The sequence below is a fragment of the Loxodonta africana genome, chromosome 15 (genome assembly GCF_030014295.1).
Source record: "Loxodonta africana isolate mLoxAfr1 chromosome 15, mLoxAfr1.hap2, whole genome shotgun sequence".
NCBI classification, from domain to species: Eukaryota; Metazoa; Chordata; class Mammalia; order Proboscidea; family Elephantidae; genus Loxodonta; species Loxodonta africana.
In genome coordinates this window covers 11,462,474-11,606,652 of record NC_087356.1, presented here as the reverse complement: position 1 = coordinate 11,606,652, position 144,179 = coordinate 11,462,474, and the positions used below count along the sequence as shown (strand labels likewise).

The 144,179-nt window shown below is 43.1% G+C and overlaps 1 protein-coding gene across 14 annotated transcripts; it reads left to right on the top strand.

Moving 5' to 3' along the window:
* Positions 1–27,205: 27,205 nt before the first annotated feature.
* On the top strand, positions 27,206–137,760 carry UXS1 (UDP-glucuronate decarboxylase 1). 14 transcript variants are annotated; one of them, XM_023552625.2, is made up of 16 exons: positions 60,759–60,789; positions 62,115–62,163; positions 62,338–62,412; positions 66,327–66,370; positions 70,084–70,163; positions 71,606–71,666; positions 78,166–78,346; positions 90,616–90,720; positions 94,052–94,111; positions 97,010–97,131; positions 117,999–118,118; positions 127,877–127,920; positions 131,636–131,696; positions 133,985–134,042; positions 135,493–135,596; positions 136,912–137,760. In XM_023552625.2, the coding sequence occupies exons 5-16, from the start codon at positions 70,087–70,089 to the stop codon at positions 137,041–137,043; spliced, it is 1,125 nt and encodes a 374-aa protein (XP_023408393.1). In that variant the 5' UTR covers positions 60,759–60,789; positions 62,115–62,163; positions 62,338–62,412; positions 66,327–66,370; positions 70,084–70,086; the 3' UTR covers positions 137,044–137,760. The 14 variants fall into 14 exon arrangements, with proteins under 14 accessions (XP_003413663.1, XP_010591880.1, XP_064124655.1 ...); XM_023552623.2 differs by lacking the exon at positions 62,338–62,412 and adding an exon at positions 62,448–62,697 and having other exon boundaries at positions 60,762–60,789; XM_023552628.2 differs by lacking the exon at positions 60,759–60,789 and adding an exon at positions 60,827–62,003.
* The last annotated feature ends 6,419 nt before the right edge of the window (positions 137,761–144,179 follow it).

Below are 144,179 nucleotides of genomic sequence, written 5' to 3'. Positions count from 1 at the left end.
CCACTGGGAAGGTTAAGGTTGTGTGTCCACTCTGCTGGCACATAATTCTCAGGAGCTTGGCAGTCGTATGATGTTGTGATCCCTTCCATGATGAGACTCTATATGCTGTGATCGCCTCCATGATGGAATCTGCTGTGAGTCACCCATCCGTTGAAAGGGAGTTTCCTTGGGTGTGTGGCCTGCACCTAATATAAGTGGACATTCTGGCAAGGCTCGTGGGCTTTTGATCTCTGGATCCTGCAGCTGGCTCCTGTTCACCTGACGTCTGGTTCTTGCAGCTGGCTCCTGTGCATCTGACCTCCAGTTCCTGGGAGCTGAGCTACCAGCTTACCTGCAGTCTTGCCTGCCAATCTTGGGATTCCTAGGTCTTCACAGCCTGTGAGCAAGAGCCCTGCTCTCTGACCTGCCAATCTTGGGTTCACCAGCCCCTGCAGCTACGCAATTCAGGAGATGCCTCAATCCTGACCCAGGGATGTGGGACTTTCCAGCCTCTACAACCACGTGAACCATTTTCTTGATATAAATCTCTCTCTACATATATTTGGAAACCCTGGTGGCACAGTGGTTTAGAGCTACGACTGCTAACCAAAGGGTTGGCAGTTCAAATCTGCCAGGTGCTCCTTGGAAACTCTATGGGGCAGTTCTACTCTGTCCTATAGGGTCACTATGAGCTGGAATTGACTAGATGGCAAGGGGTTTGGTTTTTTTGGTTTGCCTCCAATACACAGGAAACCCTGGTAGCGTAGTAGTTAAGTGTTACAGCTGCTAACCAAAAGGTCGGCAGTTCAAATCCACCAGGTGCTCCTTGGAAACTCTATGGGGCAGTTCTACTCTGTCCTATAGGGTCACTATGAGTTGGAATCAACTCAACGGCACTGGGTTTGGTTTATATATATATGTATATATTTATATGTCTTACTTCTCTAGAAAACCCAGTCTAAGACAACCACACTCTAAGGAAACATTCCTTTCAACTGATTGATTATATTAGATTGCATTATGGAAGATCATTACCCATCCAAAACCAGTGCCGTCGAGTCGATTCCGACTCACAGCGACCCGAACCCCTACATTACAAAACAACAACTAGTCTAGTGTTTGGCCAAACTACAGGGAATCATGGCCCAGTTGACCATCAAGTTGACATTCTCCAGTTCTCAAATGCTTAGTTCCTACTGAATTAATTCCCCCTGGTTAAGGTTTTGTGCTTTTTTCATTTGAGCCTGTCCAATAAGATGAGACATTCCATGAGAGGAGATGGTTTTCTCCAGCATCACCCCCACTGTGTCTAGGGCACATTAATTGGAAGACAATTCTTATGCTTTTATATTAATTCCTGAATAATTGTGTGGAAGTCAGGATGAAATCACCATTCACCCACTCTTTTTTCATAGCTCACCAGCCAATGTGTAATTTCTGATTCCTCAGTCAAGTGCTATACCTGTATCACTTTAAAATATGGGAACTTAGGTTTTTTTTCTAATCTCAATGAAAGTACACAATTTCCCAATAGCTTTTCTTTCTTTCTTTTTTTTTTTTTAAGAGCTTTCATTGTTCTTTAATTTAAAAAGCAAAATGGTTTCTAGTGAACTTAAGTTCTGATGCACACTTTCAGAATCCCATCTAACGTAACTGGTTCTTCGGTTAAAGGGAAAAAGAAAGGAGGGTATTATGCAAACTTGCTTGACAAAGCATATTTTCCAAGGCTGTCCTCCCTTGTAAAGGGTAATATATAATACTGATTTCCAATTTAGGCACTAATTAAAATGGCTAGATAATGGACCATCTTTTCAAAACAGAACATTCCTTTTCACCTCTAATATGTTTCTCCTCTCCTCCTAGGAAGGGAAGAAGTAGTGAGCACCGAAGATGGGCTATTAACACTTTTTTATAAGCCTTTTGAGTTTTCACTCTTGAAATTGTCTGCTGTCACTATGTAGCCATGTAATTACAGTGCTTCCAAATGAAGTGGACTTCTAAGGAACAGATTTATAGTGAATGAAGGTGACTATTTAAAAGGCAAGGATTCCTCCCCTAAACTTGATGAGAATAACCATTTTCAAAACGAGACTTTGTGAAACGCAATGTTGTACATCTGATGAGTGTTTTTCCTTCATGGATGGGATGTTAATTACTGATTACACCCCAGAGAAATCACACTCTTTAATGGCTAATGCAAACTTCACAAAGTAACAAATTGAAAGCATAATTTGCCTGAATGATAACACTTCTCTGGAGTCAGGTGGTCAATAAGTATTCAGTGAACATTCACAATGTATAGCTGATATGCACATTAAAAACCAGAATTTATTACCTGCTCATCAGAAACCTTATCTGAACGGAGAGACAATGGTGCCAGTCAGACATACAAATCACTGTTAGCTTCTCTACTCACTAACAAATAACCAGTTTAACCAGTCGCTGCTGAGTCGACTCCAGCTCATGGCAACTCCATGTGTATCAGAGTAGAACTGTGCCCTGTAGGGTTTTCAACGGCTGATTTTTCAGAAACAGATCGCCAGGACTTTCTTCCAAGGTGCCTCTGGGCAGACAGGAACCTCCAACATTTTGGTTAGTAGCCGAGTGTGTCAACTCTTTGCACCACTCAAGAGATTCTTACTAACAGATACTTCTTTGTATTTTTTTAATATATCTTTCATTATACAAAAGCTTGCAATTAAGCACATCAGAAATTACTAATCCCACTGACGTGATCTACCTCTAAGCTTGGTCTTAGACTATTGCCAGTGAAATCCTCTGTTCTGATGCTCTAGGGGACACCAGCAAGGTGAACCAGGGAGATGTTCCAGAAAAAAGCTGTGACGTGAGATCTGTCATAGCCTTTTAAGGTCCTTGGTCCCTTAATCTTGTCTCACTGCACCCACACACTCCATGAGTCTGACTTGCCCATGAAAGCAGACCACAAACACCAACGGGAGTAGAGGCAATCACCCTAGAACTCTCTCCTGCCCTCCCCAACACACACTCACGGGGTTGGCCCTTTCTGGTCCAGGGTTCCTGGCTCTGTCACCAGCTTCCCACTTTATCTCTTTAGTGTAGCCGTGTGGCCATCCTCTGGCTTTATTGTCTGGCGTCTGGGGATCTCAGCTATGCTGCATGGCTTTCAGCCCTGCTTAGTCCCTCGGTTATTTGGTATTTCCCATTGTTCTCAGTGAAACCTACTGCTTCACAACCAATTCCTGCTCCATGAAAGCCAATCCCCAAGCCATCCGTCCATGTCCAATAATGGACATGGGGAGTAGAGGTGTGGTTGCAGCCTCTGAGTACATTCCTCAGAATCGTCACCTCTTTAACAATCTTCCAAAGATACTATATTGACTTGTTAAGGTCTTCATGTGCTGGTTGTCAAGGTCTTCATATGCTGGTTGTTAAGGTCTTCATATGCTGGTTGTTAAGGTCTTCATATGCTGGTTGTTAAGGCCATGATGAAAAGATGTTGGAGGAAGTCCCAGGAATGCCAGGGGCCATCTGTCTGATCCATCTGTGGCCAGACAGTGAGAGGAACAATGTCAGATAGATGGTATCCCCCAGCCATCTGACTGCTCCTGCCTCAAGTCTTGCTCCTCTGATATTAGAACCAGTCTGGGCCTCTGCTCAGAAGGAAGTCACTGGAAGGAAGACACTCTGGGAAGAGGAAAGCAGAAATCAAGAAGTGAAAAACCCTTTTCTTTGTTTTCATTTTTGTTTTGTTTTTCCTCTAGCTCTCCCTGCAAACATCAACTGGGAGGCAATATGTTGGAGATGCATAACACAGGCATTTAACTTACATGCTGATTTTAAAACCTAACCACCTCTCTATCCCCTCTGGGAATAATAATTAATCTTTGCCCAGAAGCATAAAAGTAATGCTCAGAGAGAAGCCACAGGAAATGGTGACTTGGAAAGGCAGGAAACAGGTGTCCACATTCTTCTCTTTTCTCACAGACCAGGGTATATGTTGGTCTGATGAAGCAAGGTTTCAATTAAAAGCCAAAAAACATTTATTGCTGCTTGCTAAGGACCAGGCCCTGTGCTAAATCCTTTCAACATTTACCAGTATTTTTGTTTGTTTGTTTTTGTAGACAACTTGGAGTAGAAACTTTTCGGGATGTACAAGTAAATTTGATCAAATGTCTACTTGGAAAATTGAATTTATTAATTTGGCTAATTATTTTACAATTTGTATAAATTATTTATATTAATGTATTAATGTGTATTTCAAAGACATTACATTAAACAATAGATGTTGTGGATTGAATTGTATTCCCCAAAATTATGTGTTCTAAATCCTAACCCCTATATATGTGGATAAGGAGCTCTGGTGGGACAATGGTTAAGAGTTCAGCTACTAACCAAAAGGTCGGTGATTCAGAACCCACCCAGTTACTCCAAGGAAGAAAGATATGACAATCTGCCCCTGTAAAGATTACAGCCTAGGAAACCCTATGAGGCAGCCCTACTCTACCATAGGGGTCACTATGAGTCGGAATTGACTTGACAACAATGGGTTTGATTTTTTTTGGTATACATGTGGATATAATCCCATTTGGGAACAGGATTTTTTGTTACGTTAATGAAACCATACCAGTGTAGGGTGTGTCTTTAACCAATTACCTTTGAGATATAAAAGTAGCAGATTAGGCACAGAGGACTCATTCCTGTCCAGTTGATTCTAACTCTTAGCAACCCTATGGGACAGAGTAGAACTGCCCCACATGGTTTCCAAGGAGCAACTGGTGGATTCAAACCACTGAACTTCTGATTAGCAGCCAAGCTCTTAATCACTGTGCCACCACGGCTCCTAGGTAGAGAGAAGCAAGCACAAATGAAAGGGAAGATACAAACCACAAGAGAATCATTAAAGAATAGAGGAATAGAAGCTACAATGTGTCAAGAACTTTTTCCCCAAAGTCAAGAGAGACAGGAGAGAGAGAGAGCCTTCCCCTAGAAGCCCTGAATTTGGACTTCTAACCTACTAAACAAGCAGCACTGAAGGTATTGGCAAAAAACAAGGCTCCAGGTATTTATGGATTACCAATTGAGATGTTTCAACAAATGGATGCAGCGCTGGAAATGCTCGCTTGTCTATGCCAAGAAATTTGGAAGACAGCTACATGGCCAACCAACTGGAAGAGATCCATATTTATGTCTATTCCCAAGAAAGGGTGATCCAACTGAATGCGGAAATTATCGAACAATATCATTAATATCACATGCAAGCAAAATTTTGCTGAAGATGGTTCAAAAGTGTCTGCAGCAGTATACCGACAGGGAACTGCCAGAAATTCAACCCGGATTTAGAAGAGGACGTGGAACCAGTGATATCATTGCTGATGTTGGATGGATCCTGGCTGAAAGCAGAGAACACCAGAAAGATGTTCACCTGTGCTTTATTGACTATGCTAAGACATTCGACTGTGTGGAATCATAACAAATTATGGATAACATTGTGGAAAATGGGAATTTTAGAACACTTGATTGTGCTCATGAGGAATCTGTACATGGATCAAAGGCAGTTGTTCGAACAGAACAAGGGGATACTGATTGGTTTAAAGTTAGGAAAGGTGTGCATTAGGGTTGTATCCTTTCACTGTACCTATTCAATCTGTATGCTGAGCAAATAATCTGAGAAGCTGGGCTATATGAAGAAGAATGGGGCATCAGGATTGGAGGAAGACTCATTAACAAACTGCATTATGCAGATGATACAGCCTCGCTTGCTGAAAGTGAAGAGGGCTTGAAGCACTTACTGATGAAGATCAAAGACTACAGACTTCATTATGGATTACACCTCAACATGAAGAAAACAAAAACCCTCACAACTAGACCAATAAGCAACATCATGATTAGTGGAGAAAAGATTGAAGTTGTCAAGGATTTCATTTTACTTGGATCCACAATCAGTACCCATGGAAGCAGCAGTCACGAAATCAAAAGACACATTGCATTCAACAAATCTGCTGCAAAAGAGCTCTTTAAAGTGTTGAAAAGCAAGATGTCACCTTAAGGACTAAGGTACGTCTGACCCAAGCCATGGTGTTTTCAATCACCTCATATGCATGTGAAACCTGGACAATTAATAAGGAAAAACAAGAATCGATGCCTTTGAATTGTGGTGTTGGCGAAGAATATTGAATGTACTGTGAACTGCCAAAAGAACAGACAAATCTGTCTTGGAAGAAGTACAACCAGAATGCTCCTTAGAAGCAAGGATGAAGAGACTACGTCTCACATACTTTGAACATGTTATCAGGAGGGATCAGACCCTGGAGAAGGACACCATGCTTGTCAGTGAAAAAGAGGAAGACCCTCAACGAGATGGATTGACACAGTGGCTGCAACAATGGGCTCAAGCATAGCAACAATTGTGAGAATGGTTCAGGACCGGACAGTGTTTCGTTCCATTGTGCATGGGGTTGCTATGAGTTGGAACCGACTTGGCACCTAACAGCAACAACAAACTGTGAGAAAATAAATTTCTGTTTGTTAAAGCCACCCACTTGTGGTTTTTCTGCTATAGCAGTACTAAGAAACTAAGACAATAGATAAATTTAGAAATATTCACTTTTCTACTCTTTTATTTCTTTAAACTATCTTATTCAATCTTTTCATGTCAATATTTGACATCAGTGTTTTTATCATTATTAGAGATTTGGATTCTTTAAAACAGTTTTCTAGAGCATATCACTTTTAGTCCTTAACTAAATTGAGATACAGCTACGACAGTTTTTGAATCCATATATTTTGCTGCCAATGGAAAATTTATCCCAAATGACAAATACCCATTCTCATAATTAATTAGGCTGGTTGATTGTTTTCATACATTTTATATATGAATATATGCATAATGTATATTATGTGAATAATTATCCCTTTCTTAATTGATATTTGAAGAGTCTGTGTAAAATGGCATTCAATAGTTGTGAGTTGAAACTATGCCCTCAGACTATTACTAAAATTTTGCTAAATGTCTTCACTCCTTTTTAAAAATTATTTCTTAGGTGACCTCTACAAGCATCCAAAACCAGCATTGTTTAATATCCTTCCAGGCTCAGTGTTGTTCCAAATAAACTAATTGTGATTATACCCTGTATTATGAATCTCTGCAGTAGCATAGAAGCCCTGGTGGCACAGTGGTTAAGAGCTGCTAACCAAAAAAGGTCAGCAGTTTGAATCCACCAGCTGCTCCTTGGAAACCCTATGTGGCAGTCCTACTCTGTCCTATAGGGTTCCATAAGTCAGAGTTGACTCAATGGCAATGGGTTTTTTTGGTTGGTAGTAGCATAAGGTGGTTCTTTTCTGAAGACTATTTTTTGGGGGGCACTGGGGAGGAACCTTTTTCTTATGTTAGGAAACATTTGACATATTATCTTGTTTAGTCATCACAACGACAAGCAGACTTTATTAAGGTTATAGAAGTTAAGTTTTACAATATAATAGAATAAACCCTACGGATTTGATGGCTATGTTAAAGAGAGAAGACTTTGAGTAATATCTAATATTATTGAACAGTTATAATGTGCCAGGTGCTTTTCTAAGTATTTTATATGCATTAACTAGTTTAAACCATAAAACAACTCTATGAGGCAGGACAACTATTAATTCCATTAATCTAGTTACCAAGACACTAAAAATTTAGGTAGTTTATCCAAAGTTCTTGATCTGACCCCAAGAAGTCATCTGACTCCATATATCTTACTTTTAAAAATCTAGATAATTGCATGAGAACTTACATTTTGTTCTTTCTTAAAAAGGCTAAAATCTCAACAATTTTCAACCCTGATTGCACATTAGAACCACCAAGTGATACCTGGGACTTAACCCTGATGAGCTAAATCCAAATCTCCAGTGTGGGCAGGTGGTGGTGGTAGGGGTGGGGGTGGAGGTGGGGGGTGGGGGTGGGGGTGGAGTGGTGGGGGTGGGGGGTGGGGGTGGAGTGGTGGGGGTGGGGGTGGAGGTGGGGTGATGGGGTGGTGGTATTTTCTTTAATGTCCCAGGTGATTTTAGTGGCATTAAGTTGAGAACCCCCAGACTAGATCAGTGGTTTTCGTGTTTACTGCATGATTACTCACCAACATCAGATAAACTTCCCTTAGTGAGTAATTCGAGGAATTTAAGAAATTCTACCAACATACCATTTTTGCCTAAATTGATGAGTTTAAAACTTAACTACAGTATTTTGTAAAGGTTAAGAACTCAGTCTTTGAAAGTAGATATACTAGGTTTAATCGTTGCCTTTTACAAGCTGCCTGACGTCAGAAAATTTATCTAACCTCTTTTTTTTTATTCAGCTTTTACAGGTATACAACTTACTGACATCAATTACAGTAATTGGCTGTGCAATCCTTACCCTTAATCAATGTGAATTTCCCATCACCATCAACAGAAACTCGGTGTTCCGTAAGCAATAACCCTCACTTTCGCCCATCTCTCCCACTCGTGATAACTAGTAATAAACTTTGGTCTCTATGCATTTGCCTGTTCTCATCTTTTCATATAAGTGAGGTCACACAATATTTGTCCTTTTGTGGCTGACCTATCTCACTTAGCATAATATCTTCAAGCTCCATCCATGCTGTAGCATGTATCAGGACTTTCTCTTTCTGGCTAAGTAGTATTCCATTGTATGTGTGTACCACATTTTGACTATTTACAATAGCCAGTAGACGGAAACAATCTAACTTCTTTTTATTTATCTTAAAAATTAGAATGCTTATACCCTTCTGGCATGATTGAAGCAAAAATTAAATAAAATAATGCACATAATCACAGCATAGTTAAATATCCTACCATTTTAACGAGTAAATAAATCTAGATAAAGTCTTAATAAATCATCATTGTTGGTTTCTCTTTCAATAAAGGCAAATGACAAAGTAGCGGCCAAGCAAGGGGAAGACGTAAGAATAGGAATAGAGACACCAAAAGGCAGTAACAGAAGAGCTTGAGCCATTGTCCTTAGAAATAAAAAGGGTTACAGCTTATCCTTTGCCATAATCATCATCTGGGGGTCTCTCTGTTTAAAGTCACCTCCTTTAACACACTTTGGCCCTTTTCAGTTGTGGGTCGTTTTAACCCATACAGATGATCGTACTTCTTGCCTGCAATTGTTCCACCATCCGACAAACTTTCACTGAATACCGGCAATGAGCAAGGCGCCACGAGAAGCAGAGAAGTGAAGAAGATACATTACCCACCCTCAAGGACCGTACAGTCTGTTCTTGTTGTCGTTAGTTGCCGTTGAGTAAATTCCGACTCATGTCTTTCAAGGCAACTTTGGGTGGGTTTGAACTGCCAGCGTTTCAATTAGTAGTTGAGTGCTTAGCCATTGCACCACCCAGAGACTCCACAGTCTATTGGGAGAGATAATACATGTACATAATTATTAAAATCAAGGTGAAATACAGTCCATGGCAACAGTACCATAAAAAAGCCGTAAGTAAAAAAAAGACAATTTAAAGCAGAAAACAGATGACTTCTCACCAGGGGATAAGGAAGACAGGACAAAGAAGGAAAAAGTGACATTTGAGCTGGACATTGTAGATAATGAGGGATTTCAAACAGCAAAGAAAAGAGAATTATACCCAGAGAATCACATAACTCAGGGTGGAGAGAAACCTCTGAGAACAGTGGTGTTGTTTTTTGCCTTTTTTTTTTGATTGGCGCTGGGTTATGAGAGAAATAAAAGGAAGAAAGCAGATAAAGTACCCAGGGGTCTCAGGCCTGGGCCTCTTTGCTCTCCGATCGATTTCTTACTGCTCCCCTGCTCTGTTCAGTATCCACAGGCCCAACCCACAGGCAGCTGCATTCCTAAGCTCCTGAGCCAGCTGGCCAGGAGCTGAGTTTGCCAGTGGGACTAGACACTGGCAGGACGCTGAGGGCAGGAAGGAGAGAAGCCAAGGCATGTCTACACCCATCTCTCTGCTTCAGCCACAGCTTCAACAGCAGCTGTTTCCTCCCTGGCTCCAGCTCCCACTGGACAGGTCCATGGTCCTTCCAGTATTTGCTGGTGACTCTGACCTGTGCTCTGGTAACACTGGCTCTTATCTTTGTCCTTCCAGACAAGGAAGGGTAGTGACTTTCTGCTTATGCCTGTCACTGGGTTACCTGACCATCCCCATCATCACCTGCATAATAAATTCTCTGTATTAAATTCCCTGATATTCCCCAGGTTTAAAATATTTTGAGTAGTTTTTGTTTTTCTGGTTAGACTCCAATTGAAGCAAATGTTTGTTGGGGATGCGGGGATTAAACAAACAAACAAAAAAAGAAACCCTGATGTTTTTAAGACTAGGAGATGTGCTGGGTGCCTTGCTTTAGAAAGATAAGTCTGTCAGTATAGACTTAATGGCCAAATTCAGAAGTCTCTTCTCACCCTTCCTCTTTAACTTCTACGCGGCATCTGATACTCCTGACCGCAGCTTTCTTCTTACTACCCGCTCTTCTCTTGATTTGTGTAATTCCACTCTCCCTTTTCTCTATTCATTCCCAACAGTCCTGTATTTAACCCTCCTTTATTCTCACTCTAAAAAATTATGAATATTGCTTCTACCCACTTCACTTTATTCTCTTCTTCACAAACTCTTACAGTCATAGGTTAGATTTTTCTCATAATTTATTCAATGTGTTTTATTTTTCATTTTATGTTTTTCATACCTCTCTACAACATTTTTTATATTCTCAAATACAGCTCCCATCAAATTAAAACCCAAGGAGGGTGTTCTTAAAATTATTACTAGAATGTGTATTTATTTTTTATTTCTAAAATATCTATGGTAGATGAGGGTTGTCATGACACGTATTATGGTCCAAATTTGCCTTTCCATGTCTCTTAAACTAATATGGTCCTTTTAAACAAATCTTTTCCAATTCTTTTGGGGAACTTCTCTCCTTACTCTACCCATAGAGTTATGTGGAGGTTGTTCAATCTCATTATCCCATCCCTCTGACTACAGGGTTTGGCATGTGATCTAAGCCAATACAATTGTAGTTTCTAATCCTCTTGGCCACAGTAATTGGCTCAGGGGTAGGCTCATGATCAAAGCTTGCACAATTCTTCACTTTTCTAAGTGGAACAAGTGGTAAAAGCTACCTTTCTTTGGGGGCAGAGGTTGGCAAATGTTTTCCGTAGAGGACCAGATAGCAAATATTTTTAGACTTTATAGGCCAAGAGAAAAAATTGAGAATATAATGTTGATACTTAAATAACAAGATAGAAAACACATTCCTACAAAAATTTTATTGACAAAATTAAATATAAAATAATAACAATTAAATACTTTTTCTGTAATACAGATCTACTATTGAAAATAACATAATTTGGGGGAGGTAACAACATTGTGCTTATTTGGTGCTCAAAGTTAGTGTTCTTGTCAAAATCTATTGCAAGTGTTCATCTGTTTATGCTGATCTGTAATGAGATGCTATGTATGTCATCTTTGAAAATGTCTTTTCACACAGATAAACCAAAACCATTTTTGTTGTTGTTGTTAGGTGCCATAGAGTCTATTCCGACTCATGATGACCCTAAGCACAACAGAACAAAATACTGCCCAGTCCTGCACCATCCTCACAATCCTTGCTATGCTTGAGCCCATTGCTGCAGCCAATGTGTCATTCCACCCTGTTGAGGGTTTTCCTCTCCTTCACTGACCATCCACCCTACCAAGCATGATGTCCTTCTCCAGGGACCGATCCCTCCTGATAACATGTATGTGAGAAGTAGTTTTGATATCCTGGCCTCTAAGGAGCACGGGTAATTCTTCCAAGACAGATTTGCTCATTCTTTTGGCAGTCCATGGTATATTCAATATTCTTCATCAATGCCACAATTCAAAGGCGTCAATGCTTCCTAGGTCTTCCTTACTTATTGTCCAGTTTTTACATGTATATGAGGTGATTAAAAACACCATGGCTTGGATCAGGCTCACCTTAGTCTTCGAGGTGACATTTTTGCTTTTCAACACTTTAAAGAGGTCTTTTGCTGCAGATTTGTTGAATGCAACGTGTCTTTTGATTTCTTGACTGTTGCTTTCACAGATGTTGATTGTGGATCCAAGTAAAACGAAACCAAATCCAAGTAAAACAAAACCAAACCCATTAAAAAAAAAAATTAAAAAAAAAAAACCCATTAGGTGCTATCAAATACTGATAAATATTCATAAGCATATGATTTGTATTGAGAATATTCATTGCTTGGGAGGCATTTATAGAATTTTATTAGATTCTTCTCTTAATATTTGCCATTTAGTGTATCATTATATTTCAGATTAATCACTTTTAATTGAAGGGTGTATAGAAGCTCCTCAATTGCACTGTTAAGCAGATTTTGAAATATGGAAATTTCTTTTTCAATTGCATCAAGATCTGAAAAACACTTCTTGAACAGTAGTCTGAGTTCAGGAAATATACCTGTTGCAAATTTGTGGGAATGGAGACATCGTTTCTTACTTCAGCTTTTGACAGCACAAAAAATACATAAAGCAGTTTGACATTATGTGTGATTTAAACATTACTCTTTGAAATGGCTTTACCACAGTGTAAATTTTGCATGTAGTATTGTTTTGCCTTGATTTAGGTTAAATTCATTAAGAAGTATTATCAAGTTTGAAGCAGAAGCAAGTTTCCAAAGCTAGTCCATGTTCAATAATAGTGGTTAAGTGCACTTCTTTTTGTTCAGAAATTTAATCTCATCTCTGAGTTAAAAAAATTGCAATATATTTCATCATTGCTAAGCCATACAACTGCTGAGTGATAGTAGAAGTCAGGATATTCAGTTTCTATTTCTGACAAAAATTCATGGAACTGACAATGGATAAGTCTAAGAGAGTGAAGGAAGTCCACTGTTGACACTACTAGTTCAATAACACAAAATATATTCAAATATTTTCCACCAAGTACCTGCAGATAAATAATACAATGAGTAGCCATAATCTTTGAACAACTTACTTTTTCCCAAGCATTGTAAATTTATTCAACTAAGCTTTTTAATCTCCTCACCACATATTTTTACTACCATCAGATGTAACACATCTTAGCAGATTCCACTTCAGATTATACTGAATTAGCATTTTCTCAGCCTTTTTGAAAATACTGTTAACCATGGTTGTTGCACACAGATTATTTATAGAGGCTGATTCTTCAGTTACTTCAAACTTGGCATTGACTTCTGAATAAACAAAAATAACTGAGCAATATCAGTAATATTTGTTGACTCATCAAGAGCCAAGGAAAACCACTCAAAATCGTTTGCCTTACTTTTTTAGTTAACTATTAATGTTGCTTTCAAAGTCCTCGACTCTCTGAGCAACTTTTTTTTTTTTTTTAAATACTTTAGATGAAGATTTACAGGACAAACTAGCTTCTCATTAAACAGTACACATATTGTTTTACAACATTGGTTAAAAACCCCATGACATGTCAACACTCCCCCTTCTCAACCTTGGTTTCCCTATTAACTGGCTTTCCTGTCCCCTCCTGCCTTCTAGTTCTTGCACCTGGGCTGGTGTGCCCCTTTAGTCTCATTTTGTTTTACAGGCCTGTCTAATCTTTGGCTGAAGGGTGAACCTTGGGAGTGACTTCATTACTGAGCTAAAAGGGTGTCCTAGGGCCATACTCTCAGGGGTTTCTCCAGTCTCTGTCAGGCCAGTAAGTCTGATCTTTTTTGTGTGAGTTAGATTTTTGTTCTACGTTTTTGTCCAGCTCTGTCCAGGACTCTCTGTTATGATCCCTGTCAGAGCAGTCTGTGGTAGTAGCCAGGTACCATCTAGTTGTACTGGACTCAGTCTGGTGGAGACAGTGGTAGTTGTGGTCCATTAGTCCTTTGGACTAATCTTTCCCTTGTGTGTTTAGTTTTCTTCATTCTCCCTTGCTCCCAAAGGGGTGAGAACAGTGGAGTATCTTAGATGGCCCCTCACAGGCATTTAAGACCCCCGATGCTAATCACCAAAGTAGAATGTAGAACATTTTCTTTATAAACTATGTAATGCCAATTGAGCTAGATGTACCCTGAGACCATGGTCCCCACAGCCCTCAAACCAGCAATTCAGTCCCTCAGGGAGTTTGGATGTGTCTTTGGAGCTTCCATAACCTTGCCTTGTACAGGTTGTGCTGGCTTCCCCAGTATAGTGTACTGTTTTACCCTTCACCAAAGTTACCACTTATCTATTGAGCAAATGTTTGTTTGTTTGTTTGTTTTTGACAAAAGACTAATAGTTTTAAACAAGTTTATTTTCTCTGGACACATTTATTTAGCTGCTAAAATAAAATATGATTTAATTCACCATTGGTAAACAGCCATCCTTGATTAGCTAAAAAATAAGTCATTTGGATACTTTATAGACTCATTTTTATTTTTCAGTTTTGTAAAAAAATTCTACTGTGATGAGGTATTCTATTTTAAATTTTCTATTTTTTCTAACTGTTGTTTTTCTGTGAACTTGGGATATTGTGGTGAGTACTTAGTCCGGTAATATCAATCTATATACTATTCCTTTAGCACAGCTACAGTGTCATTGCATAATAAAATGCTTTGCCATCTAATTCAATAACAAAATAATCCACACTCCACTGTGCCTTAAAAGAGTTACACCTGAAGTCCACTTTTCTCTTCCTTTCTTATTTTGGCATAATGAGTATGTGCTGGTAATAACAAAAATAATTAAATGTCACGATATAGTGATACATGTAGCAATTGAAATACTGTTGAGGTATAACTGCATTGCTTCAATTTGTAGCATGCTGCACAACAATGCAAAGCAATGCGAGTACCACGTACAGTCTCTATCACAGCTACTCAACTCTGCCTTTGTAACGCAAAAGTAGCCAAAGGGATGATCGTGGTTGTGTTCCAATAAAACTTTATGAACAATGAAATATAAATTTCATATAATTCCCACACAGCATGAAATATTATTCTTCTTTTGATTTTTTAACCATTTAAAATGTAAACCATCTTTGTCTCTTAGACCATACAAAAAACTAGAGGCCCACAAGTTGTAGTTTGTCAACCTCCATTCTTTGGTCTCAAAGTTTGAATGATGTAATTCTCAAACTCATTGGGACCATGTTTTCCACTTGTCTTAGTAATCTAGTGCTACTGTAATAGAAATATGGTTGTTGCACACCCAGGAGAAGTGGATGGCTTTAACAAACAGAAGTTAATTTTCTCACAGTTTAGGAGACCAGACGTCTGAATTTAGAGCACTGGCTCTAGAGGAGGGCTTTCTCTCTCTGTTGGCTCTGGAGGAGGGTCCTTGTCTCTTTAGCTGCTGCTTCCTGGTTCCTTGGAGATCTCCATGTGTCTTGGCATCTAACTCATCCCACTCTGCTATCTCACTTGCTTGTTTAATCTCTTTTATATCTCAAAAAAGATTGACTCAAAATACACCCTACAAGAATCCTGCCTCATTACATAACAAGACAATCCATTCCCAAATGGGATTATAACCACAGGCATAGAGGTTAGGATTTACAACACATATTTTGGGGGGACACTATTCAATCCATAACACCATAACACCACCTTTAGAGGAAATTATACCTAGCATGAGAGAATTAGGCCAACATACAGAGAAACTGAAGAGTATGTGTGTGTGTGTGGGAGAGAGCAAGAGACAAAAGATAGAGGGACAGAGGGAGAATGCACACGAGAGAGACAGCTTACAGTTACTGAGCTCCCAGGTCTAGTCCCCAAGGCCCCAGTTTCTATTGTTCTTCCTTTGATTTTATGAATTATTCTAGTATCCCTCTTTTTTGGGGGTAAACTAGGTGGGTTTTTGTCATTTGCAACTGTAAATGTCCTAACAGAACAACTGAGCTTATCAACTGTCAAAAAAAAAAACCCAAACTCATTGTCCTCGAGTTGATTCCGACTCATAGCAACCCTATAAGACAGAACAGAACCGCCCCACACGGTTTCCAAGGAGTAGCTGGTGGATTCGAACTGCCATACTTTTGTTTGGTGGCCAAGCGCCCAACCACTGCACCACCAGGGCTCCTTGTCAGTTGTCAGCAACCTTAAATTGGGTAAAAAGGCTTGCTTGTCAAATGCTAAGAGGGACACGCCTTCTGCAATGTCAGACAGGGCAGCTCCCTTATCATTTGATGAAAACTGTAACATTTCTCTTGGTGATTTACTTTCCTATCGCCCCAACCATAAAGTCACAACCTGTATTTTTGCAGCATCTGCTGCTTGTGACAATGCTTTATAAGGTGATGTGGCACATTTGAAGGTAAGTATCTCCTTTCTCTTCACTAGCAAAGGCAGTTGTCAGCATGCCTTCATATTACATTTTCTGTACCACATTCCTGTTTGCAAAAATACAAAAAATAGGGAGCAAATCATTAGAGAAGTTCAAAAGGATGTATAAGTCAAACAAAGAGTTATAAATGAAGACTTGAAGGATTTTACAGAAATTAAAAAATAACGCTAATTGCTAGACTTATCATTGCTCTCAATTCAGCATTAATCTCGAAGTTTTGAAAAAGCACACTTTTTGCCAGTGTGTATTTATTATTGTGAAGAGTCAGCTATTCTGAGTATAAACTTCAATAAAAACAATGCAATGCCATTAATAACAACTAGCTTTTATTGAGGGCCTATTATGTGACAGTGACTGCGGTCTTTTACCTATTTTATCTCTAGTTCTTACAGCAATCCTGAAAGGTATGTGTTATTCAACCCAGTTTTGCAGGTGGAGACTCAAGGAGGCTAAGTAACATGTCCCGAGAGGCACGTCAGTTTCAGGGTCATGACTGGAATCTACAGTCATTTGATTTTGAATACTAAATACTGTACCCCTTCCTTTACGCTGTGCCACGTAGTTGCTAGCCATCCTTTGGTAGGATGAGGCATAGGGCTTTGTCATGTGAAAATGCTAGCCTAAATTACTAAAGAAGGCCAGGTATATACACCTATCTTCTTAGCAGAGGAGAACAGAACAGAAGAGTACAAGGATCAGGAAAATCCTTGAGTGGAACAGCCTGCATACTTAGGACTTGTTTTATTTCTGCACAACATGCAAAAGTCACAATAATACGTCCTGTCTCCTTTCTCCAAAGCAAGAGGACATTATAATAAGGATGAAGGAAGGGTCTGATGCTGAGTCACTCATAAAGGTGACCACAATTAATGAACGGAACCAGGTACACATAAGTTTACATGTTATAAAGCTTCACAAAGGTAATTAAGCCAATTAAATTGAACTTCTAACTAACAACTCACACGAAGTTGTGTATGGCATACCCGTTGCCATTGAGTCAATGCGTACTCACAGCGAGTCCTACAGGACAGAGTTGAATTGCCCCATAGGGTTCCCAAGGAGCGGCTGGTAGATTTGAACTGCTGACATTTTGGTCAGCAGCCAAGTTCTTCACCACTGTGCTACCAGGGCTCCATATGTGGCACGCTACAGTATTATAGTCTACTACTTATTTCCAACATGGCTTTTATTTCAGAAGATCACAAATTAAAGATCATCTCCATAAATAAGGTATAATAATTCAGAAGGATTTTCTCTGGGAGATTTTGACGGACACCTTTGGAAAGACTTTGGTGGATATTTTAGTGTTATTTAATTTTATTAAGGTATTCACGTAGGGATATCTCTTTTGAAGTTCTTCTTTTTCAGATCAAATTTCCCTTAAGCAAATTCAGCATTTGGGAACAGCCTCTTCTGGTGTGTTTAGGGAGAAAGACCTTTGGTTTTCGTGAGCTGCTATGGCATCAATGCTACTTGTTTAAACTTGAACCGTGTATTAAACCAGGCTTACCTATCTTTTAAATGAATATACCGACATTTGTTGTTTTTATTGTTAGGTGCTGTTGAGTCTATTCCGACTCACGGTGACCCTATAGGACAGAGTAGAACTGTCCCACAGGGTTTCAAAGGAGGGGTTGGTGGATCCAAACTCCTGACCTTTTGGTTAGCAGCCAAGCTTTTAACCACTACGCCACCAGGGCTCCAAACTGACATCTGCTTGCCCTGGATTCTCTGTCTTGTTCTCCCTCCCCACTCCATATTTTATTTTGCCAAAACTCTTTAGTATTATTCCATCAACATTACAATCACAGGACTCAGCCTTGAGTTCTGCACATTATTTTGTGACGAGATCTCTGCCTTTCTCTTGCACTGGTAATTTAAAAGCAATTGTGAGGTTGCATAGGCAGTATGATTTTTACACATGTCTAAATGAATATTTTCCTTCAAACTTATCACCTTCTCGAAATGTCTGTGGAATTATTTTCACATCCATTTCACACATTTTTATTAACGTACAGTCGCAGGTTGTTTTCATGGCCAATTACCTCCTCCCCTGTTTGACTTAATTTGGTTACATCCCAACCTCCCCTGGCACTCTTGACTGTGGATTCAGACAGTGAGGTGGAAATGAAGGACACAAAAAAGTGGGTTATTTCATGGAAGCGTTTTCATGTATCAGCTGTTTGCCTGCTCTAAGTGCCTTATCAAACAAACCTGTTGCTGTCCAGTCGATTCCCAGCCATAGATTTTCAGAGGATCAGCTGGTGGATTCGAACTGACAACCTTTTGGTTAGCAGCCATAGCTCTTAACCACTGCACTACTTAGCAAATTATAACTGATTGTGTAACAGAAAACATGATCTGAGAAAGTCCAATTGTTATAACTCCAGGGGAACCCCAGATGCACTGCCCAAAGGCACTATATCATAGAAAACATAGATTTATATATTTATTATGACAATTTTCTGCCAAATCAAAGTACAGTGTATTGGGGAAGGGGAGCCTTTTCCAGCTTCCAACTAAAATGCCAGGCAGCCTAGCAGCGGTTTTACCCCAAGAGTCCCTATACATATGTGTACACACCCGCACATACAAACACACACATACATACATACAAAATATTTCCTCTTGACCTGTCTTTGTGCCTAAAAAAGTCGCTCTAAGTTTTCTTCTGTAATACTTCAGATGTTACGGGATCTGAAATGCATGACTTATTAGGGTTTGATACCTCATCTCAATCAATTATGAACCCATTATTGCCTTTTCACACAGCGGTCTCAGCAAAGCATCGGGTCAGATTCAAAGAACAATTATCACCAGGTGCTTTCCCAGTCTCTTGGTTATTGCAGTCGAAATACAGGATTGGCTTTAGACCAGACAAGGAAGGATGCTGTCCATGTGATATGGAAGCTTTTCCTCAAAATTATCTCCTTCATCACTTTTTAGAACCTGAGATCTCCCATAAAGTTTCTGAACTGGAAGGGAACTTGCAGATAGAAGAATGAAAAGCAAAAAAGTCATACATCCATAGTGTCTGCCCCTTTCTCCTCAACCATGCACGCATTACTCACAGATCATAGCACATTTTCCTACTGAGTCTAGATGCAAGAGCCCTTCCTAACTCAGAGCTCCAGGCAACCAACCAAAAACCAAATCTGTTGCTGTCGAGTTGATTCCAACTCATAGAGACCCTATGGGACAGAGTAGAACCTCCCTATAGGGTTTCTAAGGGTGTAATCAAGTCAGAAGTGACTCGATGGCACCTGACAACAACAACAATCTTTACTGAAGCAGACTGCCACATCTTTCTCCCACTGAGTAGCTGGTGGGTTCGAACTACCAACCTTTCGGTTAGCAGCTGAATGCTTAACCACTGCACTACCAGGGCTGCTTTCCAGGCAACCACTATATTTCTACTGCAGTTGGCATGCATTTGAAACATATTTGCCAACTTTGAATTCTAGTCCAGGAGTCTCATTAAAATGCAAACACCTGGGAGGAAAAACACCTTCAGTCTTTACTGAGTAACACTCCAGGAAGACATGTCACCCAGGCATACAACATCAGAGTTATACTTAATTTATCTTTCTCCCCTTTGATCTCTCCAACCAACTAGTTGCCAATTTCTGTTGTTCTACTTCTGAAATTACCATCAAATTTATTTACATTCCCTTTCACAAGAACTACTAGCTTATTTCTGCTCCTGTTTTCCCAGGACTATTATTTCCATTCACCTGGACCATTACAAGAGCTGTCTAAGTCATGCGCTTTTGATGAGGTGGTTTGCCCTCCAACCATTCCATTCAATGCTGCCAGAACAATCTGCCTTAGCAATAGGAGCTGTCTGCCCAATAATGGACATCATATCTCATTGTCTACAGAATAAAGACCAGACTCTTTGCCCTAAAGGAGTCCCTGGGTGGTGCAAATTGTTAAGTGCCTATTAACCAAAAGGTTGGTGGTTCAAACCTATCCAGAGGCACCTTGGAAGAAAGGCTTCCGAAAGGTCACAGCCTTGAAAACCCTATGGAGTGCAGTTCTACGTAGGATCACTGTGAGTTGGAATCGACTCAGTGGCAACTGGTTTGGCTTTTTGTTTTTCTTTACTCTGATTAGGCTTAAGAAGATATTTTAAGGGTGACACTGGAGTACTTCTTAGGAAGGGAACTATATTTGCTCAGAAAGTTATTTTTATTAGTAGGTTTAGGTGAGGAAGATGAGGGCTCTAGGGTGTGACAGTATGGAGGTGAAACAAAGGTAGCCAAACTGTACTGCATAGAAGTAAGTGGGAATTCCAGGGGCATGGGGGGTGGGAATGGGAAGCAAAGAAGAGAGAAGAGGGAAGGTGTGTGTGTGGAAGGTGAAGAGATGGAAAAGAGCTTGCACAGATAGCCATTCACAGTGGTGAAGTGGTCAAAAGACTGTACATACATGTATCCTATACCCATGCAGAGTGGAATTGAACAGTTAAAAAAATGGATGGTGGTGGGGTGGGAGTTGGGTCTCTCACTGTTGGAGTGAGAGTTTACATATAAGGGAGGAGGTAGAATGTTCCGTGCGGTAATGAATTTAAGTTGGAGAAATCAATATGAACTCATGTTTAGATAAATACAGATACAGATGTTTCATTATTAGTTGCCATCAAGTTGATTCAAACTCATGGCAACCCAATGTGTACAGAGTAGAACTGCTCCATAGAGGTTCAAGACCGTGAACTTTTGCAAGCAGATTGCCAGGCCTGTTTTCTGAAGTGCCTTTTGGTGGGTTTGAACCAACAACCTTTGGCTAATAGTCAAGCATTTAACCATTTGCACCACCCACACTACCTAGGTACAGAGGGTTACCTGTATTTATAGATATATGTACACAGGTTGTTGTTGCGTGCCAGCGGGTTGATTCCAACTCATAGCAACCCTATATGACAGGGTAGAACTGCTCCATAGAATTTCTTAGTGTGTAATCTTTATGGGAGTAGGTCACCAGGTAGTTTCTCCCATGGAGCCCCTGGTGGGTTTGAACAAGGGGTTCAAACTGGAATGAACCAGTTCAATGATTTCTAATACAATTCTCCAATAAAAGGAATCAAGGCTCCCTGGAGAAATGACTGATTCTAGGACTGCGACAGAAATTTCTAGGTGGTGCAGATGGTTAAGGTACTTGGGTACGAACCCAAACATTGGTGGTTCAAGTCCACTGAGGTACCTTGGAAGGCCTGGTGGTATGATCCAAAAAATCAACAAATATCAAGTCAATATCAGGTCAATATCAAGTCATAAACAGTTCTACTCTGACACACTTGGGGTCGCCATGAGTTGGAATCTACTCAACAGCAAAGGACTGGGACAGAAAATATACTAGATGGGTCTGAAGAATGTTATAGTGCCAGAAAGTAAGGAAGTGCTAACACAAACAAACAAAACCAAAACCCCCCACAAAGCTACAATGATGGGGTATGTCAAAAGGACATAGGAGCCAACTGAAGAATTTCCAATGGCTAAAGCCAGAAAAAATTGAGCAACAAAATAAACAGATTATAACCCAAACTATAAAATAAATATCTATGCATTGATACTGATATAAATAAATGATTTAATAAATTGATAAACAGGAGAGAATAGACAAATCTTCCTTGCAGAAGAATAATTTATGTAGACACTCTATCCTCAAGGAGGTGCAGCCTAACTCCCTACTCCTTAAATGTGGGCTGCGCATAGTGACTGTCCCTCAGAAAGTACAGTATAGAAAGAGTGGCGAGCACAGTAACCTTGCAGTGGAGAAATCTGACAGACATTAATTCAGCCAGATGATCAGGTCAATATCAAGGCATAAATCACGTTGCTCGTATGTACCCTCGATATACTGTAATGACACAAAGGCATCTGACTGTGTGGATCATAACAAATTATGGGTAACATTGCGGGAATGGTAATTCCAGGACACTTAATTGTACTCACATGCAACCGGTACATAAACCAAAAGGCAGTCATTTGAACAGAACAAAGGGATACTGCGTTGTTTAAAATTGGAAAAGGTGTGCCTCAGGGTTGTATCCTTTCACTATACTTATTCGAACTGTATGCTGAACAAATAATCCAAGAAGCTGGACTGTATGAAGAAGAACTCAGCATCGGGATTGGAGGAAGGCTGATTAACAACCTGCAATATGCAGATAACACAACCTTGCTTGCTGAAAGTGAAGAGCACTTGAAGCACTTACTGATGAAGATCAAAGGCCACAGCCTTCAGTATTACACCTCAACATCAAGAAAAGAAAAATCCTTATAAATGGACAAATATGCAACATCATAATAAATGGAGAAAAGATTGAAATTGTCAAGGATTTCAATTTACTTGAATCTACAATCAACGCCCATGGAAGCAGCAGTCAAAAAATCAAATGACGTATTGCACTGGGCAAATCTGCTGCAAAAGATCTCTTTTAAAGTGTTAAAAAGCAAAGATGTCACTTTGCAGACTAAGATGTACCTGACTCAAGCTGTGGTATTTTCAATCACCTCATACACATATGAAAGTTGGACAACGAATAAGGGAGACCAAAGAAGAAGGAGTTGATGCCTTTGTATGACGGTGTTGGAGAAGAGTACTGAATATACCAAGCACTGTCAGAAGAAGATACAAATCAGTCTTGGAGGAAGTATAGCCAGAAGGCTCTTTAGAGGCGAGGATGGCGAGACTTCACCTCGCTTACTTTGGACACTTTATCAAGGAGGACCGATCGCTGGAGAAGGACTTTATCAAGCAGGACCAATCGCTGGAGACGGACTTCATGCTTGGTCAGCAGAAACGTCCACGAGAATTAACACAGTGATTGCAACAATGGACTCATACATACCAACAATGGTCAAGATGGTGCAGAACTGGGCAACATTTTGTTCTGTTATACGTAAGGTCACCATGAGCCGGAGCTGACTCCATGGCTGCCATCAACACACCAGAGGGATGTTATAAGGATTACATAAGATGATACCTGAAAGCATCTAGCATAACAGTCCCTGGAGCATGGTAGTTTAATCAACGTTAGTTTTCTCCCCTCCTTAGTCTTTTTATACTCTAGGGGAGGCGCCCTAGTATGATTCATTTTTTAATTACCCCTGGCGTCAAGAACACTGCTTTGTAAATAGTAACTGCACAAAAAATATTGTTGTTAACATACCCACTGAAAGAAAGAAGGAGTGGATCAAAAGGGCAAGGTGGGGGTGGGGAATGAAACTCAGTATCTGTGTGGGGAAGGAGGGATGGGTGAGTAGGTTGGAAAAAGGGAAGAGAAAAGGGAGGAGAGGAGCATGCCCGAGCCCAAGGTTTCCCTAATGAGCTTGGAAGGGCCTCTTTGGCACCTCCTTTCCCTCAGGCCTTCTCTATACCATCTCAGTCTCACTGGTACACACTTCTTATCTTTACGCCTCAATTCTGGCTTTGCTTGAGCTGGACATTAGTCTTAGGCTACAAACAGCCTTCAGGGTGACAATAATGACGGCAGCAGCAACCACTTTAACTGCAGCTGCTGATGGTATTTCCCTCAACTTATTCCAATGGGACAGGAAAAGCTGGAGACAGTGTGTAGCAGCAGAAAACAAAACTAGGAATCCTGGATTTTAAGGTGATCTATATGGAAACCCTGGTGGCACAGTGGTTAAGAGCTACAGCTGCTAACCAAAGGGTCAGCAGTTCAAATTCACCATGTGCTCCTTGCAAACCTTATAGCGCAGTTCTACCCTGTCCTATAGGGTTGCTATGAGTTGGAATCAACTCAATGGCAAGGGTTTTTTTTTTTTGGTTACATAGAAATGGCACATGTCTCATAATATATCTCACATCTGCTTAAGTTGATAACAGATATGGGGAAACCCAGATGTCTTTTTTTGTTTGTTAGTTTTTTAGATTTGCCCTAAGGTCAAATCAGATTGAAGCTTATAAGATTTCAAGTGTATTAATACACGTGTCAGTCTGATTTGACCTTAGGGCAAATCTAACAAAAAAATTTTTTTACATCTCTGTTCTTCATGTTTAAACTAAAAATCATGGAACAGGAGGACTTCAGAGCTCTGCCTGCTCTAGTTACTTCTCTTTTAAAAACCACAGATCTAACTTAATAACAAGGAAACTCGGCACAAAAGGAGACTCTGTGACACGAGTGGTTTGTAATCAGCTGCTGACCGAAAGGTTAGCGGTTCAAACCCATCCACCCAGTGGCACCGCAGAAGAAAGACCTGGAGATCTGCTTTCTCAAAGACTATAGCCAAGGAGATTGTAGTTGTCAAGGATTTCAGTTTACTTGGATCCATAATCAATACCCATGGAAGCGTCAGTCAAGAAATCTGCTGCAAAAGACCTCTTTAAAGTGTTGAAAAGCAAAAATGTCACCTTGAAGACTCAGGTGCGCCAGACCCAAGACATGATGTTCTCAATTGCCTCATAAGCACGTGAAAGCCGGACAATGAATAAAGAAGACCGAACAATAATTGACGCCTTTGAATTATGGTGTTGGTGAAGAAATTTAATATACTGTGGACTGCCAAAAGAACGGCAGTGGGTTTTTTTTTTTTTTTAGCGGGCCAAAAGAACGAACAAATCTGTCTTGGAAGAAGAACTGCCAGGATGCTCCTTAGAGGCAAGGATGACGAGACTTTGTCTTACATACTTTGGACATGTTATCAGAAGGGATCGATCAGTCCCTGAAGAAGAACATCATGCTTGGTAAAGTACAGAGTCATCAAAAAGAGGAAGACCCTCAGTGACACGGATTGACACAGTGGCTGCAATAATGGGCTCAAGCATAACAACAACTGTGAGGATGGCACGTGAACTGGCAGTGTTTCGTTCTGTTGTACATAGGGTTGCTCTGAGTCGGAACTGACTTGACGGCACCTAACAACAACATAGCCAAGAAAACTCTGGAGCCCTTCTACTTTGTGACACATGGGACCACCATGAACCTGGGGTTGATTTGATGGCAGCTAACAAAAACAATCTAATCCCAACATTTTAACAATGAGGAAACTAAGAGTCACAGACAAAAAAAAAAAAAAAAAGACTTGTTCAAGGCCTCTCTGCTGCTGGAGGCAGGGCCTCTTGGTTCTCACTCCAGAGGTCTACCTCAATGGAAGTTCTATCTAGCTGTTTCCTCGGATTCAGGGTGGCTGGCATCTTTTAAAGAGCTTTGACGGCCCTTCCCTTAGAGAAATCATTCAGCCTGCTTCCTTCAATTCAATGATTCTCAATGTGTTTGGGGAGAGAGGTGGGGTGAGTGGGAGAGGGTACATCAGAATCTTGGGGATTTGTGCTGTGCGATTTGCAATATGTACAAAATAATTATGATTTTATAGTATTTATTTTCCTTGCAAGTTTCTAATAAAGTTATAGGAGGGTAATCTATTGCCAAAAGAACTAGCATATCTGTCTTGCAGGAAGTATAGCTAGAATGCTCCTTAGAAGCAAGGATGGTGAGACTATGTCTCACATACTTTGGACATGTTATTAGGAGGGATCAGTTCCTGGAGAAGGACATCATGCTTGGTAAGGTAGAGGGTCAGTGAAAAGAGGAACACCCTCAACAAGATGGACTGACACAGTGGCTGCAACAATGGGCTCAAGCACACCAAGATTGTGTGGATGGCAGAGGACCAGGCAGTGTTTCCTTCTGTTGTACACAGGGTCGCTATGAGTTGGAACCTAACAACAATTGCCTCTAGTGTTTAGCAAAAGGGCCGGGAGTTCCAGGAGTTCAGAGGCAGTGCTCTAATTTCTACCTTTGGCTGAAGGTCAGCACTCAGCCAGCAGCTCGCGAGCACTTTATATTAACGTCTCCCCTGACTTGGCATCACACAGATCCTTTCTCCTGTATGGGACCAGCTCTTCCTGTGGTTTTGATGAGCTTCTAATATCTCTGTATCCTTCGACACATCTCCTTGCTTACAGTGAGCATTCAATAAATGCTTATCAAAGAAATAAATTCAGGGATCACATACCAATCATCACACCACAACATATAAAATCAATTCACCCCCAAAAGTATGTTACCATATAGACACGCAACAAAAAGATTGCAATGATCGTCCCTGATGAAATAAATGTTCGGTGTTTTGGCACAGGAAAGGCAAGAGAGGATTTCATCCTTTCATTTCCTTTTTTTAAAATTTATCCTAAGTATACACCAGCACTAGTTTTTTTTTAAATAACTTCTAAAAACCTTGATTTTTCAAAGACAGACATCCTAGTTGGTCACAGCAGAGAAAAAAATGCACCTGGTTTTGCCTTCAGGCTGCTAAGGGATTTATCATTTTTGCTGCCGCCACGGAAGCCAACCAAACAGCCCAGAAAAAGTCAACTTTCTGTGGGAGGAGTTCAAAAAACTTCAAAGACATGCCAAATTAACCGTGGAGGGTTTTACACGGACCAAAAAACAGCGTAGATAAATACAGGACATATTTTGTTTCATAGCAACATTTGAGTGCCTACGACATCCCACCCACTAGGCTAGGTTCGGAAACCACCAAGGCCGTGGTCTTGCCTTCCAGGACGCATATAGAATTCTTTCGGGGACGCGCCTTCCCTACACAAATAAGGCAGCACCAATACCCAGTACAGCGCTGCGAAGGAGAAAACAAGACCCAAACGCACAGCAGGCTCCCGGCCGCGCATGCGCAGCGTCCGCGCCCAGGCCACCCCTCCCAGCCACATTCTTCGAAAACCGAGGTACGAGCTGCAGCGACTGCGCCTGCGGGGAAAGGCGCTGCTAGGGTGGGGTAGCGTGGAGGAGGGAATGGCGGCGGCGGAGACGGGGGCGGAGCTGCGCTTGCGCAGTGGCTCTACCGGCAGGAAGCCTGCCGCCCAGGGGCGGGGCCGGCGCGGAACAGCCGGGGGGCGGGGCTTACACACGGCCGCTGCCGCCGCCGCCGCCGCCGCCGCCGCCGCCGCCGCCGCGCGCTTTGTGCAGCAGGCGGGCCCCGGCGCGCGGCAGGGTCCTCGACTAGCGCCGCTCCCGGGGATGGTGAGCAAGGCGCTGCTGCGCCTGGTGTCTGCCATCAACCGCAGGAGGATGAAGCTGCTGCTGGGCATCGCCCTGGTCGCCTACGTTGCCTGTGAGTGCGAGCCCGAGGGGCCGGCCGGGAAGCCCCCATTCATTCCTCGCGGGCGCCCGCGGCGGGGCCGGGGTCGGCCGGCGGCGGCGAGGCTGCGACGGCCGCGCCGCCTGGCGGTGTGCGCTCCCCGAGGGGCAGCCTTCCGGCTCCGGTTCTTCCCCTCAGCTCCTGGAGCCGTCTCCCCCGCCGCGGGCTGGACCTGCCCGTCCCACTCCGCAGCCCCTTCCGGGGGATCTGGGTCTCCTCGCCCCCTTTTTAACTCCAGCAGAACACCCATGGGTGAACTTCGCCGCAGACCCTCTGCTCCGCTTAGGCCCCGGCGCAGACGAGGGACCCGAGCGGAGTTACCCCTGAACTTGGGCGCGGTGACCGCCACTCAGGGTTGCCGAGCGCTCCGAGGCGTCCGCCGTCCTCGGGCAAACCTTGGGCGCGCGGTGGCTTCAGCCTCTTGCCCCGAAATTACCTCCCCGCCCCTGTCGCCTGGGACTCGGTGGCGGTTTCGGAGGGGTGTGCGCGGCGGCACCGCTGTCACGGCGTGGGGTCTGGGTGTGTGTGCGTGTGTGTGGGCGCGAAGCCTCCGTCTAGCGCCCCCGGAGCCGGCCACGTCGCCCTGGACAGCGGGCGAGGGTTCCCGGCTCAGCGGTTCAGGAGTTGTTCCGCTCGCCGGGGCGCAGCCCTCGGGGACTCCCGCAGCCGCGGCCGCCTTGTTGATTAAATCGGTTAAAAATACTGTTGCCGTTGGCAGAGCCCCCTGCTCGGACTGTTTGCTCCGCGGGGAAATTACTCAGCATTTAACTATTCTGGTACGAAATGTTACCAGCGCAGTGCCTCCTCCCCGGGTGCACCGAGGTGTCCCGGGCAGTGGGCGGCGGCGCCTCCGGACGCGCGCGGGGCCCTCGTGGGCGGCGGGGGCGAGCGAGGGGCCGGCTCCCACGAAGACGGGGTGCTAGTGGCAGAGCTGACCGTGGCGGGGTGGGCCTGTCTGGAGCGCCGGGGGCCGAGCAGGGAGGTGTAGGGCGGTGGGAGGAACCGGGGCGGAGCATGAGCTCGTGGCTTTGGTGTTTTGGGTTCTCCTTTCTGTCATCGTTATACAGCCGGCTGTCTTGAGACAGGGTAGGAGGGGGGCCCGTTTGAAAGCAGGTGGTGGACCTTGTCTCCCTTAGAGGAGGCAGAAAGGGTGGCTTTTTTTTTTTTTTAAAGATCGATTCGATAGGCCTGTGTTTTAATTGCTGCTGTTAGTACTTTACCAAGTACCAGAATTGGGTTAGAAATAGCTCTCAGCGTGAGCTCCGTTTGAATCCTGGGTACTAGACAGACGGAAACTGAAACGAAACCACTTGCTAACTTGAGTTACTGAGACTCGATTATCAGGGGTGGGTACTGAGGAAAGTGACTTTAGTTGAACTCCAGGAGACTGTGAATTAGACCAGCTTTCCTGGTACAGCCTGGCTCCTGCAGGAGTTGGAGCAGAGGAAGCTCAACTAGGGCTCCTGGTTAAAACGGAAGCGTTCAGGGCCCCCAGAATGAGCGCCTAGATGTGACTGGTTTTGGAAGGGAGAGAGAGCTGGTCTGAAGTGGGTATAGTCAGTCGAGTTAAGTGAGAGTATATGCTGAAAATCGCAAATCCAGCAATGCCAACATTCTGAGAAACAGAACCACTTTATAGTAAGTTCTGGAGTCAAGCAGGCCTGGGTTCAAATACTCCACCTTAAAAACCTGTTAAGAGGATGAAGTACGATAATGTAAATAAGGGGCACAAAGCAAACATTCAATAAATGCTATCTATGGTTATTAAAGAAACCCCGGTGACATAGTGGTTAAGTGCTATGGCTGCAAACGAAGAGGTCAGCAGTTCAAATCCACCAGGTGCTCCTTGGAAACTCTATGGGGCAGTTCTACTCTGTCCTCTAGGGTCGCTATGACTTGGAATCGACTCGACAGCAGTGGATTTGTTTTTTTTTTGGTATGGTTATTAATAGTTCCCTGAGTGGCCCAAATGGCTTGAACTCAGCTACTAACTGAAAGATTGGTTTGAATCCACCCAGCAGCACTGCAGAAGAAAGGCCGGCAATCTCTTTCCATAAGATTATAGCTGTTGAAGACACTCTGGAGCACAGTTCTACTCTGACACACACGGGGGTTGCTATGATTTGGAATTGACTCAGTAGCCAACGTTTTTGTTTGTTTTTTAATTTTTGACGTGGTTATTAATGAGGGCAGTGATGGTTCAGTGCTAGCATTCTCCCCTTCCATGCGGAAGACCTGAGTTTGATTCCCGGCCAAAGCATTTCATGCAGCCACCAGCTGTCAGTGGAGACTTACGTGTTGCTGTGATGCTGAACAGGTTTCAAGAGCTTCCAGGCTAAGACAAACCAGGAAGAAAGGCTTGGCAACCTACTTCTAAAAACGAGCCCTTGCAAACCCTGGGGATCATAATGATCTGATCTGCAACTGATTATGAGGATAGTGCGTGATTGGGCAGCATCACGCATGGGGTGACCGTGAGCCAGGGCCAGCTGGATAACAATGGCTTTGAATAACCGTTTTGCTCAATGAACTTTATAGTACATTCACCCATATTTTTGCATTTTATTGGAAAGAAAGCTGAGACCCAAGAGGAAAGCCACTTAAAGCTGAATAATTATTATTATGACAATAATAATACCTAAATCTGTGAAATGCTTGCCATGTATATATAGGCATGATTCTTAGCACCACTGTCTCATTTAATTATCTCAGCAGCCCTAGGAAATAGGTACTGTGATTATTATAACTTCAGGGATGAGGAAATTAAGGCCAAAGGAGATTAGGTAATTTATGGATGATGGCATAGATGGTAAAACTATGGAGAGACAAGATTTCAGCCCAGGAAGGCCTGGGAGCTGGGGCAGAATCCAGGTCTTCTGAGAGCTGGTCAGTGGCTTTTAAAGTTAGGCAGAGGGATTTAGAGTTAATAAGGGATATAGGGAGCTATGGAAAGTTTTTCACCAATCCATCATTCAACCGGGTAATCTTTCTGAGGCCTTACTGTTGCCTGGCAGTGTACTTGGTACTAAGGCACATCTTAGACTGCAGAAAAGCACCTGTACTGAGCCACCATGGAGTTACAGCTTAGCCCAGTGGTTCTCCAACCTTAGCCTGCATCAGAATCATCTGGAGGGCTGTTTTTACAACACAGATTGCCCCCCCACCCCGCCCCCGAATTTCTGATTCAGTAGGTCTGGGATGCTGCCTGGGAATTTGCATTTCTGATAGATTCTTAGGTGATGCTGGTTCTGTGGTCCTCTGGCCTAGACGGGGAGGCGGGCGTGGATTGGGTAATCACCAAGTGAGGGTTTAGATTACAGACTGGCATAGAGAAAAGGAATCCATGAGAGCTTATGACCTGGGTTCCTGAGTTAGAGCAGTCAGGGGTGTTTGCTTCCCTGAGGAAACGGGTTGAGCTGAGAATGGAAGGGTATGCGGGAGTTAACAGGGAAAGGATAGAAGGAAGAGCCTGTGCAGAGGTCCTGTGACCACCAAGAGCAGGGAGTGTTCTGGGAACGCAGAGAAGGTTAGTGTTGGAGTGTGAAAGCCAAGTACAGTCATGCGGCTGCTCAGATAGATGGGAGCCAGGGCAGACAGGGCCTGGATGATTTTAGATATGAGGGGGGTAAGAGAAGGGTAGAGGCGGTGCTCATGGTAATGAGCTCGGGATGCTACATCTGAGACACAGGGAAAAACCACAGGCCTTCTTTCTGATTGATAGTGTCTGGGGCTCTGGAAATGTCAGAAGTCAACAGTGATACCTATGTGTTCTAGTCTCTGCTTTTGCTTTTTCATAGTCTTGCCCCCTTCCCCCCATATGAGTTAAATCTCACCTTTGCTTGAAAAAACTGTCCCTGCTTCCAGATTAGACATACCCTCATTGTTAGCCAGTTCCCCTTCTAGAAATGCCCTTCCTTATTCTTCTCAAGTTCTTTCTTAAAGCCTCTGTTGTCTGCTCTGGCCTAGTCTCCCCTTTTCGCTACCACATAGCTCTTCTACACACACTGGGTGGTGATCGCATTGCAACTTGTTTTGCACTTGAGTTCTTTTCCGTGCATATGTTTTATTAATAAAACACCACATCTATGAGGACAGGTGTTGTCTCCTGTGGTTTTGCCCTTGCAGCACTTAGGGCATGGCTGTTAGCTCATCAGAGATGTTCAGTACCTACTAGCTGGATTGAATCGAGAATCATGCCAACCTGCTAGGGAGGTCCCTACGCGGACTCTGAGCTTGAGTTACCTTTAGTGCCTTTTTTTAATTTAAATAAAGTTACACATGCATGTACTGTATTTTTCATAAATAATGAAGTTAAGTGAAAGAGCTCTGGCATAGGGGAGTTAGCAAAAAAATGTTTAAAGCGTACGTTATTTGAGTAAAAATATGGTAGTTTAAAAAGTCTTTAACAGTTTCTGCAAGGTTTCTTAGGAGAAACAGCATCCCTTCCTACCCAGAGGCAAGCATTTTAAGTCCTCTTAGCTGGTTATTTTGGTATTTGCTTTTATGCCGCTAAATCCTAAACGTCTTTATTTTTTAGTTGTAGATGTTACCTAGTACTTTCTGCTTTGGAAGATGGATGTTTACTCTGTTCCCATTTCTCCCCACGGGTGCTGATCCCTCTGCCCCTGCCCCCATGTAGACCTGTCATAATTTGTAGGAGACAATACTTAGTGTTTACATGTATGATTATTTAAATGCTGTTCACAACGAGCCATGTCGTACATTAATTTTTGTTTTCTATGCACCTTTTTGTTTTCCTCTAGAGCTAATAATTGACTTTTGTGTGTGTGTGTATGTGTACGCGCTTTATTTTTTATGTGATGTTACTGTTTGAAAACTGTGCCCATGCGGAGCATGTCTGTAGACCAAGAAGCAGTTGTTCAACAGAATAAGAGGATACCGCGTGGTTTAAAGAAACCCTGGTGGTGTAGCGGTTAAGGAGCTATGACTGCTAACCAAAAAGTCGGCAGTTCGAATCCACCAGGCGCTCCTTGGAAACTCTCTGGGGCAATTCTGCTCTGTCCTATAGGGTCGCTATTAGTTGGAATCGACTTGATGGCAACGGGGAATGGGCATGGTTTAATATCAGGAAAGGTGTACGTCAGGGTTGTATCCTTTTACCATACTTATTCGGTATGTATGCTGAGTAAATAATCCAAGAAAGTATATATGAAGAAGAACATAGCATCAGGATTGGAGGAGACTCATTAACAACCTGCATTATGCGGATGACACGACTTTGCTTGCCGAAAGTGACGAGAACTTGAAGCACTTACTGATGAAGATCAAACACTGTAGCCTTCAATATGGATTACATCTCAACATAAAGAAAACAAAAATCCTCACAACTGGTCCAATAGGCAGGGTAGTATTATGGCTCACTTTTGTGTGGCCTTTTTAGCCAGGGTCCTGTACCTCCCGCCCAAGTGACTAGGTGGGACTGTGTGATAGGGTAATTGCGGCCCAGCCAGGGGATTGGTCAGTTTTCCCATCCCACTGGGCTTAAACTGAACCACTCCAGAGGTGGAAGAGAGAGAACCCAGCCACAACCAAGGAAGGGGAAACCCGGCAGCAGGAGACAGTGTGGTGTGCTTCCCGGCCCACGTAGCGAGAAAGCTCAGTGCCTTTGGGCAGAGGCTGAGGGCCAGGGAGAGGCGTGCCTGTGAGCACAGCTGGAAAGAGGCTCTCCTGATGGAAGAACTGTACCCTAAGAGTTCCTGAACAAAAATTGTAACCTGTTATTTCCCTAATAAACTCCGTAATTGTGAGTATTGACTGTGCATTTTGTGTGGTTGTTGCAATGAATTATTGAACCCAGCAGAGAAGCAGAGAATGCTGTGGGAGAGACAGGCAGCATCAAGATAAATTGAAAAAAGATTGAAGTTGTCAATGATTTCATTTTACTTGGATCCACAATCAACACCCTTGGAAGAGGCAGTCAAGAAATCAAACAACATATTGCACTGGGCAAATCTGCCACAATGGACATCCTTAAAGCGTTAAAAAGCAAAGATATCACTTTGAGGTCCCAAGCCATGGTATTTTCAATCTCTTCATATGCATGTGAGAGCTGGACAGTGAGTAAGGAAGACCAAAGAAGAATTGATGCCTTTGAATTATGGTGTATTCGAAGAATATTGAGTATACATGGACTGCCACAAGAATGAACAAACCTGTCTTGGAAGAAGTACAGCCAAAATACTCCTTAGAAGCGAAGATGGCGAGACTTCGTCTCTGGTACTTTGGACATATTATCAGGAGGGAGCAGACCCTGGAGAAGGACATCATGCTGGGTAAAGTAGAGGGCCAGCGAAAAAGAGGAAGACCCTCAACGAGGTGGATTGACACAGTTACCGCAATGATGGGCTCAAACATAACAATTGTGAGGATGGCGCAGGACCAGGCAGTGTTTCATTCTGTTATATATAGGGTCGCTATGGGTCAGAACTGACTCGATGGCACCTAACAACAGCGACAAAGACAACAGCTGTTTCGACTCCAAACTCTATTAGTTTTCTAAGTCTTGCCCCAGGATGTTCAGGTGCATCGGGAATTCTGTTGCTACGCCTTCCTGAAGAACCTCTCCCCTCCCCCCAGCACAGTCTGTTCCTCATACCTGAGAAACAACTGCCAGCCTCAGCCCTCCCTTTGCTATCCCTCTGGGGTGCCTTCCATAGGTCTCCTGTTTCCTGACTTCCTCTTTCTTATTTGTTATGGGTTGAATTGTGTCCCCCCAAAATTTGTATTGAATTGCTGGCTTCTATTATGGATATAATTCTGTTTAGCAGTTGGGTTTTTTTTCATTATATGAACTAGGTCATAACCAAGCAAGGTGAGTCCTAACCCTAATCACTTCCAAGTTATAAAAAGAACAGAATAGACATAACACACAGGGGGGAAACAGATGATGCCAAGGAACACCAAGGGTTGCCAAGGACTCCCACAGACACTAGAAACTAGAGAGAGGTTCACAGAAGGTACTGACATGGCCAAAACCTTGGTTTGGACTTGTAGCCTCCAGACTGTGAAAAAATTAATTTCTTTTCTTTAAAGCCACCTGCTTGTGGTATTTCTGTGATGGCAGCACTACACTAGATACCTAAGATGTTATTTTACTCCCTTGTTTTGATATGTGGAGCCCCTGGGTGGCGCAAACCGTTAAGCGTTCAACTACTAACTGAAAGGCTGGCAGTTTGAACCCACCCAGAGGTGTCTGCTTTGGAAGGTGAAGTAAACAGTGGATTGCCCTTCCTTACCTTGTGGCGTGGTGATCATGTGAGCATTCTGTCCAGGGAGTGGAAGTACCTTGCATGACTTCTGGGCGCTTCTCCCTGTATTCTAGGATAGTAGGAGAGAGGGTGGTAAGTCTTAGCAGTAACTTAACTGTCCCAGTTGCAGTTGATGCTCCCCAGTCCAAAAGCCAAACCAAACCCATTGCCTTCGAGGTGATTCCAACTCACGTTGATCCTACAGGACAGAGTAGAACTGCCCCATAGGGTTTCCAGAGAGCAACTGGTGGATTCGAACTGCTGAGCTTTTGGATAGCAGTCAAGCTCTTAACCAGTGTATCATCAGGGCTCCTCCCTAGTCCAGAGACCCTCTCTTTTACATTCTCCAGAGATGGAGCCAGCAGCCTTCTGCCAGGGGAAGACTGGATCTGGAAGTTTTACTGCTTCTTAAGCACACTTGAAAGTAAAACTTAGCCTCTTAGCTGCCTCATCAACTCATTTATGTATGCACCAGGTCTTCCTGATTTTCGACCCTTTCTGGTTACAAATGTGTGGTTGTTGGTTCTTGGCTTTTTCCGCATCCTCCCTCAGATTCAATTTTCTCTCAGTTTCTCTACCCTTCATTGGTTTTCTGTCTAGCTTCCAGGAAAACTTTGTTCCTGTTTTTTCTTTGCTCTTTTCTGTTCCATGTAGGTTTATACCTTATATGATAAGAACAAAAGAAGTCTATTTTCTGACATTTTAGTGGGCCTTGGGAGCCATTATCTTTTCACCTTCATCTCTTTGAAAACTAGAATTGTGGTACCTAACAATAAGTATTTAATTTTTTATGTATCATGGATTTTGTTGTAATGAAAATTGTTTGAGGTACCTTTCTATTTTCTTGTCTTTCCTGTCACTGTTATTCATGGAAGGGAAAACACTAACTAAATTAAACCCAAACCAAAAAAAAACAAACCTGTTGCCATCAAGTCGATTCCGACTCATAGCGACCCTGTAGGACAGAATACAACATCGCCATAGGGTCCAGGAAGCGGCTGGTGGATTTGAACTGCTGACCTTTTTGGTTAGCAGCCAAACTCTTAACCACTACACCACCAGGGCTCCAAATTAAACCCATCACCATATATTTGCTAGCTTTGCATTTATGATAATAGACCTCAAACTTCTCTGAGGTCGGGACTTCAGAGTACAGCTTTGTCCTTATTGGTATAATCAGCTCTTACATGATTGGCAATTGCCCTCATAAATTCACTCAGTAAACATTTACTACCCTGGTGCCTTGGAGAATATATAGCAAGTTGGACATCATTCTGATGCCAACAGATAGATGTAAACATACTACAGTATAAGTGGTGTTCCTAAACTTACCTGATTGTTAGAATCAGCTGAAGGTTATTAAATGCAGATTCCCCAAATTTACTGAATTGGAGAAAGAAACCAGAGAATGTTCCCTCCCTCTCTTCCTTTGGGAGTTGGGGATGTGGCGTAGTCTTGAAATGGTTTTGATCCCTTCAGCTTTTTATTCTGAAAATCTTCATACCTATAGAAAGATTGAAAAAATAATTCAGCCAACACCTGCCACCTAGATTCACCAGTTTTTTAAATCTTTTTCCACATTTGCTTCATCTTTCTTTTTATATGTACTTTTTTGTTGTTGAACTCTTTGAAAGCTGCAGACATAACAATATTTCATCTTTAAATACTTTGTCTCACCAAAGAATAAAGACATTCTCCCATATAGTTAGGAGTTCCTGAGTCTGGTACAGTTAACCTGCTCGGCTGCTAAACTAAAAGGTTGGAAATTCAAGCCCACTCACAGGCACTTTGGAAGAAAGACCTGGCTGTCTACTTCTGAAAAATCAGCCATTGAAAACCCTGTGGAGCACAGTGCTACTCTGACACACATGGGGTTGCAGTGAGTGGAAGTCAACTCCATGAAAACCCTGTGGAGCACAGTGCTACTCTGACACACATGGGGTCGCAGTGAGTGGGAGTCAACTCCATGAAAACCCTGTGGAGCACAGTGCTACTCTGACACACATGGGGTCGCAGTGAGTGGGAGTCAACTCCATGAAAACCCTGTGGAGCACAGTGCTACTCTGACACACATGGGGTCACTGTGAGTGGGAGTCAACTCCATGAAAACCCTGTGGAGCACAGTGCTACTCTGACATGCATGGGGTCGCTGTGAGTGGGAGTGAACATCATGGCAGCTGGTGGTTCTGTATACAGGCATACCTCATTTTATTGTGCTGTGCTTTATTGCACTTTGTAGCTACTGTGTTTTTTTACAAATTGAAGTTTTGTGGCAACCCTGCTTCAGGCAGGTCTGTGGGCACCATTTTTCCAACAGCACGTGGTCACTTCGTGTCTCAGTGTCACATTTTGGTAATTCTTGCAGTGTTTCAAAAACTTTTTCATTATTATCTGTCATGGTGATATTTGATGTTACCAATTTAATAGTTTTGGGGTGCCAAGTTGTTTTGAACAGCAGCAATAAAAGGAGGTAAACTTCCTCAATAAATTTGTGTGTTCTGACTGCTTCAAAGAACCAGCCGCCCCGTCTCCCTCCCTTTCCTCAGGCCTCGCTGTTCCCTGAGACGCAATAATATTGAAATTAGACCCATTAATAACCCTACAGTGACCTCTGAGTGTCCAAGTGAAAGGAAGAGTCAGCTGATGTGGCAGATGGCAGACTCCATTGTTGTCTTAGTTTAAGAAATTGCCACAGCCACTCCAGCCTTCAGCAACCACCATCCTGATCATCAGCAGCCATCAGACTTTTTATTGAGGCAAGACCCTCCACCAGCAAAAATATTACAACTTGCTGAAGGCTCAGATGATGGTTAGCATTTTTTAGCAATAAAGTATTTTTTAATTAAGGTATGTACATTGTGTTTTTAGACATAATGCTATTTCACACTTAGTAGACTACCAAAACCAAAACCCAAACCCAGTGCCGTCGAGTCGATTCTGACTCATAGCGACCCTATAGGATAAAGTAGAACTGCCCCATAGAGTTTCCAAGGAGCGCCTGGTGCATTTGAACTGCCGACTCTTTGGTTAGCAGCTGTAGCACTTAACCGCTACGCCACCAGGGTTTCCAAGTAGACTACAATATAGTGTAAATATAAGTTTTATATGCACTGGGAAACCAAAAAGTTCATGTGACTTGCTTTATTGTGATATTCGCTTTATTGCAACGGTCTAGAACCAAACCTGCAGTATCTCTGAGGTATGCCTGTAATCTCATTACTATTAACACACCCTAAAAATTAACAAATTATATCATCTAATATACAGTCCATATTTAAATTTTGCCCTGCTTGTACCAAAAATGTCTTTTATAGCTTTTTCTGTTTTATTTTGTTTTTTAAATCTAGAATTCAGTCAAGTATTACACATTGCATTTGGTTTTTATGTCTCTAAATCTTTTATGCTATAATAATCACCTGATTTTGGATTCTTGCAACATTTACTTTTATTTAAAACAAAAAACCTCTGGGTCCGTTGTCCTATAAAACATCCCACATTCTGGGTTTATCAGATTGTTTTCTTAGGATTAAATTCAGGTTAAACATTTTTATAGTAATACTTCTTGATTTGGATTACATCAGGAGACATGTGATATCAGGGTTGCCCCCCCGTCAGTGATAGTCAGTGTGATCCCCTGGAAGGGCTGGCCACCACCTCGTTTTATTTAAAGGTGTGTTTCCCTAGTACACAGTCTGAGGGGATCTGTTGAGACTGTGAGCATCCAGCCCACCAGCCAGTGCTTTTCATGGCCATTGAGGAAATTTGCCTGAATCAGTTTTTATATTGGAGCTTGCAAAATGGTGATTTTCTAATTCTCTGAATCCTTCTACATTTACAAGCGGCATTTTTCTGAAAAGAACTCTCTCTTTCTTCTGTCATATTGATCTCCTTTGGCTGCTATAATGAATGGAGCCCTGGGGGCACAGTGGTTTAGAGCTCAGGCTGCTAACCAAAAGGTCGGCAGTTCGAGTTCACCAGCCACTCTTTGGAAACTCTGTGGGGCAGTTCTACTCTGTCCTGTAGGGTCGCTAGGAGTCAGAACTGACTCGACGGCAACAGCTTTGGTTTAGTTTTGGCTATAACAGATTATCGTAATCTGGATATCTTAAAACAACGGAAATTTATTCTCTCACAGTTCTGGAGGCCAGAGGGCCGAAATCAAGGTGTCCGCAGAGCTGTGCTTCCTCCTGAGGCTCTTCTGGTGGCTCCAGGTGATCCCTGGCTTGTGGCTGTGTTACTTCAGTCTCTGTTCAAGGCCTTCTCTTCTGCCTGTCAAACCTCCCCTGTGTGTCTCTTTTATGGGCACTTGTCAGTGGATTTGGGGCCCATCCAGTAAGTCTGGACAAACTCTTCATCCCAAGATCCTTAACTTAATTACATCTGCAAAGACCCATTTTTTATGTAAGGTCAGATTCACAGGTTCTGGGGATTAGAATTTGGACATATCTTTTTGGGAGCTACCATTCAACTCACAACACTTCCACATTTTTAAATCACTGTGGTCTCATGGAATCTTTTAGTTTTTGACCTTTTCTTTGCTTTCCAGATGTTGTAGGTCCATCTTGTCATCTCCCTAACCCAAATCCAGAATCAGCCATTTCTCCAAGGATCCGTGCTTCCTTTTAATGGAGAATGTTGTTTAGAAACCAAGATCTGAGCACTATTTGTGCCCATTGCTATTAGGGTGTCGTTGCTTCCAGGCCCTGTCAGCTGGCAGAGCCAGGTAATGTACGTATTATTTTCAGTCATGGGATCATGTTGATACCTGCAATTTAAACCTTAACACCACAGGTTTTCTCCTCCCCTTCCCCTATTTCGTATTGCTACTCCTTTTTCCTATGATGAAAACCTTGTTCCCAGTGCTAATATATTTACTCATTTGCTCTATACTACCATGCAGGCAAAATAGTTTCAAAATTACTATATCAATACCACTACTAACAATCAACAGCCGTGGAAGCAGCAGTCAAGAAATCAAAAGATACATTGCATCAGGTAAATCTGCTGCAAAGGACCTCTTTAAAGTGTTGAAGAGCAAAGATGTCACCTTGAGGACTAAGGTGCCCCTGACCCAAGCCATGGTATTTTCAATCGCATCATATGCATGTGAAAGCTGGACAAATGAATAACGAAGACTGAAGAAGAATTGATACCTTTGAATTGTAGTGTTGGCAAAGAATATTGAATATACCATGGACTGCCAAAAGAATGAACAAATCTGTCTTAGAAGAAGTACAACCAGAATGCTCCTTAGAAGCAAGGATGGCGAGACTGTGTCTTATATACTTTGGACGTGTTGTCAGGCAGGATCAGTCCCCGGAGAAGGACATCATGCTTGGCAGAGTACAGGGTCAGTGGAAAAGAGGAAGACCCTCGACTAGGTGGATTGACACAGCGGCTGCAACAATGAGCTCAAGCATAACAACGATTGTGAGGATGGCGCGGGACCGGGCAGTGTTTCGTTCTGTTGTGCGTGGGGTTGCTATGAGTCAGAACTGACTCAACAGCACCTAACAACAACAACAACTAACAACAAACCTAAGAAAAGCCAGGATTTCTTTGCAGTTCTTTTTGTTCTTAGACTATATCCCACTAAAGGTGTACAGTTATTGTGTTCAACAGTGGCTTGAAATAATTTTTTTCTATTCCTGATAATCAGTTAGGTTCATTTTTTCCCCCATTGGTGTTCCTTTTTAGGTCTGTCTGATTGTTTAAAATAGGTAAGCCATTTACATGTTCAGAAGTCAAACTATATCAAAAGTTATACTTAGACATTTTGCTGTGATTCCCTAGCCCCTCCATCCTAGTCCCTTTCCATAGGTAACCATTTTTATTAGTTTGTTTTATGTGTCTTTTTGCAAACATGGGTGTGTATCTGTGTATATCCATGCATAGATACTCGCATAGATTGCACATGTATTCTAATTTACTATTTGTTTTTCCCAGAGGTAGCATACTATATAGACTATTTCACATCTTTTTTTTTTTCCCCTGGTCAGTATTTCCTGGAAAGCACCCTGTATTGGTTTATAGAGATCACCTTCATTCCTCTTTATGGCTTATACTTCTTGGTACTGCCAGTTTTCTCAGGAGCAGTGTTTAAATTATTTCAAATACTTGGCGCAATAAATAAACATATACACAGGCTCCCACCAACAGTGTATGAGAGTGGCTTTTTTTTCATAGCCTCGCCAAAAAAGCACGTTGACAAGCATTTGGATTTTCACCAATTTGACTGAAGAAAAAATGATACCTTCCTGATAGTTTTAATTTGTCCTTTTCTTATTATGAGTGAAGTTAAGCATCTTTGCAGATGTGTTGGGGTTACTAAGCACACCCATGGTGGTGCAAATGGCTTGCACTCAACTATTAACCTGAAGGTTGGTGGTTCGAACCCACCCAGCGGTGATTTGGAACAAAGTCCTGGTGGTCTGCTTCCGTGAAGACTGTTGTTGTTAGGTACTGTCAAGTGGGCTCCGATTCATAGCAGCCCTGTGTATAACAGAACAAAACGTCTGGTCCTGCGCTGTCCTTGCAGTCATTGCTGTGTTTGAGCCCATCGTTGCCACCACTGTGTCAGTCCGCCTTGCTGAGGGTAGTCTTCATTTCTGGTGATCCTCTTCTTCACCAAGCATGATCATAAAGAGTATAGCCAAGAAAACCCTATGGAGCAGTTCTACTCTAACATAATTGGGTCGCCATGAGTCAGAATCGACCCAAAGGCAACAGGTTTGGTTTTTTGGGGGGAGGGGGGGTTAGGACAGGACTTCTAACTGGTTCATCCTGGTTGGAACCCCTGCTGATAATTTGCATCTCCAGCCCATATATACTGGATCAGAATCAACATTTTAACAAGATCCCTAGGTGATTCTTATGCATAACTTCCTGGGAACTTTTAGACATGCAAATTCTCAGCAGGGGTTTGAACCAAATGAACTGGTTCCAAGCCCTGATTTTGAGTTAATCCATCAGTTTCTTTGACTTTCTGATTAAGCTTTTCAAATCGCTCTAACCAAATAGACGAAATAAAGGAACAGAAAGCATTTGAAGCCCTTAAAACAGTCTTTTTCAGAAGGAGTTTAAATGTCCTAGCAAATGAAAATTTTGTTAGGCTAATGGGATCTTGGGATTTTTTTTCTTAATTTCAGACATGGAAAAGAAAACATGCTGGTAGCATATCTGGATTTCTAAGCTCTAAAAAATCTTAGAATTTGGAAATTCAGATTGTTGACCTGGTGTTCATTTTTTTTTTTTTTTAAGATGTGAGCAGACAGCTATGTTATATCAGCGACAGGAGACCAAAGTTGTAGGACAGCTTAGTCATTAACGAATGAGAGGAGAAAATTAATCTGCCACTCATCAAGGGCACCAGTGGTGTAGCTCCTGCAGAAATGGACATTAGCTGTAAATGATACCAAAAAAACCAAACCCGTTGCCGTCAAGTCAATTCCGATTCATAACGACCCTATAGGACAGAGCAGAACTGCCCCATAGGGTTTCCAAGGAGCACTTGGTGGATTAAGGGGTCCTTGTAAATGGTGGTCCTCAGCATAATTTGTTAATCGCCAAATCGGGATGTGAGTTCTTTTCTTCCTCACTTTCTTTGGATGTTACATAGAATTCACTTCTAATTTCCTATTTTCTATACCCCCTTTCACAATGCATCTTAATTATTTAAAAGACAAAATTTCTCTCCTGTGGTTCTTACTAAAGGAAAGTCTTCTCACCTGCTCCATACCTGCGGCTTTCTTCACCTGTGTTCCTTCCCACCCAGCCCACTGATAAAAATGCACGTGCAGAAATGCAGCCGTCGCTTTGCACACTGCGGCAAAGGGCGGGGGCGGGGGGGATTCTCTCTCCATTCCATAGCTGAGAACACTGAGCACAGAGGTTAAGTACCCTGCCTCAGGTAGGTCTCAGTCTGGCCACAGAGTGGTTCCTTGGAGGTGTAGAGGGACCTGAAGGTACCCCAAGGCTGCTGCTCCTTCCCTTCTTAGCTTGGGTATAGGCTTTCGTGAAACATGCTCTGAAAGGAAGGTTACACTTTGAGGCAGTTCTCACTGATGGGGTACCTAAAGGATGGAAGAAGGCAGGGGGTATTTTGGCCAACCCCTGCCCACTCTGCCTTTGTCTTGTCGATGGGTGGTCCTGCTGCCTCTGGTCTTCTCATAGTGGGAGCCCCTCCTATTCTTTACACCTCTCATGTGGTTAATGGCTAGAGAGGGTGCTGGTCCCAGGTGACTCCTTGTCATCAGGTTCTGGATCGAAACCCTCAAAGTCCCAGTTTCCCCAGTTTAGGCGGTTGGAAGTTCTGTTCCTTTGGGTCCTGCACTGTCCTCTGTAGGCTGGAAACATGGGAATCTCATGGCTGGGGGCTGTGTCTCCAGGGGTTCTGCAATCCAGGAGTGGAGACCAAGAGTCTTGTGAGGAGCACCTGCCACTCAGGCTGTACACATGCTCCCGGCCTCACAGCCCCAGGCTCCCCGGGAGGCCTCCCAGCACAGGACCCCTCTTCACCACCCATCCCTATTCCCAGCCCACTCCTCCCCACACCCACCTTGCAGTGATAGTTCCCCCCTCCCTTTAGAAATTGTGAGAAGGTTGGAATTGACTTTTTCTTCCCAACTAGTATACCTTATTATTTATTTAAAAACAAAACAAAAAATCCCCCCTTATTTTCTTTGCCTTAAACCAAAAAATAAAACAAAACAAAAAAACCGAACTCATTGCCATCGAGTCGATTCTGACCCATAGTCACCCTGTAGGACAGAGTAGAACTGCCCCATGGGGTTTCCAAGGAGCGGCTGGTAGATTCCAACTGCTGACCTTTTGGTTAGCAGCCGAGCTCTTAACCACTGTGCCACCCGGTCTCCTTCTTTGCCTTAGGCATTCTAAAAATAGATTCCATCAACCATTTTTTATTACCAGACTTAATGGATGGTGCTATTTCAACAACTTGTGCAGCAGAGCTGTTTACATTTCAGCAGCTTTCAGGGGAGGGGTTGTGGATTGAATCGTGTCCCCCCAAGATACATGTTATAAATCCTAACCCATACACCTATGGATGGAATCCCACTGGGACTAGGATTTTTCTTTGTTGTGTTAATAAGGCCATATCAGGGTAGGGGGTGTTTGAAGGCACTCACCTTGGATATAGGAAAAGAGCAGCTTAGGTACAGAAGCAGGTGCAGAGGGGAAGGTACATACCAGGCGCAGAGATCTCCTGGGAACGCCAAGAAGAACCCTGGAGGAGCTGAGACAGGGATTTTCTCCCACAGGACAGAGGGCCTTCTCTAGGGCTGGTGCCCTGAATTCTGATTTCTAGCCTCCTGAACTGTGAGAAAATGAATTCCTGTTGGTTAGAGCCACCCACCTGTAGTGTTTGTTACAGCAGGACTGAGTAAGGTGGACAGCATTGTCATCTTGGCATGTTTGTGGAGTGGCCTGGTCTGTGCTAGGGGCGCTGAGATGCCTGAGCGCGCTGCCTTTTCATTTCTTCTGTTTCCACAGGGAAGTGATTAGATCAGCTCGAGGGGAAGAACAGAGGGTTAATTTCAGAATGCACTAGTAAAACAGGAGGTCTGTAATGTGATTCGATACCTTACCAGTAAATGACTCTTTCTCTGCAGGCTCCTCGTCTGATGCTGACAAGTAGGTCTAGAAAGGCTTACTTTTCTTTAATGACTCTATCCTTTCTTTTTCATCATTAAACTAAGGGGATGCATTCGTTGGTAACCTCAAGGAAATATATTTTGTTTTTTATAATATGAGAGAAAATAATGCCCTGTTTTCTTAGGCTGACCTTACATCGGTTTATGTGGGGAGAAAATAGAAATAATACGGCGACGTTTTCTGCTTTTGGTATTTGTGAAGTCGCAGGGATGAAGAGAGTTCATTTCTTGTCACTCATATTTGTCTCTGGTAATTTGGAGAATAAAAAAGTTTACTTTTGCTGTCTGGATATCGGTGGTCTGGCATTTTTCTTTCTATCTCTTGTTCTTTACCGCCTGCCCCGAATTTGATGCTATTATCTAGTGTTTCAGATTAAGAGATTTTTGAATGTTTACACGTATGGGGTCACCATGAGTCAGAGTCAACGACAACTGGTTTACTAATTAAATATGAATACTAAAAACCAGCGAAAACCAAACCCCTTGCCATCGAGTCGATTCTGACTCATAGCGACTCTAGGACAGAGTAGAACTGCCCCCATAGGGTTTCCAGGGAGCAGCTGGTGGATCCAAATTGCTGACCTTTTGGTTAGCAGCCGAGCTCTTAACCACTGTGCCACCAGGGCTTTGATACTGTTAATACTAGAGCTTTAAGTAATATTTATGAATGGCATGTGTTTATCAGATTTCTTGGCGTCTTACTGTAACTAGGCAGAAATGGCGATTTTCTCTGATGAAGATTTGCAGACGGAATGGATCTTAATTCTAGCTCTCAGACTTAGTCCAGTAATTCGTATTGTACATGATACCGGTAGCTTTCTTAGTTATCTGGTGCTGCTATGACACAAATAAATACCACAAGTGGGTGGCTTTAAAGAGCAGAAATGTATTTTCTTACAATTTTGGAGGCTAAATGTCCAAATCAGGGTCTGGGCCTTGTCGGTCGCCCGGCATCCCTTGGTTGCCTGGCTTGTAGGGAATCTTCACGTGGCATCTGTCTTCCCCATGTTTTGCTTGTCTCTGTGTCTAATCTGTTCTTTTTATAACTCAGAAGGGATTAGGTTTAAGACACATCCTACGCTGGTATGGCCTCCTTAACATAAATCCACATCACATTACATTACACCACAGGTCTAGGGATTAGGACTCCAGCTTATATTTTAGCGGGGGACACAGTTTAATCTATAACACTTTGTTGCTGTAGGGTTGTTGCTGCTGAGTACTAGGTTGAGTTGGAGAGCCTGGGAACCAAGGTATTTGGCAGCTAAGAGAGGTTAACCGTTTGGACTAAAAGGAAGGTGCAAATGGTGTTGATATTTTCTATATTTGGGGGGTACTTGTTTTACTTGGAGCCCTGGTGGCACAGTGGTTAAGACTTCTGGCTGCTAACTAAAAGATCAGAAGTTCACATCCACTAGCTGCTCCTTGGAAGTCCTCTGGGGCAGTTCTACTCTGTCCTTTAAGGTTGCTATGAGTCAGAATGACTGGGTGACAGCGGGTTTTAGTTTTAATTAAGGAGCCCTTGTGGTGTAGTGGTTGAGCACTCTGTTGCTAACTGAGAGGTTTGCACCCACCAGCCGCTTCTCAAGAAAAAGATGTGACAGTCCATTTCTGTAAAGATTACAGCCTTGGAAACCCTGTTGGGCATTTGTGCTCTGTCTTACGGGCTGCTGTGCGTCGGAATCGACTCGATGGCAATGGGCTTGGTTTTTTGCTTTTAGTTTTAATTCACAATTTAAAAAAATAAGAGTAAACATTCAAATAATGTGGAAGCATATGAAAAGCTCTGTCCCTCCCCTCCGGCTGTTTCCTACCCACAGACTACAAGTTGACAGTTTAGCACTGTGTGTGAGAATCATCTAGATTGTTTCCTTTGCATTATGTGTTTGTAAAATATAATTAAAACAAAAAAAAAAATTAGGTGCTTTTAAAATGTAAATGGTTTTGTGCCATAAATATGTTTCTGTGATTTGCTCTTTTACTTAATATATGAAGGCAATTTTTCAGTGCAGTGATCTACCTCATTTTAAATGCATAGAACTCAGTGGTAGATTCTGTCAGGCTATATCTTCATTTAAATAAAAAGATTTTTGCATGGCCGCGGCTTCTAATGGGAGAGTTCTTTTCCATCAAACCGTTGTTCTTACAGCTTTCTGAATAAGAGTGGAACCCCTAAAGGATGTAAGTAAATATTCGGAACATTAAAGCTATACCTTAAAGACCAAGGATCCCTGGTGGTGCAACTGTTAAGCATTCAGCTGCTAACCAAAAGGTCGACTGTTGGAATCCACGCAATGGCTCTGTGATCTGCTCCCCTAAAGACTACAGCCTCGAAAACCCTATGGAGAAGTTCTGCTCTGTCACACGGGGTCGCTGTGAGTTGGAAATCAACTCAACAACACCACCTTAGAGACTGTCTTGAGCTCCCAAGGTCAGTTGTTAAATGTTGTGAAGAAAGAACCTCTTACTACAGTTGTCATTCTTATTTGATGTCATGTACAAGGATGAATAAGACATGGACCCTGATGTCTGTGTGGACAGGGCTGATGTGTGAACAAAGGGTGGCAGAGAGCCTGGGTGTAAGGTTCTGGAGTGGTACAAAGGAGGCTTTGGAGCGCGTGTCTGAGGGGTGATGAGACCCAGATAGAGTTTGAAAAGAGGAACCAAGTAGCAGATGGAGAGATCTGAGGGGGAAGAGCGCTTGTAAGCTTGTAAAAAGGGGAAGAACAGGGGCAAGGGCTTGGCCATCAGAGCAGGCATGATGCGCTCAGCTACAGAGGTTCAGTGCTGCAGTGGAGGAGACTGCAGTGGGTAGGTGGGTTGAAGGGGCTGCAGTCAGGAGCTTCATCATAAAGGGCATCCCTCCAGTATCATGCCAAGAAATATGGGAAGGGGAAGCCCTGGAACTGGTCTGGGTTGGAGAAAGTGCTCTGGCATGTGCTGTATGCATTGAAGGAGCCAAGGAAGGAAGGCCTGGAGATCCTTAGAGAAGAGAAAGTTGGACACGCCAATGATTATGCCAGGATGTTAAGGCTCAGAGGGGATATAACACAGAATCCTTGCTCCCAAGACCATCCAGTCTGGCTGGGGAGACAAGGCACATGCGAGACCCATTGCTGAGCAAACTTTATCTCAGTGCTGTTGTGCTGTCCTTTAGAAACGAGTCCCATTTATAATTAGATACTGCTTATTTCAGAATAAAAACTCAAAAACTCATTGCCATCGAGTCAATTCTGGCTCATAGCGACCCTATAGGACACAGTAGAACTGCCCCATAGAGTTTCCAAGGAGTGTCTGGTGGATTTGAACTGCCAACCTTTTGGTTAGCAGCCAGACTCTTAACTGCTATATCACCAGGGTTTCCTGTTTCAGAATGGAGAAGTGCAAATATGATATAAGAAGCCAGAAGGCATTCTAGCAAGGGGGTAGGTTGGTGAGGGGTTGGGAAGGCTGGTGAGGGGTGAGCCTGCTTGGAACTAAATTGCTCTGATTGCCCCAGCAGGTGATGGAGAAATGGAAACAAGGGGGCGGGTTGGTGGTGAGGGCCAGTGTATATATGACAAGCTTTGAAAACCTAGCATCCTGTGGGGTGGGCTTTAGTGTGGGGGCCACTAGAATGTGGGGGAGGGTGCAGAAGCACCCAGAATACTGGGGTATTGTGGGAATGAATTTTGGAACTTCTCTGTTTTTTATTTTTGTATATGTTATGACCATATGTAATAAACTTAATACGGTGGTGCATGTACTTTATAAGTAAAAACGTATGAAGGGCACACGTTCAAGATTTTTTGATAACGGGGGCAATCAAAATAGTTTGGAGAACTTGGGAATCAAGAGCTATTGTAGATTCTTGAGCAGGAAAATGATGACAACAACCACAGGAAAGCCAAAAACCAACCACAAAGCCCATTTTTAGGATGAGTAACCTGGTAAAATGGTAAAGTGCCTTGTGGAGATAGGAGAAACACAGAGGGCAGCTACCTAAGTCCTCTGGGAGTGTGGTGGTCAGATCCTGGACATGGCTGGCACAGAGATGGAGCGGGGGGGATAAGAGAGGAGAAGACAGAGAAAGGAAGACTCCTCAGGGTCAGCCCCTGGGAAGGAAGGGCAGTGAAGAGGGAGAAAAGGGACGTTGTGAAGAATAGCAGTGCCTGCAATTGCTGTAGGTGTTGTCGAGTCCATTCTGACTCATACAGAGCGACCCCGTGTGACAGAGTAGAACTGTCGCATAGGGTTTCCTAGGCTGTAATCTTTACAGGAGCAGACTTCCAGGTCTTTCTCTTGCAGAGCCACTTGGTGGGTTCAAACTGCCAACCTTTCGGGTAGCAGCTGCTTAATCATTGCTCCATTAGGGCTCCTGTGCCTGCAATAAAACCAAAAAAAAAAAAAAATTTTGCTGTCGAATTGATTCGGACCCATAGTGACCCTATAGGACAGCGTGGAACTGCCCCATAGAGTGGTGCCTGCAGTAGAGGGGGAAGATTGGGAGAGTGCTTATTTCTGACATTTATTTAACTGTTGTTTTTTGTTGGTATCTTACCAAAACACAGATTATCTTAAGAGAATTTCAGCAAATGAGAAGTAAGGTGGTTCTCAGACTTGAGTGTGCATTACCGTCACCTGGAGCAGTTATTCGAATGCAGATTGCTGGGCCCCACACCGGAGTTTCTGATTCAGGAAGACGGGTGGGGCCTGAGGTTGGCATTTCAAACAAATCCCCAGGTGATGCTGCTGCTGCTCACTGGGGACCACACACTGTGGTGTTGTTAGCAGACTTCAGGTCAGCCCCCGACTCCTGGCAGCCCCGCGCACAGCGGACTGAAACACTGCCCAGTCCTGCCCGCCCCGATGGATTGTGGGTTGGATCGCTCTGACCCATAGGGTTTTCATTTGTAACTTTTTGGGGTAGGTCACCGGTCTTTCTTCCTAATCTTGTCTCCTGAAACCTGTTCAGCATCTTAATAACATACAAAGCTCCAGTGACAGAGGCTGGGAATTGAAATCGGCTCTGGTCTAAACAACATTTGGTCCTGTCCACCTACAGCGGGTTTTGTAGAAGGCAGTTTCTCTTCTCAGCGAGGACCATTTTCATCCTGTGTGACCACGTGGAGTCCCCAGGTGGTGTAAATGGTTAATGCGCCCTGCTTTTAAAACAGTTTTATTCCTTTCCCAGGGCTACAGAAACACAGTATCACAAACTGGGTGGCTTGAATCAGAAATTTATTCTCAAGATTCTGGAGGTTGGAAGTCGGAAGTCAAGATGTGGGCAGTGCCATGCTTCCTTCAAAGGCTCTAGGCAAGACTTGTTCCTGCATTTTTCAGTTTCTGGTGGTTGCCAGCTCATCCTTGGTGTTCCTTGGTGTTTCGGACTGAATCCTGTCCCCCACTGTTAGGTTGAAATCCTAACCTCTGTATACCCGTACACATAAACCCTGGTGGCGTAGTGGTTAAGTGCTACGGCTGCTAACCAAAAGGTCGGCAGTTCGAATCTACCAGGTGCTCCCTGGAAACTCAGTGGGGCAGCTCTACTCTGTCCTATAGGGGCGCTATGAGTCCGAATCTACTCGAGTGAGATGGGGGTGGGAGGGATGGGGGCGGGGTTGGTACCTGTAAACGTGGCGCTGTTTGGAAATAGGAGTTTTGTTATGTTAATGAGGTCATACTGCAGTAGGGTGGGCCCAGACCTAATCCCTTCTGAGCGGTTTCTAATAAAAAGAGCAGACTAGACACCATAAACACACACAGGGGCAGGACTGACAGACGCTATGTGCAGGTCCCTCTATAAGCCAAGGAATGAGAAGGAATGCTTGGGGCTACCGACAAGTAAGGGCTCCCCCAAAGTCCATGCCCTGATTTGGATGTCTGGCCTCCAGAACTGTGAGTCAGTAAATTCTTGTTCTTTAAACCTGCCCACTTAGGTATCTGTGTTACAGCAGTGGCAGCAGTAGGTAACTAAAGACACTTGGCATTTGGCAGCAGACTCTCATCTGTACTTCCAGCTTCACATGGCCGTCTTCTGTGCATCTATGTCTACATTTCCCTCTTCTTACAAGGGCACCAGTCATTGGGTTAGGACCCATCCTTATCCAGTATGACCTCATCTTAGTTTGACTGCCTCTCCAAATAACCCTATTTCCAAATAAGGTGACAGTCACAGGTGCCAGGTGGGCATGAATTTTGGGGGTATACTGTTCAACCCAGTACAACAGAGTAGTAGATTTCCTTGAGATCATAGTTAAATAAGTGGTTTTGAATTTCTGCCTCTTCTAACTTAGAAGTTTGAGGGATTTTAATGGCTCACCCTACCTTTACAGTGCTGTGATGATGATGTGAACTAGACAGGACAGTGTTCTCTACAGGCTTAAAAACTTTCTGCCTATGAGTCATAGAAATTAAAATAATACAAAAGTATATACAGTTTTTACCCCCGGCCCGCAGACTTGCTTGTATGAATAAGCAAATAACTCGTGTGTAGTTTTAAAAATGCTTCGGTATAGTTTAAAAAAGCAAAGCCCTGATTCTGCTATATGTTATTATTCTACAAGTTGCTGGCTTCACTTCAGTTCGACATTTTTATGTGTAAAGGCATTTTTTAAAGGACCAGATGTCATTTACAGAGCCCATGGTTTCTTGCACTTTTAACCACTTTAAAAAAAGTAACATCTTAGGGCAAAATTTTTTCCCTATGAGAGGGCAGGTACAGTTTTATGAGGCGAGTCTTTGCAAAGGTATGAGTCACTTAAAAAATGTTTTATAACCAGATTTCAGGACTTAGCAGCTGTAGCTCCAGGTGACTGCGGCGAGGTGAGTTGAAAGTACCTATGTCTTGCCTCGCTTCTGATGCTCCTCCCTGACATCCTGGCCTCTAGGAGGGCTTAGAGCTGGATGAGAGCCAAAGGGAGGTCTGATAAGCAGGCACCCTAAGCTGGAAATGTGAAAACACCCCAGTTACCACCTCCTGCTCGGTCACCCCAAGTATCCTTTTCATTTGGGACCATTTTCATCCTTGTGTAACCACTTAAACCCAAAAACCAAACCTGTTGCTGTCGAGTCGATTCTGATTCATAGTGACTCTATAGGACAGAGTAGAACTGCCCCATAGAGTTTCCAAGAAGCGGCTGGTAAATTTGAACTGCAGACCTTTTGATTAGCAGCCAAGCTATTAATGACTGCGTCACCAGGGCTCCTATCACCAAGAATGAAGAACCAGGAGGGGAGTGCGGCCTTTGGACCCAGGGTCCCTGCACTGAGAATCTCCTAGTCCAGGGGAAGATTGATGACAAGGACTGACCCCCAGAGCTGACAGAGAAAGCCTTACCCTGGAGCTGGCACCCTGAATTTGGACTTCTAGCCTCCTGGATTGTGAGAGAATAAATTTCTCTTTGTTAAAGCCATCTACTTGTGGCATTTCTGTTATAGCAGCACTAGATGACTAAGACAGGGTTTGTGTGACCTCTTAGGAAGAGCAAAAGCCTGGTAGGCTTGAGGGTGGTGGAATAAGACTTTGTCAGGCTGGTTGCAATTCAGTTTTATACTAAGGCTTCTTCAGTTTAGGGGTTGGGCCGAGTTCTTGGTTTAGTGACTGCGGCTTGTTGGTGTTCCTGAGCGGTGCAAACAGGTTAATGTACTTGGCTGCTAACTGAAAGGTTGGATGTTCAGTCTACCCTGAGTTGCTTCCGAAGAAAGGCCTGCTGATCCATTTTCAAACTGCTCTGACACTTGGGGTCGCAGTGAGTCAGAGTGGACTGGATCACAACTGAGAAACAAACAAAAAACCAAAACAGCTCTTCGTTTTATGCTACCTGACCTCTCAGGACCTAATTCTTGCGGCAGACACTGGAGACTGGAAAACCCTTCGCTTCCACACATCCGTCCTTCTTACTTGACGAATTAAAAATGGAATAATATTCATCTAATTTGTACCTTCTGATCAGTTTAAATAAAGCTTTTGATACACTTCTTACGAGTCATGCATGTTTTTATTTTTTAAGGTAAGTCAAATATTGGCTGGTTTCCAGAGTAGTGGAATGTTGAGGGGCGTCTTTCTTACGCGTATTTAATGTTTTGTTGGCTAATTGAGAGGTGGGTTTCTTTTTCAGTCCAGATGGGGCCTGGAAGTGTAGGGTCAGGTGGGGGCCGTCGGCCCGGACGGTGGGGGTAGTCAGCATTTCTCTAGGACTTCAGCCTTGACCCAGGCTTATGACCCAGGTGGTGAGTCTCGGTGCAAAGCTGTTCCTTCGGCCTGAGGAGGGGGTACAGATGCCTTAGTGGGGAGTGCATCAAATGGGGAGAAATTTAACCCTGTGTACCTGAATTGGAAACCTATTTGGGATATTGGTTAAGAGCTACAGCTAACCAAAAGGTCAGCAGTTCAAATCCTCCAGGTGCTCCTTGAAAACTCTATAGGGTAGTTCTGTTCAGTCCTGTAGGGTCGCTATGAGTCGGGATCAACTCAACAGTAACTGGTTTGGTTTTTTAAAAATTTTTTATACCTAAATTAATCTGAGGGCTAAGACCGAGATTGATTTGAGGACTAAGACCAATATCAGAACGTTCATAGATTAAAGGGAGACAGATGCCTGTCTGTATTTGTTTCCTGTTATATTTGCTGCTTAACCAGCTGCTTCAAGTCTTAGTAATATAAAACAACCTAAACCAAAACCCACCGCGACTGAGTCGATTCCAACTCATAGTGACTCGGTAGGACAGAGTAGAACTGCCCCATAGGGTTTCTAAGGATTTGAACCACTGGCCTTTTGGTTAGCAGCCAAGTTTTTAAGCACTGTGCCACCAGGGTGCCCATAAAACAACCACCACACTGCTATGCTCCTGGAGTCTGTGGTTCACAAATTTAAAATGGGGATGGGTCTTTGTTTCATGATCCCTGGGACCTCAGTTGGGATGACTGAAACTGCTGGGGCTGGAGACTCCACCTCCAGGATGGCTTCTTCCCACACAGGTGTCACCTGATGGACAGACTCAGCTAGCACTGAGCACCTGAACATGGCCTTTCTAGTTTTGGGTTAGGCAGACTTACTACAGGAAGGCTCAGGACTCCGAGAGAGTGTTCCCATTAAACACGGTAGAAGCCACATGGCCTTTTATCATCCAGCTTCAACAGGCACATAGTGTCCCCTTCCTCTGTTCTCTGTGGGCGGAAGCAGTCCCAAACCCACCTCATTCAAGGGAAACCAAACCACCAAACCATCTGCCGTTGAGTCGAATTCGACTCCTAGTGACCCTGTAGGACAGAGTAGAACTGCCCCATAGAGTTTCCAAGGAGCGCCTGGTGGATTTGAACTGCCAGCCTTTTGGTTAGCAGCCATAGCTCTTAACCACTACGCCACCAGGGTTTCCCATTCAAGGGAAGGAAACATAAATCCCATCTCTTGATGAGAGGAATGTCCAAGAACTTTGGGCCAAGTTTTAGAAGTGTTAGGGTGGAATTCTCCTTTCCTGTAAAAAAATACAATGTAACTGTACAGCTTTGCAGTTAGAGTTGAGCAAACAAAAGTGTTACAGTTGGATTAAGCATTTTATTGCAGTTAACACTGAGAAAACCTTGAGAAGGACAGTAAGCAAAGTGAAACAATGGAACCATACAACAGTTGTTGTTGTTAGGTGCCTTCGAGTCGATTCCGACTCATAGCAACCCTATGCACAACAGAACGAAACACTGTGCGGTCCTGCACCATCCTTACAGTCATTGTTATGCTTGAGCTCATTGTTGCAGCCACTGTGTCAGTCCACCTCGTTGAGGATCTCCCTCTTTTCCACTGACCCTGTACTCTGCCAAGCATGATGTTCTTCTCCAGGGACTGATCCTTCCTGACAACACGTCCAAATTATGTAAGACGCAGTCTTGCCATCCTTGCTTCAAGGAACATTCTGGTTGTACTTCTTCCAAGACAGATTTTGTTCATTCTTTTGGCAGTCCATGGTATATTCAATATTCTTTGCCAACACCACAATTCTAGAAAGAAGAACCCGGCAGTCTACTTCTGAAAAGCATTAGCCAGTGAAAACCTTATGAACAGCAGCAGAACATACAACAGTATCATACGTTAATAAGTATTCCTGGAATTTTATCTGTAAACAGTGGTTCTGTCCTGTGCCTGCCAGGCCTTTCCTGTTCACAGCAACCTCTAGGACAGAGGAGAACTGCCCCATAGGGTTTCTAAGGCTATAGAGAAACCTTATGGGGCAGTTCTCCTCTGTCCTATAGGGTCACTGTGAATTGGAATTGACTCGATGGCAGTGGTTTTCAGAATCTTTACAGAAGCAGACTGCCACATCTTTCTCCCCTGGAGCAGCTGGTGGGTTCGAACTGCCAACTTTTCAGTTAGCAGCCAAGGGCTTAACCACTACACTACCAGGGCTCCTCCCTGTAAACAGCACTCACTTTAAATGAGCTCAAGGTGCCCTTGTTTTTACAGGATTTCTGTTTTGAACACTTCCGTAAATTGATGTGTTTTTGGCCTGAGGATGTGGAAGGTTGTGATCGTTATTAATTCTCCTCAGACGGGGAGCATCTGCAGCGTTTGAGTACTCTGCCCCTCCCCGCCTAAGGGATTCATAGAGCTTAATACCACTCATTTTCATTTTGAACACACGCTACACGGTGTCCAGGGTGAGGGGTTCCCTAGCTTAGAGGCTAGGGAAAAACAGCCGTGACACGTTTGGAAAACATTAAGATGCCTTTCTTCAGAGGCATTACTCTGTGTGTTCACAGATATGAATTACTCTGGAGCCTCTTGACAGATCTCAGGTCTTGGAATGAAGACCTCACACTTGGAAGTGGTATCATGGGGGTTTGGGTGGTTACTAGCTGTACTTTGAGCAAGTCACATAATACCTTTTGACTTTCATCTTCTCACTTTGAAATGGGTAATAACATAACCTTGTGACTAGAAACAACAGTGTGTGAAAAGGCCTGACGTGGAATAAAACTCATTGACGTCGAGTCGATTCCAACTCATAGCAACCCTATAGGACAGAGTAGAACTGCCCCATAGAATTAACAAGGAGTGGCTGGTGGATTCGAACTGCCAACCTTTTGGTTAGTAGCTCGTAACCACTGCACCACCAGGGCACCAGTCTGGCATGGAATAGGTGCTCAATAAATGGCAGCGATACTGATCTTGTTACTCTTACTAGAAGGCGTACCATGGCATTGTCAAGGGATCCCTCCAGGCTGTGGTTACCACCCAGTTGGATGTAGTGCCAAGTTCTAGTGAACTTCCAGTGTGTTAATTTCATGCAGGTCTCATGTCTGCATCTCTGACTGATGCTGATCTTCCAGGCTCCAGTCCCCAGTTTCTTCCTGCCTACTAGACATCTTTGTGGGGATCGCTGCAGGATAACTCTGGCCGAGCTTGTGCCTTTCCTAACCACTGTCCTCTTCACCAGTAGTCCTCCACCGTTGGTGCCCTTGTCTGGGTGACATCACCATCCTCGCAGTCATCCAGACCAGAAGACCCAGCGAATTCTGAGACCTGTCACCTCACCCTGACTCATTGCCCATCTCCAGGCCTTGCCAGCTCTACCCTCTGCATATATTTTTTTAAAATTTTATTATTTTGTTGTTGTTGTTGAGTTATACACAGCGAAACACACCGTTTCAACAGTTCCTACACGTACAATTCGGTGACATTGAGTACATTCTTTGAGTTGTGTAACCATTCTCACCCATCTTTTCTGAGTTGTTTCTCCCCCGTTAACAGTAACTCACAGCCCCCCTAAGCTTCCTATTTAATCTTTCGAGTTGTTGTTGTCAATTTTATGCCATATAGATAGTTCTTAAAAGAGTGTAATGCTCAAGGCAAACATTTTTTGCTAGTTAAGCTAAATCATTGTTTGGTTTTAAGAAGACTTCGGGGAGTATTTTTGATTTAAGATTTAAAGATTATCTCAGGGCAGTGGTTTCAGGGGTTCATCCAGCCTCCATAGCTCCAGGAAGCCTGGCTTCCAGGAGAATTTGAAATTCTTTTCTCTGTATCCTTCACTTTGGATCACCTTTCCTGTACAGAATCTTTGATCAAAACGTTCAATAATGGTTGTGTCATAGTCATCGAGTGCTGCTGTAGCACAAATACCACAAGTCGATAGCTTTTACAAAGAGAAGTTTGGTTTCTCACTGTAAAGTAGGCTGAAAGTCCAAGTTCAGAGTGTCAGCTCCAGGGGGAGGCTTTCTCTCTCTGTCGACCTTCTCATCCATCTTCCCCCCGACTAGGAGCTTCTTCAAGCAGGGGCCCTGGGTCAAGGGATGTGCTCTGCTGCCAGTACTGCTTTCTGGGTGGTATGAGGTCCCCAACTCTCTGCTTGCTTCCCTTTCCTTTTATCTCGTGAGAGATAAAAGGTGGTGCAGGCCACACCCCAGGGAAACTCCCTTTACATTGGATCAGGGATGGGACCTGGGTAAGGGTGTTGTTACAATCCTACCCTAATCCTTTTTAACATAAAATTACTATCGCAAAATGGTGGACAACCACACATTGCTGGAAATCATGGCCCTGACAAATTGATACCCACATTTTTGGGGGGACATAATTCAATCCATGATAGGTAGCCAGGCTCCACCCAGTTTTTCTGGTCTTGTGGTAAAGCAAGCAGTTGTTCATGGAGGCGATTAGCCCCATATTTCCTCCTCCTGTTTCTGACTCTCTTTCTTCCTCTATTGCTCCAGACAAACAAGACCAATTGTTGTGCCTCTGGATAGCTGCTTGCAAGCTTTTAAGACCTCAGGCACTATGCAGTGAACTAGGAGGTAGAACAGAAGCAGCAAACATGTTATTAAGCCAATTAACTGGCATGTCCCATGAAACCATGACCCTAAACCTCCAAACCAAGAAACCAAATCCCATGAGGTGTCTGGTTGTACATAAGCAGCCTCGGCAGCTCTTTTTTTATTTTTTGTCATCATTGTAAATATGTCTATCACACAACTTTTCCCAATTCAACTTTTTACAGGTGTAAAACTTACTAGCAGCAATTACAGTCATTAGCTGTGTACCCCCTGCATTTACTCTCAGCCCCCACAAATTATTGCCATCAATTGCCCCTTGGCCTTGCTCACCGTTTCCCTTGCCCTCTGTCCCTCACACTGCTGCTCGCAGTTAGGCTAAAACAGTCTGGAGCATCTCACTGTCCTTTATCAAAGTGGTTACTCATTGCCTACAAACCGGAGCCTAGCTTTCTTGGAATGCTATAAAAGGTAAAGCCATGGTGCCCACATTTGGTTTATTAACAGAATCGCCTGAGGGATTTGTTTAAAAAAAATTGTGCTGGCCCAAATTGACCTTGCAGCCTCCTCTTCCACTCCTGGGAACGCCTTCACTGCCCTCCTGTCCCTGTCTCCAGAGCATCTCTTTCAAAGCCCAGTACAAATGGCCCCTCCTACGTGCCGCCCACACCCATCTTCACAGGTGTCCTGTCTTCTCCTTTCTGCTCCCACAGCACTCTGGAGGGCCTTTCATTCTCTGACCTGTATTCTACCTAGGTGACTGTTGTCTGTTTCTCCTCAAGGCCCAGAAGCCCGTGGGTTGGTATTATACCTATTCATGCTCGCATTCCCTAGAGCAGAGGTCTGCACACGGTAGCTCAGAGGCCAGCCTAGCCTGCTGTCCTGATAAGGCCAGTAAGCTAAGAAAGTGTTCAGTTTTTAAATGGCTGAAAAAGGTATCAAAAGAAGGAAGGTGTTTCATGGACATGGACATTTTATCAAATTTAAGTTTCAGTGGCCATAAATAAAGTTGTGCCAGAACACAACCTTGCTTTCGTGTATTTACTGTTGACTTTGTTCACCCCACAGCGGCAGATTTGAGGAGCTGTAACAGAGATCACGTGGCACACAAAGACGAAAATATTTACTTTCTGGACCTTTACTGAAAAAATTTGCAGACTCCGGCCTTAAAGCGGAGGAGACTCTGGTGGCATAGTGGTTCAGTGCTATGGCTGCTTGCCAAGAGGTCAGCAGTTCGAATCAGCCGGGCGATCCTTGGAAACTCTATCGGGCAGTTTTACTCGGTCCTATAGGGTCGCTATGAGTTGGAATTGACTTGACGGCAGTGGGTGGGCCTTACAGTGGTGATTCCCTGTCATTTTGGGGAGCTTCTCGTTCACCATTTCAGTAAATATTTAGTGAGCGTATATTACGTGTGTGTCTCTCCGTGCCATAGATAACAGCAGTGAAGCAGACATAGGGAATCTTTGCTCTTTTGGAGCTTAAACATTTTATTGGGGGGACATAGACAATAAACAGAAATTTATAGATAAGTAGATAATGTATCTGACGGTGACGAGTGCTGTGAGGAAAAGGAAAGCCAAGTGAGGATAAGGAGGGAAGAGGTTGGGATGGGAATACTGTGGTAGAGAGTGGTCAGGGAGGTTTCTTGGAGAAAGTAACTTTTGGACTGAGACCTGAACGAAGCTATGGAGGGAGGCGGGTGGAGTAGAGTCAGTGCAAAGGCCCTGAGGTAGGAGCAGGCTTGGAAGTGGGAGAAACCGCTGGGGGCCAGAGTGGCTTGAGCCAGGTCTTTGAGAACAGAGAGATAGGCAGTGTGTGAGGTATAACCGAGTCAGGTAACCAGATCCCATAGGACACCTGGGACACTTGAGAATACAGATGCCAGGACCCCTCTGCAGAGATTCTTATCCTGGTAGTCTGAGGCGATTCTGAAGTGCAGGCCTCGTAGGGCCTGGGTCACCCTGGAAAGCACTGGATTTTATTGGCTGAGATAGGAGAATGCAGATCCCCTCTACTGCACCCCGTCCCCATTCTCCATCATTACTGGGCCTGGGAGAGCCTTCTCAATGCTCAAAATCAGCCTGGATTGGGAACCATTGCTGCAAGACCTCACATACTGCCTGGCTCCTAGCTGGGGCTCAGTAAATAATGTTGGAATTAAAAAGAGGCCTGCATTAGTGCCCTCTCTCTCCACACCGTCCTCTCTTATGGCTGTTTGTGGGCAAGTGCCTTCTCCTGTGACTGCTCCACCCCTCAACAACTGGGTCTTAATTATCTGTGTCAATTCCCCAGCGCCTTGTCTTGCCCGTGGCTGGTGCTCAACTGTATCAGTGAAGTAATGCCTCTTTCCAGAGTCTGTGAATGGACTCCTACAGCTTCTAGTCAGCTTGGCCTTACCTTCCTGGGAAACCTCCTCCAGGCCCTGTTCTCTTGGGGTTCACCGTGCGCATCATATTGCATTCAGTTATAGTCCCTTTCCCGCAGTGGTTTGTCTGTGTTGCCTTCCAGGTGGTGAGATTGTTGTGCCTGCTCTCCTGTGCATGCACCTGCAGCACAGCTTGGTGGGTGAATGGCTAGTGAAGGAGCAAGTAAGGGTTGTACAGAGAGCTGTGTGTGAACACCAGTGCCGCCGGTGCTGTCTCACACCGCTAGGCAGAGCTGATGAGCATTTTGCAGGCTGGTAATAAGAATGTTTTAGACTGTGGTGTGCTTGCGTGCGGGCACGCCGTGTATGCATTGTTACATAGGTGTGTGCCCTTGTGAAGGGGCAAGAGAGCAGCTTTCACAAGACACACTTCTTCTCAGGACTTATTATAAAAGTGTGTATGCTTTCCAGCTTAAAAAATGGATCAGAATACCCAATAAAAACATGCCAACCAGTACGGCAGCCGCCTAAAATGTGCAGGTTTAAATGGAAATGGTCGTCGTGTCTGATCCAGCATTATCCCGAGACTTAAGATACAGTAAATGAAATTGCTGCCCCAGGCCTGGGTTCCTCCCTGGTGAGAAATTTGCCTTGTGTGGCCTGCCTATTCAAGGACCCCCAAATCTCTTCCTTTCCTAAAATAAATGCACCTCTTAAAATTCCAGGCTTTTATTGGATTCTGAATTGCTGAGTCTTAATTTGTTTGGGGTCTTGAACTCATTTGGGAATCTTTGAAAGCCATGGATGCATGATGTTGCATGCACTTTAAAGGGACTCCCCTCCCGCCAAGACTTGCTGAAACTTATTCATGAATCCATAAAAACAGCAACATCAAAAAACCCCATTGCTGTCTAGTTGATTCCGACTCATTGCGACCCCACAGGACAGAGTAGAACTGCCCCATGGGGTTTCCAAGGCTGTAAATCTTTACGAAAGCAGACTGCCACGTCTGTCTCCTGTGGAGTGGCTGGTGGGTTCGAATCACCACTGCTGACCTTTGGGATCGCAGCCGAGTGCTTTAACCACTGCACCACCAGGGCTCCTCATGCTAAACCTGGATGGCTATAAAAGATCGTGTTTTCAATTCTTTTTAGTCAGACCAAACTCTTTGGAGTACAAAGTGCACTTTATCGTCTTGATGAACTATGATTTAGGTTTCTAAGCGAACTTTAAAATATTGTTTAAAATTGTAAAGATTTAAAATCTTATGAATGGGAATTTCTGAATGTCGTGAACTTAAATATTGTCTTTTTTTTTCCCCTTACAGCTGTGTGGGGCAACTTCGTTAATATGAGGTAATTTTTCTTTTTTTTTTCACTAAGGTAATGGAGTTGAGTTTTACAGACACATTTCACTTGTTACATATGATGACGTGGTTTGGGAGAAAAGTATTTTTAAAGGAAATGCTGACTTTCTTTGCTATTCGGTACACATCTGGGCCATTTCTAGAATCCTCTATTATCTCGAACAGTGCAGCTGATTTTGATGTTTGAGGAAAGCCCGCAGGTAAAGATCAGTCTTGATGCGGCGGGCATCTGCTCCACTGTGTTGTCCATCTCGTCCCGCTCCTCCTTGTGTAGATAGTAGACACTTAACCCTGCCTTTCACACTTCCAAGATGTGAATTGCATTTCTGGGCCACTTGAGGAGGAATACGGGGGCTTTTCCAAAACCTTTTCAGAAGAGAGCTGTCTTCGAGAGAAGATAGTGGTCCGTGGCCCCAGAGGGACAGACTAGTAGATACAGGTGGCCCCAGGAAGCCGCCTGGCGCGTGTGTGCGATATCTGCGCTTGTGATAGGTCAGGAAGGACACTTGTAAAATTCTAGTGTTGATTTTCTTTTTAACCAAACAGAAGATAACCTTTTTATTTTAACTGGACAAAAAGCAATAAGCATTCATTGTGAAGACAAATTTGGAGCTTTTAGTATAGTTTTAAATTTTCAGAAAAATCCACATTGCTTTGTATTTCTTTGTATTAAAAAATACGGGATAGCAATCATGATTGTGAGCTGATGAATTGGGACTGGAATTTTAATGCCGCTGCACACAAGCCTAGCTCCGAGGGTAACCTGTGGTTACTGTGCCCCCACTAAGCCTTCCATGTTGAGGTGGCTTTGCAAGGTGGGTGGGGCAGCGTTGATCTGATTCCTACCGTGGAGACCTGTGCCTGTCTCCTCGATAAAGAGACTTCTGTGGGGGCTAGGTGTGGTGCTCAGATCCTATTTAAAGGCATTCTGTTTTTTTTTAAACTTGGAAAAAATTTTGCATTAAATTCCCAGGAAACTCCAGCAGATAAACATGTACTCCTGTAGATGAACTTACTGTCTTTAATTTTATCATGTTAGGTGTAAGGTAGAGGTGAGATTAGTTTAATGGAAACAATATATTAGGTAAGACTGAGCATGTTCATTCATGATTGACTTGAGGAGATTCCTTCCCCCAAGTTGGCTTCTGTTTCCCTGAGGCCCCTGAAGGAAGTATGTACACATGACTGATGCCAGGAAGGAAGGTATGATCCTCTCCCACCCTACGTTTGTGTTACAGTAATTTATTCAGACACAACTCTTAAAGTCACAAAGCCTTTCAACTGATCTCAGTTTTGTAGTTTTTTGCTCAACAGGTCTATCCAGGAAAACGGTGAACTAAAAATTGAGAGCAAGATTGAAGAGGTTAGTCTATTTGCCATATTTTGCTTCTATTTTATCAACATATTTGCCAATTTTGCTTCCTCTGCTTGTGTTAGTGTCTTTATTGTGGCAACTTTATGGTGTTCTAAGATTTTGAAACCATCTCTCAAAAAATTATTCCCTTATATGAGAGAAGACTTTGTGTTTGTTATCCAGCAGGTGCACTCTCTGAGTCAATATTTGCCCCATTTTATAAGGATGTGATATATCAAAGCAAATTCTGCCTGAAAGGTAAAATCGATTTAAACTTTTACATGACTTTTCAGGTGAGCCTTTCCAGAAGTCCTTAGAGAAAAGAAAGTAATTACCTTTACCAGGGATGGAGCAAGTGTCGGCATCCACTCACCTGAGAAGATGCTGAAAGAAAAAATAAGCACAAATCAGATGCCTGGACTTGACAGTCATAAAGAACATCCATATCTACACATGAGGAAGTCATACTGTCTACACATGAGGAAGTCATACCTAACTAATTGAGAACTAACACCTTCTGGTTGATTAAGGAGACCCTGGGTGGTACATATTGTTAACATGCTTGGCTAACTGAAAGGTTGGAAGTTTGAGTCCACGCATAGGCATCTCGGAAGAAAGGCCTGGTGATCTACTTCCAAAACACCAGTGATTGAAAACCCTATGAATATAGCTTTGCTCTGACACACATGGGGTCGCCATGAGTGGCAGTCGACTCAGCGACAACCGTAATTGGTTGATTATGCACCTCGTGTTTTAAAATACGTGCTTATATTTTGGTCAGTAAATATAGATGTGTCAATTGTTGTAACAGGGATTGTGGGAGAGGTTGGGGAGTCATTCACTTGTTGAAGATTTGATTTGAAGCCAGATGGTGGAGTTGTAGGGAAGACCTTGGATTGCTCTTGCTTGTTCTGTCAGATCTCATGGGTGTTAACACACGTGGACATGGCTTGATTCACAGCCTGTAATTTATGTGTTGATAACATGGACATAATTTATGAGTTGATAACATGGATACCCGACAAACCCAGTGCCGACGAGTCGATTCCGACTCGTAGCGACCCTATACGACAGAGTAGAACTGCGCATAATTGTTGAAATAAAATGTTAAGCTTTTGTGGACAACACTTAACGGAATTCCATTGTTCTGGAAAAGAAACTTAGGGGATTCTTTTGTTCCAGAAAAGGTGGTGGTAGTCTGCCTGTTTTTATGAGCCTGAAACACCTTTTGCATCGCTCCAAGTAAGATAAATAAGCAGAAAGGTTAATTTTTCTCAAAGACCTGGGCATCTGTTGAGTAAGAGTTCTAACATATAATTTATTATCTAGAGTCTAGAATTTTGGTTCACGCAGTATGTCTTAATTCAAACTGGAAATGAATTATGTTGTTGTTAGGTGCCGTTGAGTCAGTTCTGACTCATAGCAACCCTGTGTACAACAGAACAAAATACTGCCCATCTTCACAGTCATTGCTGTGTTTGTGCCCATTGTTGCAGCCACTGTGTTAGTCCATCTCACCAAGGGCCTTCCTCTTTTTTGCTGACGCTCTACTTTGCCAAGCATGATGTCCTTCTCCAGGAACTGATCCCTTCTGATAACATGTCCAAAGTATGTGAGATGGAATCCCGCCATCCTTGCTTCCAAGGAGCACTCTGGCTGTGCTTCTTCCAATAAAGACTTATTCCTTCTTCTGGCAGTCCATGGTACACTCAGTATTCTTCACTGACACCATAATTCGAAGGCATCGGTTCGTCTTCTGTCTTCCTTATTCAGTGTCCAAATTTGCATGCTTATGAGGTGGTTGAAAATACCACGGCTTGGGTCAGGCACACCTTAGTCCTCAAAATGACGTCTTTGCTTTTCAACACTTTAAAGAGGTCTTTTGCAGCAGATTTGCCCGATGCAGTACGTTGTTTGAGTTCTTGACTGCTGCTTCCGTGGGCGTTGATTATGGATCCAAGTAAAATGAAATCCTTGACAACTCCAAACTTTTCTCCGTTTATTATGATGTTGCTTATTGGTGCAGTTGTGAGGATTTTTGTTTTCTTTATGTTGAGGTGTAATCCATACTGAAGGCCATGGTTTTGATCTTCATCAGTAAGTGCTTCAAGTTCTCTTCGCTTTCAGCAAGCAAGATTGTGTCATCTGTGTATCACGGGTTGTTAATGAGCCTTCTACCAATCCTAATGCCACGTTCTTCTTCATGTAGTCCAGCTTCTCAAATTATTTGCACAGCATATAGACTGAATACCCAGTGCCGTCGAGTCGATTCCGATTCATAGCAACCCTATAGGACAGAGTAGAACTGCCCCATAGAGTTTCTAAGGAGCGCCTGGCGGATTTGAACTGCCGACCCTTTGGCTAGCAGCAGTAGCACTTAACCACTACACCACCAGGGTTTCCATAGACTGAATAAGTATGGTGAAAGGCTACAACCCTGACACAGATCTTTCCTGATTTTAAACCATGCAGTATCCCCTTGTTCTGTCTGAACCACTGCCTCTTGGCCTATGTACAGGTCCCTCAGGAGCACAATTAAGTGTTTTGGAGTTCCCATTATTTGCAATGTTATCCATATTTTGGTCTGATCCATACAGTCGAATGCCTTCACATAGTAAGACACAGGTAAACATCCTCCTGGTATTCTCTGCTTTTGGCCAACATCATCTGACATCAGCAATGATATCCCTTGTTCCATGTCCACTTCAGAATCCTGCTTGAATTTCTGGCAGTTCCTTGTTGATGTATTGCTGCAACCATTTTTGAGTTATTTTTAGCAAAATTTTACTTGCATCTGATAGTAATGATATTGTTTGATAATTTCTGCATTCTGTTGGATCACCTTTCTTGGAAAAGGGCACAAATATGGATCTCTTCCAGTTGGTTGGACAGGTAGCTGTCTTCAGGTTTCTTAGTATAGACGAGCGAACATCTCCAGCGCTGCATCCATTTGTTGAAACATCTCTTTTGGTATTCCGTCAATTCCTGGAGCCTTGTTTTTCCCCAATGCCTTTAGTGCAGCTTGGACTTCTTCCTTCAGTACCATTCGTTCTTGGTCATATACTACCTCCGGAAATGGTTGAACGTCGACCAATTCTTTTTGGTACAGTGACTCTGTATATTCCTTCCATCTTCTTTTGGTGCTTCCTGCCTGCATCATTCAGTATTTTGACCATAGAATCATTCAAAATTGCAACTTAAGACTTGAATTTTTTCTTCAGTTCTCTGAGCTTGAGAAATGCCAAGCAAGTTCTTCCCTTTTTGTTTTCTAACTCCAGGTCTTTGCACATTTCTTTGTAATACCTTACTTTGTCTTTTCGAGCTGCCTTTTGAAATCTTCTGTTCAGAGGTTTTACTTCATCATTTCTTCCATTCACTTTAGCTATTTATTCAAGAGCAAGTTTCAGTCTCTTCTGACATCATTTTGGTCATTTCTTTCTTTCCTGTCTTTTTAGTGACCTCTTGGTTTTTTCACATATGATGCCCTTAATGTCATCCCACAACTTGTCTGGTCTTCGGTCATTAGTGTTCAGTGTGTCAAATCTATTCTAGAAATTGTCTCCAAATTCAGGTGAAATATACCTGAAGTTGTATTTTGGCTCTTGCAGACTTGTTTCAGTTTTCTTCAGCTTCAGCTTGTACTTGCATATGAGCAATTGATAGTCTGTTCTGCAATTGGCCCCTGACCTTGTTCTGAGTGATGATGCTGAGCTTTTCCATCATCTCTTTCCACAGATGTAGTCAATTTGATTCCTGTGTTTTCCATCCAATGAGGACCACATGTATAGTCATCATTTATGGTATTGAAAAAAGGTGTTTGCAATGAATAAGACATTGGTCTTGTAAAATTCTGTCATGTGATCTCCAGCGTTGTTTGTGTCACCAAGGCCATACTTTCCAACTACAGATCTTCTTTGTTTCCAACTTTCGTATTCCAATCACCAGTAATTATCCGTGCATCTCGATTGCATGTTTGATAATTTCAGACTGTAGAAATTGGTAAAAATCTTCAATTTCCTCATCTTTGGCATTAGTCATTGGTGTGTAAATTATAGAGGAAATGAAAATCTCTTTTGCATTATGTCATGCCAATTTGAAATATCACAAGGGGGTAAAAGTGGTAGAAGACTATGTTTTTCCTTTAAAACTAATTTTGGTTATTGTTATTATAGATTGTTGAGCCATTAAGAGAGAAAATCAGAGACTTGGAAAAAAGGTATGTGTACTTTTTGTTTTAAGTTTAGGAAAATGCCTATTTCTTAGTTACGGGAGTTAAATGTCTAGTATATTAAATATCAGATAATATATAAAGGTCAATATCTAAGTTTACCTCAACTGAGCAATTAATTCTATAATATAAAAGATGTAAACTACTCTCAAGGCATAGAACCTTTCCCTGAAAAGATAAATTTTTACTTTAAAGTTTTGGATCCAGCATGTTTTTAAACCCAATTGTTTTTTCTTTTGTCATCAAGAGCCATTTCTGATAAGAACCATAGACTCTCCAGGAAAAGAAAGTTTATTTTATATATATATTCTTTCACATGAAGGGGTCTTCCTGAAGCCCAACTACATAGATCTCAAAAGACCTTTCTTTAATAAGTCCTTCCTACAAACTGTGGTGATTTAAAAAAATGTCCATATAAAATTTTTTGGTGTTTTTTCTCCATTTAAGTATAATACTCAAATAGTCAGAAAGTTAGAAGAAAAGGACGTAGGTTTGTTGACATCGTTCTTTTTCACACTCTGTGAATTCCTAAATTTCTGCAAATTCACTTCAGAGAAGTTGAGGCCTTACCTTATCTCCTGCAAAATGATTGGATGGTTTCTAGCATATAGTCTTTAAAACAGAATTTCAAAACCAAGGAAACCGTTTGGAGGGCCTACAGTATAGTAGTGTGTAAGGAGATACGGGTGGAGCCTGTAAAATGTCATGTTCAGCCATTTATTTGCTTTTGTCACCAGAGTACACATCAGGAAGTGTTGGGGATTTAGACCAGGTAAAGTGGATGAGGCGGAAGAGTTGTATAATATGGTGAAAAAATTTATTTGAATCACAGATGCCAAAGAAAAGTCCTCCTCACCCTTTGAATTTGTTGCTCCTCTCCTGAGTTCGTGGCTCTGTTGCACATTCTTTCTCAGGCAGTTGCTTGTCTAAAACAGTTGCGCTCAGGCACGGAAACTTTTTCCTGGGGAATATGTGGAAAACTCTGTATGGCTAGAGCGACGTTTGGGTCTTCAGAAGTTTAAGAAAGAAAAATGAAAACTTTTGTTGAAGTTTACATAATTTTTTTTCCTTGCACTGAGTTTTGACAATACACATCAGCATTGTGTGCGCCTTTGTCGAGGGCAGAATAAAAAGGAAGAAACCAATTTTAGTGTTTTCTTTAAGTGGTCAAAGGGGAAATAGGATGGAGAAGATTTCATGAAACAAAACGTGTTCATTCACTTTCTTCTTGTCCTCAACTGAGCAGTCAGGCAAACTATTAATTTCAGTTTATACTGACTGGAGTAAAAGTTAAAGTTATCAGCTTTTTTTTTTTCAGCACATTTTATTTGGTGATAGACCAAAAAACCCATTACTGTTGAGTCGATTTCGACTCATAGCAACCTTATAGGACAGAGTAGAACTGCCCCATAGGGTTTCCAAGGAGCGCCTGGTGCATTCGAACTGCTGACTCTCTGTTTAGCAGCCGAACTCTTAACCACTGCGCCACCAGGGCTTCCTAAATAGAAGGTTGTTATTTGTGCTTTAGAATCTTGTTGGTGTGATTTGGTGCTGAATCTATGCTGCTTTTAACCTAAGTGAAGATTACATTTCATTGGCTGGGAGCCTCAGTAAGACTGGCATCATTTGAGAGATTTCAAGTGAAGCTTTTTTAAAATGTAAATTGTTTTTTGGTAAAAAAATAATCCACCACAGATTTTATGTTGATCAAAAACTCTGCCCACCTGTGATCATTTTCTTTAGAAAATAATCCTCACTTATTTATTTATGACAAGAAAATTGACTCAGATAACGTCTCTAAGGAGTTGGCTTACGGACAAGATCTCTCAAGTTATGAGAATTATGGGATTCCCTTCGATATTTTTGCACTGTTCTTTGTGCTTTTTAAATCAGAAAGAGAACCACAAGTACAAATTTAATCTTAAAGAATTTACCAGTAAGTCATTCTTGTCAAGCTGTGGGAGCTGTCTTTCAAATTCAAATAGGAGAGGAGAATATGGGTTGCCAGTAGGGTCTGCTTTGCCAGTCACTCATTGTAAAAGTGGCTGTGTTCTGCAGGCTGGCTGAGCAAGTCAGGTGACAGATGAGCGAAAGCTCTTGCTTCAGTTAGAACCTCAAGTATGGACATGACTAAAAAGGCTTTTTGGTAGAAATTGGTGGAGCTCTCATTTTTCCTGTTTGATTGTGTGAGAAGAACGATCAAACAATCACCTTGACGCTAGCAAGATAAGAATAACTTGAAAATGTTTTCTTGATGAGCTTGTCTGTTTGAGCCAAGTGGCTTATAAGAAATAAGGACATTTTTGAAAGTTGAGGATTATCTTTATACAGGGAAAAGAGAGGGGAGAGTGCTGAGAAGGCTGATTAAGTAGTTCTTTGCTAAGTGAATAATTGGATGAGCCAGTGAGTTGGGTAAGATTTTAAGCTTGTTTAGATGTTAACCGACTCATAGCGACCCCAGTTGAAATCGGAATCGACTCAATGGCAGCAGGATTTTTTTTTTTTTAAGCTGCTAAAACAGGTCTGTGTCTCCCGGTTGCCCCACTTGGCCCAGCCCTGTGCATGTGTGCAGGGGACTCTCAGTAACTCTGAGCTGCCAGCAGAAGGCGTGGCACGGCCAAGATCATCTTCCATAATTACATGCACTGTCATCCAAGACTGCAAAGAAGGAAAACACAGTATGCATTGCATACTAAGGAGGACTCCATGCTGTTACTTACAGCTTTGTGTGCGTGACTGTGAGCCTTAACTTTAAAGGAAGAATGTCGATTATAAGATCATTTTTAAAACATTTTTATTGTGCTTTAAGTGAAAGTTTACAAGTCAAGTCAGTCTCTCATACAAAAATTTATATACACCTTTTATATACTCCTAGGTGCACTCCCTCTAAGGAGACAGCACACTCCTTCTCTCCACCCTGTATTCCCGTGTGCATTCAGCCAGCTTCTGACTCCCTCTGCCCTCTCATCTCCCTCCGGACAGGAGCTGCCCTCTTAGTCTCATGTGCCTACTTGAGCCAAGAAGCTCACTCCTTGCCAGTATCATTTTCTATCTTATAATCCAGTCCAATCCCTGTCTGAAGAGTTGGCTTTGGGAATGGTTCCAGTCTTGGGCTAACAGAAGGTCTGAGGACCATGACCTCCAGGGTCCTTCTAGTCTCAGTCAGACCATTAAGTCTGGTATAAGATTATTTTTAAGAAGTTTAAGAATACATATGAAATCCAACACTTCGTTGCTACGTTTTTCAGATAAACAAGGCAAGAAACCCATGTATTTTTATTTTTTTAAATGAAAACTTTTAGCATGTGGTGTCTGAAGTATTTATTAGGCCATCCTACCTCGGAAGCCATGTGTGTCAGCCAGTTTATGCTTTTGCTTGAGTTTTATTTCTTCCAAGTATATTTCCTACTTAAAAAAAAAAAATTCCAAAAAAAAAACTGTTTTCTTTATAGTGTAAGTAGCACCTCAAGTTTGATTTTTAACTTTCAGACTGGCACGACTTTAAGTTAGTGATACCAAAGTTCGTGTCAGCGGCCACCTTGGTGTACTTGGTGCCTCTGGGCACACGTTTTAGTCTTAATTCATAGTTTCCTCTCTCATCACTTCAGTTTTCAGTGTTCAGCTGTAATCCCACGTTCCCTGTGCCACTTTCTCTAATCATTGAGATTAAAGAGAATTTTGTTTCTCTTGAACTTCCACAGTGAATGGAAGAAAATGACGAGTCAAAGATGGTGCCAGTGTTTCCACCACTGTCCGAAGGAGTAGTTGTGCCAGTGAGCAGGTGGGAAATGTAGGGAGAGAGCCAGGCTGGGAGGAAAGAGAAATTTAGTTGTGGTTCAGAACTTCTGGAGTTAAGGCTGGAGTCACAGATGTGGGGAGCTCAGAGATCAGGGGACAATTGGAACAGGTGTGAGGGGCGCCTGCAGAAAATGCGCAGTTACTTTGCCATTTCCCAGCTGGACAAGTAAATGGTTTGACAAAAAATGCTACTTTCCATGGGCTGGGTGCTACGCTAAAGACTTAACAGCCTCTGATCCCAGCACCCTCTGAAGTAGGTGCCATTGTTACCTCCCTTAACAGAGCAGGAAGGCCTGATGTGTCTTCCTCAGGGGTCATGGAGCTCACAAGGGGGGGAAGGCCAGGATTTTTTCTCACCGTTCCCTCAGACTCTCCCACTGTGCCTGCCTGTTTTTCTAGTCTGCAAGAGTGACTTGACCTTGTAAGAATGTAGAAACTCTTAAGAAGGGAATTATTCTGCATAGCAAAAGAAAGCCCTTCCCGTCGAGTTTAAGCATGCTTCCAGTCTTCTCAGAAGCTGAGAAATACGTAGCTGTTTCAGGGTCTCCTGTGTAATGATCTGTCATGCCCTGTTCAGTTCAGCAGTCATTAAGGAAATGCATTCCCTATCCTAGCACTGTGTTCATGCCGGGACCAGGGAGAGGACCGGAGACAATGCCTCCTGGCTCAGCGCTTCTCTGGTTAAAATAATAAATATTAAGCTGATTCGTCTGATTTTACCTAAAGGATTTGTGTTTCTAGCTGGGCCACTTTGAGAATAGGTATTTCAAATCTTCCTTTAACTCTCATTTAATGTTTTATGATGCCAGTTATACTCCCCTATTTCTGTGGCTTGGGGACCCATGACGCCTTAGGGGAGGGAGCTGAGAGGGCTTTGAAAGATGAGGTGGGAGTCTTAAGATAGGCTCAGAGAAGACCATGAGGCCCAGGGAGTGTGGATGCCAGATTGTTTTGCCCGGGTGCATGGTTAAGGAAGGGAGATGATGGAATGTGAAAAATGCCCAGAAAGGGGCGAAGAAACTTGGTTCCTATTTTTCATTCTTACTCTTACAAGACACAGTGTCCTGCATTGGGGCTGTGGCTTCATGCAGCTGCTCTCTCCCTTCCAAGCCCCAAAGTAGCATGTTGAGACGACTCCTTCCTCCCTCATGTTGTGCTGTTACTTGAATTGGTGGAGCTGGTGCCTGCTCAGCTTTTCCCGGGTAGACTCTCAAGGCATAAGCTAAACAAGGAGCAGGTGAAATGTGACTTGAATTCAAACCAGCCAGTGACCCTTTGGCTCCTACGGCACTGGTTTTGTAGTAGAGAGGACGAGTGAGAAGTAGCATTTTCAAAATCTGGCGTTTGTTTTGGTGGTCAGTGGTGGATATATTCACATGAGAGATCTGACTTTTTTTTTTTTTTTTTTTTAATCATGTTATACAGCTTCACCCAGAAATACCCGCCAGTCAAATTTTTATCAGAAAAGGACCGTAAGCGAATTTTGGTAAGTTTGTACGTCTGATTAGTAGTTGTAATGTTAAGAAACGTTCTTTTGTTGTTGCTGAATGTAGCTCACATACCATAAAATTCACCCCTCTAAATAAAATGGTTAGTATAGTCACAGAATTGTACGACACCACGATCTAATACCAGAACGTTTTCATCACCCCAGAAAGAAACCCCTTACCCATTCATGGTCACTTCTCATTGCCTGCTCCCCAGCACCTAGAAACCACTCATCTCCTTTCTGTCTCTGGATTTCCCTAGACATCCCATATAAATAAAATCATATAACGTGTAGTCTTTTATGTCTGGCTTCTTTCGCTTAGTATGATGTTTTCAAGGCTCATCCATGTCGTAGCATCTATCAGTACTTCATTCCTTTCTCTGGCTGAGTAGTAGTTCATTGCATGGATGTGTACCACATTTTGTTTATTTTTGAATTGGAGATCTGGGGTTGTTTCTATGTTTTAACTTATGGATAGTGCTGCCGTGAACGTATGTGTACCCAAGTTTTTGTGTGGATGTACGTTTTCAATTTTGGGGAGCATGTACCTGAGAGTGGAAATACTGGATCATATGGTAACCCTATATTTAACTTCCTGAGAAAATGTGAAGCTGTTTTCTGGAGCAGTGGTATTTAAACTTTTCTGGCTCACAGAAAATTTTGATAAACATTCGGGTTAATAAACTTCTTGTTAAACATCAATATAAATTCACCAGTAAAAGAAGCCTGTTTAACTATTATGTAGCATAGTGTGTACAAAGAGATTGACACCTTTTGTGGTCTTTTCTTTTCAATAGCTGCTTTATTGAGATATAATTCACAATCCATATGATTCACCCGTTTAAAGTGTACAATTCAACGTTTTTTGTATAGTCACAGAGTTGTGCAATCATCGTTACAGCCAATTTTGGAATATTTTCATCACCCTATAAAGAAACCCCATATGCATAAGCAGTCAATCATCATTTTCCCCCAAATTCTTCTACACCCCAAGTACTAGGCAACCACTGATCTGCTTTTTGTCTGTATAGATTTGCTATTCTGGATATTTCGTATAGCTGGAATCATAGAATATATGGTGGTTGGTTATTGGCTTCCTTCACTTAGCGTAATGTTTTCAAGGTTTATCCATGTCGTAACATATGTTAGTACTTCATTTCTTGTTATTGCAAAATTATATTCCATTGTATGTATGTACCACATTTTATTTATCCATTCATTGTATGGGTCATCTGGCAACTGTAGGTTTTACCTTTTTGGGAACTGCCAGACTGGTTTCCAAAGCAGCTGTCCCGTTTCTCATTGTCACCAGCACTGTCTGAAGGTCCCAGTTTCTCCACATCGTCATCGACCTGCTCTTGCCTTAGCAGGTGTGAAGTGGGATCTCACTGTGGCTTTGATTGCCATTACCCTGGCAGCTTAATGTTGTCAACCTTGTGCTTCTTGGCCATTTGTGTATCTTCTTTGGGGAAATGTTTATTCAGATTCTTAATCCACTTTTTAGTTGTGTTGTTTTTCTTTTTTATATTGATTTGTAAGTGTTCTTTATACGGTCTAGATATCAGATGTATTCTTTGTAAATATTTCTGCCCGTTCTCGATGTTGTCTTTTCACTTCCTTGATTGCATCGCTTGAAACACAAGAGTTTTTAATGTTACTGAAGTCTACTCTATTTTTTCCTTTGTTGCTTATACTTGCTATCCTATTCAAGAAATCATTGTCTAATCCAGGGTCACAGAGATGTATGTCTGTGTTCTCTTCTAAGAATTTTTAGAGTTTTATTCTTATATTTACATCTATGATCCATTTTTTGTTAATTTTTTTTTAACATGGTGTGAGGTAGAATTCCAACTTCATTGCTTTTGCATTTGGATATCCAGTTGTCCGAGACTCCTTTGCTGAAAAGACGAATCATTCTCCATTGAATTGTCTTGACAGTGTTGTCAAGAATCAGTGGCTTATAAAGATAAGTCTTTTCTGGGCTCTCTATTCTATCAGCCTATGTGTCTGTCTTTATGCCAGTCCCACATAGCCTTGATAACTGTGACTTCACAGTAAGTTTTGAAATTGGACAGTGTAGTTTCCAAGTTTGGTCTTCTTTTTCAAAATTATTCTGGCTATTCTGTGCCCCTTGTATTTGCGTATGAATGTTAGGATCAGCTTGTCAATTTCTGCAAGAAAAATCAGCTGGGTGTTTGATAGGAACTGTGTGCAGTGAATCTATTTGTAGGTTGATCTAGGAAGTATCGCCATTTTAACATTAAGTTTTCCAGTCCATAAACACGAGATGTCTCTCCATTTATTCAGATCTTCTTTAGTATCTTTCAACAATTTTTTTGTAATTTCCAGAGTAAAGTTTTGAACTCCTTTTGTTAAATTTATTCCCAAGTATTTTATTCTTTTTAATGCTATTGTAACTGGAGTTGTTTACTTAATTTCATTTTTGGATTGCTTATTGCAGGTGTATAGAAATAGTTGATTTTTGTATATTAATCTTGTATTCTCCAGCCTTGCTGAACACATTGGTTAATTCTAATAGTTTTAATGGATTCCTTAGCATTTTTTATATATGAGATCATGTCATCTGCAAATAGAGGTATTTTGACTTCTTCCTTTCCAATATGAATACCTTTTCTTTCATTTTCTTGCCTCATTGTCCTGACTAGAACCTTTAGTGCAATGTTGAGTAGAAATGGCAAGAGCAGACATCCTTGTCTTGCTCCTGATCTTAGGGGGAAAGCACCGTCTTTCGACATTAAGTATGATGTTAGCTGTGGATTTTGCGTAGTTGCTCTTTACCAGGCTAGGGAAGCTCCCTTCTAGTCCTACTTTGTTGAGTGTTTTTATCATGAAGGGGTATTCCCTTTTGTTAAAAGCTTTTTCTGTGTTTATTGAGCTGTTACTGGTGGGGGAGTAGAAGTGGGACATGGCTCAAGGGTCACAGACTCTTGTGTTCTTACCAAGACTTAGCAGGTCTTAAATGTTTCTTCTTTCGCGGTATTCAGAGACTTTAAATGATCGGTTTTTGTTTTGTTTTTCAATAATTTTCACCAGTCCTGGTGGTTTCGCTGGGGGATAGGTTTGTGGCATTCCTCACGTTGCTGTTCCAGAAGAACATTTTTTAGCTGTATCCTTGATAGATAAATGGTTAATATACAAGGCTGATTTTGGCTATTGTTCTTTTCACCATCATCTAGGTTTTAAAACCACTTAAACAATACTTTTACTCCTGGGGAATGTCTGTTTGAGTCCCGCATAACCTCCCTTTTCTTCTGGAAGGTATACAAATTCGCTTGCAGTTTTGAGATGGCTTACGTAGATCTCACCCTGAGCAGACTCTAGCAGTCTGTTCTGCTCATATACCCACATTTTTGGGTTATTTCTGTCTCATCAAAATTGTGTATGCACTTGAACAGCAATTGAGAAATACATCAGTGTCTCTGGTAGCAGAGAAAATTAATTCTTCTAATCTTTTTGCGGCCATGTGTCAGTTTGGTTAGAAGATCTGATGACCTCCGCTGATGGACAAACCTTGTTCAGTCTTGCAAGGGTTATTATTATTCCTAGCAATAAAGTACTTCCATGTAAGAGGATCATCCTGTCGATGCCGAGTGCTATGGAATTTACTTCACTTTTCAAATAACCACAACAAACGGACTTGGTGTTTTCTAGTCATCTGACATCTCATAGGTTAAACCACGTTGTAGAGTCATTTGTTGCCTGTCTCTGGCATATGAGTATATTGTTGCTGAAACTTAAAGCTTTGTCAGTAATTGTCGAAGCCTTAGCACAAAGAAGAGATTTATTTGGAAACACATTCTTTTTGCTAATTTGCCGAGCAGCCGTGAGTGTGAATGCTGAGTTGACTAGACCACTCTAGGTGCCTGTTAGTACCCTCAGGAGCAAGAAGTAAAAATACATTGAAATGAGCTCATCCAAGCCTGTGTAAATTCTTCTCATCCATTTTGTTGTAAAAGGTGTTATGTTATATCTTTTCTTCTACTATATTTGAATTATTAGCTCCTTGTTATTCAAAGGGTCTGCTTATGTTTGGTGATTATTTTTCTGAGGATCCTTTCTAAGTGCTAAGCTTCCTTCAGTTTTGTTTCCATTTTAAATGCTTGCCTAATGGCCTGAAATTGATTAGAAGAAAAATTTTATAAACATCCAGCTATGTTATATAAATCTCCAAGTGTTTCAGATAGAAGGGAATTACTTGTAAAAAACATCTCAAATGCATTTTAATCAAGACCGAGGTGCTTTAGATACTTTTATGGCACTACTAAGACAGTGAAACGTTGGAGGCAGGCATGTATAATTCCGTGCAGCGCATCTCTGCTGGCTCGGAGCTGTCAGCTAGGTATTTTGGGCATAGTGATAAAGTTAGAGTGCCACAGAACATCTTATTTTAATAAACATTTGTATATAGATAGAGAGTTACATTAAAAGTGGTTAAATTTCTATTTAAGAAGATATGTTTTCTGATTAAAAAAACTGGAATGGTTAGAAAAATGAAGATAAAATAAAATGACATTCCTCCCTGAGTTAAGATCTAGTAATGAGGTAAATTTGAAATCAGTTATTTTTCTGGAAAACCTTTTTTCGTAGTCATTGTTCAGGCATATAGATAAAATGTAGGAGTCTAAAGATAAAACACGAACTAGCAAATTGACAGGTAGTGGAGAGAATATGTAATTAGGAAAACTGTAGGTTTATTCTACCTTTACTAGTGATCTTGGGATCTTGAGCAAAAGCTCACCTTCCATGGGTGTCAATTCTCATCTCTAAAGCAAAGGGGATTTGGAAAAATTTACGGTGCTCTCAGTAAAGAATAAATTGAGTGCAGTGGAAGTTGGTGATCAGTAGGACTTCTTTTCTCAGCCATTCATGTTCTAAACCAAATGTTAATATTTTTATCAAAGTGTATGCGAATATCTAGTTGGTGGCTGAGGAATAGTTCTTCTGGAGGCAGGCCTGATATTGTCAGTCTTCTTTATCCAGGACATCTTTGCTTTTGCATATTATAAACATTGCAATGATTTCTGAGGTTTGTTTGAACAGAGGATGAATTAAATGTTTTAAAACCATAGACCTATAAGGTTTTGGGTGTTTTTATTTTAGGTTAAAAGCATTGGTATTTTTCCCACTAGTAAACCTTCTCGTTTGAAACATGGAGTGAACTAGAGTTTTGCTCATGCAGAGAAGGCATAGTGGTGAGTAGAGGAGGCTGGAGGATATAGTTTCAGACTGCAAAATTGTGTTTCCTGTGACTGTTCTTTCTCTCCTACTCCCAGTGCCCTTTTCCAGAATGAGGTACTTCTTATTTGTAGAGCCCTTCCAGTTATGCCATATAATTTGAATAAAACCTTTTTATTTTTAAAGACATAATTGGCTTCTTACATTTGTTGTAGTTGAAGGTTTAGAAAACACGTTGTGGCTGAACTCCTGTTGTGACCCTGCTTAGCTGGGTCATTTGGGTGGAGAGTCATCACCACACAGTGTTTGTGTTCCTGTTCAGACATTAACCAAACCCAGGAACTTAATCATTTGGGACTTTAGTCCACAAAGAACACCTATTCTTTATTAATTTGTTCGTATAAACAATTTGAAAAATACTAGCTTTTTGTGACATTTTTGAGCCCAGTTTAAATATCAACATACTTTTTGGTAGTTCACCAAGTCTCTGCATTTTACTGATCTTTTTTTTTTAAAGTAATTCTTAACTGCAGAGTAGTAATATTAGAACTATATAAGTAATGCTCAACATATCATATCCATCATAAAACAAGAACCTTTTAATACTGTAAAATGCTGGGTCAAAGAAAATGTCCTGAAAATTGTAAGTACTATGTTTTCTGTATTATTTACTGAGTGATAGTTTTGAGTTTTAGTCTGCTTAGAAGTTTGGAAGGAAACCTGGTGGTGCAGTGATTAAGCCCTTGGCTGCTAACTGAAAGGTTGGCAGTTCTAATCCACCAGCCGCTCCACAGGAGAAAGATGTGGCAGTCTGCTTCGGTGAAGATTATAGCCTTGGAAGCCCTATGGGGCCCTTCTGCTCTGTCCTGTAGGGTTACTGTGAATTGGAATTGACTCCACGGCAACAGGCTTTTTTTAGAAGCTGGGAGATAGTGTGACTTATTGTTCTGGAGTAAGAATAAAGATGCTGCTTTTAAAACCTTCGCTGGCTTTCTTCCTTTCCCTGCTTCCAAGTTTTAAGTGTGGCTGCACCCAAGATGAAACCCTATTGGTGCAGTGGTTAAGAGCTTAACCTGCTAACCAAAAGGTCGGCAGTTCAAATCCACTAGCTGCTCCTTGGAAACCTTGTGGGGCAGTTCTGCGTTGTCCTAGGGGATCGCTATGAGTCGGTACCAACTTGACGGTAATGGGTTTGGTTTGGTTTTTTGGGCACCCACGATGTAACTCTGTGACGTCTGCCTTCATTGTGGCTTCTTGTATTTTTTTCTGGGAATGTTTTCCACACACTGACCTGCTGCAGATAACCGGAGGTGCAGGGTTTGTGGGTTCCCACCTAACTGACAAGCTAATGATGGATGGCCATGAGGTGACAGTGGTGGACAACTTCTTCACGGGCAGGAAGAGAAACGTGGAACACTGGATTGGCCACGAGAACTTTGAGCTCATTAACCACGACGTTGTAGAACCACTCTACATTGAAGGTGAGTGAAAATGCCTATGGTTTTTCTGAAAATAGTACACTATGATTATTTTGAACTCTGACAGGTGACCCACCAGAGCAGCCAGATCCTTGAAGGTAAGCTGTTCGAATCAGCCACATAAAATGTCGTGTCGTCTGTTATTTTTGAAACGGTCTTACTGTATTCAAGGCACTCTCCTAGTTTCTGTACTAAAGAATGACTATAAAGTGCAAATGTCTTATCGTCACTATTACATGGCACCTCTGGTTTTGAAATCCATGGGTCTGTTAAGGCAGGACTTGGGTGGTACGCATCCCTGTCGGTCTGCAAGTCTGACGCCGGCCCCACTTGCCCAGAGTTACTTTTTTAGCTTCTTATAGGTCATCAGCTAATTGAAAAGGCTGAATTAATAATGAAATCCCACATTTAACTACGTAAAGCCTGGCGATAATGTTGCCACTTGAAAGGACTTGCAGTTTGGGGATCTTAGCCGTTAAAGGTCTCCGTTCTCTGCGATTGTCTAGGTTGTACCGGTGAGAACTGCCACGAGTTGCTTTAGTGGGTTGCCGAGGCTCATACAAGGCGTTTTGGTGGTGCAGAGGTTAAGCACTCGGCTGCCAACTGAAGGGTCTGCTGTTGGAACCCCCCAGCCCCTCTGCGGAGTAAAGACGTGGCAGTCTGCTTCCATCAGTAAATGTTACAGCCTTGGAAACCCTGCGGGGTAGTTCTCCTCTGTCCGAGAGGGTCGCCATGAGGCAGAATTGGCTCAGTAGCAATGGGTTAGGCTCACACAGACTTTGCATTTATTTTTGCTTAAATCTGAGCATAGCCCTGAGAGGTGTAAGTGGTATCATCCACATTTATATATACGAAGAACTAGAATTGGGTCTTACCCTGTCAGAGTTACTGGGCTATAACGTGGCAGAGCCAGAATTCAGCCTCGGGTTGTCTGACTCCAAAGCATTCTACTGCTCCCTCCTCCTGCATTCTCCTTTTTCCCACTATTAACAAATTGTGAATATTTTCCTATGTCATTAAAAAGTATCTGAAAGAGCCAATTTAATGGCTGAGTAATACTGGTATTTTGTTGTATGAGGATATAATCTTATCCTTATTTTAAATTCTCTAGTGTTTTGTTATAAATATCTATGTCTGAATTTTATTTTCTTAGTAAAAGAAGTCTAAATATGAACCAAATACTAATATGTCTACTTCATTGTTTGGTGATTCCTATTTCACTTCCACATCAGTAGCAAATGACCAGTATCTTAAAAAACTAATAAAAATACTTTGCTAATTTGATAGAAAACCAATGGTTTGGTATACTTTCTTTGGTTACTAAAAAGAAATTTCCTACCTGTTAAGTGACAAAAGAAATCCAAATCGTTTATTTTCTTTTACCCATTTTTTAATTTGCTTTCAGAATGAGTTCTTTATAATAACATGTTAACAATTTGACATATATTTAGCATCTCCCCCCCAGCCTAGTGTTAGCCTTTTAATTTCATTGAAATTTTGTATCTGTTCATTTCCCCATTGCTATTTCTTCTTCTTCTTTTAGGCTATAACCATCCCAAGATTAGATGAATATTCAGCCATGGTGTTTTTTGTTCTTTTTGTTTCATTTTTTAACATTTAATCTGTCTGAGATATATTTTGGGGTTAGGTGTAATTTTTGTAAAGCAGTCTTGTAAAGTGAAATGAATTATTTAGATAATAGACAAATTGGCTCACTGGCCACTAGACTTCCTTGGGGCTGCTGTGAGGGTTAATTGAGGTAATGCATGTGACCAGCTGGGGTAGGGGGTAGGCAGCATTGTAAAAGTGTGTCCCCAAGACTTCCTTCCCCCAGTTATTTAGTCAAAGACCGATCTAGGTACTGCTGTGAAGGGATTGATTGATGGAATTAAGGTTATGAGTCAGCTGAATTTAAGATACAGAGACTGTCTCCTGTATTATCTGAGAGGGCTGAATATAATGACCAAAACCAGAAAACCAAACTGTTGCCATCGAGTTGATTCAGTGACCCTATAGGACATAGTAGAACTGCACCATAAGGTTTCCAAGGAGCAGCTTGTGGATTTGAACTGCTGACCTTTTAGTTAGCAACTGAGCTCTTAATCACTGCACCGCCAGGGTTCCAGTGTAATCACATGAGCCCTTAACACCAGAAGAAGAAGGAGAAGAGTTAGCGATTCCGCAGAAGAGACACATTGGAGAGATGAGGCAGGAGGGGAGATCACAGAGGTTCAAAGTGGAGAGGAACTTGACCTGTTGTGGCTTTAAAGGTGGCTGTGAGAGAGGAGCTGTGGTGGCGCAGCGATTAAAGCAGTTGGCTGCTAACCAAAAGGTTGGTGGTCTGAACCTGCCAGTGGCCCTGTGGGGAAAAACGTGGCAGTCGGCTTCCGTAGTAATTTACAGCTTCAGAAACCCTGCCAGTGGCCCTGTGGGGAAAAACGTGGCAGTCGGCTTCCATAGTAATTTACAGCTTCAGAAACCCCGTGGGGTCACTGGGAGTCGGAATTGACTCAACAGCAGTGGGTTTGGTTTTTATCTTATTCAAGAGCATAATGAAAAATTTAACCTTCTTCATTTCCTCGACTGCTTTATCTGTGTGCTCCTGGGCTTGTTTTGCATTTTGCCTGATCAACTTCCTGATCTCTTGAAGAGTTCTGTATATTAATCTTTTGTATTCTACCTCTGGTAATTCTAGGAAGATTTCTTCATCCAGGAGATTCCTTGTTTCTTTGTTTTGGGAGCTTATTGAAGCAATCATGGTCTGCTTCTTTATGTGATTTGATATTGACTGTTGTCTCTGAGCCATCTATGAGTTATTGTATTAATTTATGTTTACTTACTGTGTTCTAGCTTCTTGCTTTGTTTTGTTTTGATATGCCCAAAGAGGCTGCTCGAGTGAGCTAGCTTGATTATTGGCACCTTTGAAGCCCTAACGTCCTGTTGCCAGATGGCTAGGGATGTTAGCAGTGGGTTTGGTTTTTGGTTTGGTGAGCTAGAGTGTGGAGACAGCCTCTACAATCTCAGAGTGACCCCTAGCTGATAGCTAGCAGGGAAACGGGGACCTCAGTCGTACAGCTTCACGGAACTGAATTTTGCCAACAACCTAAATGAGTTTGGGCCATCCTACATGAAAGGAGTGCAGCCTTGCTGCGAATTTGATTTCAGTCTTGTGCAACTCGGAGCAGAAAACCGGTGAAGCACACTAACCCTGAACTTCTGATCTACTGAGCTGTGAGCTGATAAATGAATGCCATTTAAATCTCAGTGTTGATGGTAATTTGTTAGGGCAGCAGTAGGAGACTAATATAAGGGCTTAGCACAGTGCCTGGCCAATTCAGGGAATAAGTGCACCCCAAATGATAGCCGTTGTTGTTGTTGTTGTTTTTTGTGCATGGCAATAAATGTTTGTTGAATGAAACTGTTTATTATATAATTTAAGTATCACAGAAAAACCAAAATTTAGTAAGATTGGAATATTGCTAAGAAAATTACTGCTTTGACACTAATAGCTTCTCTAGACCATTTCCATTGCTTCTGGCTGTAGACTCTGTGTAGGGGTCACGCACACACACTGAACAGAGTCATACAACATATGATCAACACTTTTGTCCTTGGCTTGGAGTGGTAAATTCTCACAAGTAGCGTTCATGTTGGGGAGTATAAGGCATTCCTCCACCTGTGTAGTTTCAGGTTTATCTGTTACTGGGTTTCTCCTTCACTGTTGTTCTCCACCTTAGCATTGAGTTCTTCCATGTCCTTGATAATCTCCCCTTCTCCCACACCCAGTCCTCCCATCCTTTCACTCTTTCTGCCCCCACAGTGTGACTTGACTCTGAACTTCTTCAGTGAAGAAGTGTTTCATTTGATTTGCTGTGGTGATACCATTGTGCTTTTTAAGGTAACACTCCCTATTTTTCCCTCTGAAATCAGACAAAATTGTGCATTTGATGAGATGAGCTTAGTTTGGTATGCTCCCTTCCTTTCCTCCATTTTGCATTGTCTCACCAAGGATGATAACATTTACTGTCCACTCTGCTCTGTGCTGCTGCTTCGAACTTGGCAGTGCAATGGTAGTAACAATGCACTTGACCTGTACTTTTTTCCCTTAACTGAATTTTACAGCCTGTGCTTATCTGAAATGGAATCGCCATATGTTATAGTATGTAGTCCAGTCTTGTAGTAGCCATGGGCAAGTTGATGTGTCCTATTTATGTGATAATTTTTTTTTTCTTCTTTGCCTGAAACCCCCAAAACCAAACCCATTGCCATTGAGTCAATTCCAACTCATAGTTGCCCTATAGGACAGAGTAGAACTGCCCCATAGGGTTTCCAGGGAGTGGCTCGTGGATTTGAAATACTGACCTTGTGGTTAGCAGCCCAGCTTTTAACCACTGTGCCACCAGGCCTCCTTTTTGCCTGGTTTAAGAGTGAAAATTATCTCCCTCAAAGTATATAACAAAGCACATACACCCACCTGTTTTATACATAGCTCTATTTCTATTTCTTAACATCTTTTTTCCTAATAAAAGAAACCAGTTGATTTCATATTCACACGGTAGCAGGGATGTCCTTAAGCTTTGAGAAGTATTTTGTGGGATTTATTTCTATCTATTTGTTTTTCTGTGGCTCGCGAGTTATTTGGATTAATGAGGTAACAATGGTGCCACTTAATTTGGCAGCTTCATTAATTTTCCTTCATCACAAATTTTCTACTGTTGTTTACGGAGTACAGCCTTTATGTTTTAGAAGCGAAGGTATCAGCCACATTATTCTAACTTTCCCTTTCTAACGGGCAGCTTGTATCGCCTGGACACAGAATGTGTGTAGAATTGCCAAAGAAGAGTGGAATAGCAGTGTATCGAGGATCCAGACTGAGAATAGGGTGTTGCAGAATTCAGGGACTGCCAGGTAGTAAGGAATTACAAAACCATTTAAGACAAGAGGTGCTGTGATTACAGAAAATCACAGGGGTTACGATGGGAGTTCTGTATTGTCTGTTGAAGTATACAGAAGGAATAGCATTGCATTGGGAGGAACTATAAGCACTCATTAAAATAACGTAACCTGAGTGTTATATTGCTGTTAAAAGAAATCTGGATTGGAATTTAACCACCAGGGGCATTTCAGTTTGAGATGTTCAGTCCACCCTGCATAATATTTAGTTCTGAAAGGAGTAAAGTTAATTATCTTTCCCACCCATCTGCTAAGGACGTGGTAAGGTTTCTGAGAAGCCAGGTTCAGGAGTAGCAGGTGTGTGGATTCTCTGAGTGGGACAACAGAACCATCAAGGAAGCTAAAGTGGAGCTGCAGCGTTGCGGATGGCTCCTTGCTGCAGCGTTGCGGATGGCTCCTTGCTGCAGCGTTGCGGATGGCTCCTTGCTGCAGCGTTGCGGATGGCTCCTTGCTGCAGCGTTGCGGATGGCTCCTTGCTGCAGCGTTGCGGATGGCTCCTTGCTGCAGCGTTGCGGATGGCTCCTTGCTGCAGCGTTGCGGATGGCTCCTTGCTGCAGCACAGAGGTTGGAGGACGAACGCTTGGCTATTATGAGGGCTCTGCGGAGGAGCCAGGATATGTGAAGGAAGAGCCCATGTGGTCTTGTAGGCAAGGATTGGTAAAGTACGGAACACCAAGCAGTGATTCTTGAAAGGGCCTTCAGAACTGAAGCTGAGTAAAGGACTCATTCAATAGGAAGCTCACTTAATAAAGTGTAATAGGAAGGAGATACTTAGAACTGGAGGCAGGTTCTTCTTGGAAGTCCCTGGGTGGTGAAATGATGAACACACGTGGCTGCTTACTGAAAGGTTGGAGGTTGAAGTCCACCCGGATGTGCCTTGGCAGAAAGGCCCGGGGATCTACTTCGGAAAACTCTATGGAGCGTAGTTCTACCCTGACACACAGGGGGTCGCCATGAGTCAGGACTGACTCGACAGCAACTGCTTATGTCCATTTGGTTAAGAGAAAGAAAACGTTAGATTCTTAGTTTGGTAAAGAATGAGGTGGAAAGGAACCTTAAATTCTTCTCTCTTTTCAAGAAATTAGTAACAACAGTAATGCATACCTGTTGAAGAAAATTTGGGAAAGTGTTTTTACTAAAAAATAGAATTTTTTCTTAATCCTCTTATCTATATATAACCCATTATTAACATCCAGTTATTTCTCTAAATGGAATTCTTTTTTTAAACACTAAAAACATGCTTTATGGAAAATATAATTACATTGTCAGATTTTTTAGAGAAATTAAAAAAAGATGGTATATGAAAAGTCTTCCTCCTGCCTCTGTTTTCTGTATTCCCTTTTCATAATGTCCCCACCCTCCCCTGGAGGAAACTGCTATTAATAATTTCTTTGTATTCTTCTGGAGTTTTGATACGTGTACCAGCTAATATAAATAGGTATTCACAATTCTCTCTTTACAGAGAAAGCAGCTCATTATGTATTGTTCTGCATCTTATTTTTTTCCATTTGTTGTATCCTGGTGATCTTTCTATATCATGCACAGAGAGCTACTCCTTTTTTTTTTTTTTTAATGGCTGCTTAGTATTCTATTGTATGGCTGTATTAGATCTCTACACAGAGACATTTTTTTCCCCTCAATATTATTTTATTAGGAATTCCCCAGTATACTTCAGTTTATCTCATTATTCCTATATTATTGGATATTTACTTTGTTTGCAGCTTGGGGCCATCATAAACCTTGCTTCAGAAAGCAGCCCAGTATCCAGTCTGTATCTCTGTCATCATTATCTTAGGGTTCATGGTTAGGCTCCTGATACATAGAACCCATGCCTCCCTGGGAGCCCTCCTGATTTTCTTCCCACCATCTGTATAAACAGGCACCTTGAGACCAGCATTTCTGTAGGGAGCAGAGATTGCTCTCATAAACTCGTGGCCGTCGAGTTGATTCCAACTCATAGCGACCCTATAGGACACAGTAGGACTACCCTATAGGGTTTTCAAGGAGTGGCTGGTGAATTTGAACTGCCGACCTTTTGGTTAGCAGCCAAGCTCTTAACCACTGCGCTACCAGGGCTCCACTATGCTCTCACAGAGAGTCAGATACCTGGAACTTGTAGTAATTGTGGAGAAGCTATTCAGGAAAATATAAGCAAAAAATGACAATCGCCAACCCTCGGTGAACATTTACTGTATTCCAGACACTATGCTTATTACTTTATACGATTAACAAAATTCACTTCTCACAATCGAGTGAGGTAGGCAGTTATTATCCTCATTTTGTAGGTGAGGACACCAAGACATGGTGCCCTTTCTGTTGCCCACTTTAAACCCAGGTACTTAAATCCTGTGAAAAGCCAAGAGGAGTAGATACCGAGAGAGGGAAAATGGGAGAGGCTGGGGCCATTAGTACCCAGACATTCTGGAGTTGACCAGGCAAGGTGGGATGGAAACAGTGTTTGCCAGGGGTACTGGGTCCATATTTATGTAGACATTTGAGTGGTTCTGCTCTGATGAGAATATTTTTGTTGAATTACAATGTAGACATTTCTTTCTCAACTTACAATTTATATTGCAAATGTAAACATAAAAAGCAGAGGCTGCAGAGCGCAGAGATGCCTTCGCTGTTTAGGTTGGAGCTGTGGAGGCTTTCTAAAGTGAAGCTCGGGCATTGTGAATGTTTCCTCACTGTGGTGGTATCACGGGTGAACCCACCAGCATTTGTAGGAGTTGCTGTGGGCTAGGTTACTGGCGTGCAGGAAATTGACAAGCTGGCAACACTAAAAGGTAACCCGTGGTCCCGGGGACCAAGCCAGACCTCTGGCATGTGCAGTCTTACCTTTGCATTAAGCAAATATTTTTTGATATGAAGTCAAGGCAGAACCCTCCCACCCTTATTGCTTCTTTATGCCAAGAGAAATTTGGTCTGTACACTTTGGAAAGTCCTGAATCTTCTTAAATCCTGTTTCCCATCGTAAATACTGGTATTGAGGAACAAGGGTTGGGGCTGTGCTACGGCATTCCGTGTTGTCGAGAGTGATGTCTTGTTAGTAGTATGGATGCCAGGTCCCTGGCTTGGACTGTAGAAAAACAGAATTCTGTAGCGACTGTCTGTATTTATGATGGCATTTTAGTGTATGCTGAATAACCATGCCAGTTCCCAGAAAGAACCAAGCCTTTGTTTTATATTTTATCTTTTCCATTGTCTTCAATCTCAAGGTGAAAATCCCAAGTTAGACCTTATCAGGGTGGAAATTCCGTAGAATGTGGCATGGATCAAGGCAGGAAGTTGGAAACTGGGTTACGTTAAGAACTTTCAATAAAACAGAAGTCAGTGGGGAGCTGTACAACGTGCAGTCAGTTTTTAATGTGAATTTTCCCTTTGGCAGAAGATAACAATGGGTTTTTTTGTGTGATGGATTCTGGACATTAGATTTGGGTTGTCCTGATAGTTGTTCAATTTCTGTATTTTTTTTTTCTTCTATATTTATATATCATTTACTACATGGATTTCAGGCACAATGAAATTTACCGTAAAAACACACACACACACACATATATATATATATAAAAACAGTTGCCATCAAGTCGATTCCACCTCATGGCAGTCCATGGGTGTCAGAGTAGAACTGCACCCCGCAGGGCTTTCAGTGACTTATTTTTCTAAAGTAGGTCACCAAGCTTTTCAAGGCACCTCTGGGTGGACTCCAACCTCCAACATTGCTGTTAACAGCTGAGTGTGGTGTTTGCCCCAGCCAGGAAACTTAACAAACAACAGCAACAACAAAAAACACATAACGATACCAGACCCACTGCCCCACTGCCGTTAAGTCAATTCTGACTCCTAGGGACCCCACGGTACAGAATAGAACTGCCTGTAGGGTTTCCAAGGCTGTAAATCTTCACGGGAGCAGACTGCCACATCTTTCTCCTGTGCAAAAAAAAAACACCAAAAGCATATAGGAAGTTCATTTGTGGTTAGGCTAGTTGGGTTTCCCTTTTCAGAACTGGCAGTAGGGCAGAGCAAGCTTCAGCTATTCCACCCCACGTCTGCCCTCTTCCCAACACAAAATAGCATGTGTGTGCTCCCAGAGGAATGCTGTTTGGAATCTATTTTAGGGAATTATGTGTAAAAGGGGGAAAAACTGGCTGGCTTTACTGTTTAATTTTTCGTTTCCTTGATAATTAATGTGAACTCTTTTAGGCTCCTTTCTTAAAGGTCTTATTTCGCTAGCTGAGCACAGGGCCCTCGTAAATGTGAAAGGGTTACGGGCGGTTCACTTGGCGGTCAGCATCTGGAGACGCGTAGCCACCAAAAATGAATGGCCATGCCTGTCTTTCCCCTTTTTTCCTCCTCTCTCCGCCCCCAACTTAAATTTTTAAAGGCTGTGCTCATTTGGGTGTGCTTTGAATTGCAAAGCTGATGTGCGTTAAGGGTTTTTGTTTCTGGTTGTGAGGGTTAACTTTGCAGCTTCATTTACGTTCCAGAGCTGGTCATTACTGGTATTTCTTAGTGTCTGCATAACACCTCTCATTGCTGGTTATTTTAGGCCTATTCCGAAGTTTCCCCCTTCTCTCCTCTTGGTAATTCCTTACCAGATTAATTAATCGACAGACTGGTGCAGTGTTCTTTTTAAGATGAGAGCTGGAGTTCCCGTCATTTGAACCTGCGATATGTTGGCACATGATGATAGGGAAGTGGGACTGTTGAAAGCTTGGTCTTTCCCACTGGTAGCAAGTTTGGCTTAAATAGGATGCCACAGGGTTGCTACTTAAGTAAACGTCCAGAAGTAGTTCTATGAGACATCATCTAGCCTTTTCAGTGGAGATGGGCTAGGAGCAGCGGTAGGGCTAAACTGTCAAATGGCTTTTAAAAAGGGGGTGGGGGTGGAATAGTCTTTTGGATTAAAAAAAAAAAGACCCCGTTTATAGTTCATCTCTTCACTTGGCTAACTTTTATTGAGCACTGTTCCCAGGCTGGACCATGCCAAAGCACCTTGTAGGGATGTTTATTTTAAATTGCAGATTTCCAAGCCCACTTAGAGATTCAGACGCAATCCATCTGAACAGGGCCCCAGGAACGACATCTGTCCAGGCTCCGAGGTAACTGAGGCGGGTCTGCCCTTTGAGAAGCACCTCTCGCCCCATGGAGTGGAGAGCTCTGTGGAAAATTATAAGGAAGAAACAGACCTGCTTCTTGTGCTCCATGAGCTTACTGTTTAGTGAGGAAGACGTGTGCGTGAGTCACTTTACAAGGCAAGATGAGGTAGTTGTCAGCTGGAGGTACAGACAGCAGGTTGTAGGAGTGACTGTTTCTGACCAGGGGCTGCCAGAAGGCTTCCCACATAAACTGACATTTGAATTGAGCCAGGAAGAAGAAAACTGGGACCTGAGCGCATGAGAAGGAGACAAGGGTGCAGCTTAAAGTTAGAATATTGTTCTGTTTCATGGAAGGGAGTTACCATGCACTCTCCAAGGCAAACTGGTTTTCCCCTTAGTCATTAACACAATTTTCTTTCTCTTCCTGTGTATGTTGTTACCTCAAGAGTAAAAGGAGTGTTGAATACTTGTTTTGTAAGATCACAACCCATGCAAATTGATTTGCCCTGTCTTTGAGAGACTTGGGCCAGCCCCATCCTGTGGTTTGCAAATCAGGTGGCAAGCAAGCTCAAGTTGCAGGTACAGCCTAGTTGTGCCCTGTGGTTCAGTGTGAGGGGCTGAAGATATCTCCAGATTTTTTTCTGGCTTGAATCTGGCAGAGTCCCACTCCAGAGAGGCAGCAGGCATGATGAGGCTTTTTGCAAAGAGGAAACAGTGCCTGTTATGGATTGAATTGTGTCCCCGGCAAAAGAGATGTTGAAGTCCTAACCCCCGGCACAGGGAATGTGACTGTGTTCAGAAATACGGTTTTGGAAGATGTTACCAGTTAACATGAAGTCATACTGGAGCAGAGTGGGTTCTAATCCTATGTGACTAATGGCCTTTTATAAAAGAGGAGAAGAGGCAAAGAGATACAGAGAGAAGACAGCCAGGTGACAATGGAGTTATGTAGCAGCTGCAAGCCAGGAACAGCTGGGGCTGCCAGAAGCTGAGCCAGACAGGAAAGGATCTTCCCCTGGGTCCTTCAGAGACAGCCCACCCTGCTGATTCCCTGAATTAGAACTCCTACTCTCCAAAACTGTTAGACTATAAATTTGCATTCTGAGAAGCCACCTGCTTTGTGGTACTTTGTTTCGGCCACCCTAGGAAAGCAATTCATTGCCCAGCTAGTAAAGCTGATGGATGGTCCGCTACTTAAACAAGTCCTTGAACTTTTCAGCAGAGTTTGTAAGAATTGATCCATTTTCATACTGGTCATGGCTATACCTTAGACTCTAAAACTCGAAAAAATAAAATGGCCTCAGAATTTATGGGATTTTGTGAGAATTTGTTTAACAAAAAGATCGTGTTAACTTACAATTCGCATGATAGGATCTCTGCTTTTTATTTTTAGCTGTTTATCAACTCAAAATATCTTGCAGGGGTGGGAGAGCAGTTACAGGGTTTTTCTCTCATTTGGACAGATCCTTTCATTAATTTGTGTATTGAAAGACAGTTTTGAAAGGTTTGTGTTTGCTTAGTTTTCTTAAAGATTTTTTTTCTATAGCATTGGTTCTATTTTTTAATTTATTTATTTAATTTATTAGTTGCTATTGTTATTGAGAATTTAAAGGTCTCGAATCTCCTGGTCTAGGGTAGGATGTCTGAGTGGGGCCTGGGCATCTTTCTTTCAAAAGCCTCTCTGGGTAACTCTGAACTAGAGTGAAAAACCAAACCCGTTGCCATCGTTGATTCTAGCTCACAGCAACCCTACAGGACTGGGAAAGGGAGGAGAACAAGGCTCAGGTAATTGGCCCAGCATATATTCTGGTTCCAGATAATTAGACTTTCTATTTTGTTTAAAGTTCTGATTACCCAGAGACCCCAGTGCTGTCAAGTCAATTCCGACTCATAGTGACCCTATAGGACAGAGTAGAACTGCCCCATAGGGTTTCCAAGGAGCGCCTGGCGGATTTGAACTGCCAAGCCTTTGGTCAGCAGCCGTAGCACTTAACCACTACGCCACCAGGGTTTCCAAAGTTCTAATTAGAAACGTAAATTAGTTTCTGTGAATAATGAGATGTTAACAACTAGAATTTTGGTGAAAGCGACCGGAACACCTTGGTTAGTACAGTTTCTAGGAGTTCAGAATTTTTTTAGTGTTTTTCTTAGAAATAATATACATATTACTAATATATAATATTAATTAATAATAATAAATTTCCATCTTGCCTCTTTTAGTTGACCAGATATATCATCTGGCGTCTCCGGCTTCCCCTCCGAACTACATGTACAATCCCATTAAGACGTTAAAGACCAATACAATCGGGACTTTGAATATGTTGGGTAAGTTGTCGTTTTCTTTTTTGGCTGCTCTTATTGGGAATGTTTTAGAAGATTTCAGCTGTAGATAGTTGAGCGTTCCTTTAGTTTGATCTTGGCCTTGTCTCCTCCCTTCTCCCCCTGCGGTTGTGTTATTTGGCAGGTTGGCGGTGTTAGTTCAGGGTGACTTTATTTGTCATCAGAGTGTAAAGCTCCCCTGGCTTCACCTCGGGACTGTCGCCTCTGTGAGTCCTGCTTAAGTCAGTCGACCAAAATGGTGCAGACTTAGTCTTGGCTTTGAAATCTTTAAGCTCACTTGCTCTTGAAATATAGCACGTTGCGTATGCGAATGCACCAAATTTTAGAGAAAAATAACAAGCTTTTAGGAAGACTCAGGTGGTGGGAATAAAAAATGGTACAGCTACTCTGGAAAACAGCCTGGCAGTTTCTTAAAAAAGTAAAAATGCAACTACCATATGACCCAGTAATTTTACTCTTGGGTATTTATCCCAGAAAAGTGAAAACTTAAGTTCATACAAAAACCTGTAATGAATGTTCATAGTGGCGTTGTTTGTAATAACCAAAAAATGAAAACAGCCAAAGTGCCCTGTAATAGAGTAATGACTGAATAACGTATACATCCGTGCAATGGAATGCTAACCAAAAACCAAGCCCGTTGCTTTTGAGTGGATTCCAACTCATGGAGACCCTATAGGACAGAGTAGAACTGTCCCATAGCTGCCAAGGAGCAGCTGGTGGATTTGAACTGCCAGCCTCTTGGTTAGCAGCTGGGCTCTTAACCACTGTGCCACCAGGGCTCCCAATGGAATACTACTCGACGATAAAGAGGCATGAAGTATTGCTACAGGAAGCAACTTGGATGAATCTCAAGGGAATTATGTGAAGTGAAAAAATCCAATCCCAAAAGGTTATATACTGTTTGATTCCATTTTGAAATGGTATAGAAATAGAGAACAAATTAGTGGTTGCAAGGGGTTAAGGAAAGAGGAGGGAAGGAGGTGGGTGTGGCTATAGAAGGACACTATGAGGGATCCCTGTCATGACAGAAGGTTCTGTATCTTGACGGTATCAATATCAGTATCCTGTCCGTGATACTGTACTAGAGTTTCACTGTTGGGGGAAACTGGGTAAAGGATCTCTGTATTACTTTTTTTTTTATTGTGATAATAATATGTACAGTGAAACCTGTGAGAGCTGGAACTCAGTGGGACTGCCTTGTTTTTCCAGGCCTCGAAAGTTTTCAGCCTTTGACAGAGTGCAGTCTTAACACTTTTATGTCACTCGTTTTAGTGAAAAATATTTGAGTTTTCATTGTCTGACAGGAGCCCTGGTGGCGTAGTGATTAAGAGCTCAGCTGCTAGCCAAAAGGTTGGCATTTTGAATCCACCAGCTGCTTCTGGGAAACCCTATGAGGCAGTTCTACTCTGTCCTACAGGGAAACTATGAGTCGGAATCGATTTAACAGTAACTGGCTTGGTTGGTTTCTCTGACAGGTTTCTGCCTTACACAGGTTCCAGCTTTTGCAGGTTTTATCATATAACACATTTCCCAGTTCAACATTTTTTACCCGTATAGTTCAGTGTCACTATGAGTTCCTACAACTGCATTTGAATCTGCAATTGTCTCACCATAAAAAGTTTAATAAACGAAAGAAAAAGACCAACCGAGTCTTCCTTTTGAAGCTACCACCATTGTCTCCGCTCAGTAATACAGCGTGGTGGTCCACCTCCCAGGCTTTTGTGGGGTGAAATTGGAACCATCTTGGTGTTGGTAGCCTATAAATCCCTTCTTAAATTGAATCCTTTTAACATTTTTCTGCCACAAGCAAATCTTGGGATTTGCATAGTTTTATCTTCAGCTCCTTTTTAGCTGCCCTCTTCTTTCATTCTTTATGTACCTCTTCGTGGCTCACTGCTTCCCTCCTTGAGATGTTCATTTACACTCTTACCTTTGGTACCTTCATGCTAGGACCCTTCAGTACCAGCCCGGCCTCCCCAGAAGTGCCCATAGGCTATGTATGGGTGCCTCATTTCTCCTAGAACACGTCGTGGGCAAACACTAGATTTCCACCCTGTGGGCAGTGTTTGATGCCTGGGAGGTGTGAGACACAGCCACGCTTCTCCCGTAATGGTGCACAAGAGGCTGTATGATGGAATACATTCAGGAAACGTGCGCTTAGGCAAAGGGAAATGAGTTTCTTTTGTGCAGGGCTTCACAGAGCCTTTGATGAATTACTGTATGCTGGGACGCTGGGTTTAAGAGAGTGTTTGGAATGCTTGTCATACTTTTTTAACCACTGGTTTAGAAAAGATTGATATTGATGGAAGCTGGCCCATTGTAAGCCCTCTGGGTGGTACAAACAGTTAAGTGCTCAGCTGCTAACTGAAAGATTGGCAGTTCAAACCCAGCTAGAGGTGCCTCGGAAGAAAGACCTGGCGATCTGCTTCTGAACGGTCACGCACAGCCATAAAAACCCTGTGAGGCAGTTCTGTTCCACACACATCGGGTCGCCATGAATTGGAATTGACTCGATGACAACTGGTTTTGTTCTGTTTTTTTGGTTCACTCTAAGTGTGAGTGGAACCCTGGTGGCTCAGTGATTAAGAGCTGCAGTGAGCTACAGCTGCTAACCAAAAGGTTGGCAGTTTGAATCCACCAGCCACTCTTTGGAAACTGTATGGGGGCAGTTCTGCTCTGTCCTATAGGGTCTCTGTGAGGATGGCAGTGGGTTAAATGTGAGTTGTAAATGCATGGAAGGGGATCAGAGCAGAATTGAGAAAAGGTGGCAAGTTGCTTTGAGAAGGTGCCATTTAAATTGAACCTTGAAGGAAGCAGATAAAGAAATGGGAGGATGGGGGGCATAGTGTTGCCCAGATAAGCAGGCACAGGGGCTCAGACAGAAGTTGCGAGAGGTGTGTGCAGGAAGTGAGGGAATAGTAGCAGTTAAGGTGAGAAGGACCTTGCCTTCTGCCTACTGATGTGAAGTTACCCGAGAAAATACTGAATGATGGGTGATATGCAGAGACAAAGGCGTCTTTGTGAAACTCCTAAGTCAGGCCTTATCAAACCAACAGATTTTGCATGGGCGTGAAGTTGGCCCTGCTTACAGCTCCAAGCCTGCAAGGAATGACTATCCTGACGATTCTTTTGTGTTTTTCTTACTGTTTTTATTTTGGTTTCAAAGCAGATGCGGTAAAAGTGGTTAATCGAAGGCGTGTGGATAACCAGATACCTTCAGTACTAAAACATTTCTTAAAGCGGCCACGAAAATGTGCACGTGCATGTATGTTTTCCTGAAATTCACAGCTTCTCGTCATATTTTTGCTTTCTGTAGGGCTGGCAAAACGAGTTGGCGCACGTCTTCTCCTAGCCTCCACCTCTGAGGTGTATGGAGGTGAGTGAGGGGCTCCAGCCCCATTTGACTGTTTTCATCCTATCTCAGGTAAAAAGGAAGAAAAGATGGTTTCAGGACTCCATTTCTCAGAAAGCCAAGCCTGTACTTCCTGTGGATGATAGCAAAGACACTCTTGTTTCAACCATCTCCTCCTCTGGGTGGGATGAATTTTTTTTTTTCTTTGAACTGCTGAAGCCATACCCTGGGCGTATTGTATCATGTAACCTTGCAAATCAAGGACCCACCATCTATGAATTCCCAAAAGTGGGCTTACCATTCTGCTCTGAAGGTACCCCAGAAAGCATTGCATTTTTAAAAACTGTTTAGCTGGCATATGTTATACAGTGGAAACAGTGCATGTTGCCTGTCTGACCCGCCAAGAACCTGCAGTTGGTGAAGACACGCATTGGTAACCTGAAATGTTTTATAACGATTCCTGGAAGAACTGTAAATGGGGTGTGCCAGAAACGTGACCCTGTTATACCACCCTGCAGCACTCTCAGCATCCCTTCCCCAGGTCGACCAGTGATATGGTTTCATGCTTAGGGGGACTGAGTATCAGGAGTGGTGACTAGAGCTGTCCTTTGAATTCATGTTGATTTCTCTTCAAACCCAAAACCAGTATGAGTGCAGTGTTTCGGAGAACTGCTGGGTTGGCGCAGCAGAAGCCAGACTGACATGATGTAATTCTTCTACCTCATGTTATCATTGTGGACGGAAGAAGTAAGGAAGTAAATGGGTAAAGCCTGAGATTTTTTTTAAAGTGAGGGAACCAAATGAGAGAAAACAATCACCGAAACAGAAATAGTCTGCCAAATGCAGCTACGTATCTGTAATTCCTATGAAAAGGTAGAGCGTCCTCCACTTCTCCTTTGAAATCTTTGGAAGTTAGGAGGGAAGGGTCTGCCTTACCTCATATTTACTCAGTTGCTTATGGAATAGGAAACCCTGGTGGTGTAGTGGTTAAGAGCCATGGCTGCTAACCAAAGGTCGTCAGTTCGAATCCACCAGGCACTCCTTGGAAACCCTATGGGGCAGTTCTACTCTCTCCGTATAGGGTCGCTATGAGTTGAAACCGAGTCGACGGCCATGGGTTTGTTTTTGTTTTTGTTTTTTCCCAGAGTAGTTGAGTGGACTCTTGCGGTCCCCCTCCCTGTTCATCCTCTATCGTGGTTTGTTCAACAAAGGATTCTCAGGTTTTGCTTTCTGTGACATCGGCTGGTTCACTTTTGGTTTCTCCGACTCGCTGCTCAATATATCACAAAAGGAAGGCTGTTGATACAGTGCGAAGGATTGAGTCTTAAAATATCCAAAGTATAAAAGTACTCATGTTACATGCTGAAAAGAACACAATGGCATCTCTCCCACATCCACCCTTCTTCCTCCATCACCTGATTGATTAGCTGCCCCGTTTGTTCTCTGGAGGGTTGTTAAATCACTATGGTGTAATTCATGGCGTTCACCCATTGCTTTAGTCTGATGTTTGGTAAGTGAAGTAAACAAGTTTTGTGGAGTGCTTGCTTCGTATGTTAACCTCGCAAAATGCTGAAAATAGGAGACTGATTGGAAATCAGTTTGGACTCTAAACCCTTGCTTTTGTAAAATAACAGTGATTTCGTGAGGGAATTTTCTCATGAACTTTAGTATCCTGGACATTTCAGTTCAGACAGGACAGTCTGGGTTTCGAGGGGCAGGTTGGGTGTGCCCAGCTTCCTCTTTTTCATCCCTTGCCCCATCTCTGACCACCTTCGCTCTCAGGGGTCTAGCCTGCCCAAGCCTTGTCAGAAATTCCCAGAAAAAGGTCTGATATCAATCACCTTACATCTGAGTGAGTTTAGATCATTGGTTTTCTTCCCTCAGGGAATATTTGCCGTAAGCATTTTCTCTCATTGTGCAGTGAAAAATGTGTCCCTTCTTAAGAATTCTAAACCACAGCAGCACATAGAGAGGTCTTCCTCTTTGCCATGCTTGTAAAATGCTGCCCAAGCTGACTGAAAACATGCCGTTCTGCCCCACGTCCCCATTTCACAGATGAGCCAGAAGTCAGACTTCAGGTAAAGGAGCAAGAATTTATAGATTTCTTGTGTCATATTTTTCTAGATTTCTTGGCAAAGACATATATCTTACAGCATGCTCATATTCAGAGTGTATATAAAATCCCTGCTGTGCCAAATAAATTTGGTATTAATTCATGTTCCAAAAATATACCTGTGTTAAAAAAGAATTTTGTTACTAGGTTTCTTTAAATAACCTGTTCCCCTGGTACATTTAAAAGTGAGATTTGATTTTATGCACTAGAAAAACAGGAATTAGGAAATATAAAATAGGCATTAAAGGAACGAGCTTCCAAATGCCATTGGAAGACTCTGTCCCCCTGCCCACACTAGACCCAGCCTCAGGTTTTCTCCTCTGTGGTTCTCAGATGTGTTTTGGTGATGGCATATTTGAAAGTCATGGCGTTCCACGGAGATTTTTTTTTTTTAGTTTTCTGCTAGTTGAAAATGTTTTACTATATGTATTTTATAAATATAAGATTTAAGCCAAGTAACTCTTCATATAGATTATAGTTTGCATAAACAATCTAAAAGCACAATTTACAAGAGAGAGTAAAGACTTGGAAATTGAGAGCCTTTGATCTTTTAATTGATTTTTTTTTTTTTTTTGCCTTCAAATAGGCAACTACTGTTATTATGTAATATCAGAGATAAAAGCACTATGTCCCACTGGTACTTAGAGATGGGTTTAGAACATTGAGGTTACTTCTTCAATGTGTCTGTCTCCATTTGTAAATGCTTACCTTGGTCTTTTCATATCCCTTTTGCATCATAAATTTGTATTGTTCGTCAGCTTATAAGAAAGAAGGATGAAAACAAAGTCCCGTTTTTCCCCCATCCATAGATCCTGAAGTCCACCCTCAAAGTGAAGATTACTGGGGCCACGTGAATCCAATAGGACCACGAGCCTGTTACGATGAAGGCAAGCGTGTTGCAGAGACCATGTGTTATGCCTATATGAAGCAGGTACTGAAACAGGTTCTGGGGAGCTTGTGGTTTATACACGCAGAGCACGTATTCTTGGGGTGGATGGCTTTGATGTTCCTTAGTAGCATCAAACATGAATCAAATATCAAGGAATCAAATGCTGTGATTAATTGTGCCAGCAGGTGGGTGTCGGGGAAGCCCAGTTTTCACTGTTACGAATTAATGGTATTATCAACAGTTTTTTCCACGTGTCTCTTTTCTTTCTGAGAGATGACTTCCTTTGGATAATTTTTTATGTTTTGAGTACTGTTGTAAGACTATGACCCATATGCTTCCCTGGGGATAATTTTTTATGTTTTGAGTACTGTTGTAAGACTATGACCCATATGCTTCTCTAATGCCAAATTGCCTACCTACAGTAAGGGCATCTGTTTTCTTACATCAATGGATTTTTTTTTTTTTTTTTTTAGCTTTCCTTTTGATAATCTTCTGATAGGTATAAAATGAATTCATTATTGCTTTAATTTGTATCTCCTTTGGAACTATGCTATTTATATGTATTCACCGTCATTTCCTGCTTTGTGAATTATGGTTGCATTCCCAAAGTGTAGTGTCATGTTTCAGGTTTGCTCGCTCACGTGCAGTAGTAGAAAGAGCCCACAGACCTAGGGGACCAAGGGTTTGGGTTCCAATACTGCCTCTGCTGCCACGTGACCTCACAGAAATGACCTAACTGTCGGTCGCTCAATCCTCCTCTCTGATGTGAACTCTAATGTGGGGTTCATGACTCAAAAGGAGCAGGTGAGATGGCGCAGATAAGGGCCTCTGAGCACAGTCAAGTGGTGGACCAGCTTACTTCATCCATCTTCTCAGTGACTTTGTCTTCACTGGGCTTGGGTTGGTACTTTCATATCCTCACACTTTATGGAAATAAGCCACTCGTCTCCTTTACTAAAGCGAGAAGCTTGTAAGTTAATGAACGTGGACACAGAAGGCTGTTCTGGGGTGGCCTGGTGGCATGTGCTAGGGCTGGTCCGTGCTGTCGGGGACGTGAAGATGAGTGGGTATCCATCCTTGTGAGCAGCATTTCTCAGCCTTCGGTCCAGACTGCGAGTGAGCTCAGAAGAGGTGGACAGCGGTTGGCTTTGAGTGGGGAGGGCTGCTTCTTGGTGTCTGGCTCTGAGTTGTTCATGGCTGGGGCCTGCGCTGTCTTCTCCTGAGCGTCTGTCTCAGAACCCGAAGGAGCCAGCAGTGTTCGGTCTGCGCAGAAGGCCGAGCAGCCCTCTTCCTGGCATTCCCCATTCGGACTTCTGTGCCTTTTATTTCCGTAGTACAGGAGGAAGTAAGTCAGCCTCAGATCTAGCACATGTTCCTTCTTTCCCCGCCCCCCCCCCCTTTTTTGAAGAGGATTGTCAGGGGGCTTTCTTTCTTGTCATGTTTTTCATGAAGCACTAACATTAAAGCAGATCTTTGAACTCCTTCATTCCGGTTCGAACCCCTGCTGAGAATTTGCATTTCTAACAAGTTCCCTGCTGAGAATTTGCATTTTCACCCTAGATAGCCTCTATCGGAGTCTACAGTTTAAGGGGATCTCCAGGTGATTCTTATGTATAACTTCCTGGGAACTTGTTAGTGATGCAGATTTCAGCAGGCGCTGGAAACTGAGTGAACCAGTTCAAAGCCCTTTATTAAAGATCCGTAAAATAACCCTGTGGTGATATAAGTATTTAAAACTTTCTGCTTTATTTCTTGGCCAGAAACAAAACTACTAGACTACTTTGGAAACTTGGCTTCTATTATATCTACATTCTGAGGAACGTTAATGAGTTTTTGAAAGGACATATCTTTATCATTTTTAAGTCCAGAATATCTTGCCAGAAAAGTTTAAGATGGTCCCCTCGTTCCCTAGGACAGCCTTAGTGATTGATCGTGCTTATGAAAATTAACTGGAGCATGTGAGGGCCAAACAGTTCTGTTTTATTACATAATGAGTCAGAATCAGTGGCAACGGATTTTTTTTTTTTTTTTAAATAATAAATTTGAGGAGTAATATGGTTTCAGGTTTTTTTTATTGTATTTTTAGAGAAAATTTACAGATTCCCATTGAACAATTTCTATATGTATTATTCAGTGGCATTGGTTGCATTTTTCACAATGTCAGCATTCTGATAATTTCTGCTGTTGTTGTTCCGTATCCATTAATCTAGCTTCCTTGGCCTCCTTACCTTCTCATCTTTGGTCTATGGTAAAGGTTGACTGTTAGGCCTCATTTAGGTGATTGTTTAGAGGAGCACAGTACTAACGGCTGATGCTATTTATTTTATGAGCCACTCTTTCTTTTGGCTGATAGATGACCACTGGGAGTGGTATGAGTTCTGAGTTTAAAGGGTGTGCCAGGGTGATAGCCTTGGGGTTCCTCTAGTCTCTCCTGGTCCAGTAAGTCTGGCCTTTTATAGGAATTTAATTTTTGTTTTACGTATTACTCCCATTCTATCCTGAACTGTCTGTTGTATCCTGGTCAGAACGGTCAGTTAGTGGTAGCTGGGTACCATCTAGTTCTTCTGGTCTCAAGGGAGGTGAGGCTGTGGTTTGTGTACACTATTAGTCTTATAGACTAGTTTCTCCTCTGAGTCTTTGGTTTCCTTCTTTCTCTTTTGTTCCAGACATGCAGAGATCAACAGTTGTATCTTAAATGCTGCTCGAAGCTTTTAAGACTCAGACGCTATTCACCAAAGTAGGATGTAGAACATTATCTCTATGAGTTATATTATGCCAATTGACCAAGTTGCCCCATGAGACTATGGTCCTAAACCATCAAACCTAGTAAACTGATCCGGCGAGGTATTTGGTTATGTCTAGGAAGTATCCATAACCGTGCCCTCCTATGTGCTTTATGTATGAATATGTACGCAACACACACAAACATGTATGGATTTGCCTACAAAAACACCTATACATGTGCTTCCATGTATTCAGATGTGCTAACCTGTGCATATGTAAGCATACCTATCTACCTGTGTAACCACTCACGTATTTTTTGGTTGTTAATACTGTTATTGCAAAATTGTGTATGTTGTGGCTTTTGCCAAAGTCATCCTTCATTCTTGTATACTTTTTTGTGTCATGATTTACCTTGGTCACATTGTGCTGGCTTCACCCTTTGGTACTGCCTTACCCATCACCCAAACTTACATGTGTCTACTATCTAGAAAGTGAATCCCCCTCTCTCTCTCCTTCTCATCCCTGGTTACCACCAAAGAATGTTGCTTTCTGTGCGTATTCCTGTTCTTGTCTTTTATAATAGTGAGATCACACAGTATTTTTTATTTTATTTATTTTTTATTGTGCTTTAGGTGAAAGTTTACAGCTCAAGTTAATTTCTCATTAAAAAATTATACACATAATGTTTTGTGACATTGGTTGCAGTCACCACAATGTGACAGCACACTCTTTCCACCCCAGGTTTCCTGACTCCATTCGTCTAGTTCCTATCCATTCCTGCCTTCTCATCTTGCATTTAGATAGGAATTGCCCATTTGGTCTCATATATTTAATTGAACTAAGAAGCATGCTCCTCATTTGTGTTATTTTTTGTTTCATAGGCCTGTCTAATCTTTGTCTGAAAAGTGGACTTCAGGAATGGTTTCAGTTCTGGATTAGCAGAGTGTCCGGGGGCTGTAGTTTTGGGGGTTCCTTCAGTCTGTATCAGACCAGTAACTCTGGTCTTTTTATGTGAATTTGAATTCTGTTCTACATTTTTCTCCCGCTCTGTCTGGGACTCTCTATTGTGATCCCTGTCAGAGCCGTCATTTGTGGTAGCCAAGCACCATCTGATTCTTCTGGCCTCAGGCTGGTAGAGGCTCCGGATCAGGTGGTCCTTTAGTCCTTTGGGCTAATGTTTTCCTCGTGTCTTTGGTTTTCTTCATTCTTCTTTGCTCTGGATGGAATGGAACCAAAAGATGTATCTTAGATGCTGCTCTCAAGCTTTTAAGGCCTCAGACACTACTCACCAAAGTGGGATGTAGAACATTTTCTTTATGAACTATGTTATGTCATTTGACCTAGATGTTCCCCGAGACTATGGTCCCCAGCCCACAGCCCCAGCTACTCAGTCCCTCAAAGTGTTTGGATTGTCTAGGAAACTTCCATGGTTTTGCTTTGGTCCAGTTGTGCTGACTTCCCCTATACTGCATGTAGTCCTTCCCTTTACTGAAGTAGATGCTTGTCTAATTTCTAGTTAGTGATCTCCCTCCACCACCCTTATAAATGTCAAAGAATGCTTTTTTCTGTGTAAACCTTTTCTTGAGTTCTTTTAATAGTAGTCTCATACAGTATTTGTCCTTTTGTGACTGATTTATTTCACTTAGCACAATGTCCTCCAGATTCGTCCAGGGTACACTGTATCTTGAGAACTCATCATTATTTTTTAGGATTATATAGTATTCCATTGTCTGTATATACCAGGGTTTGTTTATTCATTCATCTGTTGATGGGCAGTTAGGTTGTTTCCATCTTTTTTCTATTGTGAATAATGCTGCAGTGAACATTGGTGTGTATATATCTGTTCCCGTCAGTAGTTTCAGTTCTCTAGGGTATACCTTAGAGTGGGATTCATGCGTCATAGGGTTAATTGTTTTCTTTTTCTTTCAGTCTTGTGGCAGTATTTCTGTACTTGGTGAATTTTTACATAGGTAAAGCTGGTGGGCAAATAGGACTTTTTATTGAACTTTTAGTATTTATTAAATGATTAATAGTGTAACTTAGGTAATTTTGAACATATACATGTTACCTTAAGGTATGAGAAAAAAAGAAAAAAAATTTTTTTTATGATAATTACAGTGGTTAATAATATAAAAATAAAAACAACAGACCTGTTGCAGTTGAGTTGTGTGGTAGTTGTTTGTGTCAACTTGGCTAGGCCGTGATTCTCAGTGGTTTGGTACATATTGTATTATCATCCTCTATTTCATGATCTGATGTGAGTAACCAATCAGTCGAAAGGGGAGTTTCCTTGGGGCCGTGGCCTGCATCCAATATATATGGATGTTCTGGCAAAGCTTATACCCTCCGGGTCCTGCATCTGCTTTGTCATCCTCTGACCTCTGGCTCTTGAGACGTGAGCCAGCAGTCTGCCGTCTGACCTACAGATTTCGGGATTCACCAGTTCCTACAGCCCCTTGAGCTAGCAGCCTGTCATCTGACCTGCCAATTTTAGGTTTGTCAGCCTCTGCCACCACGTGAGTCAGGAGAAGCTTCCAGCCTGACACCTGATCCATGGATTTGGGACTTGCCAGACTCCACAACTGCGTGGGCCATTTCCTTGAATTAATCTCTGCCTGTATGTATTTTGGAGCCCTGGTGGCATAGTGGTTAAGAGCTTGGCTGCTATCCAAAAGGTCGGCAGTTCAAATCCACCAGCCACTTCTTGGAAACCCTATGAGGTGGTATACTACTCTGTCTTATAGGGTTGCTATGAGTTGGAAGTGACTCAATGGCAATGGAATTTTTTTTTAAATATATTTCATATATATATGTATGTATATATGTACTTCAATGGTTTTGCTCCTCTAGAGAACCCAGCCTAAGACAAGTTTCTTCCAGCTCAGTGCAACCCTGTTTGTGTCAGAGAAAAACTGCACTCCATAGGGTTTTCATTGGCTATAATCTACATCACCAGGCTCTTCTTCTGAGCACTGCTGGGTGAATTTGAACTGCCACCCTGTTGGTTAGTAGCCAAGTGTGAACTCTTTGCACCACTCATGGAACCAGTAATACAGTAAAACTTGTGAAAGCTGGATCTTGTGTAAGGCATAAACCTGTCACAGAAGGAAACTCAAATATTTTCCACTAATAGAGAACTCTAGAAAAGATGTCTGTAAGACTAGGCCCTGGTAAAGGCAGAAAACTTGCAAGACCCGGGAAAGCAAAGGCAGTCCCATCAAGTCCTGGCTCTCCTGGGTTTCACTGTAATATAAGCAGTTACTGAGCATTTACTATGTATCAGACACTGTCCTAAACCAAAACCAAACCAAACCCAGTGCCATCAAGTCGATTCCGACTCATAGCGACCCTATAGTACAGAGCAGGGACTCCGTCCTAGGCACTTGAATTCTAGATAGGATTTGAATTTCATGCACGTACTGATACTGGTTTCACCCTTCTCATATAGTCTGTGCCCAGGAATGTAGCACCAGAATAACTCTAGAACTGTCATTATTTAAATTTCAGGCCTCACAGGGCCTCAAGAGTTTGATAACTTGGGTGAAATTGTCCTGAAAACTCTAAAGTAATGTACCTGTTATGAAGTCTCTCTTGTGAACAGCCATGTAATCCCATGGCTGATCATGTGCCCCCAACAAGAGCTCTGTTTGGAGGGTCTTCCTGTATAACAAGGAGCCATCCGTGTGAAGGAGATATTACTAACTCAACATCATACCTCTACTGTAACAGTCATCCGTCACGTGCTTTACACGTAGTAGGCTCTACGCAGAGTGCATTGAATGAGTGAAAGAGTCATGCCCATCACCAAGTCAGTAGTATACTTCTAGCTGGCCTGCTGTGGGCTCTAGATGGGGAAACAAACGTATGGATTATTTCCATCACGATAGTAGATTTGAGAATTGCCATGTAGAAGATACAGTCAGTGTTTTCTGGGACGGAAACCACAAAATTTAGAGTCCAGGCTGTTGTTGCTGTTATTAGGTGCAGTCGAGTCCATTCTGACTCATGGTGACACCATGTGTGCAGAGTAGAAATGCTCCATAGGGTTTTCAAGGCTGTGACCTTTTGGAAGCAGATTGCTAGGCGTTTCTTCCCAGGCACCTCTGGGCGGATTTGAACTGCCTACCTTTAGGTTAGTAGTCCAGCACTTAACCATTTGTGCCACCCGGGGAGTCCTAGGCTGTTGCATAGCCCCAGGTAGTTTATAGATTTCTTAGAGCTTGTCACTGTGCTTAGCATGCTTACCCACAGGAACTGATGTTTACCCAGTAAACTGTGCTGTGGTGGTGTCGTTGTGGCCCATCTGGACTTGTGAGCAGGTTTGATGTACTGCCTGACCCCGTATAGCCTGCACCCATCCCTGTATGGCTATTGGGTCAGGGAGTGCCGTGCTGCTAGTTGTGGGGGTGACGAGTCCTGTATGACTCTGGTGGCTTTGGCAGCAGGCAGTGGAAGTTGGGACCCCCTAGTGAGAGTGAACATGGCCAAAAGCATGGAGCTGGGCCAAGTCCATTATTGCTTTGGCAAAGCACTCAGCTCCTAACTGAAAGGTCGGCAGTTCAAACCCATCAGCCACTCTGTGGGAGAAAGATGTGGCAGTCTGCTTCTGTAAAGATTACAGCCTTGGGAACCCTATGGGGCAAGTTCTACTCTGTCCTATAGGGTCACTGAGTTGGAATGAACTCTTCAGCAGCAGGTAGCTCTTGCAGATCCCAGTGCTGAGCACAGGGCATGTCCCAGACTGGCTGCTGTCTTGAGGTGACACATTTACTTGGGGATACTCTGCACTTGTAGGAGGTGTTGGCAAGGAGCAGGAACAGATGGCTGTGCTTCACCCTCCCGCAGGGGCTCAGCCTGCTGTGTCTCACTCATTCTGCACCCCCCTCTGAGTAGGGTGTGGTTAGCCCCATTTTACATGGGAGAGCAGGCTCCAAAACTTGTATCCAGCTGCCCAGTTTTACGCAGGGCTTGAACCCGAGGCAGGCTACCTGTAGCACTGTGTTCCTTCCACTTCATCTCCTATGCCAGCAGGACTGTTCTAGAACAGGTCTGAAGTGAATCACTGGAGGGTAAGGAAGCACGGCTGAGTGAGAAGAAACGGGGCCAATGTATCCGAGTCTAAGGAAACTGAGGTTTCTTTAAAGCATTCACCATGGTGAGACTATCGCCAGAATAAGCAGTCTACAGCAGAGTTGCTCTAGAATTATCAGTTGCTTCTAGAGTGGTGAGATTAGTCAAAAAGGAGCTGCATTGTGACGTTGTTGGTTTAGAGTTCTAAGTGTGTAGCCTTTCAAGATAACGTGTTTTAGGAGAAAATTCAGAAGCTTGAGGTGTGATGATTTATGCTCTCTGTGGGCAAATGAAAAAAAATAAAAGGTCAGAAAGAGGAGTAAACCAGCGGAAAAGTATGTCTTTGGCCTATTTTTTAATTTATTGGTTTAATAACTGAAATTCTAATTTTTTATACATAATTACACATCCCTCTTAAGTATAGGTGCCCATTTTATTGTCAAGACCCCATATAGCACATGGGTATATCTTACTCTGAATAAACCTGTGATGGTTAAGATTGTGTGGCAACTCGTCTGGGCCATGATTCTCAGTATTTTGGCAGTTGTATGACGCTGTGATCATTTCCCTGTTGAAATCTGATCTGTGATCACCCCCATGATGGAATCTGCTGAGTGGTACTGGCGGGTACGGGGCCAGCGGTGGCTTACCGCCCCCCTCAGCCTTCTTCTCTCCGCCCTCCACTGCCTACTTCCTTCCTGCTTGCCTTGCCAAGGTTCTTGGCTTATTCTGGATCCAGCAGCTGCCTCTTGTCTGACCTCCAGTTCTTGGGACTTGAGCTAGCAGCTTACCTGTTGATCTCGGGATTCAGAGATCTTCACAGCCTGTGAGCAAGAGTCTTGCTCTCTGACCTCCCGATCTGGGTTCGCCAGCCCCTGCAGCTACATGAATCAGGAGAAACCTTGCAGTTTTGCCTGCTGACCTTTGGATTCCTTGACCTTCACAGCCTGTGAGTGGGAGCCCTGCTCTCCAACCTGCCTATCTTGGGTTCACCAACTTCTGTGGCTCCGTGAATTGGGAGAGGCCTCTATCCTGATCGACGGACTTGGGATGTTTGAACCTGTATGATCGTGTGAGCTGTTGCCTCGATATAAATCCTTCTTTATATTTATTTATACATTTTACTGGTTTTGCTTCTCTAGAGAACCCAGCCTAAGACAAAACCCAATATATATGAATTGGCCATATAAATAAGCTAAATAGAAGTATGAATAATCTGTTTATAAAAGTTTTTCCCTTTTACAAAGGATTCCCTTCTAGGTTTCTTTTAAAGAATGAAAACAGGGTATTGAAAATAGAATTTGATATCCCAGAAAAATCTACTTCACATACACAATTTTTGAAAACATCTCTTACATAAAGAGCAGCTGTCTTATATTTTCTTCTAGTGGGCAGAATAAGGTGGATGTTAGGATCAAAGGGCATAATCTTTCATGAATTGTTTGAACTTTTCAGAGATGAATTGCTGCTTTCGCACAGGTTTGGACATGGTGGCTTTATACATGTGGGACCTTACACGGTCTGTGGTCTGCTTTTGGTGTGCACGTGAGTTCACAGCCCCTACCAACATGAATTTTGACTCTCCAGGCTCTGTGACCCACTAAGTGGGTTGGGTCTGCAGAACAGACCGCAATGCATAAAACCATAGCATGATACAGCAGAAAGGAAAAAACAACTCAGATCATCTAGTCTGGTGGCTTCAAGGGTATGTTTTCATTTTATTTTTTATTATCAAAGTACTTTGAAAAATATCAAACAGTATGTATAATTTAGTTCAAAAAAACATTCAGCAATGTAATTAATTTCACTGACTCGTGCACTTAAGACTGGTTGAAACAGCAAAGTTTTTTACGATATATATTTTACTGCAATGAAATCTCAGCAAGCAGCTGTTGTTAGGTGCCGCTGAGTCCATCTCGGCTCATAGGTGCCTTATGTGACAGAGTTTCCTAGGCTGTAATCTTCTTGGGAGCAAATAGCTGGGTCTTTAGTCCTGCAGAGCTGCTGGGGTGATTCAGTCCTCCGACCTTCAGTTAATAGCCAAGCACTTAATGAGTCAAATGTTAGATGGGTATGATTCACACCCTGGTGATCTAGACCTGTGCCTCTGGACATGCCTGATGCTGGGTTTGTGTCCTGGCTGTGCCACTTACTTGCTGGGTGCTTGCTTTCTAGTCCCCACTTGCCTGCCAATGAATTGGCAGGAATAATATTTGCTCCTTCCTGGCCTCATGAGGTGAAATCTTGGTGGTGTAGTGGTTAAGAGCTATGGCTGCTAACGAAAAAGGTCATCAGTTCGAATCCACCAGGTGCTCCTTGGAAACTCTATGGGGAAGGGCTGTTCTACTCTGTCCTGTAGGGTTGCTATGCGTTGGAATTGACTTGACAGCAATGGGTTTGGTGTTTTGTTTTGTTTTGTTTTGTTTTCCTTTGGCTTCACGATGATTAGCGTAGTCTGCTGTGTAATGAACACTCAGTGTTGGCCAACCGAAGTAATGTGCTCCCTTAAACAATCAAGTATATGAGACCAAATGGTCAACATTTACCCAAAAGAAAAGATGAGAAGGCAAGGAGGGACAGGGAAGCTAAATCCATGGAAACAGAACAAACAGAATGGAAATAATGAGAGTACTGACACATGGTGATAATTGTAACCAACGTCACAGAACAATTTGTATAAAAATTGTTAAATGGGAACTGAATTTGCTGTGTTAAACTTTCACCTAAAACACAATTAAAATATTAAAAAAAAAAAGACTTCATCGGCATTCAGCTATAAATGTTTGTGTTCGTGAGTCTTTTAAAAAAAGAATGTTGGCCCGATTGTTAATATTAAAGCAAGTTTTTTAGGAAGATTGCCAAGCAAATACATACTTGTTTTCAAAGCAATTTCACGTATTGTCTTTGAATTCCTGTAATGTAGGCAAAACGGATATTACCATCTCCACTTTAAAGGTTAGGATCTTACGTCTTAAAAAACTTAAGTGACTTCCCCAAAAACAGAGCGGTATCGAGTGACAGAACTGTGACTGGAGTCCTCCAGGTGTTCCAGGCTTCTGACCTTCTGTGGCCTTTTCTTTTTGCCATCACCCAGAGTGAATTTGAACTTTTTAGGACCTTTGAGAATCTTGCTTCAGCAAAGGAAGCTCTACATTCTAAATGATTACCTTAGTCATCTAGTGTTGCTGTAACAGAAATACCACAAGCAGATGGCTTTAACAAACAAATTTATTCCCTCACAGTTTAGGTGGCTAGAAGTCCGGATTCATGGCCCCAGCTCTGAGGGAAGGCTTTCTTTCTCTGTCAGCTCGGGGGGATAGTTCTTGTCTCCTTTCAGCTTCTGTGGGCCTGGAGTTCCTTGGAGATCTCCATGTGTCTTGGCATCAATCTTTCCCTGGATCTAGGAGGTTCTCAGTGCAGGGCCCTGGGTCCAAAGGATGCACTCTGCTCCCAGCCCTTCTTTCTTGATGATAATGAGGTCCCTTATCGCCAGGTAAGGAGCAGACCCCATCCAGATGCATTTATGAGAGGCCACAGAGCTCCACCTGGTCCTTCTGTTTTAGCCTTTCCCGTAACCAGGGGTGTGCATGTACTTCTCTCGAGGTGTGAGGAAGATTACGGAAGCATCACAGAGCACTGGGCTGCTGTACCTGGGAACGCCTCCTTAGAGGCTTCTGTGGAATTCTTGCTCCTTCCATTCCCTGCAGATAAATATGCCCCATATCTCCTTCAGGACAAGCTGTAAGCAAAATGGTAAATGGAATGGCTCTCTCTGGAACTCTCAGGCCCCTGTCTCTGATGACTACGCCCTCTCCCTATGCAGCCTTTCTCTGTTTTCTCCTCCAGCTCCTTCCATCCGTGAAACCAGGGAGCATACCATGGTGTTCAGTGGCTTGGTATAATACTGTCCAATGAATGATTGCATTTTAAAAGAGAAATTTAGAGGAAGAATCCATTTATTCCTGGTAACGTTTTTGTGGGAGATATTTAGAGGAGGAAGCAATTCCCTGTCCCTCCACCAGACTACTTGGGTCACTGTTTGCCCGTGAGCCCAGGCCTGCCATTAATTGGTTTGGTGTCTCAGGACATATGTACCCAGCCCCTCACCCCTCTTGTGGCTGCTACAAATGAGAAAAGGAGGCGTCTGATACCAGCTTACCCATCTTGGGTTGTACATTATTGGAGCCTGGTCACTGTTTAAAAAGGCCAGTTATTAAAATGCCTTCCGAAACTGCAGTTCTACCCCCTGCAGTCCTGGCTGCCTGATGGAAACGCTTCTGAGATCCCCACGTAGTCACTATTACTTCAAGATACGGTAAGTTATCACTGAGTAAGGACAGAGTTCAGAGGCAAGTACCTGCTTCAGACCCATCACTGGGGGATATGCAATAATGATGACAGGTTTCAGAGCAATTTCATATATTTTCTCTGAATTCCTCCAGTGTAAGCAGATTGGGTATTTTTATCCCCATTTTAAAGATTAGGATTTTAAGTCTTAGAAAATGTAAGTGACTTCCCCAGAAACGTAGCTGTTGTGATGACAGAGCTGAGACTAGAACCTTCCAGATATTTCCGTGCCTACTTCTGTGAACTACCCAATAATGCTGTCGTGTCCTAGTCCATGTGGTAGTGAACTTGGTGTGGTCACATGTACTCTCCCTATTTGGAGTACTAAGCATCCATCTGTCTTGGTTATCTAGTGCTGCTGTAACAGAAATAACAGAAGTGGATGGCTTTAACAAAGAGAAATTTATTTTCTCACAGTCTTGTAGGCTAGAAGTCCAAATTCGGGGTGTCAGCTCCAGGGGAAGGCTTTCTTTCTCTGTTGGCTCTGGAGGAAGGTCCTTCTGGTCAGTCTTCCCCTGGACTAGGAGCTTCTCCATGCAGGGACCCTGGGTCCAAAGGATGCTCAGTGCTCCTGGTGCTTCTTTCTTGGTGGTGTGAGGTCCCCACTTAAGAGATAAAAGGTGGTGCAGGCTGTATCCCAGGGAAGCCCCCTTTACATTGGATCAGGGATGTGACCTTAGTAAGGGTATTACAATCCCACTGTAGTTTTCTTTAACATAAAATTACAATCACAAAATGGAGGACAACCACACAATACTGGGAATCATGGCCTAACCAAGTTGACGCACATTTTTGGGGGATAGAATTCAGTCCATGACACCATCCTTTCTTAAAATTCCATTTATTTTTTGCTGATTTAGCGTGAACTTGCAGATGTTATTCTTGTCCTTATTGATAAAAACTTGATGTTTACAGTCATACGTAAATGACTCATGGTTCACCACAAGGACAAAACCACAGAACACAAAAGTGAAAACGAGTCATTATTAAGAATGATTCAGCAGTTTGTTTTCTGAATTACTGCCTTGTGTATTCATCCATGATGGGAAACTCAAATATACCAGAATGGTCGTCTACAGGGATCTGTTGTTTGCAGATAGGGCTCTGAATGTTGAGTCAGGAGTTTCACTGATGGGTTTACTTGCTGACCATTCAGAGGAAGATTCTCTCATATGTGAGACATCGTGCCGTAGTGGTCACTTCCTGGGTTTTAGTCCTGGCTCTGCCTTTCCTGGGAAAGAGAGTTGGGTTTGGACACTGGCCCTTTCCTCAAGTCTGAGATGGGGAGTAATTATAATAATTCTGCCTTCCTCCAAGGCCTGGGCAATGGAAGAGCTACCACCATAAGCACCCCTTGTCCATGTACCCTCTGACGGTCCACCCCCACACCTCAGGACCCACTGCAAGGATTAGAAGTGCTGACTGTTGCCCAACGTACTATACATGATGAACAGGGGTAGCTCTTGTTTCAGGGTGAAGGGTGTCTTGACAATACTTAGAGAGAGATCAGCACACAAATCCAGAAGTTGTTAACACACGAGAGGAGAAAACAAAACAAAAAACCCAAACCCGTTGCCTGAGTTGATTCCAACTCCTAGCGACCCTATAAGACAGAGTAGAATTGCCCTGTAGGGTTTCCAAAGAACAGCTGGTGAATTTGAACTGCCGACCTTTTAGTTAGCAGGGCCCTAATTTTCATGACCTTTGGGTTTATATTTCTTCTAAAAGAGTTCAGGCTTATTATGTAGCTGATTTTGCTGGCGTAAACTGGGCTTGAGTTCTTGGAGAAGTGTCTTTGCTATTGCTGCTGCTGCATCTGTCCAAAGGACTTGTCCTATTTTGCCTCACAGTTATGGATCAGATTGAAAAATAAAAACAAAAGCAACTCATTTAAGTGTCGGCTAGTTAATGTCTGCAGAACTCAGCTTTTAGTGAGGCTGTGTTCTGGAACATTGTTTCTGAGGAAAGAGAAGGTTAAAAAAAACCAAACCAAACCCATTGCCGTCGAGTTGATTCTGACTCATAGAGACCCTGTAGGACAGAGTAGAACTGCCCCACAGAGCTTCCAAGGAGCGCCTGGCGGATTTGAACTGCCGATCCTTTGGTTAGCAGCTGTAGCACTTAACCACTACGCCGCCAGGGTTTCCAAGAGAAGGTTACAAGGATAAAAGTATTTGCGTTGTTGCAAACTTTGCATGGCCCGATGAACTTTCCCCCTGCCCAGCATACTGGTTTGATTATTGTAAATTTACCGAGATTTTTCTGACCTCTTCCTAGAATAAAGCTGTATTCATCGGCTTCTTATTCTTTCCTCGTCTTATCAATAAAATGAAAGTGGACACTTTTGAGTTATTCCATTTGAGATCAACACCAGTAGTCTCCATGCCCCCCCCCCGCCGCCCCCATATATTCTCTGCTTGTTCGGTAGAGAAAGGAGCTGATTTATTCCTGGACTTAGAATTAATAGCTCATATCTTAGTCCTCAGAAAGCATTATACTGTATTGCTAGGAGGAGTTAGCCAAATACAGCACTCTGGTTTCAAAAAGGTAACTGTCCGCTCATCCGTGTTCCCAGCCTGTTTCGTATCATAGCGCGCATAGCGACTGCCCCTGTTTGTCTAGCACACGGGGGAAGTAGATGAGGCTGCTTGTGGCCAGAGGTGGCTGGCTGGGTGGCTCCAGCCCCTGTGAGACCCAGTGTGGGTCCTTGGGACACTTAACACCTCATTCTGTTTAATGCACTGTAAACCCGTTGCCGTGGAGTCCATTCCAACTCATAGCAGCCCTACAGGACAGAGCAGAGCTGCCCCATAGGGTTTCCAAGGCTGTAATTTTTACGGAAACAGACTGTCACATCTTTCCCCAGTGGAGTGACTGGTGGGTTTGAACCACCGACCTTTCGGTGAGAAGTCAAGCACTTAACCACTGTGCCACCGGAACACCTCTTACCTTACTATCCAAAAACCAGTTCACAGAATAGAACTGCCCCATAGGGTTTCCAAGGAGCGGCTGGTGGATTCGAACTGCTGACCTTTTGGTTAGTAGCTGAGCTATTAACCACTACGCCATCAGAGCTCCTAACTCACTATAAAAACTAAAAAAAACAAACCCACTGCCATCGAGTAGATTCCAACTCATAACTCACTATACTGGTTGAGAAATTCTGTGTTAAATAAGCGCCATTAGCTAAGGAGTATCTATTAGGTTCCCAGAACTTGCTAGATCTAAGGTGGTAGAATTTGGGGGGGGTGGGGAATTAACCACTTTGACTAGTAGTGACAACAATCCAAGAAGTCAAAGCCATCTTCAAATTATTTAATTATTAATTTCACAGACTGCTTTTCATAGATAAAAAAGTTAAATGTTTTTTATCACAAATTCTGAATTGGTGGAATTTTGCTATGCACATGTGTGTTTTATGTGTTTTACCCATTACCCTATCAGCGATGGAAGGTGAGGACAGGTTGATGGTTAGGGCCTAGCTGGATTCAGTAAGATATTTTCAGTCTTTGTACTAAGAGAACCAAAAGTTGCTGTTAAGTGGACTCCCGCTCATGGCGACCCCATGTGTCAGAGTAGAACTGTGCTCCATAGGGTTTTCAACAGCCGATTTTTGGAAAGGAGATCACCAGGCCTTTCTTTCGAGGCACCTCGGGGTGGACTTGAACCACCAACCTTTCTATTAGCAGACAAGCACAGAAACTGTTTGCACCACCCAGGGGCTCCCATGACAACAGTAGCAACTAGTATTTATCACTGGGCCCCTGCTAAGAGTTATGCATGAATGAACTTAATTTATACAATACAGTCATGCGCTGTTTAACGTCCACTATGTGTTCTGTGATATAAGACATTATGTGATTTGGACATTGTGTGACGACCGTATTACAGGCAGTCCCCGAGTTATAAGCATCCGACTTACGGACAACTCGTACTGAAGAACACACTACCATAAAGCCTATCATATTAAAATTTCGAGTTAAATGCAATGGTTCATAATAACGAACACACACACTGCTCTGTGACACTCATGGAAGCATTGCTTGATTTGGAAGAGTTCCATATGCGTAGAAAGGCAATATAGATACTATATACTGAGACAAACATTTGACTAACTGATGCTAAATAAGAACCATATGTAGTTCCGACTTACTTAAAAAATCAGCTTAAAAGACTGACTTAGGAATGGATTTCGTTCATAACCCAGGGACTGCCTGTATATAAGAGACATGAGACACACGTGTTGCATGGGGGAAGCTGTTCCATTCTCCTGTTGGGACTTCTGAACTCTATTATAACCTCAGGAGCGAGCCCTGGTGGCACAGTGACTAAAGGGCTCGGCTGCTAACCAAAAGGTCAGCAGCTCAAACCCACCAGTGGCTCTGCAGGGGAAAGATGTGGCAGCCTGTTTCCATAAAGATTTCCAGCCTTGGAAACTTAATGGAGCAGTTCTACTCTGTCTTATAGGGTTGCTGTGAGTCGAAATCGACTTGACGACAATGGGTTTGGTTTTTGGTTTATTATAACCGTATGGAACCACAGACATATACGCAGACGGACATTTCCCAAACAGACATTATGCAGTGCATGGCTGCACTCGTATAAAGTAGGTACTCTTCCTCTCCCAGCTTTACTTGAGAACAGGAGAGGGTAAATGGTGTGCTTCACTAGTAAGTGGTGGAGCCAGAAGGTACACTGAGGCAGTGAGGAGCAAGAACCCGAGGTCCTCACACCACACCTTCGCACCTGCCCTGAGACACTCAGTAAGTGAACAGTGATAGGGTAATGGGTAAGCCATATAAAACACAGACCCGTTAAAAACCCGTTGCTATCAAGTCGACTATGACTCATACCGACCCTAAGGACAGAGTAGAACTGTCCCATATGGTTTCCAAAGAGCACCTGGTGGATTTGAACTGCCAACCTTTTGGTTAGCAGCCATAGCTCTTAACCACTATGCCAGCAGGGTTACTAAAACATGCATGGTAAAATTCTAGCAGTCCAGAATTTGTGATTAAAAAACATTTAACTTTTTTATCCACAAAAAGCAGCCTGTGAAATTAATAATTAAATAAGACAGTTTGAAGATGGCCTTTGTAGTTATACTAAGTATGCTTCTGATTACATATTTTAAAAATATGCTTTCCCTGATGACAGCTGTGATACTTGTTGTAGGAAAAGAAAAATAAGAAAACATACAGAGAAGAAAATAAACATCTGTAGTCCCACCACCTAGAGATGACCATTTTAAACAATGTTAGTGTGTATTTTTATTTTTCCAAGCTGTTTAACTAATTACCTATGTTGGGCTCTTAAGTCTTCAGTTTTTCACTAAGATAAATAGTGCTGCATTAATGTGGGCATGCCATAAATCTTTGTCCCTGTTTATTGCTCTTGTAGTGGAGTGGATTTCTAAAATGAGATGTTTTTGCTTTTAAATAGATTCTGTTTTAGATATAAAAGCTTTTACGTTTAGGTGACCTGTTAATGGACAGCACCGGGGTCTTGAATAGACAGGGCTGGAGAAACAGAGGGTCCTGACCCGGTGGGCTTGCCCCATGCACGCGCCCTGGGGTGTGTCTCATTCCCAGCACACAGCCAGAGATAGTGAAGTACAGGAAGTCCTTGAATCTGTTCTAATTTTTTTAAAAAATGGTTTACAAACACTGGTGCTACTTTTAGCCACAATTAGTAACAAGTTAGCTGCGACAACCTCACAACTAATGGTGACATGTCTTGGTACCCTTACTGAGAACCACCGACCTACATGCAAATTTAAGGCAAAAGAGGCTGAAAGGATCTTGTATAGCCATGGGCTAGCTTTAGTCAGTGGACAAGGGAAAGCAATGGGGCAGCAGTGGAGTAGCCCAAAGGTATGAGGAGCAGTGCCAGAAAGCACAGTAAGAAAAAGAGATGGACCAAACCTGAAACAATGGAAGAGTAGCAAGGTGATAGGAGGCTGTTGGGTGTGTTCATGTACGCACTCAATGATACAAAGGTTTTGACATTGTTTCTCCTTCCCTCCCTTATTCATTCTAGGACATGATATTTGGGCTTCTCCTATGGGAGCCCAGGTGGCACAGTGGTTAAGAGCTTAGCTGCTAACAAAAAAGTCAGCAGTTCAAATCCATCAGATGCTCCTTGGAAACCCTGTGGGGCAGCTCTACTCTGTCCTGTAGGGTTGCTATGAGTCAGAATCAACTCAAAGGCAACAGATTTGGTTTTGGTTTGGTCCTACCATGTGCCGGGTACCTTGCCAGCCTTTGGTGGGCCAGAATTTGAAGTTCTGTTCCACGTTTTTCGCCCTTTGGCTCAGGATTCTTCTATAGAATCTTTAATCAGAAAGTTCAGTAATGGTAGCTGGGCACCTTCCAGTTCTTCTGATCTCAGTGGGAAAGGAGGCTGTTGCTCATGGAGGCAACCAGACACACATTCGATAAAGTGCGTCTGCTTTGAGCATTGTGCTCTTTTAAAGAATTATTCATGTGAGATCAAATTGACAACAGCAATTCCAAGAGTTGGATGGGAAGCTTAGGGGGCAGTGAGTTTAAGATAATGGTGGTGGAATCATTTGGAAAAGGATAGCAAGAATGGTAGCACAACTTGAATCACTGTCCCTGATTGTATATGCAGAAATTGTTGAAATGGTGTCTCTCTGGCTCTGTATACTTACACACAAGCCAGAGCCCTGCCCTCCAGGGGCTCAGAGGCTAATTGGTGGCGGGAGCTTTGTACATCGTGTGAGGAGATGTTTTTTAAGTGGAGAGCTGAAGGCTGAGGAGGAGTGAGTGTGGGAAGGGTGCTGTAGGCAGAGGGGGTGGCAAGAGGGAGGCCAGAAGGAGTGACATGATGTTTGAGAAGCAGACAGAGGCCAGGGTGGCCTGCGCATGGTGAGCAAGGGCAGTGATGGGAAATGAGGGGGATGGGTGGGCAGGGCCTTATCGGATGTAGATATTTTCAGTCTTTGTACTACGATAGTTAAAGGGTTTTAAGCAGAGGATCAGAGGAACCCAATTAAATGTGTAGAAAATCACGCTGGCTCTTGTGTGTAGAGGTGAGATTGAAGGAAGAGGTGGAGAGCGCAGGCTTTGAGACTCTGACCAGAAGTGATGGCAGCTTGGACTCCGTGGTGGTGGCAAGGACGCAGTGGACTTTGGAGGCAGAATTAAGGAAGGCTAGTTTTTTAGAAGTGACAGACGGGGGGGCGGGGGGGAAGGGATTGTAGAAGGAGCCCTGGTGGTGCAGTGGTTAAGTGCTCAGCTGCTAATCACAAGGTTGGCAGTTCAAACCTATGAGCTGCTCCACAGAAGAGACATAGTGGTCTGCTTCTGTAAAGATTTACAGCCTTAAAAACCCTGTGGGGCTGCTGTCCTGTGTCCTTTAGGGTCACTATGAGTCAGAACCAACTTGATGGCAATGGGTTGGGGTTTTTTTAGTTTGAGATTCAGTGTAAGGGGCACATTGATGGTTAAGTGACAGAATTCTTGCCTTCCACACAGGAGACACGGGTTCGATTCCGGCCAGTGCACCTTATGCACAGCCACCACCTGTTTGTCCGTGGAGGCTTGTGTGTGGCTGTGATGCTAATTGAACAAATTTCAGTGGCACTCCCAGCGTAAGACACTAGGAAGAGAAGCGTGGCGGTCCACATCTGAAAATCTGCGAGTGAGAACCCTGAATCACAGAGGTCAGATCCACGACCATTCATAGGGATGGCGCAGGGCCGAGCAGCATTCCCTTGTACGTGGGCTTGCCACGAGTTGGGGGCCAACTTGATGGCGGCTAACCACCATAACAAGAAGATTCACTGTAGCTCTTTTAAGAACCTTTATTTTATGTCCCTTTTTTTCCAAGATACAGCACTCTCTTGTTTTTCTTCTTGTCTGCTGTCAAACATTCATTGACATTTAAATCTCTATTGAGTGATAAATTTGTACAACATATTATGTGAAAAAGATTATTAAAGAATATAGGTAGCATGATCCCATTTGGGAAAATAGATACTTACTGAAAATAAATTTATCTAAACACATTTTTTTCCCTTGCACTAGTCATGTCCAAAGTTTTCTGCCAGAATAGTAATGGCAGTGACCTTTCAGTAGTGAAATGTGGGACACCCTTTGCTGTCTTTGGTATAACCTTGTGGAGTCCCTGGGCGGTGGAAGCAGTTAGCTCTCAACTACAAGTCGCAAGGTTGGCAGTTCAGATCCACCCAGTGGCACTGCAGAAGAGAGGCCTGGTGATCTACTTCTGTAAGATTCCAAAACCCAAAACGAAAATCATTGGCGTTGCGTCATTTCCAACTCATAGCGACCCTATAGGACAAAGTAGACCTGCTCCGTAGGGTTTCCAAGGCTACATGTACTCTTTACTGGAGCAGACTGCCACGTCTTTCTCCCCCACCCCAGCAGCTGGTGAGTTAGAACCTCCAACGTTTCGGATAGCAGCTGAGCACTTTAACCACTGCGCCACCAGGGCACCTTTTCATAAGGTTGCAGGTGTTGAAAACCCCATGGAGTGCAGTTCTGCTCTGAAACACATGGGGTCCCCATGAGTTGGAATTGACTCGCCGGCAGCGGGCTATGTGGAGTCTGTAAATTTGTTTACAACGAGCTGTTATATAATCAGAACACCATGAAAACCCGCTTCCATTTCAGAATGAGACCAGGGTGCTTGCTGACACATTTTATGCACAGAGCACTGAAATGTAAAGAGCATAAATGCAGATGGTGAGGCGAACCCATTTTCCTTTTTCTTCTTTGTTTCAGGAAGGAGTTGAAGTGCGAGTGGCGAGAATATTCAACACCTTTGGGCCACGCATGCATATGAATGATGGGCGGGTTGTCAGCAACTTTATCCTGCAGGCCCTCCAGGGGGAGCCACTCACAGTAAGTACCTGCCTCAGGAGGCATGGTGTGTTTTCCTGGGTCCACTTTGCCCCCCAAATCTGGACTGAGCCTACCAATGATGAAAGATGAGAAACTCTTGATTCAGGGCACAGCATTTCCGAAGTTGGAATTTTGTACACATGTGTTTACACGTACGCCTCTACCCTTGGTTAACGTCCTCAGTGAAGGGAAGCTAAGTCAGGTGGGTAGAATTCAGGAGAGGTGTGTCTGCATCCTTCAGATGAGATGACTCGAGTCACCTTGCCTCTTCTGAGCCCAAAAATATCCTCAGACAGCTGCCTGCAGGTTTTGGCCACGTTACTGGTTCCTCAGGGTCTGTCTTCAGGAGCCTGCCCGCAAAGACCTTTCCCAACTCCCTCTTGGCATGTTGGCTGTAGCCAGGAGTGTATGTTTACTCAGCATCTCTCAGATTGCCAAGAAGCATCACCACGTCAGAGGAAAGAGGAGATGAGTTGGGTCAGGTCTCGGCACTTGGCAATGCCCATAAGCACTCCTTCCCTTGCCAGTTGTTCTCCACCCGGGGAAGCTTCTGGAGCCCAGTGCAGAGATTCTGATGCAGGTGCCTGGGGCCAGTGGTTCTGATGTGCACCAAGGACGTCTGCTGTGACGTGCTGATTCTGATCACCTGCCTTCAGACCTGCGCAGCTCCTGCCAGGCCCTCAGATACTGTCTGTGGGGCTACGAATGGTTGTTCATTCCACATACAGGCTCTGCTCCCCCTCTGGCTGTGGGACAAAGCAGGGCTCACTTCGCTCTGTTGGGGATGAGTGCCCTTGGTGTGCCCAGGGAGTGGGGATACTGATCACTTGTGGTTGGTTTTCTTCAGTTTTGCCGCATCCTCATTCTTTTCCTCCCCTCTCCTCTCCGTGTCTCTTTCCCCTTGTCTTTCCTAGTCCTCTTCCTACCTGTCTGCCTCAACTTCTTTGCTCTTTCAACCTGTAGCCTCCTAAAGCCCTATAAAGCTCGCTGTTTGGTGGGTATCCGGAGGTGAAAAACATTCTGCAGGTCCTGCAGAATGATTCGCTTATCATCTGAGCATATTCCAGGAAAAGAGAAAATTACATCTGTTTATCTCTGCTTATCTATCCGTTTATCTCTGTCTACCCATTTGGGGTCCCTGATTGGTACAAATGGTTAACGTGCTGCACAGCTGCTGTTTCGGTGAGAGAATTGAGTCCACCCAGAGGCACCTTGGAAGAAAGGCCTGGAGCTGTACTTCCAAAAAATGAGCCATTGAAAACCCTGTAGAACACAGTCCTGAGTCAAAATCAACTCAATGGGAAACTTTTTTTTAATCTACATTTTATCTATCATTTATCTATTTATCGTTTTCCTATCTTTTATCTAGATAAAGATGGTTTAGTGTGTGCCAGGCACTATTCTGTGCTCCTTACATTTATTAACTCATTTAATCATTTAATAAATCTATGGGTGTAGATAATATTACCTCATTTTCCAGATGTACATACTGAAGCACAGAGAGGTTAAGTAAATTATCCAAGCTGACACAGCCAAAAGGTGGTTGGCTTGGTTTTGAAGCCTGGGAGCCTCGCTCCAGAGCCCACAGCCTTGTTCACTGTTCTCTGTGGTGTTTATTGTTCTTGTATGTGTTAGCCACTCTGTCCACCTCTCCCCACTCCCCAGGGCAAGACACATTTTATAGGTGAGTTTTGCTTAACATATTACAGAGGGGATATGAATCCAGGCCCCAACTCTAGGTCTTCTGTGCCCCAAACTGGCTCTTCCTTTCCTTCAGATGCTTTGTTAACACACTTGGCTCCTCTCCTGTTCACACCCCACACATCTGATCCACCTGCAGACCCTAATCGCTTTGTTTTCTAAAGAGATCCAGAATCCAGCCCCTTATCACCACTGCCGCCCTGCTCCAAGCCTCTCTCAGTTTACCCCCACGGTATTCTGTGAAATTAGAGGGAGCAGTCCACAGAGCTCCCTCACTTCTGACACCGGTTGCAGGTTCAGGAGTAACCAAGGCCATCTGTAGGTTCAATAATTGAGTAGAAGGACTCAGAGAACTCACTGAAAGCTGTTACACTCACAGTTGTGGTTTATTACAGCCAAAGGATACGGGTTAAAATCAGCACAGGGAAGAGGCACACGGGCAGAGTCTAGGAGGGGCCCCACGAGCTTCCAGTCATCCTCTGCCCATGGAGTCACAGACCTGTTAACCCCTCCTGTCTGACAGTGAGGTGTGACAACATGCACAGAGTACTGCCAACCCAGGAAGCTCACCTGAACCTTGGTGTCCAAAGTTCTTTGGGGGCGGAATCACGTAAACGTGGTTGACCACTTGCATGGCTGACTTTAGCCTCTAGCCTCTCTGGAGGTAGAGCGGACACCGTGTGGCCCAAACCAGAATCGATCATAAATCAAAATGGCTCCGGGTAAGTAAAGATACTTTTCCTAGAGATCACCTTCCAGGCCACAGGAGCAAAGGCCAGACCTCTCTTTGGGTAAGAAGTTAATTCTTCACCTTCTCACTGGTGTGATTCTCTCTATTGAGCATATTCTAACCCAGCAGCCAGAGTGATTCTTATAAAAACAAGCCAAAATCTTGAATGGCTTTTCGTCTTATTCAGAGTGTAATTCACAGCCCTAACTCTCCCCTGGGTAACTCCCACCCCACCTACTCCTCAGACCCTTTCCATTCAGCACCGCGCCGTGCTTCCAGACTCTGTCAAGGCTTTGTTGTGGTTGTGGGTTGCTGCCGTCGAGCTGTCCCTGACTCATGGTGACCCCATGTACATGGGATCAAACCATTGTGACCCATAGGATTTTTATTTGCTGATTTTTCTGAAGTAGATCACCAAGCCTTTCTTTCTAGTGCTTTGTAGTCTGGATCAGTTCAACATCATAGCAAGGTGGAAGCCTCCACTGACAGATAGGTCAGCCGCACAGGCATTAGCTGGGAGTCGGACTTGGGTCTCCTGCGTGGAAAGTGAGAATTCTGCCACTGAATCACCTCTGCCCTCTCTCTGTCAGGGCTTACTTCCTCGCTTTTCTCAGGTCCCCGCTCTGTCGTCATCTCGTCGGGAGTCTTTCTTGACCATTCTGTATATGAGAGCACCACCATCACTCTTTCCCTCCTAATCATGCTTTTTATTATTTCCATTGTACTTATCACCAGCTGAAATACTCATTTTTCAATCCCCTAATCCTTGCTGGAGTGTAAGCTTTTGGACATCAGTAATTCTTGTATTCACTGCTCCCAGAATTGTGTCTGGGCCCAAAAGGTATGCAGTAAATGTTGGTTGAAGTAATGATTGGGTTTACGGGTGGCCACTCTCCTTTATGATGAGTGCAGATGACTCAGTGACTTGTGTTCAGAAAGCTAGCTCTTACTTAGGAGGTGAGATTTACTATCATTCCATGTTTCCCTCTTGCCTGCTTTTTGGGGGTTCCAAGGTTCTACAGAACCAAGACCGACCCCCCTCCTCAATCTAGTTGCTCTGTTGAGAGTTTTTCATCTTCAGTGATATCCCTGCTGCTTGTTCCAGCCACTGCACTCAGTAAGGCAACCTTATATCAGGGGATCAGAGCTGCTTTGTTTGTAAACTATTTAAAGCCTTCCAAGAAACAACTTCTTGATTTATTGCAGCCTCGGCAGCAGCCAGGGCTCCAGTGCTAGGTAGGAGAGCAAGTCCCCTGGCTTGCCACAAGAATAAATGTATTGTTGGCAGACAGTCATAATTTATGTGTTGACTTCATGCCGAGCAAGCGTCTGTGCCAATGATGGAACAAAAAAGATGGCTGGTGCCATCAGTGAGTACAGTAAGTTACAGAACGTGCCATAGTTTAGTCTTTTCTAGACTCCTCTGGTGGAAGGAGGGGCAAAACCATGGGAGGCTTTCCAGAATGTGTTTTCTTTTCCTTTTATCACACAGAATATTTCCCATCAGTAGCTTGATGAAACCGCTAACCTTTTAATCCTTTTCTGTCCCACTGAGTTACTGTTTCTTGTTTTTGTAAGCTTTTGCCAGATGGTTCTGTGGAGAAGTCTTGTGGGAAGGATCATTCTTCATGACTCTCTCAGCCCAGCCCACTTTGGAGAATACTTCGTTTATTAAGAAGGGAAATTAAGAAATATTTCTGTCCATCTTTTTCCCTTCCTGCTATTTTTCCAACATATAATTTCTAACACTAAAGATCTCTTTAACGGTCACTGGGAACAACTCAATATGCTAGCTTCCCTCTTCCAAGCTGGGTTAATGTAATCTATTACCTTCTAGCTACTTTTTTTCAGAAACCCTTTGTTATCTTATCCCTTGGCAAAGATAATTCTTTTGGCACATCTAAACGTCTTGAGTCCCTACCATAACAGATGCCCGTTATGATAACTCAGGGTATGTTCCTAGGCTCAGTAAGTCGTATTCTGTTTAAGTTGAATGAAATAGAAGCTCAAAAGATTTTTTGTTCTGCTTTAGTAGGCTTGGAAAATAGGTGAGTACGGTTCACATGAAGCTGGCTTAGTGTGTTTATTTTGAGATACAGTTCAGTTAGAATATACGCACACGCACACACACAGTATGGTTCAATTCTTTTTTTGCCACATTACTGTGATTTATTCCAGTTCATAGAGGAGAAAACAGCGTCATTGAAATGAGGTTGTCCAGGGACAGCCAGGATGTAGCAGAACTGGAATTTGAATCCAGGTCTGTCTCTTTTTGAAAATTTGCTTGCTGTTTTTCCAAAGACAAATTTTGGAGACACCATTCTTTTGAGACCAGTTCAACACTGGTATGATAGTTACCGTTCTTAGCAATACTGAGGCATCTGAAGTGGTTGCTACCACTGGGCCTTTATTCACGGAGAAACGCGATGGTGTCTTAGCCACACAAGACACAGCAGGAGAGCGATGTGGTGAACAGAGAGAGAGGTGGCCCGCGGCTCACCTGCGCTGTCAGCTGCCTGGCCACCACTTCCCCAGGCTCGCCTTGTTCCCTTCCCCTTCAGCAGTTTCTGACTCGCCCTGCTGTTTTGACCTGAACTTGGCCCCTAATTACCCCAGTCTCTAATGGTGAGTTTGACTCTTTTTCATACATCTCCTTGTATCTTTCCCAGTCTATGAAATGAAACACAAGGTTCTGAATTTCATTCTGCCTTATATTAGAAAGAAAATAAGGGGCACTGGGGGGCTATGCAGAGTGCCAGCTTTCAGCAGCCGGTCTCTGCATATTCATTTCCTGAGACTTTCTGCGTCCCTACTTTGTGCCAAGTTCTTAAATAGAACAGGGCCCTCTGCCCTTGAGTGCTTTATCATAACCTTCCCAATCCCCCCAGAACCACAGTTGCTGTCGAGTCATAGGGTGAGGGAAATAGAGGGTAAACACATAATTGCAGTGGTCCGAGAAACGACCTAAGAGGGGTTTGTGCAAGACTTCCAGGGGTGTGATAGCAGGAAGGGCTTTTAGGGGTGTGGCATACACATACACACCCTCTGGTGGTTTTTTACTTTTCTTTTTCACATTTAGCAACACAGCGAATATTAATACATGTGAATTATAAATTCTCGTATCATAAAATAATGTGTTAGTGGTATAACAAAAAAACCCATTGCTATCGAGTCAATTCTGACTCATTTCAACCCTATTGGACACAGTAGAACTGCCCCATAGGGTTTCCAAGGCTGTAACTTATGGAAGCAGACTGCCATATCTTCCTCCCACGGAGCTGTTGGTGGGTCCCAACCATGGCTGTTTCGGTTAGCAGCAGAGTGCTTTAACCGCTCTGCTACCAGCGCTCCTTGTTAGTGGTATACTCACTGCCAATGAGTCAATTTCAACTCATAATGACCCTGTAGGACAGAGTAGATCTGCCCCATAGAGTTTCTAAGGCTGTAAATCTTTCTCCCTCATGTTAGCAGCATGGGGAGGATTATTTAAACCAAAATCTAGATGAAAGATGTGATAGGCTATAGAAACTAAAACCCAGCATCACTTTCTAAGGATTCCAGGAAGGAAGAGTCCTTGGCACACAACTCCAGGGGCTCCGTTCCCATTGTGTCTTAGCTGAATTCACACCTGGAGCACATCTTCCTAGGCTACATCATGAGCAAAGCCGCTGGGAGCTGTGCAGTGGGGGTCCACACATTCCTGCCTCAGCCTCTCCCTATTGTCTCTTCCTGTGATGGGGACTTCCCTTTCCTCTTACCCAGTGGCCATAAGAACATCAAGTGGGACTTCAGTGAAAGTTAGCAAGTGGATGGCTGGAGGAGGGAGGCTGCCAGGGCCCTTGTCAGCAGGCCTCAGGGGAGCAGGTTGTGCTCCCTTGCACAAGTGTGGTGCCTGCAGTAGAGCTCCCAGCTCCCCAAGCCTTGAGATGGCCAAGGAGGTGCCAGCGTGGCTGGTGCATCATTGGGGAGGAGTGCCCTGGAGTCAGGTGGGAGAGGCTTGCCTGCCTTTCACTCTCAGAAGACACCTGGCCTCCTGGTTGTGCCTGTCCCTGAGGAAGGAACTGTGAACAAGGCAGTACACACCAAACTGTGGGTTATTTCAGTCTTTAGTAGCCTTTTTGCACTTCCCAGCTTGTAGCTCTAAACCCCTGCCTTAGTCATCTGGTGCTGCTGTAACAAATACTACAAGTAGATGGGTTTGACAAAGAAAAATTTATTGTCTCACAGTCTAGTAGGCTACAAGTCCAAATTTCGGGCGCCAGTTCCACGGGAAGGCATTCTCTCTCTGACGGCTCTGGGGGAAGGTCCTTGTTATCAATCTTCCCCCGTCCAGGAGCTTCTCAGCACAGGGACTCAGAGGCCAAAGGACACACTGTTCTACTGGCTCGTGTTTTTTGGTGGTATGAGGTCCCCATGTCTCTCTGCTTGCTTCTCTTTTATATCTCAAAAGAGATTGAGACACAACTTAATCTTGTAGATTGAGCCCTGCCTCATTAACATAACTGCCTCTACTCCTGCCTCATTAATGTCATAGAGGTAGGATTTACAACACATAGGAAATCCCATCAGATGACAAAGTGGTGGACAGTCACACAATCCTGGGAATTATGGCCTAGCCAAGTTGACACATTTCGGGGAGGGGGAGACACAATTCAATCCGTGACAACCTCCCTTTGGAATCAGGTGAAATTCAAGCTCCTGAGTGTGTGCATTACAATTACTGTTTTCCATTTCATTGAGCAAGTGTTTGCCATGATTCTTGGCAGTTCTGCTTAACCATCCCAGCCGGTCCCCTGGGTCGTGTTCCTTCCAGCACTAGGAGATCGGCAGGTTCGGTTGGCACCACAGGCTGGTTCTGGCTTTTCTTGTGTGGACTCAGCTCTGTGAAGTGGTGCATGACTGGGACATGCCAACTGTGAGGGGTCTTGCTGAGCCTTATATTGAACCAAAGACCAAGCCTTGAACAGGGTTGTTGAACACCATTGCCACCCTGTACATGCATTGGGTTTTCTGTGAATGTTCTAGAACATACCAGCAGACCTGGGGACCCATTATTGCCAGTTGGCCCTGACCAAGCATGGGTGGAAGATGCAAAGAAGTAGAGGGAGGTGTCTGCACACCTTCAGCATTGACCAGGCAAACCCAAGAATGACAGGTATATATGCAGATGAACAGAAGGATAGCAGCACACCACAGACCTACCCACTAAGAATCTCCATAATTTGAGTAAAGGGGTCCTGCCCAAGTCCAATACCCTGGTGATAGCAAGCTTGGAGAATAGCCAGTGCCAGCTTGAGAGCCAGACTTGGAAAGTAGAACTACTGACAGTTCTGTGGTTACGGGTGCAGCGCGCAGGGAAGAGAATACTAACTTCAGGTCAGGTTCAGTTCCACTCTGTGGGGTGCAAGCCACTCAAGCACTGACCTTCAGTGGCCACATCTCTAAAATAAAATTGTTATTAAAAAGTAAAATAAGAAAAGATAGACCTAAAATAAAAAAAAGAAGAGAAGGATCTCTAGGACACCACCACTGTGGAGAGTGGATTCCTAGAATGATGGGGCTGGCCGTGTGGTGACGAATGAGCCTTCTCTCCTGTTTAATCAGACCCACTGCCTTCTTTCTGCCCTGCCCGAGTGTATCATCAGCTTCAGGGAGGCCGAAGAGTCAGATTCAGGTAGGACTGTCAGGGAAGTGCCGCCTGCGTCTAAGAGGCCCCCCCTACGTTTTGCCTCCGTCTTCCTTTACTGAGACTTGCTGCCGCAGTTTCTGTGTCTTACAGACAGAAACCACCATCAATCTCTATTCCCCAGCCTTTTCTCACTGTGGCCTTACCCCTAAGGACATAACCTAAATAAATACCACTGGTTTACCTGTAAAATTGGCATATAGAAGTGATTATGAAGATGGCAGACACAGCCTTTTAAGCCTTTGGCTGTTGGCAGGGGGCAGCATTCGGGATGTGTGAGGCACGCTCCCCTTCCCCTTGCCTTCTCAAATCTGGTGGGATGCACTCCTTGGAAGCGGAAGCCATGTTGAGAAGCGGTGGTGTCTGAAGCTGACCACCAACTCATCTTTGCTGGCAGGTGGCAGGTGGGAGGAGGGTCCAGAACTGTTACAGTCAGGCTTGGAAAGCAGTCCCTCTTCCAGCTGCCTTCTCTCCATCCCAAGCAAGCAAGAAAAAACTCTGTGTGTATGTCGACTGTCTGTGACTATAAGGTTAGCAGTCTCAGAGGACTCTTCCGTGGTGTAAACTACAGAATCCACAAGGTATCATTCAGGCACTGTGCTGGGCACCGGTACTGCCGAGATGAGTGAGACACAATGAGCTGGAGCTCGGGGGGAGACGGGCATGCCTAGTGTAGGGCAGAAGATGAGCAAAGGACTTCAGAGCACCAAGGACGGCAGTTCTTGCCTCCTGGGGAATCAGGAAGCTTCACAGGAGGTGGCATTTGAGCTGGTCCTTGAAAGATGAGCATTTTGCCAGGAGGAAACGTAGATGAACGGACTTAGACTAGGCAGAAGAAAGAGCGTGAGTGAAGGCATGGAGGTGAAGGCACAAAATAGACGGTGTTGCCATGCCCTCCTTCCTGTCGCCTCTTTATTTTAGAGCCAAAGTCTCCTGTGGTGGTTCTCAATGTTGGCTGCACCTAGAGTCACCTGGGGAGCTAGATTTAAAATTGGGGAGAGAAATGCCTGGGCCGCCATCCCCAGAGATTCTGTAGAATTGTCTAGAGCTGAGCACCCAGCTAGTTCTCATGGGCAGCCAGGGTTGAGAATACCTGGTTAAGTGCACTGGTTACTGTTTGTCTATGTCTGTTAGAAATCCTGGTGGTGTAGTGGTTAAGTGCTACGGCTGCTAACCAGAGGTCAGCAGTTCAAATCTGCCACGTGCTCCTTGAAAGCTTTATGGGGCAGTTCTACTCTGTCCTGTAGGGGTGCTATGAGTCAGAATCGACTCAACAGCAGCGGGTGGGTATGAGTTTGTCACCCTAACTAGACTGAAATCACAGTCTCTAGAACCCGGTGTAATGCCTGGGACATTATAAAATTCGAATAGAATCCGATTCTTGTGGATAGCGTTTTTTGAGGTAGAACTCTGCCTACATACCCGTTTCTTAGGTCTTTCTGCCACCTTCTGACTCTCAGGGCATAATCTTAAAACACCAAATGTGAGCTGTGGGTCAGGATCCTTCAAGTCAGCATGGGCACTCCTCTGGGTATCAATTTTGAGGTCAGTCTGTCCCCCAGGCATTTTAAGAAGCCGTTTTCTGGTAATGGTGCTTTTTTTTTTTTTTTTCAGGAGGCCTAACTTTTCATTTCCTTCTAGGTGTATGGATCGGGATCTCAGACGAGGGCATTCCAGTACGTGAGGTAAGACATGTTTGCCCTGTCTGTGTGGCATGAAGCGCACCCTGGCGGGATGTTAGCTTAGCTGGAGCAACGATTCGGAGACAGAAGTCCGTAGACCTGACAGTCCAATGTCTGTTTTATCAGTTAATTGGCTATTTTTTTGACAAGTAATTTGGTTCGGTTGAAAGTTCATTTTAATCTTGAGATGGGAAAGCTCTTGCAGTTCTCTATTTAACAGTGAATTTTACATTTATATCCGTATCCTAAAGCTTGCTTTGTTTTAGCAGTCCATGGGCCAATGTCCAGTGACTCAGGCTTATCTTTTACTGCCACCTAGTGTTTCTTAGGTGAATATGCTCAGCTCTGAAGGTGACTTGAGTGATTTTAGTACAAGCAGATTGGAGGGAGAGATGACCTTAAGTATCCACCAAACTTAGAAATCATGAAATCTGACTCATTTTAAAACATGGCTTTCTGGGGTGGGTGAGATAAGGTAGAATGCGAAGTTGTCAAGCTTTGTACTGGAACTAAATGCAGATAAAAACATATTTGAAGAACTTTTAAAGTTTGACGATTTTTATTGTTCTCTTGTAACTACTTATAACTAACATTTTGTTGGTCAATTCAATTGGGAACTAAATTTAAAATGCAGTTTGGGTTCTGAGAGATGTATCGTATAAACAATCGCGTATACCAAAGTTGGCGCGGTGGTTAAGAGCTTGGCTGCTAACCAAAAGGTCGGCAGTTCGAATCCACCAGCTGCTCCTTGGAAACCCTATGGGGCAGTTATACTCTGTCCTATAGAGTCGCTATGAGTTGGAATCCACTCGACGGCAACTGGTTTTTATTCCTGTACTGAGACCATATTAATTGGACTTCCGTGTATTGAGTTCTATCTTTTCATAATAATATGCTTTCATATACCCTGCTTCACCCACCCAAAATCTGTGTACTTTTTTCAGGCAGCCTTGCAGTCTTCAGTTACATCGAGTTGACTTGAACTACCTTATCAATGCCCCCCCAGATTTCTCTAGTTTTAACACCACCAACATACTAACGAGAATTTGTGCAACAAAAGGGAAGCTCATTTGAGCCAATTCTGATTATTCTTATTTCAAAGGCATCAAATATGATTTTTTTTTTTTAATAGCTTCAGAGACTTTTTTGTGCTGGTGCTTAAAATATTTTCAAGCTTCAGCCCCTGAGGGAGCAGGAAAGCAGTGGGATGCAGACCCCAAATTCTTGTAAAAAGACCAGACTTAATGGTCCAACTGAGACTAGAAGGACCCCAGAGGTTATGGTCCCCAGACCTTCTGTTAGCCCAAGACAGGAACCATTCCCAAAGCCAACTCTTCAGACAGGGATTGGACTGGACTATGGGATAGAAAATGATACTGGTGAAGAGTGAGCTCCTTGGATCAAGTAGACACATGAGCCTATGTGGGTAGCTCCTGTCTGGAGAAGAGATGAGAGGGCAGAGGGGGTCAGAAGCTGGCCGAATAGATACGAAAATAGAGAGTGGAGGGAAGGAGTGTGCTATCTCATTAGAGGGAGAGCAACTAGGAGTATATAGCAAGGCGTATGTGAGTTTTTGTATGAGAGACTGACTTGGTTGGTAAACTTTCACTTAAAGCACAATAAAAAAATATATATGTATATATATTTTTTCAAGCTTCAGTGATATATTTGTCAAGTGCTCTCCCAGCTCAGTCCGTGGTGCCTGGCTTGCGCTTAGCGGGTACCGTTCACAGGCACAGGTACCAACACAAACATAAAAACGAGCCACCTGGAAAGAGAGCGTACTTAAGTAGTTACACTAGAAATGTTGTTGATAATGCTCTTCAAGAATCCTTTTTCCTATAAATACAATAACATGATTTATTCTCCCACACTGATTATATTCTCAGGTTTCAGGTGAGTGAAATCTGAAATAATGAGGCTTCAATATCTTACCAAACTTGGCACGGATTTTCCCAGCATATAGCTCTAGTTGGTCAAGGGTTAACTGAGATAATTAACTTACCAACATTTTGCTGTTTTTAATAGCCCTGTGTTTTTAGAAACTGAGGCTTTTTTTAGTTCACTGCAAATGCACAAATATGTGAGAATTTGCAGTTGCCAACTACAAAATGATGAGTTTCTGAACCCCATGCTTGCCTTGCTAAGGCGTTTCCGGATTCTGAGGTCTTGGTGATCATATGCGTTGACATTTTGGCATGGTGCTGTATGGTATTTTCATGGTCAGGTTATGTCTTCATTTGCATAAGAAAGGCGCGCTGTGGTTTTTGAAAAAGTCACTTTGTCAAAATGACACTTTTCAAGAGCTTCAGGTGAAATGAGTGTGATCTATACAATTTTGACCTTAAAAGTTGCCAGTGGATTATATAGAAGATGCCTGGCCTGCCCGCTCTTTCCTCCCCCAGTGCAAATGACTGCATGAGAATCTGTCATTTTCCAGTTTAACGTTGAATCCCCCTAGTTTCAATATTAAAAAATGTTGAGAATGCTACTGAATGGCAGCTTTTAATGTCTCTTTATGAATAATGCACAGACACATGCCATAAAAGAAGGTATTGTGGCATAACGATCACTGCCGTGGTGATGAAGTGACTTTTTGCCATTTCCAGGAGAGAGAGACCATCAAAGGCCAGCAGGTGTTTGCATTTGTGCTTGACTGTGAGAACACTGTGAGCATGTTTATATAAAGGACCCATTGGTCAGCAGTGACAAGGCAAAAATAATTTGTTTACTAAATACCCCTCCAAAAGTTTTTGTTTTTTTTTTTTAATTAGAACAAAAGCAAAAACCACCTCAGATTGTCTTTTGGAAGTTGATTATAACCCACGATAACCTGCTCCTCTTTTTAACGGTGGTTGGAGGAGGAGGGAGACATTTTAAAACATATTTCATTTGGATCACCAGGACAGAAATTTAAAAAGACTTCTCAGAAATAGAGCTGATTAAAATAGAGAAAGCGTTTGTGTGTAACAGTGAGGTGTCATTTTTACGAAGTAACTTTTTTTTAACAGAGCCACACTTTAAAGCTTCTGAAAATAAGCATCCAACCTTGGTAAGCGAACATCTGCTTACTTCTCTTCACCCTCATGGCCAAGTCAGTCACAACCCATTGGAATCATCCAGCTGTCCCTGACCGCTTCACATGAGGAGTTTTAGGGGTGGGGGTGTGAATCGAAGGTTGGGGTGAGGAGTTTATTTCAACAATCAGTGTTGGTGGCTTTATTTGTGGTTTGCCAGTTTGGAGTTACATACTGAAGTTCTTTCATCTCAGTGGATCTTATTATTTTTTAATCATCTGTTTTCATGTAGGCCGGGCATGTGGACTTTCATCAGAAATGTGTGTAAAGACCCCTCTTTCTTCTCTGTATGCATATGTTACTTTTTTTTTTTTTTGTATCTTAATTGTTAAGATATCTCAGAAATATACAGAAATTGAGAAATCAAACCCTGTCCCTCACCTCCAGCCTTGTTTCATCTCCACCTTTACCCACTGAAAGCAAATTCCAGGCGTCATGTCATTTCATCCATAAACGCTTCGGCATTATAAGCACCCTGTTAACTTGTAGGATTTTACGTTGACATTCAGCTCTATAATTTGGGTTTCCCGTTTTGTTTTGTTGTGGGAGAGTGGATAAGTTACCGGTGGCTTGTATGTAGTGCCCAGCGCGAGCATGTGTTAAGCAGACAGCACTCGAGCTGGCCTTTCCTTCCTTTCCAGTGACCTTGTGAATGGGCTGGTGGCTCTGATGAACAGCAATGTCAGCAGCCCTGTCAACCTGGTGAGTACTGCCTCCTCTCCCTCTCTCCAGAACAGGTGAGTGTTTGCTCCCTCTGTGAAAGCATGGCAAGCACTGTTAGCACATGCGTATTTGTTGCTTGCTGAATACTAGAGAAAACAAAAACAGAGCGTGTACAAAAAAATAAAATGTCTGCAAGACGTTAGTGAGAAACGTCATCAACACTAAGCTAACTCCCTCCTCCACCTGAAGGGTCTAAAAGTTGATAAAGCCCGTTAGCGGTAGCAGGTGGACATTTTTTGCGAGCATTCATTCTCTTGATATTATTTAACGTGCAGGCAAGCTTTGTAAGACTTGATTAAATGAGCTTTTAGAAGACAGGTGTGGTTAAGAGAGGATATTTTCTAGTTACTGACTGCATCTGTCACTCAGCTGTACAAATTACATTCATCATCACCATTGCTTTCTGTAGCCATAGAACTTACATGTTGGAAGTGATCCTAAAGGTGTTTTACCCAGTCTCTCAACCAGCCTGGAACACTTTCAGTGTGGTGAACCTGCTTCTCAAAGCACTTGATTCCATCTTTGGTCAGTTCTGACTGATAGAAAGTTCTTCCTTATGGTGAACTAAAATCTTGCTCTCTGCACATGCTCCTCGTTGGCCTTATTTCTCCCTCTGGGGCGCCACTGGGATCTAGTCTGATGTTTCTGTGATGCGATAGCTTTCCAAGAATTTGAAGGGCACAGTGATATCCACCCAAATCTTCTGTCTTGAGCTCCTTTAGCCAGGAATCATATCATGCTGGGGTTCCCTTGCCCTCTTGGCCACTGTCTTCTGAGTAGCTTTATTCTGTCTCTTAAAATACGAGGTGTCCAGTGTATACTGTTCACTATACTGGATATTCTACTTCTGTCGATGGCAACCAACACAAGAGCCCATTAGCTCTATAGGGAGCCTCCTTAGCACTGCCTCACCTTAAGGTAATTGGTGACTAAGCCTTGAAGTCTGTTTCAGGGGCTTCGTCTCAACCACCTCTACTATTCCTGATGTTTTAAGGTTCGCAGGTTCACAGGTGTGGACTTGTCTGCTTTTTTCTTTGTGACCAGTAATCTTAAGCACATTCGATACCATTTATTTATTGGTGTGAAACTCTTACCTAGTAGGCAGACGAGGATCCTGGAGCGGTCCTTCCCTAATGAGAGCATGGATGGGTTCGTGGCCCCACAGGTGGCTGCACGCATAAGCCCAGTACAGCTTTGATGGACTTTTAAACAAAACTTGTTTTTAGATGTACATTCAAAGATGTGGTGAAACCCATCTGAAATTGTGCTCTACAGATAAGTAAGCAAACACAAGTAAGCCCATGCGTGCCTTGTTTTCTGTAAGTCCGTGTGTACCTGGCTTACTGGTTCACCTGCCCCCTGTTTATGGCGACCTTATACAAAACCTTGCCAGGTTCTGCACCATCTTCATGGTCGTTGGTATGTTTGAGTCCATTGGTGCAGCCATCACATTGGTCCATCTCACTGAGGGTTCCCTCACCGTTGCTGGCCCTCCCCTTTACAAACATGCTGTTCTCTAGTAATTGGTGCCTCCTGATGATGTGCCCAGAGTAAGCAAGGCAAAGTCTCAGACAGTATCTTGTGATCTGTAGGGTTTTCATTGGCCAATTTTCAGAAGATCACCAGGCCTTTCTTCCTAGTCTCTTAGTCTGGAAGCTCCACTGAAACCAGGCCACCACAGTACAGCAGACTGATGGGTGGTGGCCCAACGAAAGTAAGCTTGCTTTATAAAATGCGTCAAGTATGCATCTCCGGCTTACCCAGAACACCCCTTGTTAGTGCATTTCATTTCCGTAATGGCTTTCATGTGCAAGTTTTGCAAGTTTCCATTAACATGACTTGTTAACACAGTACACCGAGAAGGAAACACATTTCTTAGGAGAGCAAATTTTGCATACCCAAGCTTTCGTGCAAGTGCCACTCAACATTAGAGTTACATTAAATACAGGAATTGTCCTGATAATTAAAACAGATATTATTATATCATTAGATATTAACTTGTCAGAAGGATGTTCTTGCAAAATGACATTAGTCAAAAGGTCAAAGGTAAAGATAGGTACGTTAGGCACTTTGCCAAATTGAATAAACATCATCCTAAAGAGTTCAGAGCACCATGAAACGTGCAGCTCAAATGAAACTATGTAGGGAGGCAGGAGAGTCTGGTGACCTTTTAAGATGTCAGAGTCAGCCCACAAACATCTGCGAAGACGCGAATGTGGTGGTGGTTGTTTTAATTACATGTATAATCAGGAACGTTTCTTCCTTAGGGGAACCCAGAAGAACATACGATCCTAGAATTTGCTCAGTTAATTAAAAACCTTGTTGGTAAGTAGGCTAAATCACTTCATGAGTGAATCCAGCATGCACTTACCCTATCAGTTGATAACACCTTGACTAGAAAATGTGTAATTAATGCAAGCTAATTGAATTGGATAAAAGCAGAACTCTTTATCAGGGACATTTCATTGTTTTCTGATTCTTTAAGTAACGGAAAGATAATGACGATGGGGGATTGGTTTTTGTTCACGACTGTAATTGCAGACCTGTGCAGAGTGGTCAGAGGAGCTTCGTTCCTCATGTTGGAGATGTGGCAGCGTTAGATCATTCTGCCTGTGTGCAGATGGTTTGATTTCCAAACACTGCCTTGTTTGCTTGGTATGTGAATGCTGGGAATAGAATTTCAGAGAGCAAGAGTGAGTGATACCACCTCAGTCCCCAGAGTGAGGCCCAGAGACCAGCAGCATCACCTGGGAGCAGCTTGGAAAGGCAGGATCTCGGTCACCACCCAGGCCTGTAGAATCAGAATCTGCACTTTGTCCAGATCCTCACATGGTCCATGTGCACGTTAATTACCATTTGAGAAGGCTAATCTGAAACAGAAGAAGAACACAGAATACCCACCACGTGTACAGCAAACCTTCCCAGACCACAGGGGCTTAAAGCAAAATCATTTTATGTGCTCAAGATTCTGTGATCAGGGCTGGCTGCCTCAGCTGGGGGTTTCTTCTGCAGGTCTTGCTGATGGTCCCTGGTGTGGATTTATTCACCTGGCAGGCCAGCCGTGGGCTCAGCTAGGTTTCTGGAGGAGTGGGCATCTCTCTGTCTTTGTCCAGGTGGTCTTTCCAGCAGAGTAGCTGGATATCTTACATGACGGCTCAGGGCTCGCAAGGCCAAGTCTTACAAGATGTAGGCCTGGGACTGGTACAGGGTGATTTCCACAGCATTCTGTTGATAAACAAGTTAAAGATCAGCCCAGATTCCAGGGGAAGGGACTCCACAGAGCGGGAACACCAGGAGGTGTGGCTCTTGGGGGCTGTCGGTGTCACAGACGACTACACGCCACATTTGGCCATCTCATTGACTTTGGAATTGTCCCCCATGGGCACTTAATGCATTTGTTAGCTGTTGGTAGATGTGGTGGTATGAGACAGGTCCTCTCATTTTACCGGAAGATAAACCCAGGCCTCTAGAGGCAGAATCATTGCCTCCCTACTCAGCAAGCTCTCATGGAGCTAGACATCAACCTGGGTCACCTGCACCCCACTGAGACTCAGCCATGGTCATTACAGACGCGCTCCCTGGACTTCTAAGGAGAGCAGTCCCTTACGTTGCTAAGTGGCTTCACGAGAGACACATATAGGTCATCTGCCCCCTTAGTTCACTCCACAGATGAGATGGTAATTTTGCTGACAGATGGGAACAGTTTATACCCCAAATGGTTTGTGATGTCTCTCACTGTTTGTTGTTTTGTTTTTGTATTTTAAAAACAACTCAGGTAGTGGGAGTGAAATTCAGTTTCTCTCTGAAGCCCAGGATGACCCACAGAAAAGAAAACCAGACATCAGGAAAGCAAAGCTGATGCTGGGGTGGGAGCCTGTGGTAAGTGTGGCTGAGTCACTGCTGCCTGTGGACAGTTGTCTCTCCCTATCTCACATTCTGGGTCCTTGTGGAGAGCCCCCTGTGGAGTGAGTTGGGCTCAGGCGTTTGGGGCTGACAGAGTTTTCTCCATGCCATTAAGTGGTTTTTCGTGTATCATTTGTCTCTTGTTCTCTGTTACTGGGGAAATGGCTTTGGCCCGTTATGGGCTCTGTTTTAATGAAATCACACATGCATGGCTCAACCGGTGACATCAGGGTCAAGGGCAACGTGCATTCAGAGCCTCTGTTCACTGTTGGACCTGCCTGTCCCCAGACAGCCTACAATGTCCTTGGCCGGGCAAGGGCAGATGGAGTGATTGCATGAAGGAGGGCTGGCAAGTTCCCAGAATTTCCCAAGACACTTCAGTTCTCACGCTTTACAGCCTTAGTGAGTCTCCCAGGTGGAGCACCATGTTGAATGTGAGGGAGACTCAAGAGCCAGGAGAAAACTGAACCATCCTTCCTGTCTTCCTATTGCTCTTAAGAAAAATCAAACCCAGTGCCATGGCCTACAAGATGCTGAGAGGTGTGACTGCTTCTCCCTCTCCCCCTGCCACTGACCTGCTTCCTGCTCCATCAGCCCACCTCGCCCCCTGCTTTCTGCTCCGCCAGCCCACCTCGCCCCCTGCTTCCTGCTCCGTCAGCCCACCTCGCCCCCTGCTTTCTGCTCCGCCAGCCCACCTCGCCCCCTGCTTCCTGCTCCGTCAGCCCACCTCACCCCTTCCCCCCGCAGGGTGTTTGTACTGAGTTTTTCAGACAGCATGGGTCTTTCCCGTGTCTGCTTCCTTCTATGCCTAGTCTGCTCTTTTATGTCTCAAAAGGGATTGGTATAGGACACACCGTACCCTGGCAGCCCTCATTAACATAGCAAAGAAAACCCTATACCCAAATGGGATTACATCCATAGGTATACCAAAAAACTCAAACCTGCTGCTGTCAAGTCGATTCCGACTCATACTAACTCTATGAGTATAAACCTAAAACCAAACCCATTGCTGTCGAGTTGATTCCAACTCATAGCGACCCTATAGGACAGAGTAGAACTGCCCCATAGGGTTTCCAAGGAGCAGCTGGTGGATTTGAACTGCCCACCTTCTGGTTAGCAGCCGAGTTCTTAAGTGCTGTGCCACCAGGGGTTAGGATTTACAACACATTTTTGAGGGACACAATTCTGTCTCTAATAATTTCCTTCTGTAGTGAAGCTCCAAGGGCAGTCTGTTAGAAAGACCTTCTGTTACCACGACCTTGTCTCTCATTCTCACTTTCTTTTTAAACAGGTCCCACTGGAAGAAGGTTTAAATAAAGCAATTCACTACTTCCGCAAAGAACTTGAGTACCAGGCAAATAATCAATACATCCCCAAACCCAAACCTGCAAGAATAAAAAAAGGACGGACACGCCATAACTGAACACCTCAGTCCCTGGGACAGGAGGCTCCCTGATTACACTTGATGGGATGTATTTTTGTTTGTTTTCCTTTTTATGTTTTTATTTTTGAAGAAGAAGAAGACTTAAACAGGTGTCATGAAGAACGAACTGGAATTTCATTCTGAAGCTTGCTTTAAAGAAATGGATGTGCCTAAAAACTCCCCTCAAAAAACTGCAGATTTTGCCTTGCACTTTTTAAAATCTCTCTTTTTATGTCAAATAGGATAGATGCATCTTTGCGTATTTTCAAGTTTTTTATCTTGCCGTGAGAGCATATGTCGTGACTGTCATTGACAGTTTTATTTACTGGTTTCTTTGTGAAGCTGAAAAAGAACATTAAATGGGATGAAAAAATGCCAATTTTATTTATAAACGTGGGTCCCTATAAATGAGCGTTACACTATGCATAAAGAAAAGAAAAAACTCGCAGTGTGGTCAGGTGGGCGGCGCACCAGCGTCTGTTGTTCAGGCCGATGAAAGAATTCTGTTTGAGAGCTTTGTTTCTTTCAATTCAGAATTTTTCCAAGGTCTAGTTTTTAGTTGCACACTTGACTTTGAAATACTGCTGTTGGTTATCATGATTAAGGACATTTGGAATCACTACTGTGTCGTGCTGCGTGTTCTGGGGGAAAAAAAGTTAACGTATTTCCTGGTTAACAGTGGTTGAATATGCTATTTTAATAAAATATTGAAACTTACCAGTTATGGACTATTAGTTTTTAAAGGTTGGTTTTCTGCTCTGCTTGGTGCATCGTTGGCTTCCTGAGAAAAATACTGGAGAATTTAGTTTCAAAGAAAGTTCTGAAAGCATCCGGGGGGAAAAAAAAAACCCTGCTGTCATCCAGTCAATTGCGACTCATATATCGACCCTATAGACAGAATAGAACTGCCCCATAGGGTTTTCAAGGAGCGGCTGGTGGATTTGAACTACCAACCTTTTGGTTAGCAGCCAAGCTCTTAACCACTTCTCCCCGAAGGCATCCAAGTTCATAAAATAGGCAATTTGACGTGTGGCACTTTAAAGCTCTTGCATGTGACTTGGGCCAGATCTGTACATGTCATATTAATTGCTGTGTGAAGGAGTTTTGAGATCTTCAGGGTTAGAAACGTATTGAGTCCTTCACTGGCAACGAAGACCAGATGGAGAACAACTGTCATTTGGCTTATGTAGAATGATTTGTGAACCAGGCTTATTGGGAGGAAATTTTGAGAGCTTTCATTTTAATTAACTCCTTCAAGGCTTTATATTAGAATTACATCTTTCTTTTTCTAATAAATGAGAGAATGACACAGTAAGTGAAAACAACAAATTTTCCACGTAGATCGGCTCTGTGTGATGGAGACAAAAACACAAACGGGCACAAAGGAGGTGAGCACATCAGAAAGGTAAGCAGCACCTTGTTTCTGGGTATCAGAGGCATTTAGAAATGAAAGACCCTGTGATAACGCACTTCTAGAATGTAACCAGTGATTTGTTGTCATTTGCCATATACGCTAGATTTGTCCGTCAAAGTCACCTTCGGGTTTGTTTTTGATTTGTTATTATTGGACATGTTTTCAAATCAGAATCTCTGGAGGTTGGGCCAAGGAAGCTGTGGTTTTGTGTCTTGGTTCTGCACGTTCCCCAGAAGACTCTGAGGCAGCCAGCTTATAACTGAGGCAGCACCTCTAGGATTAGTGCTAGATTGGGCATGGTGTGAGAGAAAGAAAGAGCAATCAAGGTTCATTTCTCATTTTTTAATTTCTATTCAGCCTAAACCAAGTGATATCCCATTTACTGAGGTACAGACAAAGGGGGATGAACAGACCTGAGACACTTACTTTTGAACTACTGGTGGTGACCCCAAACATTGATGAAGGAATGGAGACACATGGAGAGCTGGGAGTTTGGTGGAGCTAAGCTGTGTGGTGTGATTTGGAGGTATCCAACCACCCCACAGGCCGGAAGGCTCTTACCTTATTACTTGCTGGGAACATTGGTGGTTCAGTGGTAGAATTCTTGCCTTCCGTGTGGGGGATCGGGGTTCAATTCCCAGCCAGTGCACCTCATGCCCCCCATCTGCCAGTGGAGGCTTGGATGTTGCTATGATGCTGGACAGGTTTCAGCAGAGATTCTAGACTAACATGGACTAGGAACAAAGGTCTGGTGATCAGTCTCCTTTCTAAAATCAGCCAATGAAAACCTTGTAGATCACAATGGTTCTATGTGAAGCCCTTTGTGGGGATGACAGAGGACTGGGCAGTGTTTCATTCTGTTGTACTTGCAGCCTACAGCAGCTAACAACAATTACTTACTAATATCAGGAATTCTATGGGATTCATTGTTTTGACTTTCTTCTCCATGATTTTCATAAAATATTTGTGTTTTCTGGGGAGAGGACAAGGAGGGCTGTGTCAGATTCACTCCAAGGAAAGTAGTAATGGATTCTGGGAAATCATGTGAGCTTTAAATTAAGCACACACTGATGTCCCAGGACAGGAGGAAGGTGAAGTTGAGGGGACCTGGAAAGGAACTGGTGAGTGAATAGACGGGAAACTCTATGGGGCAGTTCTGCTCTGACTCATAGGGTCACTATGAGTTGGAATCGATGGCAACAGGTTTTTGGTTTTTTGGCACCGAGGGATCGATCCGTGGTTGAGGTGTCCCTTCTTTTGGTTGCAGGGGTAAGAATGGTACAACTGTTCTTCCTTCAGTTACCGTCATGATGGGGTCAAACAAGGTGCAAATTACAGAACAGAGTCTGAACGTTCTGGTTTGCAGCTACAACCTCGTGAGTACTGAGCCCAGCCCACTGGCCCCAAGTAGAATCCTGTGGCATTGTGGCTACTCCTTGAGCCCTGACCATGTCTTTGATCATGGCCCTGGCACAGAATGGGCTGCCATTCTGGATAATGGTTTTTAGTTATGCGTGAGCTTGACTTCAGTTTCAGCCTAGAAATTGTAGTGAGTGAAATACTGTCTAGACCACCACTGGCGTTACAGTTTGATCTCACAAGAGGGATCATGGAAAATTCTCAACCATTCCTGGGGAAGAGAAGTTGAAGGTTTTCATGTTTCCATTTGTATGCTAAAGCGATTTCTGTGCTTTACCTAGACTTCGTCTTTAGTTGACTGTTATCTCTGACGGGGATTTAAGACCTGAATTACCGAGGGGACTGTGACCACCGTACTCAAGGGTAGCGATGCATGTGCCTTGAAGGACAGCAGTAGTGTCTTATTGTCCTAATTATCAAGTAAGTATTTTCTCTGCCTTTAAAATTCTCATGTCCTGTTCGTATTTGAGCCATGTTGAGGAACACGGGTCACTCTTATCTAAAGTTATGGGAAGAAAGAGGTAGGGATTTTTATTATCAAGAACCTGAATGTTTTCTCAAATGTTACTGTTTTGGTACTTTTTGAATTTTGTGTTTCTGAACTTTATATCCATTTTATTCAAAGTAAAACTAATGCCATGTAGTAGAAAAATGCAGGATGTAGGAGTCAGAATATCTAGCCGTTACCATTTATTAACTAAGTAATGTGAGATCAGTTTTAAGGAAACTAAGCAAAGAAAAACATAAGGGTGAGACTGCACAGATGGTTGTGTGTGTGACTAATAGCTGAAAGGTTGGCAGTTGGAACCTACCCAGAGGCACCTCAGAAGAAAGGCCTGGTGATCTAGTTTCAAAAGGTCACAGCCTTGAAAACCCTATAGGGCACACATGGGGTCGCCATGAGTCAGAATCAACAACTAACAACAACAAAGCATAGCTGATAACCCTGTACATTATATACCAAACAAACAGAAGACTCCGAAAGGTGAGAGAAGGCAGGCCAGCAAGAGACCTTGGAACCCAAGGAACAACATGGTGGTGAGTTCCTTGGGTTTTATTTTTTTTCCTCATGTATCCCAGACTGGGTGCTTGAGAAGCCAACAACCAGGAAACACCAACGGGTACAGACAAAAAACAACAAAAGACTGCTCTTTCTAGTCAGAGTACCAGGAGAGAGGCAGCCTAGCAAGACAAAACTTTTAAACAATAACAACCCTATTCCAGCCAAGCACCACAGGAAAAATGATGCCCCACGCCCCATGCCCACCAGTCTATAACAAGGCATCTCAACCCACCTGCTAGGGAGGTATCAGAAGGCCTAGTGAGGAGCTGGGATATTAATCTCTGCTGGGTGGTAATGACGCCACCTTCATGGTGCCAGCCTGGACTTTGACCCCCACCCAGCGGTAATGAGGCCACCTCACTCCCCACTGGAGTGGTGTCAGAGAAGGCCTGTTGGAGAGTTTGGACATTGCCCATTTTCACTGCTCACCATTAATAAGGCAGTCCTTTTTTTTTTCCTCCTCCCCACCATTTCAGTGGAGTCCACATGGGGAGCATTAATGAAGTACCACTCTTCCTCCCAGTGAGAATGTTACCATTGGAGGCCTAGGGGGGAACCTGGGCTTTTATCCCCACCTGGCAGCAGCGAGGCAGGGCTCCCCTGTTCACGCACTGGAGTGATTTTAGAGGAAACCTACTAACTAATGCAAGATTTCAAGGAAAACCCAGACTTTTATAACATAACACTCAAAATGATCAGGATTCAATTGAAAATTGCTTACTATACAAAGAATCAAGAATATCCCAAAGTAAGAAGAAACAATCAAGAAATACCAACACCGAAATGACACAGATTTAGAATTATCTGACAAGTCGTTGTCATAACCAGAGTCACAAAATAATATATGTATTAATTGTTTAATGAGAAACTAATTAGCTGTGTAAACCTTCATACAAAGCACAGTTTAAAAAAAGTCATAAAAATGCTTCAGCAAGCAATTACAAATACTCTTGAAACAAAAGGAAAAAAAAACTTGGCAAAGAAATAGAAGATATAAAGAATTAAATGGAAATTCTAAAATTAAAAAAGAAAATGCCTGATAAATTCTGTGGATGCGTTCAACAGCAAATTGAAGAGGACAAAGAATCCACAAACCTGAAGATAGAATGACAGAAATTGACCAGTCTGGACAATAGAAAATTAACAGAGAAAGAAAGTGAACAGAACCCCAGGGATATGTGGAACTATAACAAAAGATCTAACATTCATGTCATCAGAGTCCCAGAAAGAGGGTGGAGCTGGAAAAATATTCCAAGAAAAATGGCTGATCATTTCCCACATTAGGCCAAAAAAAAAAAAACATAAACCAGCAGATTCAAAAAGCACGGTGAGCCCCAAACAGAATAAACCAAAAGAAATCCACACCAAGGCACAGTCAAACTGAAAACTAAAGCCAAAGAAAAAATTTTGAGAGCAGTTAGAGGGGAGCAACACACCACCTCTGGGGGAGAACAATTTGACAGATTTCTTCCTTTTTTTTTAAATTGTGATTTAGGTGAGAGTTTACAGCTCAAGTTAATTTCACATTCAGAAATGTATATGCATATTGTTTTGTGACATTGGTTGCAATCCACAATGTGACAGCATGCTCCCCCTTTGCACCCCGGGTTCCCTGTGTTCATTTGTTCTGTTCCTGTCTCTTCCTGCCCTCTCATCCTGCTTTTGGACAGGAGCTGCTGTGTTGTTTTATAGGCCCGTCTAATCTTTGTCTGAAAAGTAGGCTTCGAGAATGATTTCAGTTCTAGGTTAGCAGAGCATCCAGGGACCATAGTTTCGGGGGTTCCTTAAGTATCTGTCAGACTAGTAAGTCTGGTCTTTTTAGGTGAATTCGAATTCTGTTCTACATTTTTTCTCCCGCTCTGTCCAGGACCCTCTGTTGTGATCCATCAGGGCAGTCATTAGTGGTAGCTAGGCACTATTTGGGGTTTTTTAGGCACTATTTAGTTCTTCTGGTCTCAGGCTGAAGTCTCTGGTTCATGTCGTTCTTTAGTCTTTTGGGCTGTGTTTTCCTGGTCTCTTTGGTGTTCTTCATTCTATCTTGCTCCAGGTGGGATGGGACCAATAGATTTCTCTTCTGGAAGCATGTGTGGAACCAAGTGACGTAACATTTTTCAAGTGCTGGGAGAAAAGAACTGTTGATCTAGAGTTTTATATCCAGCAAAATATCCTTTACTAATGAAGTAGAAATCAAGACATTCACAGATGAAGGAAAACTAAGAGAATTTGTTGCTAGCAAAGCTAACCTAAAAGAATGGCTAAAGGAAGTTCTCTAAACAGAGAAGAAAGGATTGAAGAAGCAACCGTGGAATAGCAGGAAAAAAGAAAGAACAAAAAATGTGGGTAATTGCAGTAGGCTTTCCTGCTTCTTTGTAAATTTTCTAAAATTATGATCAGCAGTTGAAGCAAAAATTTTAACACTTTAATGTGGTTTTCAGTATATTAAAAAAAAAAAACCAAACCTGTTGCCGTGAAGTCGATTCCGACTCATGGCGACCCGACAGGACAGAGTAGAACTGCCCCATAGAGTTTCCAAGGAGCATCTGGTGGATTCGAACTGCTGACCTTTTGGTTAGCAGATGTCACTTCAGTGTATATAGAGGAAATAAAAAGGAGCCCTGGTGGTGCGATGGTTAAGCTCTCGGCTGCTAACCAAAAGGTGGTAGTTTGAACCCATCCAGCTGCTCCATGGGGAAAAAAATCTGGCAATCTGCTTCCATACAGATTACATCCAAGAAAACCCTATGGGTCAGTTATACTCTGTCACATGGGGTTGCTATGAGTTGAAAATCAGCTCAACAGCACCAAACAAATAAAAAGAAGAATAAACAAGACTATTATAACTGACAAAATAAAGGGAGATAACATTGCTATATTTTACTTGAACTGGTAAAAGTTTACACTGGTAGACTTTGATAAATTATGCGCATGTAACTTAATGCCTTGACAGCCACTAAGAAAGCTGTACAAAGAGATACGCACAAACACACGAAGTCAAAATAGAATGTTAAAAAATGCTAAAGCAATCCACAGGAGGCAGGACAAAGAAAACAAATGAAAAACAGAATGCAAAATAGAAAATACCAGATGTAAGCCTTAACATATCAATTATTACATTAAATATAATGATCTAGATATATCAGTTATTTACCAGTTAAAAGACAGAGATGGACAGAGTTTTAAACAAAAACCTGGCCTAAGTATATGCTGTGTGTAAGAAACTCACTTCATAAATAACAATAT

Bases quoted from the DNA above. Each gene is read 5' to 3' on its own strand.
- UXS1 (XM_010593578.2), top strand. From the start codon at position 27,265: ATGGTGAGCAAGGCGCTGCTGCGCCTGGTGTCTGCCATCAACCGCAGG. The intron at 62,164-66,326 runs GTTAGTCTATTT...TTGTTATTATAG, and splicing joins TTGAGAGCAAGATTGAAGAG to ATTGTTGAGCCATTAAGAGA. The intron at 94,112-97,009 runs GTGAGTGAGGGG...CCCCATCCATAG, and splicing joins CACCTCTGAGGTGTATGGAG to ATCCTGAAGTCCACCCTCAA.